The following is a 144,179-nucleotide window of genomic DNA, read 5'->3' on the forward strand; positions in this document are numbered from 1 at the left end:
CAGACATTGTCTAGTGAGTAGACACTTCAGGTCTGCCATAAATTATGGAACCTGACGTCCCAAAATAAACCCAGATTTAGGATTCTATAGACCTTGGTCTATCTTTTGCTTTCTTTTCTTCTCTTATTTTTACTCTAATATATCCTTCCTTCCTTCTTTTCTTTCTTTCTTCCTTCCCTTCTCTTTTTAAGATATGGAGGCTAAAAAATGTTTGGAAGAAACCACATCTCTAAAGCTTTTTTTCAATGCGTTGGGGATCAAGCTTTAATCTAGGTCACATACATGACAAAGAAACACACTATATAACACTCAATTCCTTGAAATATAAGTTCAGTGAAAAAGTCTATTATTTTGAATAAGAAATGAAAAGGAAAGTAATAAAGCTTCCTCTGGACCTTAAAGTGTTAATAGGGGCAGAGGCAGGTGGTAGTTCACCCAGCAAAGAGCATCTGTTCCATGCATGGACGACATGGGTTCAAGCACCTACTTCCCATCCATAGTGTGGAAGAAACTTCACAAATGGTTATTGCAGAAACTTCACAAATGCAGTGTTGCAGCTATCTCTTCTAAAGTCTCTCTCTCTCTCTCTCTCTCTTTCTCTCTCTCTCTCTCTCCCTCCCTCCCTCTCTCTCTCTACAACTTTCTCCCTTTCTATCTCTGATTCTCATTATAGAAAAAAGAAAGAAAGAAAGAAAGAAAGAAAGAAAGAAAGAAAGAAAGAAAGAAAGGAAGAAAGAGAAATGGCTTCCAGGAATGTCAGAGTCACTCAAGTACTGACCTCAAGTACTGACCTGGTGGAAAAATAAATTTAAAAATGTACCAAAGATGCCTCCAGGAGCCAACAGAACTCACAGTGGCCCAACGGGATAATTTTCCATGGGGCACCCTGCATTTTCCCTGGGGCCTTCCTAGGTCAAATGATGCAGGTTCAAGTTCCTGTGAGGAGAACAGGAAACAGGAAGAGATCGGGACCTATTGGCTTATGAGGAAAAAGGTGGGTTAGAGAAGTGCTTGGAGAGGGTGTCCATTTCCCCAGGTGAGGAAGGCTAGGAGAAGAGAGCATAGGATTCGCCTCCCCTATCCTGAGAAATTCCTCAGAAACAGAGGCAAAAGCCCTCCCTACCCCACTGCCAGACCACACACCCCAGACATAACAAAAGGTTAAGCACACACATTACAAAAGGTTTCCTGTTTACCTCAGCACCCCACGGGGTCAGTTGTTAAAGTTATGGAATCAACTGGTGCAAGCTATCTGTCTGGTGGTGGACAATCCTGGCTATCATGTAGCCTCCACTAAGAAGTCTCTTTCACAGCATAAGGATCCCATTTGGAGCCCCTGGCTGCCCACCTATAGGGGAGCCACTTCACAAGTGGTGAAGCAGGTCTGCAGGTGGCTTTCTCTCCCCTCTCTACCTTCCCCTCCTCTCTCAATTTCTCTCTGTACTATCCAGCAACAATGACAGCAGCAACAACAATAATAATAACAACAATGATAAACAACAACGGCAACAAAAGGGAAAAAATAGCCTCCAGGAGCAGTGGATGCACTAACCAAGCCCCAGCAATAACCCTGGAGGAGGGAAAAAAAAAAAAAAAAGTCCCTTTCAGCCAGGGAGACAGCATAGTGGTTTAAGCAACAAGACTCATGCCTGAAGCTTGAAGTATCCAGGTTCAATTTTTGTCACAACCATAACCCAGAGCTGAACAGCATTATACTGTTCTCTGTGTGAAGATGTCATCACAGTGCAGCGAAGCCACAAGGACAATACCAACAGCCCAGAGCCAGAGACTCTGGCTCCACAAAAAAAAAAAAAAAAAATACATCAGCATCAGAAATAAATAAATAAGAAATATACACACCATTTAAGTTGCCGGTTTGCAGAATCCAGCATCTGTTGAAGAAAAAGAAGACATGTTGTAAGAATAATCACCACTGAACAGGTCCCCATGACCACAGTGCGTCTCCCTAAAAGAGCCTGTTACTTCCTGAGAGTATGGATCAACCTGCCAATGCCCATGTTCATCGGGGAAGCAATTACAGAAACCAGACCTTTCACCTTCTTCAACCCACCATGATCCTCACCATGGTCCATGTTCCCAGAGGGATAAAGAATAGGAAAGCTTTCAAGGGAGGAGACTGGATATGGAGCTCCGGGGGTGGGCATTGTATGGAAATGTACCCCTCTTATTCTATAATCTTATCAATATTTCCTTTTTACAAGTAAAAATTTTTTTAAAAAAGAGTCTGTTACGACTGATTACAGCAGACTACACCATGCCTTGGCCTCACGTGAGCTTAATGTGCAGCTTGGCGATACGAGAATCCGGCATGAAGCCCAGCCAGTCTATCTTGGCGTTACTCTCGATCGCACTCTGTCATTTCACGAACATCTCATAAAAACTGCAGCAAAGGTGGGCGTGAGGAATAACATCATTGCAAGACTGGCCAGCTCCTCATGGGGCGCGAGCGCTTCCACACTACGATCATCCTCTCTGGCATTATGCTATTCCACTGCAGAATACTGTGCCCAAGTATGGTTCCGTAGCCCCCATGTCCACTTGGTCGATTCCAAATTATATTCCTCCATGAGGATAATTTCTGGAACCATCCGTTCCACCCCGGTTCCATGGCTGCCAGTTCTTAGCAACATCGCCCTGCCAGATATTCGTCGGGATGCAGCATCATCTAAGTTCATTTCCCACGTCTACGCTCGACCGGACCTGCCAACATACGCGGATATCTTCACCTACCCTGTCCAACGTTTGACGTCTCATCACCCAATCTGGTCCCCTACGCCTACACTGAATTTCTCTGTTCCAGACTCTTGGAAACAGAGTTGGCAGTCAGCTGAGGTAAAGAACAAACACCTCATCACAGACCCCTGCAAGCGTCAACCCGGCTTTGACATAGCACGTTATGATTGGGCCCTCCTCAATCACTATCGGACAGGCCATGGCCGGTGCGCCGCTATGTTCCATCGCTGGGGAACCAGAGATGACCCGAACTGCCCCTGTGGCTACAGACAGACTATGACCCACATAGTCAACGACTGCCACCTCTCCAGATTCAAAGGAGGTCTGGAAACTTGACATCAGGCTCAACCTGACGCTGTTGACTGGCTACGGAAGAAGGGCAAACGCTAGAAGAAGAAGAACAGCAGACTGAGCAGGAATGCACCCCTTTCTCCTTCCTTCCCTCTGCTGTTCAGATCCAAGTGGCATGTATAAAATATTAAACATCCCCCACCCCCTCACCCCTGTTGCCACACACATACACATATACACACAATTCCTCCATACCTTGAGTCTTTTTTGGACACACTCTGGATCCACAATAACTTTCTTTTCTTTCTTTATTTTTTTTTAAAGATTGTATTCATTTATTAATGAGAAAGGTAGGAGGAGAGAGAGAAAGAACCAGACATCACTCTGGTACATGTGCTGCCGGGGATTGAACTCAGGACCTCATGCTTGAGAGTCTGATGCTTCATCCACTGCGCCACCTCCCGGAGCACAGTACCTTTCTAACCCTGAATCTGTCCCTTTTCCTTGTTTTCTCCATCAAGCGTTAACTTTGGGGCTGCATCAGAGTCTGACATTTCTATATTTGTCATCTATCAGGGGGTCTATTAAGGTTGCTTTCTTTGATTTTTCTAAGAACTTTCTGAAGTAGGTTTATGTTTCCTTGCTCTCTGGATGAGGAAACTAAGACAGAAAGGTTAAGCACCACCTGCAAAGTCACGCTACTAATAGGTTCTGAGAGGGAATTAATTATTTGAAACTCTTACCAGATAGAGATTCTGAGAGCCATTCATATGTTAAATAATTTATTTCCTCATCATCTGTTGGGTACTGAATATCCTTTAGACTTGTTTTATTTTGTCCCTTTGATAAAGAAGGTCACCCCACCCCACCCTCGGGGAAGGACTCCTTCTGAAAGACAAGCCAATAGCCTAAGCTTCTTCTGCAGATAGCAAATGGCTTTCCACACTCACAAGCATAGCTGGAGCTCTTCTGGCACAAACTTTATCCACCTAGTTTGAGAATTTTGGTTCATTGCCTCTTTATCTGTTGTTTTTGGGAATTCATTGCTCCATACTGTTTTTTTTTTTCAGGGAGAGACAGAGACAGAGAGACAGAAACTGAGAGAGAGAGGGGCCTGGAACAAAAGATACACCACCAATTTTTCCTCCTGGATGGTGGGGACCAGTCTTGAACCTGGGTCCTGTGCAAAGCAGGTACACCAACCAAGTGAGCTAGCTGTCTTGCTGGCCTTTGGCCCACTGCACTCTAAGTCAACTGTTTAAAGGAAAGAAATTGGTCACCTTTATTGAGGTTTATGATTTACCAGAAAACAATACTCACCTTTATGCACTGCAATTTGCTGATTTCATCTGTTTGAGGTATTTACTAATCATTGTATCCTGCTATCAGAGAAGCTAAAGCTCTACTTTCACTATTTCATGTTGAACATCTTAAGAGGTGCAAGCCAGTACAAAGGTGTCAAGTCGAGAAAGCACTGAGGACACAGACACTCCTCACCCAGCTTCAACATTATCAAGTTGATAACTTCTCAGTTCCACCTACCTTCTTATCAAAGGGACAAAATAAAACAAGTCTAAAGGATATTCAGTGCCCAACAAATGATGAGGAAATAGATTATTTAATATATGAATGGCTCTCAGAATCTCTATCTGGTAAGAGTTTCAAGTAATTCCTTCTCTTTTCTCCAATAAGGATAAAGTCACACCCAGTTAAGCCTGTCCCACAAGGCACTTAACACTTCAGTACTATGGTGTTTGTCCCTCTCTCCCCTGTCTTTCTCTCTCTCTCTCTCTCTCTCTCTCTCTCTCTCTCTCTCTCTATATATATATATATATATATATATATATATATATATATAATTAAATTATATATATATATATTAAACTATATAAATATATTAAATTGGCTCGAAGCTGTGAAGTCCTTGCAATGGAAAAAAAATCACTCCCATATATTAAAATATGTTGGTGGGAAAAGTGGTCCAGCAGGCATTTCTATAAGACACAAGGAAACTGGGCAGGGGTAGATAGCATAATGGTTATGCAAAGAGACTCTCATGCCTGAGGCTCCGAAGTCCCAGGTTCAATACCCCCCCCATCGCCATAAGCCAGAGTTGAGCAGTGCTCTGGTATTTCTGTGTCCTTCTCTCTCTACATCTCTCTAAAAAATAAAATAAATAAAAATACTTCAAAGATAAAGACTCAAGGAAACTTAGAAAATTTAAATAAATTAAAAATGTCTTTGTCTCATGATTTAGCACACATACACACTACATAGAATCCAAAGATTTATACCCAGACAAAATATAGTTTTCTTGAATCAGGATTCCACTAAGGGTCACGTATAGCTGGGTAGTGGCTCACCTGGTAGAGTACACAGGTTACCATGTGCAAGGCCCTCAGACCCCACCTGCAGGGAAGAAGCTTCATGAGTACTGGAGTTAGTGTTGCAGGCATCTCTCCTTAACTCTGTCTTTCTCTTCCTTTCTCTCATTCTTTTTGTATATCTGTTTCTGGTCCTCACATTCTATCAAAATGAAAGAAACAAAGAGGGCTGGGCAACAGGGGGACTGATCTCCAAGCCCCAGCAATAACCATGATGGTAGAATGTAAAATAAAAAGAACAGTTACACATGCTATGTGCCTAATATGCCTCTTGACTTGCTTTCACCCCTTGGGATGCCCTTCTAGATATGTTTAATCAATTTCCTTATCTAACAATTCCCATGGACTCATGAGGAAACTGAGGCCTTTGAAGGTTAAGTGGTTGTGAGTCAGTGACACAGGCCAGGGGATAGAGATAGTTATGTGGTGACTCTTCAACGTACTAGGCCCACTCAGGAGGGTCCATCCTGGGATCTCTGGACCTTCAGGGGTCAGAACCCCTCCTTGACCTCTGCAGACCACCACTTCCTGTCTTTTCTTCCCACGAGGCAGTGAGCACTGCTGTGGGAAGGTTCAAAGGGTTTCCTGACACACAAAGCCCCGAAAAAGGCAATATTTTGATGATTTAAGTAGAAATGATCAGAAACATGTGGATTTCATTTCCTTTTGAATACACTGGGGTATGAAAATTAAAGGGGAAACGTGCTTGGCAGAATACAACCCGGGTTTCCTCAAACCCCTGAAGTGGTTTAAGATGTTTAGTGAACTTGAAGCAAAGCGGCCCTCTCTCTCCCCAACTCTCCCAATAGGCGCGCTCTCCTCTGCTGTTTAATCTGCACAGAATCAGCTACTGCTGCAGCCCTGGCCTCCACAGAAGGTGGGGGAAGGGAAGGACAGAGGGAAAAAGGAGGCTAGGCCTGGATGAGGGAGATGAGGTCACTTTCTCTAGCTGGGCTTAGTCTATCAAAAAGGGTGAATGACTGCTGTGTCTTCTCAGAAGCAGCTCCAGGGAAACCCTACAAAGCCCGGGGTCACCTCTCACCTTTCTCCTGATAATTAATGTTGACACTATAAGGAATGTCTCTTTGTTAGTGTTAAGACTGGATTGTTGGAGAAGGATGGTGATTTTTCTTGTAGACTCACATATTATCAGTTTCAGAGTAATGGGTTCAATCCCATTTCATTTTTTTTTGGAGGGTGGGGAGAGGGAGTAGCTTCACAAATATGAAACAGTGTTTCTACTTCTGTATGTCTCTGTCTTCCTCTCTATCGCTCTATGTCTCTTGTCCTCTATCATTTGGAAATGTGGAGTTGCGCTGTGATGGTGTGAGATAACTGTGGTGGCAGGGCCTTACTCGAAGTGATTCATTTGGTTGAACACACATGTTACCTTGAACAAGGACCCAGGTTCAAGCCTCCAGTCCCCACCTGTGGTGAGAGCAGTGAGGCAGTGAAGCAGTGCTGCAGGTGAGTCTTTAACTCTCCTTTTTCTATCTTCCCCTTCCTTCTTGATTTCTCTCTATCTCCATCTGGTAAATAAAATAGCTTTTCAAAAGAAAGATAACCTTGGTGGCAAAAAAAAAAAAAAAAAAAAAAAAAAAGAGGGGGAGAAGGGGATATAGAGAAGGAAGAAGAGGGGGAGAAGAAGGAAAAGAACATGAAGGGGACTGGAGGGGCGGAGAAGGGGAAGAAATAGAGGGAAGAGGAGGAGTTGGAGGAGGAAGAAGAAGGCAAGGAAAAGGAGAAGGACAGCCTCATGGAAAAGGGGTAGATAACCTTCAGTCCCTCAGGAAATCCTGAAAGCACCAGGCATCCAAAGTTTCTGGTATAGAATAAAGAAAGCAGTTAGACTTGAGGGAAGGGGGCTGCATTTGGAAGAAAGAAAGAGAAAAGGGAAATAGAAACAATAGTTAGGCAAGAAGGAGAGAGAAGTAAGTAATAATAGTAGGTAAACAAAGAACCAAAGCTAGCCTGGGGCTCCCAGCTGAAGGTTTTTGGCTCTAACCCTCCTCCTCTCCCCTCCCCCGCCCAACAACAACAACTTTGTCAACAAACCTTTCCAGGAATACCCTCTTAATTGGACACACTACACAAGGATGAGTAGTCATGAGGACTGGGCAGGGTTGGGGGTGGGGCATCATGAACAAAGACAATCTTCTCTCAGCTTGTAGTTTTAAGAATCAGTCAGCAGAAAAGTCTTGATTAATGAACCCCAACCCTTTATGTGCTTGGAGATTGTCATCATGCAGAGGACCACGAGGAACACCAATGCTACCAACCTCAATGTCACCAGCCATGGGTGAGTGATCACAGGTGGGACTCTTAGGTATTCTCAGCCCAGGACAACATTGATGTGGGCACCTGCCTGGTATCAGGCACTGCCAGGTGGGACTATTAGGGTAGGGTTCCCATGGGGGGGGCACACACAGGACAAGGTAGTCTGCTGGTGGAGTGCCCACTGGCACAAGAGCAATGCAATGTTGTCAGTCGCATGTCAGCACTAGTGGAGAGAGAAGAAACCTGAATTACAATTCCCTCAAATAGATGCTATGACAAGACCTTGGGGGCAGGTGGTTTGTGTGGGAGTTGCTCATCTGTTTTAGGTTTTGGGAATCCTGAGTCAAGTCACAGCTAATTAGAAGTAAATATATAAGGGAGTCGGGCGGTAGCACAGCAGCTTAAGCACATGTGGCGCAAAGAGCAAAGACAGGCATAAGGATCCCGGTTCAAGCCCCCGGCTCCCCACCTGCAAAGGAGTCGCTTCACAGGTGGTGAAGCATGTCTGCAGGTGTCTATCATTCTCCCCCCCCACCCGTCTGTCGTCTGTCTTCCCCTACTCTCTCCAGTTCTCTCTGTCCTATCCAACAACGACGACTTCAATAACAACAACAATAACAATAAAACAAGGGCAACAAAAAGGGAACAAATAAATAAATAAGTAAATTTATAGAATGATTCTATATGAGCCTTTCATGACCCCAAAAGGAATAGTGGGCTTTTGCCCACTATTTTCCCACTGTTTGCCTTTTGTAGAATTGTAATGAACAAGTGGCCTCACTATCCATACTTTGTCTCCTTTCACAATGACGGTGAATTATTCCAGTGACAAATTATCAAATTTCTGTATTTACAGAGAACTGGTATGTGTGGTGCTAATGGTTCGATTCAATATTTACCGTGTAAGATGCTGACTTGCTTGCTTTTAATATAGAAATTTGATAATTATTGCTATAACTACTTATTAAAATGTGAAAGTAGCTGAATCATGAATTCATAGGCCATTTATTTTCTGCTTGTAGAAGAAATGGGCAGCTCCTTGTTGGAATCCTGGAATTTGAGATTTGGGAAAATTTAGTTTTCAGCAGGATGATATTTTTGGAAGTAGAACAATCTAGGGGGTGGGGGAGATAGCGTAATGGTTATGCAAACAGACTCTCATGCCTGAGGCTCCAAAGTCCCAGGTTCAATCCCCCACACCACCACAAACCAGAGCTGAGCAGTGCTCTGGTGTTTCTTTCTGTGTTTCTGTCTGCATCTTTCTCAAAAATAAAATAAAATAAAATAAAAATAAAAAAGAACAATCTAGGCACAGAGCAGAAGGACATACACACACACACACACACACACACACGTTTTGCCACTATGGCTACCCCTGTGTTTGGACCCTGTGCAACTCCATCATTCTCAGTCACCTACCCCCTACCCCCTTTCCAGACCATAATTCCTCCTTACTTTCTAGGAACAAATTCCATATGCTTTTAAAAAGCAGAGAGGAAGAGAGCTCTGGAAGGATTGGCTTGACAGTTTGGCCTCCTTTTCCCAGAATCTGGCTTGTGCTACATAGTTAGCAGGGGTTCCATGGGGCCCAGGCTCTGGCCTGCCCAGGGCCATGGAACTCTCTGGGAGTGAGTCCTGAACTGGAAACAACCTTTTAAATTGACCCAAGGGTTTTCTGTTGGACCTGGTCCTGAAAAATAATCTTGATTTTTTTTTTTTTTCCCTTTCTCTTAAAAAGCAGCCGCTTTCAGTGGCTTCTCAAGTTTTGCTTCCTGGTAGCTAACATTCTGAATCACTTGAGAAACCAATTTTACACTTAATAAAGTTTAACTATTCAATATTTTTCATTTTAAAACTAAATAACAGACATTTAAAAGAATATTTCTTTTTTAATGACACTCATGCCACTATTTTATAAAGCCGAATGACACCCACCGTGCATTCCTATCTCCTTAACTGCCAAATCCTCTATTAGTCAAGTTGGTTCATATTTACAAGATTTTATTTTTGTGTGTGTATGTGTATGCATGTGTGTGCGTGGATGTTTTACTGCTATCAGAAAATCTAACATCTGTTTCTCCAGGGATTCTCCATGTGTTCTGTAGTTTACAACAATTGAAACCACTGTTTTCAAAATACATTTGGATGAAACTCAATGTACTAAGACTAGATTTCACAGGAACCCTGCACACACATCTGGGCCAGACTCCCATGTAATTTTCCCAAATGGTGAGCCATTCGCACCCCATTTAGGTGGGTGACATGGAATAATAGTGGAGCTCAATGGAGCGCAGGTGTAAAATACAATTGTCAAGGCCACCCGAGTGTGAGGAGGGATTCCTGGGTGTCTATTTCTGTGTGAGGGCAGTTCCTTGTTTGTTCTGTTCACTTTTTTGCTACCAGGGTTGTCACTCAGACAGTGCCATCATGACTCCACTGGTCCTAGAGGCCATTTTCTCTTTTGGTGTTGTTATTTTTATAATTACTGTAGTTGGTGGTGGTGGTGGTGGTTGTGGTAGAGGTAAGAGTCAGAGAGAGAGAAAGCAGTTGAGAGGAAGGGAGGGAGAGAGTAAGAGAGGAAGGGAAGAAGGGAGGAAGAGTGGGAGGGAGGGACAGAGGGACAGGAGAGACACCCACCCACCCACCCACCAGGAGCTTTACCCCATTGCTCATGAAGCTTACCCCCTACAGATGGGGACTAGAGGCTCAAACCCAGGTCCACATGCATAGTAATGTGTCTGCTCTACTGGATAACTCCCACCAGGCCCCTTGCTCCCAGATTTTGTTCCTGTAGGAAACAGGCAGCAAAAACAGACAGCAGAGGGAGTTCCACTCAGTCATTTAATCATGCTTTGTCCCCTGGAACTTCCTGCCAGATGGCAATGTTCTACATCTGCTCTTTCCAAGATCATGTTGCCACGGACCCCATCAGGCTGTTGGGTAGCTTGAAAGGATAGCTATTGAAACCAAGGAGGTACAAATTCAAATTTTACTTAATGTTTAAGTTGTAAGTCTAAGGCTCATTTACAGCTTGGAGCTGCCATACTGGGTCATGCAGAGCTGGAGGCCTCAGCTGTCCCAGGGCCAGTCATTCTTACAACGGTCTGGACAGAAGCTTCTGTGACTGTTCTCATTTCTCCTCCCACACATGGTTTCACGGATTAGAGAGCAAACAACATCACTGGTGCCAGACTGATGTGTATTCCTGTACCCAGGGCAATCCTTGCACCGCTACTGTGCAGATCAGAAAAGAGAATCTTCCAGAAGAGGCTCCTCTCTCACTGTTTGGCAAGTGATACAAAAACATGGTACTTGACCAATGCAGAGGTATGACAGGTACTTGGTTAACTTCCGCAGGGTACACAGCCTGCCCAGACACATGGAAAAGCCCTACTCTACATGTGGTTTCAAATATCTAGTGGGCTGGGGGAAAAACGCAGTGGATTATACACCACACTTTCACACGGGAAGTTCTAGAAATCCCAGCTTCAGTCTCCAGAACCACCAAAAGCCAGAGTTAAGCAATTGTCTGGAAAAAAGAAAAATCAAATAATTGTCTGTGACAGTGGCATACAAGTGACACACAGTTCCATGAGAAAGTAAGTTGACTAGCCTCCCCTCCCAGCGCCCCCCCACCCCCCCCCCCTAACATACGCACAGGCCGTGGAAACTAGCAGGGGTCCAGAAAAATCAAAGAGGTTTACTAAGAAACTGACTCTGTGCTCCTGGTCTACTTTTTTGACAGAGAGACCTGTGTCCTGGACGGCCTCTTTCTGCAGAATTTCTGGAAGAATCACTTTTGACTCTTTTCTTTAAGGGGCTCCTGTTGGGGCTGGATGGTGGCTCAGCTGGTACATGAAGACTCAAATTCAACCCCCTGACCCCACCTACAGAAGGAGAGACACATTTCACAAGCCGTATAGCAGTGCTGCAGGTATCTCTCCTTCTCTGTCTTGCTCTTCCCAGTGACTTGCTATGCTATGAGTGCAGTGGGCTGGCCCTAACCTGTTCTTGAAATAGAGACTGAAGCAAGTGATGGCATAAGTACTCAAGATTTCCTATGTACTAGAACTGGTATGCCCTCACCTCTGCCTTGGGCTTTGACCACAGCAAGGCACCTCGAGAGGGTAGAAGAAGGGTCAGTGTGATAACTCACCTGAGAGGGCCCTGGCCTGCCTTGCCATGTGCATAAACCAGGTTCTAGTCCCTGGTATACCACATGGGAATATGGAGCCTATAGAGGGTCTGTCTCATCATTAATCTAGTGTGATGAGGCTAAGGCAGCCACAAAAGAGATAGGTAATTAGAAGAAGTGGTCATCAATGTAGTCTATTTATCACAGATTCAGAAATGATATATGCCAATAAATCAAGATATGAATAGTGGTTATACCTCAGCAATGAGAATATGCAAACATTTCTTAATTTTTTTTTTTTTTATTTGAGTGAGAGAGGTACAGAGAGAAAGACCAGAGCACTGCTTAGCTCTGCCTTCTGGTGGTGCTGGGGATTGAATCTGGGAGCATGAAAGTTTTTTTTTTTTTTTTTTTCAAAATCCTTATATTGTCTCCCTAGCACTTGAACATCTTTTTATCTTTGCTTTGCCTATAAAATAGCATTTTGAAACACCAAACCAACCCTTTTCATATAAAAGGAGAGAAAAAAGGCACCACAGAACTAAAGTCACCCCCCCCCCACAATGTGTTGGAGGTTGGGCTCAAACCTGGGTTGTGTGCAGGACAAAATATGAGTGAGCACTCTCCAGCCATGTTACCTTTCTGATCTTATTGATTAAAAAAATAAAAGTTTTTTTTTTCTTTTCACATTTTCAACATACAGAGATAGCATTTTTAAAATTTGTGTATGTATTTATTTTGGATACAGACTGAGAGAATTTTAGAGGGAAGGGGGAGATAGAGAAAGAGAGGAAAAATAGACACCTGCAACACTGCTTCATCACTCATGAAGCTTCACCACATGCAGGTGAGGGCCAGGACTTGAACCTGGGTCCTTGCATATTGTACGGAGAGCTGGATGTGCAAACATTTGTCCCAGATAAGGCATATATATATATATATATATATATATATATATATATATATATATATATATATATATATATATATTGCCTATAAGGTTATTGCTGGGACTTGATGCTTGCACCACTAATCCACTGCTCCTGGAGGCTATCTTTTTTTATTGTTGTTGTTGCTGATGTTGTTGTTGGATAAGACAGAGAGAAATTAAGAGAGGAGGGGAAAAAAGAGGAGGAGAAAATGATAGAGAAGAGGGGAAAACAGAAGGGGAGAGAAAGATAGACACCTGCAGACCTGCTTCACTGCTTGTGAAGTGGTGACAGATTGATAGAAAAATAGACACCTGCAGGTGGGGAGCCGGGAGTTTGAACCAGGATCCTTGCTTTGCTGTATGTGTGCTTAACGTGGTGGATATTTAATGTTTTTTTTTTAATTTTTTAAAAATATTTATTTTATTTATTTATTCCCTTTTGTTGCCCTTGTTGTTTTATTGTTGTTGTCGTTGTTGGATAGGACAGAGAGAAATGGAGAGAGGAGGGGAAGACAGAGAGGGGGAGAGAAAGATAGACACCTGCAGACCTGCTTCACCGCCTGTGAAGCGACTCCCCTGCAGGTGGGGAGCCGGGGTTCGAACCGGGATCCTTATGCCGGTCCTTGTGCTTTGCGCCACCTGCGCTTAACCCGCTGCACTACAGCCCGACTCCCAGGATATTTAATGTTAATGAAAGCAATAGACTCATGGAAATTAATTGTAAAATATAGAAAAGAAGGAAACAAACTCCCAAAGTCTGTCTTTCACTTGGAATATTGTTAGAGCCTCGTGAGGCACTTTGACCCCATTGGAGACTGTCAAGTGCATTGTGGGATGTTTAAACTGTCAGCGCCCATGCAGTCATTGTCAGAGGTGGCATCTCGTTCTATTGACAGCCAGCCCCACTGCCATCACTCATGCTTCCAAATGGCTATAAGGTTCTTCCTCACAGAGAAACACTCAAAACCACCTTTCTTTCTCCTTCTGAGACATGTCCCTCCTTAACATGTCTGTGCCTGGCATTCAACCATCCATGATTTATTGTAATTACTGTGTCATTTTTATTTCTTTCTTGTCATACTCTTGCTCATTGATGAGCAACCACCACCACATGGATGTTTTATACTTTTCGAGAGTTTTTACTGTCCCTTCCTTGGTGGTACAGTGGCTAGAATTTGATAGGTTTTTCATTTCATGTCTAATATAACTGTATTCCTGGATCTAACCTAAATGCTCCAAGTCGTTTGAACTTTCAAAGTTAAGCAGGTCTGCAGGTGTCTATCTTTCTCTCCCACTCTCTGTCTCCCCTCCTCTCTCCATCTCTCTCTGTCCTATCCAACAACAATGACATCAGTAACAACAATAACTACAACAATAAAACAAGGGCCACAAAAGGGAATAAATAATAAAATATTTTAAAAATAATATAAAAGATAATGGTAATAATATACCCAGTTGAATAAGAAATTCAGTGTCCTTTCCAGAACATTTTATGGATTTCTAGGAGCTGGGTGTGGGGAGTACCTCCTTCTTCCCATAACCTTGACCTAAGTTGTCTCCCAGCCTTGACTCTTCCACCATGTCCCAACTCCATGGCTATTACTAGCTTTTCTAAAGTAACTGCTACTTTTTCCATCACTTTCCATGAATGTGTCTGCTCTATCCATTCATATCTAAAAGAAATTCATGCTGGGGGTGGTTGGGCAGTAGCACAGCCAGTTAAGAACACATGGTGTGAAGTGCAAACGACCTGTGTAAGGCGTAAGGATCCTGGTTGGAGCCCTGGCTCCCCACTGGAAGGTCTGCAAGGTGTCTGCCTTTCTCTTCCTCTCCTCTCTCAATTTCTCTCTGTCCTAGCCAACAACAGCAGCAGCAGCAATAGCAACAATAGCAATAACAGCAACAACAATAACAAGGGAAACAAAGTGGAGAAAATGGCCTCCAGGAGCAGTGAATTTGTAGTGCAGTCTCCGAGCCACAGTGATAATCCTGGAGGCTGACAAAAGCCAAACAGAGAATTTCATGCTTACACATTTTTAGGGAGTCAACTTTTCTTGCAGGTCTGTTGAAAATGAACGGGGAAGGATGGATGGACCAGGGACAAGCTTAGAGTGAGTAAAAGACATCACAGCTGCTTGGCTTCACCAATGGTGAGGTGTCTGGTGCCATATCTAGAGTGTGTAGGGACACCCTGACCATAATTTTCTTGATTGAAAATTTCTTTCTTTAAAAAAAAAATTATTTATTTAATAGAAAGAGAAATACTTCAAAAGGAGGAAGACAGGTAGGGAGAGAGACAGAGAGATACCTCCAACAGTGCTTCACCACTTGCAAAGCTTTCCCACTGCAGGTAGTGACTGAGGGCTTGGTCCTGGCCCTGGCCCATAGTAACATGCTCACTGTAAGGGTGTGTCACACTGTCCAGCCCCTTTGACTGCAAAATTGAAGTAAGATGAAATCTAGTTATCAACAAGCTTGATTATTAGAACTCTGGACCTGATTCAACAACCAACACCAGCATCCTGGCACCTTACTCCTCCAGGTAATTAATTTATGACTCCAGGGTTATTGCTGGGGCTCAGTGCCTACACTATGAGTCCACTGCTCCTACAGCTTTTTTTTTTTTTTTTTTTGATAGGGAGGAGAGAAATTGAGAGGGGAGGGGAAGGTAGAAAAGAGAGAGAGAAAGAGGATGGGGAGATAGCACAATGGTTATGCAAACAGACTCTCATGTCTGAGGCTCCAAAGAACCAGGTTCAGTCCCCACCCCCCCACCATAAACCAGAGCTGCGCAGTGCTTTGGTGTTTTCTTTCTCTCTTTCTGCATCTCTCTAAAAATAAAATAAGTAAAATATATATTGAAAAGAAAGTCTTTAAAAAAAAAAAGAAAGAGAGAGAGAGGAAGATAGATACCTGCAGACCTGTTTCACCACTTGTGAAGTGACCCCCTGCAGGTGGGGAGCCGGGGGCTCGAACCAGGATACTTGGACTGGTCCTTGTACTTTGTACTATGTGTACTGAACCCAGTGTACCACTGTTTATTTTTTATTTTATTAAATAGAGATAGGGAGAAATCAAGAGGGAAAATGGAGAGAGAAGGACAAAGAGAAAGAAAGACAGCTGCAGCACTGCTTCACCATTTGTGAAGCTTCCCCCCGAATGTGGGGAGCAGGGTCTTTATACATAGTAATGTGTGTGCTCAACCAGGTGCATCACCACTGGGCCTCAACCGTGAGAATTCTTTACCCAACCCAATACAATAATATTGGAGAATTATGATCCATTTCTCCTGAAAGGCAGGTTACAGACACTCCACAAGAACAGTCCCTATGACACATTATTCCCACAGAATAGCTAGACACAGACCATCTGTCACATGAGCTGCTGTCTCTATCTTTTAAAAATATTGGATTTTATTCATTTATTTACTTATTTATTTTGGATAGAGACAGAAAGAAATTGAGACTTAAGGGGGAGAGAGAGAAGGAAAGGAAAAGAGAGAGAGACTCACACAGCACCGTCTCCTTGGCCACTATACCAGATGCTCCACTGCCTGGTCCCTCTGAGCTGCCTCTTGTCAAGAGTGGAGAGAAGATACATGTTGGTTCCCCAAAGCCCCTCTTGTGAGCACAGTCTTCTCTCTAGTTCCAATTTATTACTAAGCTGTCCCCCTCCTCCTGTCTCTTCTCCAAGATAAAGTAAACAAGAAATCCTCTCTTTCCTACAATCATTAGAAACATAAAAATACCTACTGTTTTAAATGTTATTTCCTTATTTCTTGGGAGTTGGGCGGTAGCACAGTGGATTAAGTGCATGTGGCACGAAGCTCAAGGACCTGCAGAAGGATCCTGGTTCTAGCCACCCCACCCCCCACCTGCAGGGGAGTCATTTCACAAGCAGTGAAGCAGGTCTGCAGGTGTTTTTCTTTCCCCCTCTTTGTCTCCCCCCCCCCATATCTCTCTGTCCTATTCAGCAACTACAACAATAAAACAAGAGCAACAAAAGGGAATAAATAAATAAATATAATTTTTTAAAAAAAAAATGTTATTTCCAAGACCAGGGCTCACTGGGTTGGCCACATGGCTTGCTAAACAATTCCTACTGCCCAGGGCTGAGTTCTGATACTACATGAGAGAAGCTGTGTCATCAGAGGAATCTCTCTCTGTCTGAATTAAAAAAAAAAATAGCCAGGAGTGATGCATGACACACATTATCTCCAGCTTGATTTTGAGTTAGCATTATACCTAAAGGTAATCTTATGAAAATGTATTGAGTAGATTTTTTTCATAAGTAAAATTCAGGATGTATATATGTGTAGAAACATTAATGTGCATTAGATAAAATATAAGAATTGTACTGTACAATCCAATATAATTAGACATAAATTATTCATATATTTTTAATAAATATATTTAAAATCATATGCCAGGAGTCCATTATGTTTCCTTATTATTGTACATAAAACATAATATTTCAAAAGAGGCATAAAATATGAAGAAAATTATGAAAGAGACTCTAGCAGAAACAAACCTGAAAGAGTCCAAGTATCACAAATGCCTATGTGTACTTCCGCTCTTATTCAGTAAAATTAACTGTTGTTCTGTGCAACTGAAATTTTATGCAAGAGGTGGATTAAAACAAGGGAGTAAGAGCAACCCACTCTGCCTCAATTCCCTCACAATATTAGTAAAAAGCATTAAATTAATCGTGAATAAGTATGTTCTCACAGCACTATCAAACAAGAAAACGTGGGTTAGCAAACCAGACCGTGTGAGGAATTCCTAGAAGACAGAAACCAGATGGGATTGGAGTGACAAGAGTAGATGACTCTGTAGCCAAAAATTTCACATGGCCCACAATCACTCTGAAGATGAAAACACTCCAGAGACAATCCAAAGTCCAAGAGAGGGGCCCAGGGCAAGACTAGGGACTGGATTTGAAGGCAGAGGTTAGAGCACCTACCAGGAAGTTGTCCCGCTCCCCTAGATCCTGCCATCTGTACATGTGTACAAGCCTCCATTAGCTAAATCTGTGATATGTTCACCGAAGAAATGAAACCTCCTGGTCTGAGACTGATAAAAATTCACATGGAAATAGCAGAGGGTGAGGGTGACTAAGAAAATAGTGAACGCCTAGAATATAATACACTTCCACAACTAATGGTGCAATTAGCAACTTTCCATGTTTTCTATGCATTTGTATTTCTCTGTCAAGATTTTTGTTTGTTTTCCATTTTAATATTAATATGTATATGCATATGTATGTATCTTTCATATATTGTGCATATATTAGAAAGAATTGCTTCTTAACTAACCATGCTAGTTATGTATGTGGCAAATGTGACCACCCCCTTGCTGACATCTTTTTTTTTTTCTAACATGTCTGGTTTCCTAATTTTTGGATACAAAAATTTGTCATTGGTATATTTTACCTATGTTTTAAAATTCTTTCCTGACCCTAAGGTTATGGACATGTGCTACTATATTATTTTCTAAAAGTTGTATATATATTTTTCATATTTTGTAAGTTTTGTGGATGGTGTGAGGTAGGGATCTAATTTAATTTTTCTCCTATGTGAACTTGATATTGGTCTAAGATCACTGAACTAAAAGTAGATATTCTTGCAGCTGTGAAATAGACTCAACATTAAAGCAGTGGACTTCAATATCTGTGGCGCCAAATTTGATCCCCAGAGTTGCATGACCAGTGAAGTGCCCTTGCCCCATTCTCTCTCTCTCTCCCACATCTATATCCCTCCTTCCCTCTCTCTCTCTCTCCCTGTCGAGACTCAAGTCTCTCACATGTAATAAATACATCCTCTAAGAAAGAAAAAAAAAGCATATGCTTTTTCCATTGATTTTTAGTACGATTACTTTCTTGTAGAATTTCTATTATGTTACACTGATCATATATGTGTGTGTGTGTGTGTGTGTGTGTGTGTGTGAGTGTGTGTGTGTGTGATTTAATAATGCTTTACAAGATCCTAAGACTGCAGGAGTATAGTTCCATTTTGCATTCACCACCATAGTTCCTTGGCCTCTTCTCTCTTGTCCAAGAATAATCACCATAATTTTCACAAAAATTTTTTTGACAGTTTTATTACTTTTATAAGTTCATATGTTTGTTATTTATTGTACATATGAGTAAAACCACCTTATAATTGTCTTTCAGAGAAGTGCAGGTTATTAGTTAATAGGAATAAACTATAACAATGAGCCTACTTGAGTATACAAAAATAATAAAAACAAAAATATGACGGACAAAACATTGATTTTATTTCTCTCACCCACCACCACAAATACACACTTTTTAAAACACAGAACCAAGGAGTGGAAAGTAGCACCTTCTTTATGTAAAAAACTGTCATGTCTGAGGTTCCAAGACTTCAGGTTTAACCTCAGGAACCTTTACCATAAGCTAGAGCTGAAAAATGTTCTGCTTCAGTGAAATGAAGAAGGAAATGTAAAAAAGAAAAATAAATGCAAAGGGTACCACCTTGGTGCTGGGCTAGCTTCACGGGTGGGAGATAGATGACCAGGGACTCATGGCTGAGCTGGGAAGCAGTGCAATGTTTATTGAGAAAAGAATCTGCATTTATAGTTTCCAGGAAGGAAGTGGTAGGGTGGAAAACAGGGTGTGACTAGGAGAGGGGGCAGAGCAAAAAGAGAGTACAAACCAGTGGGGATTAAACCAGTGCCATGCAGACAGGGCAGGTCTCAGAAAAAAACAATGATTATGTAAATAGACCAACTCCTTGGCGTGTTTCCTTTTGGACTCTATCCAGAGACATCAGGTGTAGAGGCAGTTTCTCCTCTTCGCATTGGCCCGTGACTACCAGGGGGTGGGGGGTGGAGTGGGGAGGGGGGTGACAGGCCACCCTGGGAGTCCTGGGAACCCTGCTGACTTCTAACTATAGAGAGCACATGGAGAGGAATAACGCAACATCCTCCAGGAGAAGCTTCAGAGAGAAAACTCATTTATTCGGGGGTACAGACAGGTAAATATACCCAAGGGTTAGGAAAAGGTTAAGGTAATCATTAAGCCACACACAATACAGGATTAAGTCTTGACCTATCAGGTGTTTGTTCATTACTGAGAAGTTACCATATAAGGTCTGGTCATGAGCTCACCATGCATAGGTAGGGTTCTCTCTAAAGGTGAATCACAAGCACTCCAGGGCAGGGGAAAGGGGGCAATTAAGCAAAACCAGGATATTTCCGGTGGGTTTAAGTTGGCCATGTATGGTAATTCATGGCCTTTGTTCTGAAAGGAATGAGGAAGCATGTGCAGGAATGTCCCTGATCTGGAAAAGTCCATCCATTTTAAAGTAATGAGGTCAGGTAGGGACCTTCCTACCACCCCTCCTGTGAGGAGGGGGGTTGGGGTTGACTCTCTCAGACCCTCATGGAGATAACGGTCTGGATTTCTCAGACAACGGGCTTTTCCCTACAGTCAGGCATGGAATGTCAAACCTTCAGCCTCATTACTCTGGTGAGACCTTTCCTTTCTCATGGTTTCTCTAATTCCATTTTGGGTGGCTCTCTTCCTAGCAAAGTACCAAACCCTAGTTATTAGATTCCACGAGATAAGGCAGATATACAAATGTATTCATAAATTACAGCAAAATATATGCCTGAAAGCAAAAGTGCAGAATAGTCTGCAGTGAGTCAATATATGCAGCAAGCAAGTAGAAAGACCAAAAAAGACACCGTAGAGTTCCTAATGACATAGTGTCTACTTAGATTTAGATACCCTCCTCATCTATTTCCTATTACACTTCCCTCAGTCACTTCAAAGTTAACCTTATCAAAGTAAGGACTGAAAAAGCTGAATAAGGGCAAGAAACTGGCATACTTTAATGATGACTGTTTAGTCACTATCAGGCCACTTCATCAGCTTGGGCCCTAGTCAGGAATTCCTGAGATTCCCACACAGGCATGATGGGCCTAGACCTCCAATAGATCCCTCTTTCCATTGTTACCAGTCAACTCTAAAGGAGCAACACAATAGACCCTTTTGTGGGCCCCCATAGAACATTGCTCTCAATGTAGATCAACAATGGTAGATAATGTTCCATCCTCCAAAGGAAGGCTAAACAACATATTCTATTTATCAACTGAGGAAGATGGGTCCTGAAATTGGGGCAACTAGGAATGTTCCTACTTATGAACACAGAATGTTAATTCAGATCTACAGGGATGCAGAGGTCACATAGACTCCTAAGCTGAATATGGACCCAGATCAAATCGATGAGATTTATAGTCAACAATATTTATACTCCTTTCCCATACTTGGGAGCTACACTGTTCTCTAACCCAGATTTCTGGCCCTTTTTCCAGCCATGACATCATATCCCCAGTCGATAATAATCCACCTGCATATCATATGTCAGGCTCAAAAAAAAAAAAAACTAGTATAGTCATGGACCCTTTGGAATATAACTAAAATAGGCCTACTAGCTATCTACAAAATGGAGACCCCCCCCAAGCTTCATCTGCGTTATTCCAGCCTTTAGGTTCATGATTGATCAACAATTTGTTTGGCTTTATTTATTAACTCTTTATTTCAGCCACCAGGTTCCAGATGCTAACATGATGCCAACTGGACTTCCCTGGGCAGACAACCCACCAATGTGTCCTGGAGCCTCATTTCCCTTAGAACCCTGCCTCACTAGGGAAAGATAGAGATAGGCTGGCAGTATGGATAGACCTGCCAGCACACAAGTTCAGTTCAGCAGGGAAGCAATTAGAGAAGCCAGACCTTCCACCTTCTGTACCCCATAATGACCCTGGGTCCATACTCCCAGACGGATAAAGAATAGGGAAGTTATCAGTGGATGGGATGGGATATGGAGTTCTGGTGGTGGGAATGGTGTGGAGTTGTACCCCTCTTATCCTATGTTTTTTGTCATTGTTTCCTTTTTTATAAATATAAATTTTAAAAAAATGGGCCAGGTGATGGCACACCTGGTTAACTGCACATGTTACAATGAATAAGGACCCAGGTTCAAGCTTCCATTGCCCAATTTCAGGGGAAAAGTAAAAAATAAAGAAATGTAAAAGAGAAAAGGAAAAAAAGAAAAAGAGTCAAGAGTTGAAGTCAAGATCACTTGGATGCAATATATCTCTGAGTTGTCTCATGGATCCAAAATTTTTCTTAAAATAGTGTGTGTGTGTGTGTGTGTGTGTGTGTGTGTGTGTGTGTGTGTGTGTGTAAGAGAGAATGGAAGAGAAAAAGTAAAGTAACACTAAAGACACTACAGTATTAATCTATTATCCATGGACCTCCCCTGGTGTCTTCCACACACTCTTTTGTAGTTCCAACTCAAGCCTTCACTCATCATTTTTGTTCCTTTTTATTATCTTTATTTATTTATGGGATGGAGACAGCCATAAATCTAGAGAGTAAAGGGGAAGAGAGAGAGAGAGAGACTTGTAGCACTGCTTCACCATTTGCAAAGCTTTCCCCTGCAAGTGGGGACCGGGGGGACTGAACCTGTGTCCCTGTGCATTGTAACGTGTGCTCGACCAGGTGCACCACCACCGAGCCTCATATATGATAAAGTTCTACTGGACAACATTTCAGAACCCTTCCCTTTCAGTTCATTCTTACAATGGTTTGTCCCAGAAAAAAAAGTATATATATATGCATCTCACTAAAATGTAAATATACTGAAGCTGGATACACTTCAGCAATATACTCAGACTATATACTATGTATTATAAGAAAAATAACAGCAATCTCCAATATGTAAAGAAAATAAACTAGAAAAAAATGTTGCAAAGTGGGTGAAACATAATACTCAATATTGCAAACTGAATTTTAACACACTTAAAAAGGAATATGACAAATAAAAGCATATGTATGCTAAAGAAAGAGATCGCTATCTGGAGGTGGTTGTTAGTCAAAAGGAAAGGGTAAATAAGAACTGGTACTGGTATAACTCTTTAAAGGAATTTTAAAAAGGATAGAATTATTTCAGGAATTATTTCAGAAATAAACACCAAGTTGGAAAAACATATATATATATATATATATATATATATATATATATTAGGAAAGATGAGAAAAAAATTAAGTAAAGGAGAGATTAAAAATATTAGAGAGGCTGGGTGGTAGGACACTGGGATAAGAGCACAAGTACTAAGCATGAGGACCCAGGCTTGAGATCCAGGCTCCCCACCTTCAGGAGCCTCACCTCACAAGTGGTGAAGCAGTTCTACAGGTGTCTTTATTTCTCTCCACATCTCCATCTCCCTCTCCTCTCTCAGTTTCTCTCTGTCCTATCCAATAAGATGGAAAAAAAAAGACCTCCAGGAGCAATGGATTTGTAGTGTTGGCACTGAGCCCCAGCAATAACCCTAGAAGCAAAATAATAATAATAATAATAGAGAGATGACAAAATTTAAAAAGACACAGAGACTGTATACATATAAATGTGTTATATCTAAACATATTATATATGATTTATATATAAATACATATAAATACATCTGGGTGACTTTTGTTTAACTGTTTTTTCCTTGCTATTCTTTACTTGAACAGCATCTATTCATTTCTGTTTTCCCTCTTATACTTTAAAGTAGTCCCATATTCCTATGGCCTGTGTGCCTTAGTCTGTTTTACTGTGTATCATCTTGTTGAGAATTTAATGTTCTTTGTTCTTTTTCTGTAGCATTCCTTTCAATAATTCTTGCAAGGCTGGAAATGGGAATGGCCTTCAGTTTTTGTGTATCTGTACAGCTTTTATGGCTCCTTCATATCTGAATGATAGTCTTGCAGAGTAAAATATGTCTGACTAGCTACTGGCCTACATGGTTTCTTTTGAGAAACTGGATGTGAGGCTGACTACACTGCCTTTATAACTTACTTTCTTCATTTTTCTGACAACTTGTAAAGTTTTTTCTTTGTCCTTGGCTTTTGGTAGCTTCATAATGGTATGTCTTGATGTAGGTCTGTTTGGGTTTAGGCATTTAGGAGTTCTCCTGAATTCCTGACCGTATACCAGATTTAGAAAATTTTCAATTGTTTTGTTGGATATGGCTTCTTCTTTCTTTTTCTCCTCTCATACAAGAGAAGAAAAATGCTGATACTTGCTTTTCTAATGGAGTTCCCACACTGTCAAACAGTTGATTCATTTTTTCCTAAACCTTTTTTTTTTCTCCTTCTACTTTAAAGTCAAAGAGTAGGTTCATTTTGTCTTCTATTCCTAATATTTTCTCTTCTACAGGGGTAAGTCTATTTCCTTGACTTGTTATTTGAGACTGGAATCTATTAAAAGTGCCCTTCATACTTTGTAGGTCTATTTTAATACTTCCATTTTCCTGCTCAGTGAATTTGTGAAGTCACTAATTGTTTTTTAATCTATGTTAAATTGAGAGAGTTTTTGTATTCCTCAAATTTCCTAACAGTGTATGTTTTAAATTCTTTCTGTGACAGTTTCTCTGGGTTTTCATCATTAAGTGCTTGGTTGCCATGTAGGTTTTCCAGAACCAGGGTTTTTCTGGTTTTACCCATCTGTTTTGGATTCCATTATTGGTCAGCAGATGGCACTGGGTTCTTCTTTGTATGTGAGTTGTAGGGGAAGGAAGACCTTTTGAAGAAGTATTATGGTGCCTCCTAAGTCTTAAACAGAGGTCTAGTCTGGGGGAGGGAGGAATGACAGAAATCCTTCTTCTCTTCTCAGTATTTTGCCTGTAAGTGGGAATACTGTTACGAGGTCAAGGTTAATTTTCCACCTGAAGGGCAGTCTGGTCTTATCCACCAGGATCTTTAGGTCAGCTAGAATGTCTTAGAGTTTAGTTGGCTTCCTGGTTGTCATATGGGAAAATTCTCAGTAACCTGATTCTCCCAGATGGTACTATGATGTTTATTCATGAGCTTGTAGCATCTACAGCTCTAAACAGCAGTCACAAGATCTTTTTCTTATATTTTTGATGATTTTTAAACTTTTTAACTTGTTTATAAGATGGAAATATTGACAAGATCATAGGATAAGAGAGGTACAATTCCACACAATTCCCACCACCAGACCGTTATATCCCATCCCCTCCCTTAAAAACTTTCCTATTCTTTTTATTTACAAAGGAAACACTGACAAAACCATAGGATAAGAGGGTTACAACTCCACACAGTTCCCATCACCAGAACTCGGTATCCCATCCTCTCTCTTGATAGCTTTCCTATTCTTTAACCCTCTGGGAGTATGGACTCAAGGTCATTGTGGTATGCAGAAGGTGGGGAGATCTGGCTTCTGTAATTTCTTCCCCTCTGAACATGGACATTGATAGGTCAATTCATACTCCCACCCTGCCTCCTTCCCTAGTGGGGCAGAGTTCTGGAGAATCAAAGCTCTAGTTGTTTGGGTTGTCTATCCAGGGAAGTCTGGTTGGCATCCTGCTAGCATCTGGATCCTGGTGGCTGAAAAGAGAGTTAACATATAAAGCTAAACAAACTGTTGACTAATTAATCATGAACCCATGAACCTAAAGGCTGGAATAGTGCAGATGAAGAGTTGGGGGGGTGGGGGTGGGTTTCCTACATTTTGTAGATAGCTAGTAGGCCTATTTTTATTATATTCCAAATGGCCTGTGGCTGGCTATACTAGAATTTTTTTTTTCTTTTTTTCTTTTCTTTCTTTCCCTGAGCTTGAAATGTGATATGCAGGTGGATGGATCCAAGTTATTTTCTGGGGAAATGATGGCATGGATGGAAAAAGGACCATAAAGCTGGATCAGGGAAGAGAATAGCTCCTTGTTACTGGTCACCTCTATCAGGAACAACAAAATAGACCGCTTTGTGGGCCTTGCCTTCAACTTGGATCAACAACAATAGAGAATGTTCTATCCTCCCAAGGGTGGCTGGACAACAAACTCTATGCTGCACCTGAGGAAGATGGGTCCTGATATTGGGCTACACCTGAGGAAGATGGGTCCTGTTATTGGGGCAGTTTGGAATGTTCCTACTTATTACCACAGAATATGAGCTCAGATCTACAGGAATGCAGAGGTCCCATAGGCTCCTAAGCTGAATATGGGCCCCAGACCACATCAAATCGATGGGGTATACAGTCAACAATATTTATACACCTTTCCCATATTTGTAAACTACTCTCTTCCTTGATAAAACATTTCTATTCTTTATCCTTCTGGGATCATAGACACAGGATCATTATGGGGTGCAGAAGGTGAAAGGTCTGGCTTCTGTAATTGCTTCCCTGCTGAACATGGGTGTTGACAGGTCTATCCAAACTGCCAGCCTGTCTCTCTCTTTCCCTAGTGGGGCAGGGCTCTGGGAGGGGCATGGTTCCAGGACACATTGGTGGGGTTGTCTGTCCAGGAAGTCAGGTTGGCATTATGTCAGCATCTGGAACCTGGTGGCTAAAAAAGAGTTAAGGTATCAAGCAGAACAAGTTGTTGACTAATGATGAACATAAAGGCAAGAATACAACAGATGAAGATTTGGGGTTTCCATTTTGGAAAAAGCTAGTAGGTCTATTTTAGGTCTATCTCAAGGGACTCATGGCTTTACTGGTTTTTGCCCGAGTCTTATAGCTACCATGCTGGTGGACCCAAGGTATTGTCTGATAAGATGGTATCATAGTTGGAAAAAGGACTAGAATGCTGGTTCAGGGAAGAGAGTAGCTCCCAAATATTGGAAAAGTGTATAAATATTGTTAACTTTAAACCCCATCAATTTGATCTGGGGCCCATATTCAGCACAGGAGCCTATATAACCTCTGCATCCCTGTAGATTTGAGTTCACATTCTGTGGTTACAGCTAGGAACATTCCAGGCTGCACTAATCACAGGACCCATCTAATCATTAGAGACACACAGACTAGTTACTAATTTATGTTACTCTCATTTAGTTAGTTTAACTTAATGCTTTCCTTAAAATGTATTATAATTAAAATCATATTTAATCTATCAGTATTTTAATCCTTAAATTTCATATTTTTTTATCAAGATATTGACCATTCTTTTGGCAGTAGCTTTTACTGAATATGGACAATTGTTGTAATGTCTGATCTTACTCACTATAGTGTCTCAACTTCTTAACTGGAAAATTACTGTTCCTTCTTAATTAGAGCCACTAATTTAGTTATGACTATTGGAGTATTTTGGAGCAGGGAATGTGTTGTGGTAGTCTCTGGTTCTGAATCCAAGAGCTTGAGGATAATGGCGTGGTAGTCTCTGGTTCTGAATCCAAGAGCTTGAGGATAAAGGCCACCACTAGTCTTTAAAACACCAGGAGAGTGTATTGCCTCCACACACACTGAGAATATGGATCAAGAACACTCTGTTTCAATACTTGCTTATTCTTTGTTCTCCATCACCAGACCTTCTCCTCCTCCTCCTCCTCCTCCTCTTTCTTCTTCCTCTTCCTCCTCCTTCTCCTCCTCGTTCTCCTCCTCCTCCTCCTCCTCTTCTTCTTTTTTTTTTTTTTTTTTTGCCTCCAGGGTTATTGCTGGGACTCAGTGTCTGCACTAAGAATCCATTGCTCCTGGAGGCCATTTTTTCCCATTTTGTTGCCCTTGTTGTTGTTACTGTTATTATTGCCATTGATATTGTTGTTGTATAGGATAGAGAAATTGAGAGTAGAGGGGAAGACAGAGAGGAGGAGAGAAAGACACCTGAAGACCTATTTCACATCCTGTGAAGTGACCCTCATTCAGGTGGGGAGGAGGGACTCCAACCAGGATCCTTATGTGGGTACTTAAGTTTTGTGTCATGTGTACTTAACCTGCTGCACTACTGCCTGATCCACTCCATCACCAGATTTTTAACCCTTTCATCATAGAACACTGGGCAGTCACCCTGTTTTTGCTTCCTCTTGATTTTCCCTTTTGAATCCTTGGATCCACTAAAATAGACCATACTTTATTAATGTTTCACCCTGTGTTTTTCTTGCTTTGGTTCTTATGTCTTACCTATGAATAAGATTATACAGTATCTATCTTTCTCCCTTTGGCTTATTTCACCTACCAAAATTGTACGCTGCAAGAAAAGAGATCTCATCTTTTCTAACACTTCAGTGGAATTCTATTGTGTATATTTACAACTTTCTTATCCACTCATCTGTCTTTGGATTGGGAAAATGAAGGGACATAGTAGCTTTATTTTCAATATAAGGAGACATCACAACTTTTTCTCAATACAATCTTTTGCATGCCTCCTAGCTATGTATTATAGTTGAAGTTTTCCTACATCCTTGAAAGCAAACTTATTTTTAAGTTTGGATATTCTAGTTAATGTGTGGTGGAATCTCTGTGATTTTAAATAGTATTTCCCTACTAGTATAGAAGTCTAATGTCTTCTCAAGTGTGAGCAAATTGCCTTGTGGAATCATGGACCCAGATTCAAGTCCCCAGTTCAATGTACTAAATGACTCAGAGGCACATGCTTCATTTCTCTCTCTCTTTCTCTCTCTCTCTCTCTCTCTCTCCTATCAAAACAGAGAGAAAATAAAATGACAGAGTAAAAAATCCACAGAGAATTATAGAGTTGTGCAGATCCTAAGCTCCAATCATAGTCTCAGGCATGAAAATCTTCTGTATAACCATTATGCTATCTCTCTGGCCCATCTGTGATCTATTTTGAATAGGTGGTGTAAAGAAATGGCTAAGATTTATTTACTTTTCCATATGGATATCCAATTGAACTGGTATCCTTTTTTGAGAACATATCTTGTTGGAAAATACTATCCTTACCTCCATTGAATTAATTTAGCATCTTTGAGAAAAATCAATTTGTGGGTCTATTTTTAGATTCTCTATTCTCTATTTTGAAGCTTTATTGTTATGTACATGCACATGTGGAATTGTTATGTCTTCTCAGTGAATTCACTCTTTTATCATTTTGTAATTTCCTTCATCACCAACAGTACTCCTTTTTTTGAAATCTACTTTGCCTGATATTCACATTACCACTTCACCTTTGAAAAACTGATGTAGGATTATTGAGGCAGGGAAGGCGATACTATAGACATTCAAAATTTAGAATTAATGTAGCCATATTGAATCTTTCTTTCAGTAAGTTTCTTCACATTTAAAATGACTTGCTCATAGACAGCATATAATTGGGTTTTGTTCTTTATCTAATCTGACCATCTTCTCTGTCTTTTAATTGGGGTGTTTAGACCAATTATATTTAACATAATTATGTACATTGTTGGATTGAAATGTATCATTTTGTTTTGTGTACTTTTTATTTCATCTGCTGTTTTATCTTCCTCTCATTATATCTACTTTTAGTAAGAGCACTTTTGTGATTTCATTTTGTCTCTATTGGCTTATACAGTTTTTAAAATCTTTTGTTGTTTTCTTTTGATTTAAAAAAAATATTTAGATTTATTTTTGTCATCTCTGGGGTTCCACTACTCCAGGTCAACTTTTTCATATATATATATATATATATATATATATGGAGAGAGAGAGAGAGAGAGGGAGAAGCTGAGAGGCAATTTTTATTTAATTTATATATATAATAAGAAATAGAAAATATTGACAAAAACATAGGATAAGAAGGGTAAAATTCCACACATTTCCCACCACCAGAGTTCTGTATCATATCTCCTCCACTGGAAGCTTTCCTATTCTTTATCTCTCTGAAAGCATGGACCCAGGATCATTATGGAATAAAGAAGGTGGAAAGTCTGGCTTCTGTAATTGTTTCTCCATTGAACATGGGCATTGGCAGATCGACCCATACTCCCAGCCTGTAACTATCTTAGTGGGGCAGGGTTCCAGAGAGATGGGAGGTACATTGATGAGGTCATCTGCCCCAGGAAATCAGGTTGGCATCATGGTAGCATTTACAACTTGGTGTCTGAAAAAAGCACTAAGATACAAAGAACAAAGTATTTAATAATATGGAACCTAAAGGCAAGAATATAGGAGATCAGATTTGGGGTTTCCATTTTGGAGAAAGTTAGTAGGTCTATTTTAGGTGTATTCAAGGAGTCCATGACTACTAATTTTTGCCTGAGCCCTATAGCTAACCTGCAGGTGGGCCAAAGCTATTATCTGAAGAGATGGTGTCAGGGTTGGAAATAGGACTAGAAACAGGGAGAATAGTGTGGCTCCCAAATCTGGGAAAATTATATAAATACTATTAACTGTAAGCCCCACTGATTTGATCTGGGGCCTATTTCAACATTGAAATTTCCTCCAGTGTGTTGGGCACCAGGCTTGAATCAGGATCAAGCACATGACAAAACAGGCACACTGTCCAGGTGAGCTATTTTCTGATATTTTCTAGATGTGGTTATTTTATGAGGAGAGAGAGAAACCAGACCACCACTACAGCCTATATGGGATCATGAATCAAACCTGGGACCTCATTCATGCAAATAGTACACCCTACTACTAGATTTCAGCAGTTACTCCATATACCTCTTAATGATCACATTTGAATAATTTCATATTTTTCCATGTATAAAACAAGAATTGTACACTAGTAGTCTCACAGTTCATCTTTCCTTCCCTTTGTGCTATTATTGCCATACGTTTTCCTTTATTTACATCCATTTCCATAATATAGTCAAGTATAGTTCAGAGTAACTATAGATAAGGTAACAAAGAAAAGTCCCACTTGTGTATTTACTTTTGCTAAAGATCTTTATGGAAACCCAAGTTTCTGCCTGATATCATATTCCTTCTGCCTGGAGAACTTAGTATTTCTTGTAACTCCAGTTGGTTAAGTGAATTCTCTCAGATTTTTTTTTTGGGGGGGGGGTCAAAATTCCTATTTTACTTTCATTTTTAAAATCTCACTTAGCTGAATATAGATGGTGAGTTAATACTCCCCAGCCCTGGTACTTTCAAGATGGAGTTCCACTGCTGTCTGGCTTCCACAGACTGACAAATTCTGTTACAGCAGGCTTCTTTCATTTGTTTATCTATGAAATGAATCTTTTTTTTCTCTACCCTTACTGATTTATTATAATTTCATAGGTCATTTTTATTTCTTTTACTGGAATATATCCTTCTTGGAGTCATCGGAGTCTCTTAGATCTTTGATTTGTTGTTCATTATGCAAAAAAATAATACTAAAATAAAAATAAAGCAGTCATTTATCCTAGAAGTATTGTCCCTGCCCTTCTCTCTCCTCCTTCTAGGCTTCCTTTCTTTTTATTTATTTTTCATATTTATTTATTTTCACTTTTTTTTGCCCTTGTTTTTCATTGTTGTTGTAGTTACTGTTGTTGTTATTGATGTTGTCATTGTTGGATAGGACAGAGAGAAATGGAGAGAGGAGGGGAAGACAGAGAGGAGGAGAGAAAGATAGACACCTGCAGACCTGCTTTACAGCCTGTGAAGTGACTCCCTTACAGGTGGGGAGCTGGGGGCTCGAACCGTGTTCCTTATGCTGGTCCCTTTGCTTTGTGCCATGTGCGCTTAACCCACTGTGCTACTGCCCGACTCCCTAGGCTTCCTTTCTTATGCCATCATGCATCAGTGAATGATGGGGACACAGTCTGAGACATGTATTGATAGATAATTTCATCAGTGTGAAAACATCATAGTTTACAATTGGACAAATCTAGATAGTATAGTCTGCTATACAGCTTGTTATAATATATAGCCTAATGGAGTAACTTTCATATAGTCTATCAATTATGAAAACGATTTTAGATAAAGAATACATGGCTGGAGATATATGAAAGTGTACAAATGTACATATATACACATTCTCTACATCCATGCAAAAAGATGTGAGTTCTTTTTCTTATATTCTGCCCATTAGTGAGGTCATCCCATGTTCATCTTCTTGTTCTGGCTTGTCTCGCTTAACATGGTTCCTTCAAGCTCCATCCAAGATGAGATGAAGAAGATGAGTACATCATTCTTAATAGCTGTATACAAGTCATATATCTCACAATGTTCTTAGCCACTAAACTACTGTTGGATACCTAGGTTGCTTCCAGGTTTTGGGCTATTACAAATTGTGCTGCTATAAACACAAATCTTTTCAGACGGATGTGTTTATTTTCTTAGGATACATCCTCAGGAGAAGAATTGCAGGGTCATTTTGTGGTAGATCCATTTCTAGCCTTCTGAGAACTGTTCTTCACAGGGGTTGGACCACTTTACATTCCTACCAGCAACACAGAAGGGTACCTTTTTTTAAAAAAAAAAAAATTATTTATTTATTTTCCCTTTTGTTGTCCTACCTTTTTTCTCGTTGTTGTTACTGATTTCGTTGTTGTTGGATAGTACAGAAAGAAATGGAGAGAGGAGGGGAAGACAGAGAGGGGGAGAGAAAGATAGACACCTGCAGACCTGCTTCACCATTTGTGAAGCAACTCCCCTGCAGGTGGGGAGCCGGGATCTTGAAGTGAGATCCTCATGCAGGTCCTTGCCCTTCGCACCATGTGTGCTTACCACATGGCCCCAAAAAATACTTGCTTTTAAAACTGTGTTTATTGGTGACTTAATATTTATTTACAGAATTATGAGATAACAGGGGTATAATGCCACACCATTCCCACAGCCAGAGTTCTGAGTCCCCATTCCCTCCACTGGAAACTGTAGTAGTTTTCTCAAGATCACAGATATAAGATGACTATGATTTCTATAACTAGATATCTATATTTATATACATTTGCCATTTTTTTCCTCTCCTGAGGATGTATCCTAAGAAAATTGAGCCAGGGGCTCGAACTGCGATCCTTGCAACAGTCCTTGCGCTTTGTGCCACGTGCGCTTAACCCTCTGGGCGCCACGGCCCAACTCCAGTAGAAGGGTACCTTATTGTTGCAACATCTTCAACATTTGTTGTTACTATCCTTTCTGATGTATGACATTTTTACAGGAATGAAGTAGTTTCTCATTGTTGTCTTTATTTGCATCAGTGACTTGGGGCATTTTTTCATGTGTCTGTTTGACACATGAAACTCCTCTTTGGTGAATATTCTGTCCATATTCTCTCCCCAATTTTGATTGGTGTCATTTTTGTTGCTGCTGCTGCTGAATTTGGTGAGTTTGTTATATATTTTTTTCTAGTATCCTTTTGTATTATTTATGATATCCACTTCCCATTCCATAAGGAGTCTCTCTGTTTGGATGGTGGTTCCTTTTCCTTTGCAGATCTTTTCAATTAGATGTAGCTCTCTCTATTTTTTTTCTTTGAGATTGGACTTGAGTTATTAAAGATACCTCTAAAAATTAAATCAAAACTCCAAATGAATAAGTCTTTCTATTTTATTTTATTAGTGATTTAATAATGATTGACAAGATTGTGGGATAAGAAGGGTAGAATTCTATACAATTTCCACCACTAGAGTCCCATATCCCACTCCCTCCACTGAAAGTAACCCTGTTCTTTATCCCTCTGGGAATATAGATCACAGATCTGTATGGAGTGCAGAAGGTGGGGGGTCTGGCTTCCGTAATTGCTTCTCCACTAGACATGGGTGTTGGCAGGTCAATCCATAACCCCAGCCTATTTCTATCTTTCCCTAATGGATAGGGATCAGGCAAGGTCAGGTTCCAGGACACATTGGTGAGTTCATATGCCCAGAGAAGTCAAGTTGTTATTATGGTAGCATCTGCAATTTGGTGGCTAAAAAGCATTACGATATAAAGCAGAACAAATTGTTTAATAATCAGAAACCAAAAGGTAGCAATATAGCAGGTGAAACTTGTAATCTTCATGTTGGAAGAAACTAGGAAGTCTGTCTTAGGTATATTCCAAGAAGCCCATGACTTTAGTAGTTTTTAGTAGTACTTTAGTAGTAATTGGAGCTAACATGCAGGTGGCCTAAAAGTACTGTCTGAGAAGATGGTATCAGAATTGGAAATAGGACTAGAAAGCTGGGTCAGGGCAGAGTAGCCCCATATATGGGAAAATTATATAAATACTGTTAACTATAAACCCTGTAAATCTGTAAATTTTAAACGTGACCTAGAGCCCATGTCTATTAATATTTAGCACAAGACCCTGTGTAACCTCTGCAATCCTGTCAGTCCAAACTCACAGTCCATGATCACAACTAGGAACATTCTAAGCTGCACTCATTTCAGGACCTATCTTTCTTGAGTGGCAGAGTATGTTGACCTAGCCTCCCTTCAGAGAGTGGGGCAGTTTCTACCATTATTGTTCTACATTGAGGGTAAAGTCCTATAGAGGATCACAAGAGGGTTTATGATGTTTTTCCTGATGGAGATGACCAGTGATGGTGGATAGAGCAATCTGTTAGGTGTCTAGGCCCATCATATCTATGTGGGGACCCAAGCATTCTCTGACTAGGGCTCCAATGATGGAGTGGCCTGGTAGTGAATGGGATTAGGATAGCCCACTAATTTTCTCTTCCAGGTGGGATTAAGCCTTTTCAGGAATCTCAAATTTGCTCAGAAAGATTATCACAATAACAAAAAACTTGATTTATTTTATTGCCACTGCATGAGGAATCTACTGCTTCCAGGGGTCCTTTTCCCCTTCCTCTCTCCCTCCCTCTCTTTCTTCTTCCTGGTCTTCCTCCCTCCCTCCCTTCCTTCCTTCCTTCCTTCCTTCCTTCCTTCCTTCCTTCCTTTCTTCCTCACTTTCTTCCTTTCTTTTTGATAGAAATAGGGATAAACTGAAAGGGAAGGGGGAGGGAGAGAGAGAAAAAAAGACACCTGGAGCACTGCTTCACTGAGCATGAAGCTTCCCCCCTGCAGGTGGGGACCCAGCACCACTGTGTGGCTCCAGAAACGCAATTTTTAAGATGACGATTTCAGGACTTCCTTGTGTCTTCTCCTTTTCCCAAAGGAATCATCCTCAGAAGTGGTGGAAGTTCTATAAGAAACCTCTCCACTGCTCCAACATGTTCTTTGCCTGTTCATCCAGCTCCTGCCTTATTTTCTTGCAACCCTGCATGTTAAATATCTCACCTCAAGCTCCTTTGGCTATTCTTTTTTTTTCTCTCTCTCTCTCTCTCTTCTTTATTTCCTTGTCTTTACATTTTCTTTTCTACATGTTTTTTTTTTTTCTTTCAGAGGGAGGAGGGTTAGAGAGTAGAAAGCCATTGTCAATTAATAGAGAGACATTTTCACCAGGTGTTTCTCAATTATCACGTTGGCAGCCAGCCCCTTCTGTGTAAATTGTATTTAAAAAAAAAATCCTTCCACTGCAGAAATCCTCCTCGGGATTGTAACCAACTCAGTGTCTTATTTTCTCTAAAGAAGGATGATCCTCTGGGAATGGCCCTGCTTAGAACTATAGAGAAAGCCAAGGTTGTTGCCTCTTGCAATATCGTGATTGAAATGTGTTCAAGTGTGTGATTATCCTTCGGTTTTAAACATTCTAGATCTGCTCCCTTGTTCTACACAAGTTTCAGAAATAAACTTAGGACCCGTCTCCAGGAGAGATTGATGTTTATTCTGAGTCAGAGGCCTAGTCCCCAGACATCCCCATAAATTAGTCTGCTGGAAGACCATAAACATAATTCTGGGCATGGAAGTTATTTAGATTTGAATTAATTGCTTTTTCAGTTGTTTTCAAATATGCAAATCAAAATAGCCCCAGAAACATGCCCATAAAAAGAGCCGTCCATTCTCCAGGAGAGAGTCTAGAATGTCCTTTGCCAAGGTGACCTGCCTCTTCTCAATGCTGATTTGTGCTTGTTCGGGCACTTCCCCTTGTCTGACATTTCCCTTGCCACTGGGTCAAGTGTTTTTGTTGTTCAGAGCTTTTTTGACTTCCACAAGTTACCACAAAATGAAAGAGGGTTATTAAGTCAACTGTGGAGTGTAAAATTGTCTTGGAAAATCCCTGGGGCCTATGGGGAAATGATTCCATAGCTAAGGCTGGATACGAACACAGGAAAAGAATCTCTTGTTGACATTAAAATCACCCCCACACAAGCTTGAATCAGCACCATTCTTCTCACAGGGCTCCTTCCTCAGGGCAGACATGTGTCTGAATGCAGCTATGAACCCGAGGCCTGGGGGGGGGGGGGTGTTGAGGGACACAGAAGTACTTCTTAGAGAAAGCATGGCTGCATGGGGAAACATCACTAAAAGAAGAATCTTCCGTAATCTTTCAGAGCCTAAGGTGATGTCCAGCTTGCACCAACTCCTGAATAACAAGCTCCTAATTGTTTCTCTGGGCTGTGCTAGGGGAGTGTCCCCAAGGTTTGCCCCCAGATTGTTTCCTCAATGTCCAAAGCAGAAGACAAAGAAGTCTTAGAGTCAGTACTTGAACAGTATGAGACCACTAAGGTGTTCAGTCATTCAGAGATGCCTGCTTCCAACCTGCCTGCCCAAAGGAGCCTCCTTGTCCTGAGGTAATAATCAAAGGTTGACTAGGATTAAACAGGTTTTGTGAGGACCTGAGTCTAAGTCCTGAAGCAGGAAAAGCCAGAACCAGAGAAAAATGAAGTCATGGGCTCCTTTTCTTGCATTAGGTCAGGTTTCCCAGAAACAGAACCTGAGGTAGGAATTCTGGTGCCAATGACAGGGTGTTCTTAGGGAGAAGCAGTTTGGGGAAGGGGTGGGGGTGAGGGTATAGTTCTAGATCAGAACAGGGGGAGTAACCAGACAAAGGCTTGATTTTAGCTAAAGGTGGAGGCCTCAGACGGAGCCTCAGATGAAAGGAGTTGTTCAACTCTGAGACAAGGGGGCCAAGACTTTGTACCTCTCTATCAGTCACCCCCCACCTTCCACTGCTGTCCTGCCATTAAGGAGTGTGGGACCTTCCAGAACTCTGATGGCAAAGCTCTCTCTAGGAGCAGCCTCCCCCATGGCTGGGAAGTTATCAGCAGCCCTCAATGCTGACTGTGAGGCCTGAGGCTGGGTGACATTAGGATGAAGCATAAAGATGTTGCTGATCCCATTCAGGGAAGACTGTAGTTTAGAAGCAGGGCCACAAGGAATTTGCAAAGTCAATCCCTGAGGGCTGGATGGTGGCACACTTGGTGGAACGCATATTTTACAGTGCACAAGACCCAGGTTCAAGCCCCCAGTCCCTACCTGCAGGGGGAAAGCGTTGTAAGTGGTAGGGCAGTGTTGCAGGTGTCTCTCTGTTTCTCTTCCTCTCTGCCTTCCTCTTCCCTCTTCAATTCTGTCTGTCTCTATCCAATAAATAAAGATAATAAAAATGAAACAAAAAGCCAATCCTTGAGTCTCTGCCTTGAGGGCCACCCAGGGTAGTGGGGGAGGGAATGCTCCAGCCCAGTGGAGGACAGGTGCTTTTTCCATGTGAGGGCCATGTTGCCTGAGAGAGAAAGCCATGGATTACTGAATCCTGCTGTGTTACCTGGTGGATATCTCATTGTGCCTTCCTCCCCAAGGCCTCAGAAATAAAATAGATCCCTACCAGCAACTGAGAAGTTGAAGGGAGATTGTGTGGGGGGACAGTGACTGGCAAGAAGGTCTCCTGGGAAGGTAAACAAGATAAATTAATAAACAAAGGAAAGGGGCTGGGTGAGGACCAAGTGTGAGGACCAGGGTTTGAGTCCTCGGTCCCCATCTAGAGGGGGGAAGCTTCATAAGTGGTGAAGCAGGTCTGCAAATGTCTGTCTTTTTCTATCCCTTTCTCTCTCCTTTTCTCTACTAGATCTTTCTGTCTTCTCAAATAAAGAAGAAGGAAGAGGAGGAGGAGGAGGAGGAGAAGAATATAGGATTTCTCTATTCAGATTTGATGGATACGGAACAGATCATCTATCAAGAGACCTGTACAGTTCCCCTCAGCCCCTAGAGTAGTGGGGTTTAGTGGGGAGTGAAGAGACATGCCAGACAGAGCCAGGAGTGACAGCTCTACTTACCTGTCACTTGAGGCCACAAGTCAGCAGCTGTGCCAGGAACAGCAGGGAAAGGCCAGGCTTCTGAGTGCCTCTTACCCACATATGGGCTCGTCAGGTCCTGGTGGGGTAGGGAGATGAAGAGCCCAAGTCCTCAAGCAATTCCTGTGGAGAAAAGTGGCATGCACCTATGACAATTCCGTGTGTGTGTGTGTGTGTGTGTGTGTGTGTGTGTGTGTGTGTGTGTGTGTGTGAAATCTGGTGTGTTGAGTGTCTACAAGCACTTAAAAAAAACAAAAACCAAAATCACTTGGCAAAACTGAAAACTCCCAACTTCATATCACACTTGGGCTTTTATCTTTTATCTTGCTGTTTCAGGAATCTCTCTGCGATTTTCTACAATGTTGAAGGTGGGAGGGTGCCGGGAGTACACCCCTCATTCACTACAATGGCTCTCTAGTTTGTTGGGATTACCTTGCCTGGCCCCAGAAAATAATGACAGCCCCCCCCCCCCAATAAATGCATGGAGACTAGAGATGGCAGTTTGTAGTGCACGAAAAGAGGAAGGCCTACATATGGGACTACATCAAATTAAAATGCGTCTGTACAGCAAAAGAAACTACTACCCAAACTAAGAGACGCCTCTTAGTTTGACGCCTCTTAGAATGGGAGAAGATCTTTACATGCCATACATCAGACAAGAGGCTAATAACCAGAATATATAAAGAGCTTGTCAGTCTCAACAACAAGAAAACAAATAACCCCATCCAAAAATGGGGAGAGGACATGGACAGAATATTCACCGCAGAAGAAATCCACAAGGCCGAGAAACACGTGAAAAAAATGTTCCAAGTCTCTTATTGTCAAAGAAATGTAAATAAAGACAACAGTGAGATACCACTTTACTCCTGTGAGACTTTCATACATCAGAAAAGGTCATACATCAGAAAAGCAAATGCTGGAGAGCGTGTGGGGTCAAAGGAACCCTCCTACACCACTGGTGGGAATGTCAATTGGTCCAATCTCTGTGGAGAACAGTCTGGAAAACTCCCAGAAGGCTAGAAATGGACCTATCCTATGATCCTGCAATTCTTCTCCTGGGGATATATCCTAAGGAACCCAACACACCCATCCAAGAAGATCTGTGTACACATATGTTCTTGGCAGCACAATTTGTAATAGCCAAAACCTGGAAGCAACCCAGGTATCCAACAACAGATGAGTGGCTGAGCAAGTTGTGGTATATATACACAATGGCATATTACTCAGCTATAAAAAATGGTGACTTCACCGTTTTCAGCCTATCTTGGATGGACCTTGAAACATTCATGTTAAGTGAAATAAGTCAGAAACAGAAGGATGAATATGAGATGATCTCACTCTCAGGCAGAAGTTGAAAAATAAGATCAGAAGAGAAAACACGGGAGTCGGGTAGTAGCTCAGCGGGTTAAGCGCACATGGCACAAAGCGCAAGGACTGGAGGAAGGATCCCAGTTCAAGCCCCGGCTCCACACCTGCAGGGGAGTCGCTTCACAGGAGGCGAAGCAGGTCTGAAGGTGTGTCTATCTTTCTCTCCCCCTCACTGTCTTCCCCTCCTCTCTCCATCTCTCTGTCCTATCCAACAATGACGACATCAATAACAACAAGAAAACAAGGGCAACAAAAGGGAATAAATATATATATATAAAAAGAGAAAACACAAGTAGAACCTGAACTGGAATTGGTGTATTGCACCAAAATAAAAGACTCTGGGGTGGGTGCTGGGGGGTGGGGGAAGAATGCAAGTCCAAAAAGGATGACAGAGGACCTAGTGGGGGTTGTATTGTTATATGGGAAACTGGGAAATGTTATGTATGTACAAACTATTGTATTTACTGCTGAATGTAAAACATTCATTCCCCAATAAAGAAATTTAAAAAATATATATTTATTATCAGAGACAGAGAGAAATTGAAAGAAGAAGCAGAGACAGAGAAGGAAGTGAGTCAGAGAGGCACCTGCAGTCCTGCTTCACCACTAGTGAAAATTTCCCCCTGTAGGTGGGGACCAGGGGCTGGATCCCAGGTCCTTGCCCATTGTCATGTGAGCACTTAACCAGGTGCACCACCAGCTGGCCTCAGAAGAATCTTTTTAGAATGAGATGAAGCAAGTCCTTCCAGATTAAGGAAGTCAGAAACTTCCTATGAGGCAAAACTTTGATAAAGTCTCATACATCAGAATAAAACTAAAGTGTTAGCTGTAAAATTTTTAAAAAGTACATAAAAAATGTCAATGTGCAAACAACAGAGTTGCCATACACATTGCAGAAAAAAAAAAAGTTGATAACACAAATCTTCAAAAAAAGTTTTTAAAGCGAAAGGAGGCAAAAGATCTGTACAAAATTAATCGCAGATACAAAGAAGCAAATGACAAAATGTGCAGATGCACAAATCGTCACTACATACTAAAAGGTGTTCTATCTCATTAGTAATCAAAAGTGCTAATAAAAGTAAAAAATGACTCATCTTTTTTTCACTCATCATATTGGAATGGATTAAAAATTTGACAAAAACCCAAAATAGCAGAAATGTGGGAAAATTGAGATTCTCATGTACTGTTGCAGAGAATGCAAATAAATCAACTTTTTTTTTTTTTTAAAGAAGCATGTCTTTGACCCAGCAATCACACTCTTAGGATTTTATTCTAAGGAGGTAATTGTTAAACAGTGCTAAAATACAGCCACCGTGACATTCATTAATGCTTTTAATAGTGAAAATTCTGGGAACAACCTACATATCTGTGCATAAGTGATTAGTTAATAATCTATAATTCACACATAGAGAAAAGTCCCAGTATTTGAAATAATGCATAATGTTGGAGATCTCTATTAGAAAGGTGGTAATCTATTATAGCTCCTTTTATATGTCCCTCTGCTTTTTCATGAGTATCATTCTCCTCTATTTCCTTACCTGTTCACACCACTCCCATTTCAAACCTCCTCTTCCTCTGTGAAGAGTTTTTACCCTTCTGAGCCACTTGAATAGCTTCCGTTTTAACACATTAAGTCACTCCCTTTGTTATTTCTGTGATTGTGTTTGTTCACTCAGTCACCTAACAAACATTTCATTGAGGACCTACCTACCAGTATTCTGTTAAGGATAAAATAAATGGCCATGTTTACAGATACTTCAGCCCAATGGTTTGAAAAGCCCTTCAGAACAGGGACTGAGCATGTATTCTGTTACCCTAATTCACATGCTGGAATTTGGTATGTGAGTAATAACGGGTTTATGAAATGAAAAATGTATGGTTGGAATGAAGGAGAGTAAATAGATGGATGGATGGATGGATGGATGGATGGATGGACGAACAGGCAAAGGAACGGTGGATAAAATGAGTGAGCTAGTGATTAAGAGAGTACTGAATGAGATGAACTATGTGGGTGAGTGGGCACATAAGTAGACAGACTGGTAGGTAAAATGGATTATTTGTAATTACTCCCCATTTCAGACATCGAGCAAAGTCTTGTTATTAAACCTTACTCACAGAGCTATATAGAAGGTATAAGATGCTAGCAGAAGGGGTGAGGCAGTAGTGCACCTGGTTGAGCACACTTGTTACAATGTGAAAGGACACGGGTTCAAGCCCCTGGTTTTCACCTATAGGAGGAAAGCTTTGGAAGTGGTGAAGCAGTGTTTCAGGTGCCTCTCTGTCTCTCTATCACCCACTTCCTTCTCAATTTCTGGCTGTCTCTATCCAATAAAGATAATTTTTAAAAAATAAAATAGAATTCTATCAGAATAATGTTACTGTTGAAACCACTGACTTCATCATTCCCAAAGAGAACAAAACAAGAGCTATGTCTCTTACAGAGTCCAATCTGAAAAACAGAAAGCAGAGACTTTGTTGCAGGGACTGTGGAAACACTGAGACATAGTTCAAGAAACAAATAGCCCAGAGATAAGCAACAACAAGAAATGTTCTACCATGTCCAGAGGGAGAAAAGGACTCAGGGTTACCAGAGCCAGGATCTTCAGAGGTTCACCCATCCAAATCAAGGCGATCACAGATGGGAAAGACAACACTCTCCTTTCTCAGTCTTTCTCCAGCCTTCTTCCCCAGGCCAAACCCTACAGGGGATCCTGGGAAAGTGGACCAAACATCAACTGAGAGAAGGGAAAAAGCACAGGTCCCAGGAGGAGCTGGTCAACACCCCACACCCCCTACATTGGGATCAATAAATATTTAAATGCATCAATCTCACATTTAAATGTGCAATCTCACATTCTTTATGGCAGTTAAGTAATAGCAAATGACAGGTGTGTACACATTTTAATATGCCTAATATGTGTGTGTTTGGGGGTGGGGGTGGGGGTGGTAACTGGGGCAATGGCGGCCTTAAAGGACCCTCAGGATCTTGCCCACCACACTTGTTTCCAGGGTCAACTCTCTACTTTTTAGTTTAAAAGACTTTGGGCAAACTAGTTGGCTCACTTCCCTCACATTAAAACAGGGCCAGAAGCAGGCACACCAATTGAACACACACAATACAATGTTCAAGGATCCAGGTTGAAACCCCCTGTCCCCATATGTGGGGAGAAAGCTTCACAAACAGTGAAGCAGATCTGCAGGTGTCTCTCTTTCTCTTTCCCTCTGTATCTCCCTTTCCCCTCTCAATTTATCTCTGTGTTATCAAATAAGTAAGTAAATAAAAATAAAATGAAACATTAATGTTGAATTGGTTACCAGAAATTGGGGGAAAGTCACAGAACATTGGTGGTACATGTTATATATAACTATATTCCTTTATACAGTCAGAGATGTATTAATCAGGGTTCTACAAAGAAACAACCTATAAGAGACATAGCTCTAGGTGCTGTGTAGATATATAATGAAATGTATATGAGAGATTGACCAGTTCCTCTGCAGATGTGGGCAAGTCCCAAGACCTTCAGACTGAGTTGACAAGCTAGAGAGCCAGGACAGCCATGATTTAGTCTGAAATCTTAGGAATGAGGACTCCACAATGTGTCTTGGAGCCCTGCCTCCCCACAGCCCTGCCCCACTAGGGAAAGAGAGAGACAGGCTGGGAATATGGATCAACTTGTCAACGTCCACATTCATCAGAGAAGCAATTACAGAAGCCAGACCTTCCACCTTCTGCACCCCACAATAATCCTGCATCCATGCTTCCAGAGAGATAAAGAATAGGGAAGCTATCAAGGGAGGGGATTGTATATGGAGCTCTGGGGGTGGGTATTGTGTAGAAATGTATTCTTCTTATCCTATAGTCTTGTCAATATTTGTGTTTTATAAATAAAAAAGAAATAAATTTGTTAAAAGAATGAGAAGAGCTATTACTGTAAGCATCCATACAAAGACTGTCAGGTTCAAAGCCTAGGAAGAACTTATATTTCAGTTCAGTCTCAAAGCATTCAGGCAAAGGGCCAGTGAAATAGTTCCCTTGCCATGCATGTGACCCAAGTTCACATTAAAGAAAATTTCCACGTCCATCTTGTAATCTTTCTCTCTCCTCCTCCTCTCTTCTCTCATTCTCTGCATCTGCCTATCTAAAAAAAGACTAAGAGACAGAGACAGAGAGAGAGAGAGAAGCACTCAGGCAAATAACCCCATTCACTCAGGGTGGGGTTCACACAGGTCTTCAACTAACTAATTGAATGAGGCCTACCTCAACCTCATCCAAGAATACCCTCATAGAAAGGCTCCAAGTAATGTGTGGTCATATATCTGGGTCCTTTACAGCCTAGTCAAGTTGGCATTTAAAATAATTCATCAAAACGATATGCCACAAATATCTCTACTTATATTTTCCCTTAATTTTTAAGATCAGTGGTCCAGGAGGTGGCACAATGGATAGGGCATTGGATTCTCAGCCATGAGGTCCTTAGTTCAATCCCTGGCAGCACATGTACCAGAGTGATGTCTGGTTCTTTCTCTCCTCCTGTATCTCTCATGAATAAATAAATTCTTTAAAAAAAATTTAAGATAAAAAAAATGAAGATTGCTCTAGTGTGCATTTCTGGGATTCAGTACATGTTATAAATACAAAAGTAGATGAGACTCAAGGAACTTCAATCAGGTGCCTTAACTTCAGACCCTTGGGGACCTCTTTTTCATCTCTCTAGGTCATATCTTCTCCATGAAAGGTGGATGGGCAAATAAATGGCCCTGGAGACTCTGCCAGTGCTTTAAGATAAAATACGTCCTCTGAGTCAACAATCACTTTTTTTTTTCTTTTCTGAACAGAGATTTGTACTTTCATGATTCTACCATTCCCAGAAGACTCAGTTTGTTTGTTTCTTTGTTTTGATTCAATACAGAGAAAGGAAGACAAGGAATAGCATCAAAACTCCACTCTACTCTACTATTAATGAGGCTTCTCCTGGGATTATATGTCATCATGCTGGGTCTCAAACCCAGGTATTCAAGCATAGTAAAGTGTGTGCTCAATTGGGTGAATTATCTCCTGGCTCTCATTCATAGTTTTTTTGTCTGTTTGTTTGTTTGTTTGTTTGTTTTTCCACCTTCCTTCTTCTTTTTTCTTTGTTGTTGCTATTGTTGTTTGGTTATCACTGGAGCTTCATTGCTCCATGCTGACATTTTCATTAGAATGGCAGAGATAGAGACAGAGAGGCAGAGAAAGATATCACATAGCATTAAAGCCTCCCTCATTGTGGTAGAAGCTAACCTTGAACCTGGGTCTTGTCCATGACAAAGCAAACACACTATCCAAGTGGGCTCTCTTCTAATTCTCACCCCTCCTCACCAATTCACTTTTAATTCAAGATTGGCAAGTAGGCAGTAATCTAAAGGAAAGATCAGCTGACCTTTATGTAAAAAATCACCCTCCCCTCTTGATTTATGACTGTCTCTATGTGATAAATAAATAAAAATAATAAACAATTTAAAAATTTTTTTTTAAGAATTACATAGTAAATATTTAAATTCTAAAGCCCTGGCCATATTTCTCCTAGTGGTTCAAGTTCACTTTAGAATGCAAAAACAAACAAACAAACAAAAAAACTCCCATAGCAATGTGCAGGCAAACAGGAGTGTATTCCAAGAGAATGAATGGTATCTACCACTCCACTGATGGGATGGATTTAATCTACTGGCCACAGTTTGCATATTCTATATCAAAAGGAAACTTTGTTTCTGAATGTAACTAGAGACTTTGGTAATTGCAATAAAAGTCCAGGTGATGGTAATGATAATGAAAATTAATAATCCTCTTTGCTTTTTCTTTTTTTTAAAATTCTTTATTTATTGGATAGAGACATCCAGAAATCAAGAGAGAAGGGAGTGATAGAGAGGGAGAGAGACAGAGAGACACCTGTAGCACTGCTTCACCACTTGTGAAGCTTCCCTCTGCAGGTGGGGACTGGGGGCTTGAACCTGGGTCCTTGTGCATTGTAACATGTGCGCTCAACCAGGTTCACCACCACCTGGCCCCTGCTTTTTCCTATATTGTTGGGAAATTGTGAGGATGTGGTTGAGCTTGGCGGGGCTTGACCTGAGGAGTGCATCTATCCTGTCAGTCTCTCTCTCTACCTAGAGGTTGAGCAAGGAAGGACAGGAGTAAACACAAAGGTTTTCCCAGTCTTATCATACTCCCTGCCTCACAAAGCACCCCGCAATCCTGATACTATGGCCATTAGATAAAAAGAACAAGGGAGATGTCGGGAAATTGTGAGGATGTGGTTGAACTTGGTAGGGCTCACAAAACACCTTGCATTACTGATACTATGGCCTATCTACATAATCATTGTTTTTCCTGAAAGATCCCCACCTATTCCATTCCTTTGATCTATCTTCTTTCTACCCTCAAGACCCTCCCTGCCTGCAGGGTAGTATTATTAATAATACCAATTAAAACCCTCACAACAGTTGCTAAGGAAGTTCCTACCTTCCCAGCCCCTTTTGCCTTTCTCCGCCCCTTTCCTAGCCATTTCTGTTTCCAACTTGCCACTTCTGGGTTTGCCCTTTAAAAGTTTTGGCTCTCTGATCAATAAAGAGAATTGCATTGCATGGCTGCCACGTGTTTGGTTCCAGAGTCATTTCTTTCTCATCGCTGAGTAAGTAGCAGCCCAGGCTGGCTCCAGTCGAGTTTTCTCCAACCCAGAGAGGACCCGCCCAGGAAGTGGCAACCCCATGCTAGCCTGGCACTATATAAGGTGTATGTGCCCCAAATATTAGAATAATACCAACACTATAGGCAGAATAATATCCCCAAAGAAGGCAATGGCCTAAAGCTCAGAATACAGGACTGTTACCCAACAAGCCAAAAGGGACTTCAAGGACCTGACCTTGAGACTAGGGTTATGACCTCGAGTTATCTTGCATCTCTGAGTAGAGCCAATCTAATTGCCTGAGTTCTTCAAAGGATAATCTTTCTCACTGGTTCAAAAAGAGATGTGTACATGGGTAAAGAGCCAGAAAAATGTGGTGTGGGACAAACTTGGCCCTTGACCCTGACATGAAAAACTGAGAAATGGGACTGGGTGAGCGTGTCAAGAACCTAATCTGAGCCCCTTCTCCCTAACCATCATGAGCAGTAAAGCGGGTCTGCAGGAGTCTATTTTTCTCTCTCCCTCCCCCTCTTCTTTCAATTTCTTTCTATCCTATCCAACAGAATAGAAAGGGAGAAAAAATAAAAAGGAAAAATGGTCATGAGGAGTGAGTAGTGGGTGGATTTGTAATATTGGCACCAAGCCCCAGTGATAATCCTGGTGTGAGAGAGAGAGAGACAGAGAGACAGAGAGACAGAGAGAGAGAAGGGCCTAAGCAAACCAAGGCCTGTTAGAGGCCACTGTTAGCTCACTAAGATAAGGAAAGGATCCTTTCCCTGGATCCTCTGGAAAGGCTCAAATCTTGACTCAGTGACTCTGTAGGAGTCTACAGCAGTGCATTTGTATTTCACTAACCTGTTGATATTTTGTTATAGCAGATATAGAAAACTAATACATTAAAATCCCTGGAAAAATATTCAGAAAACACAAGGCCTAAAGATATATCTATATATCGCCCATAATGTCACTACTCTAAAATATCCACTATTAACACATAGGCATATTTTTATATTTTTTAGACTTTTCTGTGAATATATATAAATGTATATTCAAAGATATACATAAATGTGTGTGAGAGAAATATAAATACTTGAATTTACACTGGTTATAATTTATATCCTGTCTTACTTCATTTAACATTTTAAGAGTTTTTCTGTGCCAATAGATTTCTTCAAAAACATGTTTTCTAGTATAGATGACTCATAATTTATTCACTTTTCCTCATTTTAATTGTTTCTAATCTTTATACTAGTATAAAAATTGTCAAGGAAAAAATTTTTGCACATATTGAAGTGTTAGGATGTTAAAAGGTTACTATCTTTTTTTTTTCCTTTTGCCATAAAATTTGTGACTATTTTTCCTAATTTTATTTTATTTTAATTTCATTCAGCGTCATTTTTGATGTGGGCAACTTTTCATCTTGTTATCATTCAGTAGATTAGTACTTTGCCATTATTTATTTTCTTTTGTGGCAAGAAAGGCAATTTCCAGGCTCAGATTTCCTTCTAGCTCTTTTAAGAGTTATTATTTCAGAGCTAGCAAGATGGCTTACCTGGGAGAGTGTCTGTTTTTGCCCCACATATAATCCAGATTTGAGCCTATCCCACACCAGGTTAAAGGAAACGCCAGTGCTGTGGTGTTTTTCCCTTTTTGCCTCTGTCTCTTTATCTGAATAAGCCTGGAAATTCTAAGTTCCAGTGAAGACAAATTATAAAAATAGTTCATTATTTCAGGGGCCAAAGAAATCACTCTTCAAAGAGAGTGCCTAGCATTGTTGCATTGCAATGTGCCCATCTCAGATTTGTGTCCTGCCACCACTTGGAAAGTGTTATGGCAACAGAGGAAGAAGCTTTACTAATATGGGTGTACATACACACACACACACACACACACACACACACACACACACACACACACACACACACACACACACACACCCCTGCCACCAAGAAAAAAAAAAGAATTCATTATTTCAATTTCTCTTTTTCTTTAACTGGTACTTATTTAACTCCTGAATTAACTAGGCACCATCTATTGACTGATACCTGGTTTTGGTGGTGCCCATTCCCATACTCCTTTGCTTCTTATTAAATATCCCCCATGCTAGCCTCTTTAAAATTGAAGGGACCCTATAGTGCTTTAGTTTATCTTGAGACTAGTTTTTTGTTTGTTTGTTTGTTTGTTTTGTTTCTGTTCATTTGTTTTTGAGATTTGTGTTGTTCCACCATCATATAGGATACTAAGAACACTATAAGGTTATAGCTTCGGGTTCTTTTGGACTTAAGATTCTAATTATCAGGAAGATTTATTCTCCTTCCTACACATAGTTGCCAAGGTTAAGATACACACATTTCTTTATTAGTCCGGATCTATGTAAAAGTTCCCTTTACATGGACAATTTTTTAAACGTTTGTTTGTTTATTTTCCCCTTTTGTTGCCCTTGTTGTTTTTTTGTTGTTGTTGTAGTTATTATTGTTGTTATTGATGTCCTCAGAGAGAAATAGAGAGAGGAGGGGAAGACAGAGGGGGAGAGAAAGACAGACACCTACAGACCTGCTTCACCACCTGTGAAGCAACTCCCCTGCAGGTGGGGAGCTGGGGGCTTGAACCTGGATCCTTACACTGGTCCTTCCACTTTGCTCCACCTGCACTAAACCCACTGCATTACCGCCCAACTCCCTACATGGACATTTATAGAAAGAAGAGAGCACTTGGTGCCATAGGGTTCCCCTAGTAGATTCATCCTGCCAGTGTTGCACTTTTTCTTTTTCATAAAGAAAGAGAAAGCAGAGAGAGTGGGGGTAGAGAACAACATGGAAGCTTTCTTTAATGCAGTGGAAACCAGGTTAGAACCTGGATCACGCACATGGCAAAGCAGCACACTATCAAAGTGACTATTTTCACCAGTCCAGTTTTACAACTTTTATGAGTATACAGGGTAATAATAACATGTCTTAAACTCAATATTGCACCTTAGAGGAATATGCGTGTGTGTGTGTGTGCGTGTGCGTGTGCGTGTGCGTGTGTGTGTGTGTGTATGTGTGTGTGTGTGTGAGAGAGAGAGAGAGAGAGAGAGATAGGGAGAGGGAGAGGGAGAGGGAGAGGGAGAGGGAGAGGGAGAGGGAGAGGGAGAGGGAGAGAGAGAGAGAGAGATCTGTAACCTATCTTAAGTTTTTGAGTTAACCAGTCTGTTTCTCTTTATTATTTTCTCATAGTAGTGGCATATAATGATGTATTGATACTTTGTGTTTGTTTCAAGATCTAGTAAAGCAATTTCTTTTAAAAATATTTATTTATTTATTCCCTTTTGTTGCCTTTGTTGTTTTCTTAATGTAGTTACTGTTGTTATTGATGCCGTCGTTGTTGGATAGGACAGAGAGAAATGAAGAGAGGAGAGGAAGACAGAGAGGGGGAGAAAAAGACAGACACCTGCAGACCTGCTTCACCACCTGTGAAGCGACTCCCCTGCAGGTGGGGAGCCAGGGGCTGGAATCGGGATCCTTAAGCCAGTCCTTGTGTTTCATGCCAAGTGTGCTTAACCTGCTGCACTACCGCCCGACTCCCATCTGGTAGAGCAATTTCATTATTGTTGTTGTTGTCACCAGTGCTATCCCTGGGACTCTGTACCTATACAACTCTGCCATTCCAAGTGGCTATTTATTTTTCGAGAGAGAGTGAGACAGAGAAGAAAGAGAAAGAGGGAAACAGAAGAAGGAGAGACACCTGCAGCATTGTTCCACTGCTCATGAAATTTCCCCTGACAGATGAGGACTTGGGTCCCTATGCATCATAATATGTGTACTCTCTATAGTCAGCTACCACCTGGCCCCTATCTATTTTTTTTCATTTTACAAATATTATTTTATCAGAGGAGTTGGGCAGTAGTGCAGCAGGTTAAGCGCACATGGCACGAAGCACAAGGACCAGCGTAAGGATACCAGTTCAAGGCCCTGGTTCCCCACCTGCAGGGAGTTGCTTCATAGGCAGTGAAGCAGGTCTGTAGGTGTCTGTCTTTCTTTCCCCCTCTCTGTCTTTCCTTCCTCTCTCCATTTCTCTCTGTCCTACCTAACAACAATGACATCAGTAACAACAACAATAATAATAACAATTTAAGAAATATTGCTTTATCAGTATATCTCTTAATTTAAAGTCAAGTCATCACAACTTAATATGCTTAACAAAAATATATTGATTTTATAGACATTAAATCTAAAGCACCTTATGATTAAAGTTATTGCTAATTTTATATAGTTATGCTGAATAAGTTGAAATTTTTATATTTTAAAAATTAAAAAAATCAGTCCCTTTACTGAAGAAAAATATGACAATTGTCGCATGTGTCTTCCTCATTACTTTTATTTTCTAAAATGTTTTTGGCTATTTGTTTTTCATTCTAGATTGACACTATAATTAATCTTTCAAGTTTACACACATCGTCTATAAAGATAAATGAGTATGTTTTAAAAAGCTCTGGTGAAGGCAGGGTGGAGGGTAGAGAAAGAGTGCAAAAGTTTACAAAACAGGCTTCCATGCCTGAAGCACCAGAAGTTCCAAGTCTGATTTCCAGCACCACCTTAAGTCAGAGCTCAACAGTGATCTAGTAAAATAAAATAAAATAAAATAAAATAAAATAAAATAAAATAAAATAAAATAAAACTCTGGGATCGCTATACTATTATTTTTATTTAAAGCTATCACCAAATGTTAACTCTATGAAAGAACAGATAATTTCATGATAGCCCAAAGTTAACATATATACTAATCAAAGTTTGATGGATTTTATCATGCTAAAGACTTTTATATCTTTTGCATCATTAAAATTTATATATATGTATATATATATATGTGTGTGTTCACATATCAGGTTAGTGACATTTTCCAAGTCATTATATATTTTAATGCTATTGAGAATATATTTCTGTTTTCATTAATTTTCTATTTGATTATTTTTGGCATATGGAAGAGTTAGCAATTTTTGCAACTGTCACCTTTCTGAACTTTTCTAATCATTCTCAAACTACACTTTCATGATTTTAAGAGACCATCAACTCTTCAATTAGACAAAAAAAGTCAAACAAAAAGTCTTCAGGAAAAAAAAAAATTAGAGAGGCACTGTCTGCTAAGAGACATGAAAGCAGTTTGTTAAACATATACCGAGAATGAGAAAAAAAAAAAAACCTTCAGCTTAGACTAAAGAGAACTTAAATTTTATAAGTAGAATAACTATATCATCGACAAGTAATAATAGCATCTTATGCTCTCCCAGCTTCCCCTCTTATTTCTCTCTCATGTGTTATTTCACTGGCTAACGTTAGTGAAATTGTTCTTGATTTTAATGAGAAGGCCGCTAGTGCAGTGGTTTTTAATTACCTAATTTTTCTTCAGTGTGGGGAAGGTCATGGCCCTTTTGAAAAATCTGCTGAAAGATGTGCATTCTTGTCCTCAAGATAAAAGCAGAAGTGCACCCACACCCAGCTTTCACGTGCCGACGTTTTAAAAAATCCTCCCAGCCCCTGCTGTCTTCCACAACCACAGAAGTCCATTCGGCCTGATGAAGGCTGCCTTCTTTACAGTTTCACCTGTTCGAGGAATGGTAAATGCTAATTTAAGACAGACAGGCCTTGATCAGGACATTCTTTTTATTTTCTGTTGAACCCCCTGCCCCAAGTCAGTACAATTGCTGGTTTCTTGCAAATACTATAGAGGTATTTCAGTAGAAGACATCATTCTGCCATTTTTTCAACCTTCCCTTATATTCACACACTTAAGGCCCTTCCTACTAGGAAAGCTACAACCCATTTGTGAGTTCCCCTCAAACAGGCATTTTAGCTGACTACATTAAACAGGGGTCTCCATGTTTAAAAAATCATAATAGAAAAATGCCCTACAGTAGCCCTTGGTGAAAGGCTGCTGGATCAACCTGGTTTCACAAAGCATAGTGAAATGTGATGGGTCCCATAGTGATGGGACCCATTCTCCTGTCCCAGGAGTCATCCTCAGTTACTTGCCAGGGAACCATGTCTCAGACCAGGAAGTTAATTGCTTCAAAATCAGCAAATGAAGAGGGTTGGGTAGTGGCTCACCTGGTTAAAAGCACATATCATTATGTACAAGGACCCAGATTTGAGTCCCAATTCCCCACTCATAAGCAGTGAAACAGGTCTGCAGGTGTCTAACTTTCTCTCCCTCTTTCCATCTCCCTGCCTTCTCTCAATTTCTCTCTATCTTATCTACTAAAAATTAGAAAGAAAAAAAAATGGCAGCCGCCCTGAGCAGTGGATTTGTAGTACCTGCAATAGACCTTGAGGCAATAGATATCAGCAAATGGGGACCTGTTGAGTGCATATTCACAAGAACTCAGCTTTAAGTTCCTGGTCCCCACCTGCACAATGGAGGCTTCATTGAAGCAGTGCTGCAGGCAGAGTCTCTCTTTCTCCTTCTCTATCTGCCCTTCCACTCCCAGTTTTTCTCTATTGCTGGGCTAGTGTAGGGGTGCCTCTTCCCCGGTGCATACTCTCTGGGATGGGGAGAATGACTAGAGGGAGATGACTCAGGAACCAAACACATGGTGCAAGGCAATGCAATATCTTTATTGATCAGAGAGTCAAGGTATTTTTTTTTTTCCTCCAGGGTTATTGCTGGGCTCGGTGCCTGCACCATGAATCCATCGCTCCTGGAGGCTATTTTTTCCCCCTTTTGTTGCCCTTGTTGTTGTAGCCTCGTTGTGGTTATTATTATTGACATTGTTGACGTTGTTCGCTGTTGGATACGACAGAGATAAACGGAGAGAGGAGGGGAAGACAGAGAGGGGGAGAGAAAGACACCTGAAGACTTGCTTCACTGCCTGTAAAGCGACTCCCCTGCAGGTGGGGAGCCGGGGGCTAGAACTGGGATCCTCATGCCAGTCCTTGCGCTTTGTGCCACATGCTCTTAAACCACTGCGCCACCGCCCAACCCCCCTGCCAAGGTTTTTAAAAGGCAGACCCAGAAGTGGCAAGTCAGAAACAGAAATGGCTAGGAAAGGGGCGGAGAAGGGCAAAAGGGGGTTAGGAAGATAGGAACTTCCTTAGCAACTGTTGTGAGGGTTTTAACTGGTAGGATTAATATTACTCTGCAGGCAGGGAGGGTCTTGAGTGTAGAAAGAAGATAGATTAAAGGAATGGAATGCGTGGAGATCTTTCAGGCAAACCAATGATTATGTAGATAGGCCATAGTATCAGGAATGCAGGGAGCTTTGTGAGGCTCCTCACAATTTCCCAACACTCTATCCTATCAAATAAATCAATCAATCAACAAACTGGTGAGTAGATGGAGGCTATATGCATCTACTCAAAAACTTCCCTGATTAGACCTGGCCCATCTGGGATAATCTCTTTAATTAACTATATCCTAGTTGGGAACTTGGATTTGTCTAAAACAGATTCCTTCCCTTTCACCATAATCTACGGGCCAGAAGGAAGTGACAGTTCCCATCTATAGCCAGGGGCAGGGGTTATCTAAGTTTATGTGGGATTCTGCCTACAGACTTCACGTATGTATTATTGAACAGCAATGAGCTGGCCAGAGGCTGCTGTGAACAAGTACCTGAGGACAAGCTGGGGGCCACCACCCACTCTGGACCTTTCTTGTCCCTTTGTGTGTCTGCTTCAACTTCTGCTACCTCCTCACACTCCACCTCTCCCCGGCTACCCTCTCTAACTGTCCTGGGAAGTGAAGCCTCAGACTTGTACTGCAGTGGCAAGTTGACAAAGCACAATTCAGGCTCACCTGTTCTGATTCTCTGAGTGGTGTATAGGAATTGACTCAGTACCGGAAGGACTTCCTAAGATATGGAAACATGCTGATGCTCTAGGGGAGCCCAAACAGGCAGGGAGCAAGAGATACCGCTGTTTATGCAGGGGAAAGATGGCTTCAAACTCCTCTGTGTGCTCACAAATGTATTTTTCTTTCCTTACTTTTTCCTTTCTTTTCTTTCCTTTTCCTTTATTTTCTTTTCTATTCTTTTCTTTCCTTGCCTTGGCTTGCTTTGCCTTGCCTTTCCTTTCCTTTCCTTTCCTTTCTTTTTCTTGCCTACTCTTCCCTTTTCTTTTAATTCTATTCATTCATTTCTCTTGTTTAGTGGAACAGAGAGAAATTGAGGGGTGGGGATTAGTAGAGAGAGAGAGAAATACCCTCAGCACTTCTCCACCATTCATAAAGATTCCCCCCCCTCCACCCACCAGGTAGAGACTAGGGCCATTAACTCGGGTCCTTGTGCACAATAATGTCTGCACTCAACTGGATGTGGTGCACCACCACCACCGGGCTCCTGCTTACAGATATTTTATTTGGAGCTGGCAACCAGGATAACATTCCACAGTCAAACACTCCCTGGTGAGACTGGGAAGGTTGTGCAGCAAGTACAATGGAGCACCACACTTGCAAGTGTGGGGTCTTGAGTTCAGTCCTCTGCTTTGCATATGCCAGGAAATGCTGGACTGGTTCTTTCTCTTTCTCTCACAAGTCAAGACATAAATAAATAATAATTTTTTTTAAAAAAGGCTACTCCCTAGAACAAAGGACAAGTATGGCCATGCTTGGAAAGTATGTAGAAAAAAAAAAAGAAATCAGTTTTTCTCCGTCATCTTTATAGTTCCAACTTTCCTTTGTCAATAATAAGAGTCCTCTCTCTCTCTCTCAGCAGTGAAAGGATTTTGAACAAAGAAAAAGAACATTGTCTTTAATAGAGAAGATTAGCTCATTTACTTTTATTGTCCTTTTACATTACTGCATTGATGGCTCTTAATTCAGTCAACTTGCTCTAGGATAGACTTCTCCTCACTGGCTCCTTTGCTCTGTGCTGTGCTCTCTCTGGAGTACATTTCCTTTTTGCATCTCAGGAAAGCTATGAAGGATGATAATGTCTTCATCCTGGAACAGTGGAGGCTGTGGAGAGCTCACAGCAAGATCCATTGTACTCCAGTGGATGTGTGCTTAAGGAAGATCATGTGTGGGTCAGGCTCAACTGATAAAGTGCACATGTTAATATGTGCAAGGACACAGGTTCAAGTCTTCAGTTCCCACATCTGTATGGAGGAAGACTCAAGAGTAGTGAAGCAGTGTTGTAGGTCTCTCTCTTTCTCTCTCTTTCTCTGTGCCTATGTATCTATGTATCTATGTATCTATCTATCTATCTATCTATCTCTTTCTCTTGATCTCTCTTTCCCTCCCTCCCTCTCTCCCACCCTCCTTCCTGTTTCTATCTCTATAAAAAAGACCATGTCCAGTGACACAGAGGATTGATATATGTGACTGGCACCATGGGGGTGACCTGAGAAACCCATGCACAAGTAAAGTCTTCAAATACAGATCTTTGTAATGATTCTTTACAACCGTAAAGGAGAAAAACAAAAGGACAGAAAAGGTGACCTAGGTTGCATACTACAGCTTAACTGAGTGTTGGGAGCATTGGCTAGAGCAAAGCATTCTTGGCCCTTGTCCATCAGAACTATATGGATCCTCACGGAAGTATCCATACAGTTTGTCCCTGGACCTTGCCTACCAGGACAGTACAGGCTTCCTCTTGAAATGATCGTATGGTGTTACTCAGGCCAACATCCCTGACAGCTGAGTGAAGGGGTGAGAAGGGGAACCTGCACAGGGCAAGTGTGAGCCACCATGAAGATGGGTACAGTGGTTTTGGTGAGGAGAGAGAGGAAGGGGCAGAGCAGAGGATACACTGAGTGTGGTTTGAGGTTGATGGGACATTCAGGTATATGCATCCAGAATTTGGAATGGGACTGCAGTGGACATTTGGAAGCTACCAGCACCTAAATGAAGGGTTCTCAAGTTACTCCCTGTCAGTGCCCCCAGCACAATCTGATTTCTGTGTGTGCCTTGCACTCAGACCTGGAGGTTTCTGGAACTCTCCATTGAGACATACTCTGGTCTTGGGCACTTCCTGGCACCTGCACAGAACATGGAAAGCATTACAAAGTTGGGGCCATGCTGGCTCACTAACCAACTTCCTGGTCCTCTGAGGGGGGCATTCTGTAGCAAGTTGTTGTTTTTGCCGGGCTAGCTTCACAGGCAGGTAACAGACAACCCGGGACTCATGGCTTGGTTGTATGCAGTATCTCTTTATTCATGCAGGACGCAGCGCAATCTATACCAAGCTAAGCTAAACTAAAAACTACAAACAATCTTGTCCTTAAAAATATATTAGCCCAGTAGGGTGGGAACAGGATGCGACACAGAGAGGGTGGAGAGAAAAGTGACTGGTGAAAATCAGGGTATGACAAGGAGAGGGGGCGGAGCAGGTGAGAATTCTACCACTGAACCACCAATGCCCTGGAGGGAAGGTGGTGCTTGTTAACAGAGGTTATGTAAATAGAATGAAGTGGTTATGTAAATAGAATAGTGTTAAGCAGGGGGGATTAAACTAATGAAACAGAAGGGGTTTTTAGAAGCATACCAACAGCAGGTGCAGCCTCCGTGCTTCTCAGAGACTAATTCTGTCAAAGCTCAGATTCCTGGAGGCCTGGAAAAGTTGTGATGATGAGGATAGCATACTAGACTGCATGTATGATGTCCTGAGTTTAATACCCAGCATCATACATATCAAACTGTCCCTCTGGTTCTCTTTCTGTGATAAATAAGTTTATTTTTACAAGGAGGGGCTGGGGAGATAGCATAGTACCTGACACTATGAGACCCTAGGTTCAATTCCTAACATGAACCAGAGCCAGACAATACCCTGATGATAAATAAAAATTAAAATTCATGCTCATATTCCTGGGTTCCTGCAGAGACTGATTTAGTAGGGTTGAGTAGGGGGGTGGGGGGGGAGAAAAGGGCAAGGTTTGCATTTCTGGGATGCCAACATAGCTCACTTGGATATTGTGCTGTTTTTCCATGTGCATGCCATAGGTCTAAGCCCGGCTTCTGCCTCATTAAAGGAAGCTGCAGTGCTGTCATCTCTTTCACACTCTCTGTGCCTTCTCTGTATCTATCAAAATAGATACACATTTGCATTGCCAACAAGCTGTGTCGTAGAATGTCTCTCCGAGGGTCTTCCTGGCATTGTTCCAGCTGTCCGAGCTGTGACCCCTGGTTCACACACACTCCATTGATTGTCTCGTCTCCTCCCTCATTCTGTTTCCCAGGATCACATCCCAAATGAACTACTAGCACCCAAGTCTTTGTCTGAGGTCTGTTTGGGGGCAAATCCTAATTAAGATATCTTCAACCTGTCTCATCTGTAGCATGGGGAGGGGATGGCACCATTGTTGCCATCACTGATCTGTCATCAGAATGAAAACAGATAAGGCCAGCATGAGGGACCCTCAGGTTAAAAGCAGCAGCTAATGCATTCCCTTCGTCTCTTCATCCCTTGACATTCCTGAAAACAGCCAGGGAGAAAAGGGGGTGGGATGGGAATTCCAACAGTTGTGAAGACTGACTTACTGATGGAGGACATTAAGTATCTTGAGAGGCAGCTGAGGAGATAGCATAATGGCTATGCAAAAAGACTTTCATGCCCAATACAACAAAGGTCCCAGGTTCAGTCCCACACACCATGAACCAAGAGCTGAGCTGTGCTCTGGGGGGGAAAAAGTTCTGGTAGACAGCTTCTAGATATGGGACTTGCATGCCTGAGGCTCCCTATGCCAACCCTGGGGCCTCATGTACCAGAGAATTGCTATGATTTCTCTCTCTCTCTCTCTCTCTCTCTCTCTGTCTCCTTTTCTTCTCTGCTATGGGAGACTCTACCTGCCTCATAGGAAATAAATAAATCTTTTACAAAATATTTTTTTAAAAGTTTGAGATGGAATTCTCACAAGCCAGAGAGAGAGAGCTAGAGCACCTATGGGAAAAAATGGCTTCTCCCCTCTTTCTCTGGGGTTTCCCGCTACATCAAGAAAGGGCAGATACTCTTCTGATGTCTTTGTGAATGTTTTACTGTGTGGGAGGAGTGATAGTAATCTTTCATTACTACAGTTACTGCTGCTGCCCCTGCTATTATCATTCCACAAGCCTTGAGAATCAATGCTAGCTATTATTATTATTATTGATATTGATATTGTTGTTATTAATATTATTTGTCTTTGATGAGTACAAGAAATCTCCTGAAACCTAAGCAAAATTGTGAGCGTCTCTCTCTCTCTCTCTCTCTCTCTCTCTCTCCTTCTTTGCCTCCAGGTTTATTGCTGGGGCTCAGTGTTGGCACTATGAATCTTCTGCTCCTAACAGCCATTTTTTATTTTTATTGGATATGACAGAAAGAAATTGAGGGGGGATGGGGAGATAGAGAGGGAAAGAGACAGACACCTGCAGACCTGCTTCACTGCTTGTGAAGCAACTTCCCCTGCAGGTGGGGAGCTGTGGACTGGAACCTGGATTTTTATAATGGGTCCTTGTGCTTCGTACTATATGCGAAAACCTGGTGTACCAAGACCCAACCCCTCTCTCATTCTTTTTGCCTTTCTTCATCTCCTTCTCCTCCCTCTTTTCCTCTCTTTCCTTCTTTTTCTTTATCTTTTTCTTTGGTCATGAATGATTTCATTGCTCTCAGGTTTTTTTGTTTGTTTTTCAGTCAGATAGAAAGACATACACAGAGGCTGGACAGTGATGCACTAGGTTGAGTGTTCATGTTACCATGCACGAGGACCAAGGTTCAAGTCCCTGGACCTTATCTGCAGGAAGAACCTTCACAAGCAGTGTCTATAGATGTCTCTCCTTTCTCTATTTATCCCTTCTCTCTCAATTTCTCTATGTCTTTATATAAAATAAAGTTTCGAAAGCAAAACAAATACAAAGAGAAGGGGAGACACCACAGTACAAGAGCTTCCCCAGGTGCCATAATAACCCCCATGTGGTATCAGGCCTGGTACCTAGCATACATATGGTTAGGCAGGGGCTCCACCTAGTCATCTATCTTTATAGCCCTGTATGCACTTTTCTGAAGGGAAGGTTTAAAGTGTTTGTTAGATTTTCCCGAGGACCCTACCGTGGTGGAGTAGGGGAAGTAACAAGTCCATGGTACTGGGTAAGACTACAAAGAAGCAATGATTTCCATGCGCATGTTGCAAACAGAGCAAAGTTCATGACCTGAGGATCAGCACAGGTGCCTCAGAGCCATGGAGGTGGTTTAAACATTGAGATGGAAGGGAGGGGTCATTCAGAGTTCAAATGCACCAGAGAAGCAGATACAAATGCAAGTGGAAGACGGCAGTTCTTCTAGAGTTTCAGCAAGAGGGCAGGATCAGGAGGCAACCTTGGGTGAGCAAGGTGCTACAGAGTGTGACCAGGAAGAGAAAAAGTGAAGGCAAACCTTTCAGGAAACAGCCCGGATACCGCAGGGAGTGTGTGAGCCAAAGGAGCTACCAGGGGGAGATGGTGATGCTGGGAAGAAAAGAACTGATTTCAAATGTTGATGACAAAAAACAAGAGTGCTGAAACCAGAATTATTTGAAGGAGCAGGGCATCTTTCCATCTCTGTTTTAAGTATGGAAACTGAGGCTCAGGGGAAGTAAGAACTCTGCCCAGGTTCGCTTAGCCTGTTCATCACAGAACTGGAAATTGACTTTAGTGGGTCTCTTCAGAGTACCCCTTCCTAATGCATAGTATTTCTAAGGATTGCTGAAAAGTTCTTGTAGCCACAAATAATCTCTCCACAAGCGCAGCACTCCATTAAAATCCTCACAGTGTCCTTCCCCACACTTCCAGAACTTCCCTGTCTCCGGATCACTTTTCAGGGTGCAAGGGGTCCCAGGAGGGGGCTGTCTAATCAAATTGTGTGCATGGGCTAGACAAGAGACATCTCCCCAGGCTTTAGGCAGGAAAATGAATGTGCTGAGTACCTTAGTAAGGGAACATTCCAAATGTGGACAAATTAATCAGCCACCAAAGACTCTGCTTCTTTGTCTCATTCTTGAAAAAAATGTTTGAGTGACTCAGGTCTTGTCAGCAGACTTCTGCAGAGGGGCAGAGGGAAAAGATACTGTGTCCAGGCAGGCACAGGACACCAGGCTTCTTCCTGCACGGTTATCTAAAGAGCTGGTGGAGATATCAACAATGATGACTGTGCAGGCAAGCACTCTGCAGTCCTTGGCTTTCCAGAAACCACTGCACGTGAGCACACTTCACCCAAAGGACCCAGGCTAGAGAGGCCCATGTTAAAGACCTGGTGAGTACAACAAGAAAAGCAGGGGAGAAGGCGGTGGTGCATTTGTTTGTGCAAGGAGCAGGGTTCAAGTTCCCAATAATCAGCTGCAGGGGGTGGGGGTGGGGGTGAGGGTGGGGCTTCCTGAGCAATCAAGAGTCAAGCAGGTGTCTCTCTGTCACTCCCTCCCCTCTCAATTTCTCTGTCTCCATCCAAAAATAAATAAATAAATAAATAAATGCATAAACTATACTTAAAAGCACTTTAAGGAACAAGGTGGCGCACCCTGTTGAACACATAGACTACAGGGTTCAAGGATCCATATTCAAGCCTCCAGTTGCAGAGAGGGAAGTTTCACTAGCAGTGAAGTAGTTGTCTCTCTTTTCTGTGATTCACTGTGTTGTGTTGAAACAGTGGAGTCAGGGAAAACAGAAGTGGGGCAGTAAGTTGGGGTACAAGATCAGTAAGTTTGAGCTTCAGCAGAGATGTAGGTGTGGGTGGGAGGGATAGGGAGGTAGGGAAATTATCACTGTGACACAAGAGAGACTTTCCAAGTCCAAAAACCATCAGGCCATCTTCATCTAGTAAACAAAACAAAACAAAATAAAAACAAAACTGGCCTAAATCACAAAGAAAAGATAAGAAAGAAGATTAGGACTATGGGAACTGGTGGTGGTATATCCGGTAGAGTGCACATGTTGCCACATGCAAGGACTAGGTCAAGCCTCCAGCCCCCTCAGGGGGGAAGCTTCACATGCAGTGAAGTAGTGTTTCAGGTATCTTTCTTTCTCTCCCCTTCTCTATCTTCCTTTTTCCTTTTTGATTTCTCCCTATCTAATTAATAAAATAAAAATAAATAAGATATTAAAAATAAAACTTATAAAATAAAAAAGAAAACTAGAACTTGACTCAAAGAAATCTATCAAATGCTACTACTTAACATAATAAAAATGTATCTAGTTTATAATTTACTCCCATATACACAAGCCCTGAATCTAACCAGCTGGACTATCCTATTTAAGGAGTATCTCATTCAAATTTCCTGAAGCAAGGCCAGCTGTCTCAGCAGGTCAGAAGTCACTGTCTTCTCTGGATACATAAAAAGGAATACAGAAATATCTTAAGGAGGAACAAAACAGAGCTATGACCCAAGTTCAAATTCAAAACAAAGGTCAGGTAATGATTTCTCCATCTGAAAGATAGCATCCTGGGGCTGTGGAGACAGCATAATGGTTATGCAAAAGACTTTCATGCCTGAAGCACTGAAGCCTTAGGGTATTTATGTCAATGGTACTGTCCTTAGAACTGAGAAATTCTGACTGATTTTAGACCATGAGAGTGCATGTGATGTCAGTGGACTTGTCTTCTATTCAGAGTTCAGAGTTATTAATGAATGATGGTCATAGGAGCAAGTTTGTATGGATCAGAGTCAAATCCTGACCAGCATTCTGAAACTTGTCCAGTTCTTCTTCTAGCGTTTGCCCTTCTTCCGTAGCCAGTCAACAGCGTCAGGTTGAGCCTGATGTAAAGTTTCGAGACCTCCTTTGAATCTGGAGAGGTGGCAGTCTTTGACTATGTGGGTCATAGTCTGTCTGTAGCCGCAGGGGCAGTTCGGGTTGTCCAGTGTTCTGATCTGACAGCTGTGACCATGCCCCACCCCACAAGACCTGGCGATTATCAGATGAGCTGTAGGACCATTCCTGGTGACCAAGTGAGTAAGTGCTTAGCAGCTGAACAGGCATTGGTTCTTATTTTCATCTTAATTTTTCTTTTGTGATTCAATCCTTAGGTTTCTTCTCAGAGTCACTTGTTTTTAAATAATACTTTTAAAACATTTAATTTGGTCCTTGTATATATTTTTTGAAGTTGTGTTTACTTTGTGATTTCAAAACACTCACCCCAACACCTTTTCTTTTTTTTTTAAAGCACTAAGCTAAAATGAGTTAATGAGTTAAGCAACGATTAAAGCAATTGGCTTGGTAAATTTAATGTCATAAAAATAATGGATGGGGGCTTGTGAAATAGTTGACTTCGCATGTGCCCTGCTTTGCCATGTGCATAACCCAGGTTGAGCCTGGTCCCGACCACACTGAAGGAAACTTTCATGCTGTGGTCTCTTTCTCTCTTTTTCTCTACTCTTTCCTGTCTGTGACAGATAACAACAGAAGCAGCAATGGGAGGGATTAAGTTGAGATAAATTGGGTTGAAGATGGATCAGAGAGAAGCAAAGGAACACTGGGGAAGAATAGAAGAATACTGAACTACAGTATAGACAAACTGTTGCAAGAAAATAGGGTCACCTTGGAGTCAAGTAGTGGCTAACCAGGGAGAGTGCACACATTACCAGGCTCAAGGACCCAGGTTCAAGTCCCTATCTTCACCTTGGTTGGGGAGGTGAGAGTGAGCAGGGAGTCTTCACAAATGGCAGTGTTTAGAAATAGAAATAGGTGTAGGTGAGACTTAGAAAGGAAGAGAAAGCTGGATGATAGAAAAAAATGTGCAAATATATATATATAATAAGTAATAGATACAGAAATAATAGTCAACCCCATAACTGTAAGATTGGGAGAACTACTACAGTTTCTAAAGGAAATCTGGTGGTGGGAACAGTGTGGAATTATACCCCTGTTATCTCATAATTTTTTAAATATTAAATCACTAGTTAAAAAAAAAGAAAGAAAAGAAAAAAAAAGAAAAGAAAAGAAAAGAAAGAAGTGGCCACCAAGATCCGGTGATAGAGCACTGTCATCAAGCCCCAAAGATAATCATAGTGACAATAAGAGACAAAGGGATTGGGGGAAAGGCAGACAGGAAGGAAGGAAGGAAGGAAGGAAGGAAGGAAGGAAGGAAGGGAGGGAGGATGGAGGGGGGAAATGGGAACACCTCTTGCACTGTCTGAGTTCTCTTGCTCAGTGTCTCAAGCTTCTGGGATGAGGTCTTTCCCCCTCCTACATGGAACAATTGTCCTTTCTGAAACTGAGGTCTCCTAGGTTCCCCTGAAACCACCACGTGAGACAAAAGAAAACACAGTTTTCATCTGGAGTAATGCAGGATTTTTTTTTTCCTGTTTCTTAATGTTCTGTGAAGAATTCAGAAGCCTTAAAATTCAATGTATGCAGACTAACTTTCCCAGTTCTCACTATATTCACCCTTCCTGTCTGATTTTGCTCTCACCTTCTGAACTAGAGGTTCAGAATATTGGTTTGGTTTTTCAAAGTGGGAAAAACTAAAACATTATAACCCAGGACAGGACAAAAGCATGCCCTTCTCCTCTGGTTCTTAGCATTCTAGAATGTACCTGTGTTAAAATATGAAGAAATAAAACAAATATAAATTATGCATTTTCCAACTTAATTTAAAATGCATTATGCTCTGCTTTGTTCTCTGGAATTAGTCTTATTAAGGGGACAGATCTGTATGGATTAATTTTGAGTCAGTTTATTCACTTCTTTATAATTCAGTGGCAAGGATTTTTGTCCCCAGGCATCAAATTATTTATTTATTTATTTATTTATTTATTTATTTTTACTGTAAGTAACACATACAAAACATAGACCTCTGTGTTATTTCTTTGTTTACCTAACAAGCCACACAACCCCACATTATATTTCCACCCAATCTTAAACCTCTCCCTTTAAAGAACAAAACTTTCCAAATGGTTTTTAAGGCAGTGTAACCGGTGTCACAATATTGGAGTGGAAAACAATAATGCCATTATCCTCTTCCTGGTATTCACTCCTCCACATGGCGTCCCTCCAATTCAAGCTCTGTGGCCACCAACCCCAAAACCCTTCCTTCCCAATCATTTTGGCAACGTGTGAACTGATATTTTACAACAGTTTAAAATATGTACCAAATCATAATTTTTAAGCATTATCTCAGTACAGTCATTCTTTGTTCTGCTTAGGCGGTTTAGATCTTTATTCCTCCCCCCACCCCCATCGCCCCCCCACCCCCGCCTCTAAACCCAGCAAGAAAATAGTCTGCATTCTTAATTAGTCTTCTTTAAACAAAATATCCTTTCATATGCACTAATAAAGACTAAGGACCTTTCCTCTCTTGTTTAAATAACTGCTTGCTGTAGTATAAAATTGTAAGAGACACGATGCAGATCAAGTTGCGGGCTTGAAGTGGGGAAGAGGAACAAGCCGTGCCATAATAAGCAGATTTTAATGATTTACTATAAATCAGCATTTTTGCCCTGTCAGTGAGATTGAAGAGGCAGACAGCTCCTCACATGTCTGCCGAGCAAATGTCTTCCTGATGAATCATGTGCACTGAATCACTGATCACAACATTCAAACGGCACATCCAAATAATGAGGGAAACATACACAGCCTCCGGTGGCTGTGTGAAGGCAGTGGGGAGAGATGCTTTTTGGATGGGGGGGGTGCGTAGTTAAGCCCTTACGCTGATTCTCCCAGGGTTCCGCAGAGGGTAATGGGAGTGTATATTACCCAGTTAGCCATGGGTGCTCTAATGCAGACTGATCTGCATAAATGTGCTGCCCCACCCCCAGACTTTTGATGAGAATCTAATCTGGTCTGGACGAGAAGGAAGGGGAGGGTCAGCAGGCTGTGATAATGAACCTAAATAGAAAGAGTCTGGCCACAGAAACCCATGGAAGTCAAAACTGATTTCTGTTGAGTCAAAGACTCATTTGGTGTGTATGTGTGTGTGGGGGGGGGAGGGTTGTTAGGGGCAGTTCTTCCAAAGCCCTGCACCCCTGATCCTTACCAGAACCCCCTTCCTGTCCCAAGCTCCAACTCTTTACTTCTTCTGCCTGTCTTTAACAGTCCCCCCCCCCAAAGGTAGAATTTAATGTCTGATCCCCAGGAAAGGATCCCAGCCCAGTAAAGAAAAGCATTGTGGAGGCCAGGTGGTGGTGCACCTGGTTAAGCACACAAATTACAATGAGCAGGAATCCAGGTTCAAACCTCTACCCGGAGGGGGAAAGCTTCAGGAGTGGTGAAGCAGGGCTACAGGTGTCTCTCTACCTCTTTCCCTCTCTATCCCCTCTCCCTTCTCAATTTCTCTCTGTCTCTATCCAATAATAAATAAAGAAAAATATAAAAGAAAAATATAGATATGCATTGTTGGGTGGATGGTAGGAATACTTTAGATGCTGGTATGTTTTACCCCCAAGCTGGATCAGTGGGACAGGGAACCCAGACACAAATGCCCTTTCTAAGTGAGTGTGCTAGAAGCCTTTCAAGGATACATGATTCTCTCCTGGAAGCCTTCCAGGATTGCCACTGCCTTCTCCAGCCCTGCAGCCTGACATCAGTATTTCACAGGTACCCACTAGGAACCCTGACTAATGACCTTTATATTGCAAGGTGACTTCATTTGCTTATGTGAAACTGTCAAAATATCTTGCTCTTAGTATGGCTTCATCATAATCCACTCAGCCCTAGAGCAGTGGGTGAATGAATGAGTGAATGAATGATCATAGATGTCAAGTCAACCATCTGTCTGGCACTTTGAGAACTCACATTCAAATAGACAACAGAGCTTTCTGGGGCATAGTCAGTTTCCTTCATCAGCTTCTCACTAAGTCCTACTATTCTACCTATGCCAGCACCCACAGACCTATAGTCTAGCTTGGGGGCTCAAGAAGGCTGGCTTTGGGGAAAGTAGAAGACAAGGCCCAAAGAGCAGGCAGGCAAGAGACTTGGGATACCTAAACCATGTTCTAGGGACAAAAAGTCAAGTATGCTTTTAAATGTGAGATTGAATTTAAAATGTATTTCATGGAATTATGAAGATATGTTTAGTTAGTTTCATTTCAAAGCATCGGACTTATTAGTTAATTATTTACAATTTTATGAAACCTAGAGACCAGTGTGCCACTCAGCTCTGACATATGCTATGGTAGGATCAAACTGGAACTCAGAGCCTCATGCAGGCCTGGTTCATGCTCTGGAATGTTCCTAGCCGTGACCGAGGAATGTGAGCTCAGACTACAGGGATGCAGAGGTTACATAGGCTCCTGTGCTGACTGTGGGCCCCAGATCAAATCAATGAGGTTTATAATCTGTTGATTATATATTTAAGTATATATTTATATACTTTTCCCATATTTTGGAGCTACTCTCTTCCCCGATCCAGCTTTGTGGTCCTTTTTCCAAATATGACACCATCCCACCCGGACAATAACTTAGATCACATGCATATTAGGTATCAGGCACAGGCAAAACCTAGTAGGGTCATGGGCCCCTTGGAATATACCTAAAATAGACCTACTAGCTTTTTCCAAATTGGAGACCCTAAATCTTCATCTGCAACACTCTAGCCTTTAAGTTCATGATTAGTCAACAATTTGTTCTGCTTTATTATATCTTGGCTTTTTTTCAGCCACCAGTTTCCAGATGCTACCATGATGCCAACTGGACTTCCCAGAGCAGATGATCCCACCAATGTGTTCTAGAACCCCACTTCCCCAGATCCCTGCCTCACTAGGGAAAGAGAGAGACAGACTGGGTGTATGGATCGACCTGCCAATGCCCATGTTCAGCGGGGAAGCAATTACAGAAGCCAGACCTTCCACCGCCATACTCCCAGAGCTATATAGGAAAGCTATCAGGGGAGGGGATAGGATATGGAGTTCTGGTGATGGGGATTGTGTGGAATTGTACCTCTCTTCTCCTGTGGTATTGTCAGTGTTTCCATTTTATAAATAAAAATTAAAGGAAAAGGATCTTTGGAGGTCGGCAGGTGGTGCAGTTGTTTAAGAGCACCCATTACCATGAGCAAGGAACCAGGTTTGAGCCCCTGTTCCCCACCTGCAGGGGGAGAATGTTACATGGATGGTGAAGGTCTGCGGGTATCTATTTTTCTACCTTTCTATCTCCCCTTTCCTTTCAATTTCTCTCTGTCCTATTCAACAAAAAGAAGAAGGAGGAGGAGAGGAAGAAAGAAAGAAAGAAAATGAAAAGCCCAAAATAGTTGCCGAAAGCAGTGGATTCATAGCCCTGGCACTGAGCCCCAGCGATAACCCTGGTGGCAATTGAAAAAAAAAAAGTATATTCCAAGGGAGCCCATGACTTTATTTGTAATATGCTTAAAATAGTCTTCCTAGCTTTTTCCAAAATGGAGACCTCCAAATCTCATCTGCTATATTTTTAACTTTAAATTCATGTTTATTAAGCAATTTATTCTGCTTTATATCTTAATGCTTTCCAGCTACCAAGTTGCAGATGCTACCATGATGTCAACCTGACTTTCCTGGACAGATGATTTCACCAATGTGTCCTCAATGTGTGAACTCCATCTCTCCAGACTCCTGCCCCATTAGGGATAGAGAGAAACAGGCTGGGGGTATGAATCAACCTGCCAACACCCCTGTCCAGCAGAGAAGCAATTATAGAAGCCAGACCTTCCACCTTCTGTATCCCATAATGATCCTGGGTCCATAATAATAATTTATTTAAAAAATTGAATAAATGCAGAGATTTTCTTTAAAGTATAAACCCACAGGTAAATCAAGGCTATGAGCTATTTTCACCCATAGGGTGATTAAAAATATTATTACAGGGAGTCAGCGATAGTGCAGCAGGTTACGTGCAGGTGGCACAAAGCACAAGGACTGGTATAAGGATCCCGGTTCGAGCGCCCAGATCCCTACCTGGAGGGAAGTCGCTTCACAGGCCGTGAAGCAGGTCTGCAGGTGTCTATCTTTCTCTCCCCCTCTCTGTCTTCCCCTCTTCTCTCCTTTTCTCTCTGTCCTATCTAATGGTGACAACATCAATAACAACAATAATAGTAACTACAACAGTAAAAAACAACAAGGGCAAAAAAAGGGGAAATAAATAAATACATATATAAACATTCTTAGAACCTTAAAATTTTTTTTCAGAAATACATTTATATATTTTTGTTTGTTTTTGTGAGAGTAGTCTTACATGGTCCATTGCAGACTTCATACAGACTGGACACCATCTTTATAGTTCTAAAAGACTTCTGGAAAGTGTGTGTGTGTGTGTGTGTGTGTGTGTGTGTATTTTAAGACTCACCCACTGGGTGTCCCTCTGCCCTTGGCTTGTCTCTGTTAATTTTTCATACATTGTATTTTACTTCTTCATTTATTTTTGCCACCTGGGTTATTGCAGGAAACAGGCGCCTGCACAGCTGCACCATTCCCAGCAGCCATTTTTTTTTTTTTTTTACAAAGAGAGAGAGACTGGATAGACACATGCAGCAGTGATCTACCCTTCCTGCAGCTTCTCAGTGGGACCTGGGGCTTGAACTAAGGTGTTTGTACATCATATAAGTGCCCTCCATGGGGTCTGTCATCACTGTCTCCAGCCCTTAAGTTTCCACTTCTATTTTTCCCTCCCATTCTCTCACATATCCCATTCTCTCACACACCCCATTCTCTCACACATCCACACTAAATAGATCAAGGCATCCCAGGACTTCCAAACCCTAACACTCGGAATCCAAGTGTGGTTGAGGCACACGTTATGCCATCCTGCTTCCAACTCAGCTTTTATATGAGTCCACCCCAAGCCTCCACCCAGACCTGGACTCTCCTGCTTGTTAGATAGTTAAAAAAAAAAACAGTCTCAGTTCATATTGGAGAGGGGAAAAAAGGCCTGGCCTTGAGCACCAAAGCCCTACTACCACTCTATGGAATATGTTCCCCACTGCTATCCAGAACAGAGCTGGACCCCCCAAAGTCCACACCTTTACCTGCAACTTCCATTCTGTTTGCACTCTTCTTCGTGTTATAAATGGAACTCACTCTCCATTTGAAGGTCGTTGAATTTCTCATAACCCATCATAGAAACAGACTCTGAGACCCATTGGATTTTTGGCTTGTTCTTTCCTTCTTTCTTCCTTTACTTCCTTTCTTTCCTTCCTTCCTCCCTCCCCCTTCTTTCCTTCCTTCCTTCCTTCCTTCCTTCCTTCCTTTCTCTTCTTCCTTCCTTCCTTCCTCCCTCACTTCCTTCCTCCCTCACTTCCTTTCTCTTCTTCCTTCCTTCCTTTCTTTTTTCTTGCTTTCTTTCTTTTCTCTTTCTTTCTTTCTTTCTTTCTTTCTTTCTTTCTTTCTTTCTTCTCTCTTTCTCTTAAGATATCACAGAACACACTCTGCCTTGCCTTCAGAGACACAATAGTGAAGAGAGAGCTGGTTTATTTGCCCATAAAGAATTTAATCAAGGGGGGGCTGTGTGATGGCAACCCTGGTCCCTTTTTCAGGGATCCAGATTCAAACACTACTACCCCCACCCCATCCCTACCTGTTAGGAAGTACTGCTGTGTCTCATTTTCCTTCTCCCTTTCTAGCTCTGCTTTTCCTTTCAATTTCTCTCTGTTTCTATCCAATAAAATAAAATATATATATAAAAAATGTCTCCTAGACTGGAACTTCTTTCCTGCTTCCTATGTTAATGAGACAAACATGAGTTCCCAGAGTGGGGTTCATTCCTCTGTCTGCATGTAGTGTCTGCTGCACATCAGGAAACGTTCTAGACACAGCAGTGAACTAGCAAGGACTGAACAGAGTCCCTTCCAGGGTGGCCTCAAGGGTCACAGAGGACCATCCACTTTTGCTGGTTTCCTGTATTGATATCACCATCATGAAGTTCTTCATGATCTCTGAGCAAGGGACTGTGCATTTCCATTCTCTGAAATTACATGGCAGTCCTTCTCCCTTCTTCCAAGGCCTTGTACTAGGTGGGGAGGAAAGAGGAAGTCACCAAATTCACAAGAAATATGGGGTCCTTTTAAGTGATGGGAGGAATTGCTGGAAAAGGGAAGACTTCAGACAGGGAGATCAAGGCAAGCTGGAGTAAAGGGATTTCTTTTCTTCCCCAAGATTTTCCCCTCTTCTTTAGCCAGCCTTCCTTCCTTCCTTCCTTCCTTCCTTCCTTCCTTCCTTCCTTCCTTCCTTCCTTCCTTCTCTCTTTCCTTTTTATATTTTATTTATTATTGGATAGTGACAGAGAGAAATTAAGAGGACAGGGGGAGATATAGAGTGAAAGAGACAGAGACACCTGCAGCCCTGCTTCAACACTCATGAAGCTTTCCTTCTGGGGGTGGGGGTGGGGGCAGGGGCTTAAACCTGGGTCCTTGCACAGTATAATATGTGCACTTAACCAGGTGCACTGCTGCCTGGCCTTCCTTCCTTCCTTCCTTCCTTCCTTCCTTCCTTCCTTCCTTCCTTCCTTCCTTCCTTTCTTTTTGTTTTCCCAGACCACTGCTCAAATCTGGCTTATGGTGGTATCCAGGACTAAACCTGGGTCCTCTCAGCCTTGACTTCATGATACACAGGAGGGTCCACCCCCCTCCCCCCCAAGCAGAGGACATGCACCAGCTGACCCTGTGACTTAAACAACTGATCCCTAGAGTACAGAGAAAACTTTTGTTATGTCAGCACTGTGTGGACTGGGGGCTTTTTACCTCTATCTGTCCCTAGAGGAATTTCTGGGGACAGAGGAGGTGGTCCCTGTCCTTTTTTGCCCCTAGTGTTCCTCACCTGGGGGGGCAGGATTACCCTCTTCAAGCACACCCCCAACTCACCCTGCTAAGTCTGGTAGCATCAGCACATAGGCTCTCTGGCTATTCTGTTTCCTGTTCCTCTCACAGGAACTTGCATTATCTGACCTAGGAAGGTTCAAAGGGAAATGCAGGGTGCTCCACAGAGAACTTTCCTGTTGGGCCACTGTGAGCTCTGCCAGTTCTTGGAGGCATCCTTGTTATCTTTGTAATATTTATTCATTTAGTCAGTAGAGTTATCACTGGAGCTTACTGTCTGTACAAATCCATAGTTCCCAGTGCCAATTTTCTTTTACTTTGATAGAATGTGTGTGTGTGTGTGTGTGTGTGTGTGTGTGTGTGTGAGAGAGAGAGAGAGAGAGAGAGAGAGAGAGAGAGAGAGAATGAGAACAGGAGAAGAAAAGAAAGACAGAGGAAAGTACCTGAAGGACTGTTCAACTGCTCCTGAAGCTTTTCTTTCCACTGCAGGTGGGGAGCAGGTTTTTTTTTTTTTCTTTTAATTTTAATTTATAAAATGGAGATATTGACAAGACCATAGGACAAGAGGGGTACAATTTCACACAGTTCCCACCACCAGAACTCCATATCCCATCCCCTCCTTTGAAAGCTTTCCTATTCTTTATCCCTCTGGGAGTGTGGACACAGGATCATTATGGGGTGCAGAAGGTGAAAGGTCTGGCTTCTGTAATTGCTTCCCTGCTGAACATGGGCATTGACAGGTCGATCCATACTCCCAACCTGCCTCTCTCTTTCCATAGTGGAGCCAGGCTCTGAGGAGGTGGGGCTCCAGGACACATTGGTGGGGTCATCTGCCCAGGGAAGTCAGGTTGGCATCATGGTAGCATCTGGAACCAGTGGCTTAAAAAGAGTTAATACATAAAGCAGAACAAATTGTTAACTAATCATGAACCTAAAAGCAACAATATTGCAAGTGAAGATTTGGGGGTCTCCATTTTGGAAAAAGCTAGTAGGTCTATTTTAGGTATATTCCAAGGGGCCCTAGCTTTAACAGTTTTTGCCTGAGTCTGACAGCTTAAATAAAAGTGGACCCAAGCTATTGTCTGAGGAGATGGTATCATAGTTGGAAAAAGGACTAAAAAGCTGGATCAGGGAAGAGAGTAGCTCCCAAATATGAGGAAAGTATATAAATATTGTTAACTGTAAACCCTTCATTATTTGAACTGGGGCCCACAGGAGCACAGTAGCCTATGTAACCTCTGGGAACAGGGTTTTGAACCCAGGTCCTCATGCACTCTCATAGGTGAGCCATCGCCTGTCCTATAGTACCTTAAAAAAAAAAAGGATTAATTTATTGAACCAGGGAGACAGCATAATGGATATACAAAGACTTTCATGTCTGAGGATCCAAAGTGCAGGTTTAATCCTCAGCATCACCATTGCAGAGCTGAGCAATGCTTTCATCTCTTTTTCTGTGTCTTTTTCTCTGAAATTTTCTCAATAAAATAAAATCTAAAAAAAAATTTGAAAAGAACACATTAGAAAAGATTTGGTAGTTATTGATTTAAAAGAGAGAGAGAAGACACAACATTACTCAGCTCAGGTATAATGTGCTACTGGGTATTGAACCTGGGACTTCTGGGGCCTCAGGCATGCAAGTCTAGTGTGGTATCACTGTACTATATTTCCAGTACACTGGGAATTTTTTATGACACCGATGATGTAGTGTCCAGGTTGAAGGTCTGAAGAAAGGGCAAGTGGATCCAAGTGCATTTTTTCTGTGCTAGACCCCGTGATCTCCTACAATCCTCTACTGGGCTCGGTGAAGCTTCCACCTGGATGTGGAACTGGTACATGACTGGAGTGAGAGGCCAGGGTGGTGGCAAAGGGACAGATGGGTCCTGGGCAGCAGCCGTGCAGGCTGTGTGCCAGCCAGCGGAAAAGAGACTTGTCAACACAACCAGAATGACACAGCGAGGAACAGCTGAAAGAGAATTTCAGCTACAATGTAATTATCTACCCAGGAAAAGAGGGGGCCCCACTCATGGGACAGCTATCCATGTGAAGAGAATGAAAATAAACTTGTTTGAGGTCAATTTAAAGGTTAAATGGAGGTCAGGAGGTGGAGAGTCCTGAGATAGCCTCAACCCTGGGTGCCATCTCCTCCCCACCAGCTTGGGAATTAACCTTTGTCATCAGCATTCATCTGGGTCACAGGGGATGCTGGGGAGGGGGTATAGGAGGTAATTGGATATTAGTCGTCATCCATTGTAGCAATCTTTGAAAATAAAGGGGGGGAAAGAGTGATTGCAAATCCAGTGGCAGTTACTTTAGAAAGATAGTAACGTGTAATCCCCAGTTTCTCAGACTGTAACTTCTGCACTTACCGCTAATTTCTCCACTGCTCCAAATGCAGTGTATACATTTAGTCGAGACTTTATCATCACTGTTTGTGTATATTATGCCAGCAGCACAATCCATCCTCATGAAGCTAATGTGCGGCATTAGGAAAATGGACTCCTTATGGATCTGCAGCCTCTGGCCTCAGACACTGCCCCCCCCCCCCCAGCAGCCGTGCCTACCCCATGGGGGTGGGGGCAGGCTCCCCCAGAGTGTGTGTGGCACTCAGTTTCACACAGTACCTCAGAATGGCAGTCTGATTTCTTCAAGTTGCTGGTGTCCATTGTCTGTGGATGTAAAAATCAATGACCTACATAAGATTTTGATTTTGCACTGGGAATTGAGAGAGAGAGAGAGAGAGAGGAAGTGGAGGAGGAAATAATGAAATAGTCATGTTAAAAAATATTACCATGTTGGATTCCAAAATGTATTTCCAAGGGATATCTATTTTTTTTTTGTCCTTTGAACAGAAACTTATGTAATTTGATGGTCATTTGATTGAGCCAAGAGTGCTGGTCATTCTAAGGTGGACACTCACTAAGGCACAGAAAACAAAACCTTATCTTCCCAAGGCTGCTTGGGAGTGGGGGAGGGGGGTGGTGGCTAGGACCTGCAACTGAAACCTCACAGTGTATATTCAATCCTTGTTTTTATTTTCTTAAAAGAGAGAAGGAAAAAAAAAATCTTCAAACTGCTGATTTCTGCAGAAAAAAATCTGCAAATGAACTCTTCTATTAGCACAAACATACCAAAGTCTTTAGAACCCCTCTCTTCAAAAGCATAATTAGGTATTTATTTCAGACATACTAACATCTTTGCAGTAGCTAATAAGATACAGCCCATTTGAATATTAATATAATAAATGATTAAATTAAACAGCAAGATTCAGACTCAGAAATAGCCTTTATAGGTCCCAGGAGGTCACTAAAACTGTTTCTATTTCTTCCTACAGTTAACATAGTGCAAGGGACATGAATGCATAGAGCAATATTTGTCTTATGAAACTCCGAGTTTTATATGGTGCTATTCAGTTTTATTACTCCACAGTTTGAATCTGGGGCCCACAGTGAAGTCACCATGCTGAGGCCTGACAGCCCCTCTTCCTGTCTCACTGTGCATTGGCATTCCAAGACACAGCACCGCTTGGCAAAGGGACTACTCTGAATGACTCCAGACCAATAGGTCCCCATGCAGGTGAGTACAAAGTAAAGGCACACTGCAATAAAAGAAAAAAAGACGAAGCCCTAAACTGGTTCTGCACAGCACACAGCCCACAGTTCACTGCGGATGTGTCTGCACACGTGCGTTTCACAACCTCTCACAGTGTGTGTGTATGGCTGAAATCACATCCCAAGCTGGGGCAGGAGCTGAAGCTAGCAGCTGCACAATGCACAGGGCACCTCAACTCTCAACTATAAGGGACCCTGCCCCCCAACTCCACTGGCACAAGAAAAGAATGGGCAGAGTAGGCAATTATAATTGGCCATTATTCCAATAAAGGTGTTTCCCATTTTAAATTAGTTCATGAAAACTGCACACTCTCCAAATCCCATGAACCTGAGAAGTGTTAATAAACATCTGGCCATGGTTTTTGCTTAATTAGCATTCCTTAGTTTGGACAGAAGTCTGTTTATGTAGAGCAAAACACACACAAAGAGAGAGAGAAAGAGAGAGGGAGAGAGAGACAGAGAGAGAGAGGAGAGAGAGGGAGAGGGAGAGGGAGAGGGAGAGGGAGAGGGAGAGGGAGAGGGAGAGGGAGAGGGAGAGGGAGAGGGAGGAGAGAGAGAAAAACCCATAAGCAACCTCCCATAATGGTTGGTGAGAGATGTGGGTCCTTCCAATATCCTGTTTGTCATCTGAACAGCAACAGAGAGAAGATATTTGGATCTACGTGCTTAATTTTATTGTGCAAGTCTCAGATCCAGTATCTAATAACTTGATACACTCCTGTTGTTGGAAAAATATTCACATTTCCAAAATAGGAAAGATATTGAAGCTTGGAGGTCAGCTTGAATAAAACAGAAAACAACAAACCAACCTCAAGCATGTCCACAGGCCACATTATTATTATCCACAACCCAAAATCTCCCAGCCCCATCTCTCTCTAAGGAGCAACATTGGCAGGGAGGTAATGGATAAACCATAACGTGCTTGCAAAACTCTACTGTCTAAATTAGATAAAAGAAAAGTAGGAAGAAAACTCAAAGATAAGTGGTACAAAGTAAATCAAAACAAATCATCTTACCAAACTTTATTCACATCTGATACCATTTTTAGAAATTAAGGTCAGTTTTGTGGAACTAATAGGGAGTTATACCTATATATCTTGGCCACCGTGACAATGCTGGAGTGGAAGATTTATACTCCATGGTTGCAGATGCAGAAGAAAGATACGAGAGATCAAATGGTAGTGCATGATAACAAATGAAAAATGGTCCCTACAGCCCATAAATTAATTGAGAAAAGAAGGTTGTCATTATTGGAACATGCTTTAAAATAAGGTATGGGGTCCAGATGGCTGAGGATAGATAGGCCTGCAAAGTTTGAGTAATTGATGACTTAAAAAGAAAGCAAGAGCTTCAAGGAGTGAATCACATTGGGCAAGTGAAAGGAGGAATATTATAAGAGAAAAGCAGAGGTTTTTAAAAAGCCTACAATGAACCCCCAAATCTCTGGAATTATTAAAGTCAAATAAAAGCATAAAAACAAAAAGTGTACCAGTGGGGTTTCAAAAATAGGGGAGATGGGGACAAGTCAGAAACAGAGTTCTAATAAAGCTGCATTTCAGACGCTATTTTATTAACCTCCTCAATTTTGGTTTTGGCTTTCTGCTGAAAATGTACTCATTTCCCTTAAAAAAAAAAAAAGAAAGAAAGAAAAAGAAAATGTTAGTGATCTCAAAATAACAAACATGAGGTGGGCTACCAACCTTTGCAAATAATACTTTTTCTACTGTTTTATATTAGTTGTCTCCGCCTGAAAAAATCCAAAACAGCTTGCTATGTGGAACATGTGTGTGTTTGTGTCTGGGGGGGTTGTGGACAGCTTGTGAATTTTCATATATATATATAAATTTTTTAAAATTTATTAATTTCCCCTTTTGTTGCCCTTTTTTATTATTGTTGTTGTGGTTATTATTATTGTTATTATTGATGTTGTTGTTGGATAGGACAGAGAGAAATGGAGAGAGGAGGGGAAGACACAGAGGGGGAGAGAAAGTTAGACACCTGCAGACCTGCTTCACTGCCTGTGAAGCGACTCCCCTGCAGGTGGGGAGCTGGGGGCTCGATCCTTATGGTGGTCCTTATGGTGATCCTTATGGTGGTCCTTATGGTGATCCTTATGGTGGTCCTTGCGCTTTGCACCATGTGCGCTTAACCGGCTGTGCAACTGCCCAACTCCCAAATTGTCTTATATTTTCATAGTTTGTTTACTTGTTTATTTAATGAGAGAGAACAATATGGTGAGAGAAAGTTCAGAGCACTGCTCAGTTCTGGCTTATGGTGGTGCTGGAGATTGAACCTAGGACCTCAAAGCCTTAGCATGAAAGTCTTTTCTAGAACCATTATGCTATCTCCCAAGGGAATTTCCTTTGGAGGGAGGGAATCATCAAAGGAGCAAGTAAACCCATTCTTTCTTGTAGTCTTAGAAGGTAGGAGCTAGTTTTATGAAGGTACTGCCACTGGCTAGATGGACTCACCTCTTCTTCTGATTTAATTTCAAGGAGCAATGATGCTCAGTCATTGGGGTAAAAACAAACAACAACAACAACAAAAACACAGCCTCTCTCTTAGAAAGGATGTTTCCAAAACAACTAAATATGACATGAGCTCTAAACTAACACTGATTTTCTTTTTTCTCTCTCTCTTTTTTTTTTCATTCATCTTCTTCCATTCTCTCTCTCATTTCTCAAGATTCTCCTATACTTTTTGTTTCTTTTTCTTTTAAACTTTAAACATTAAACAGAGTTCTTTTCTCTTCCTTTTTTTTTTTTTTTTGAACACTACTCGCACTACCATCTGTAATTTCACCCATATCCTTGAGATACAGGAAGTGAAAGCAGCGGTGCCGGGTCTTCCATATTTATGACTTCTCAGTACATTAGAGCATTTAGTGACTTTGGAGAGCCCCCATCTGAGGAGAGTCGGTGGAAATGCTCCTATACACAGCCCAAATAGGAGGTTTGCAGCAGAGAGGAGCCCTGGGTATGCTAATCATGTCTCTCAATGCCTCCCCAGGAGGACTTTACTTGTTCCTTATCCTTTCTTCCTTCCTTTCTTTCTTTCTTTCTTTCTTTCTTTCTTTCTTCCTTCCTTCCTTTCTTTCATTTTTTTTTGTAATGTTTCCTTTTCTCTTCTTAACACACATATATCCTTTACCCTGAGAGTCACACATTAGCTGTTCCATGCTAAGAGAACACCATGAATATTCTGAATGCAAACAGCACATTTACGGTAGCATGTTGGGCACAAAGGACACGGTCCACACAGACAGGCCCCCAGCCACACATGAGCTCGAGTCTGTTTTTTCAGAATTTTCTCCTCCATGGCATAACCCAGCCCCTCACATTCAACTCCTTGGCAACTGATTATTGATGGCAAAAGATATACACAGCAATGACATTCCATTGCTCCTAAATGTAAATGACCACAGATGGTCCCACTAAATAGACTGTCCTACTCAAGAATGTGCATGTGTGTGTACAGCACTGAGTCTGAGTGGTGTGTGTGTGTGTGTGTGTGTGTGTGTGTGTGTGTGTAGAAAGCATTGTGCTATTATGACACAATAAAGGCAAAGTTAAGAGATCCTCCAGCAGAGTTCCGTGTCTCCTTAATGGAGGTACCTGAATCTCCCAAGAGAGACACATGTGGGATCAACCCAAATGTGTTCCTAAGTGAGGAAGGCAAGCCAGAGGACTTGAAAATAATCTGAAGACAGAAATATATAGGCAGCAAGCATTTCAAGAGAAGGAGACTTGCCAGCGGGATTGATTTGAATACTCTGCCTGGAGATTTATGTTGCCTTATCCTCTAAAAGGCGAGCAACACCCCCTCTACACACACACACACACACACACACACACACACACACACAGTCTGAGTGAAAGAGATGAGAGAAAAACCTCTCTGTCTGTGTGGCAGTGGCTATGTCTTCGTCGAGGCTAAATATGGATGAGAAGTATTGGAGAAATGAACTTCTGTGGTTTTCAGAAAAGGGAAAAAAAAAGGTTCAGAATAGATGAGCCAACTCCTTTACATGTTCAAAAGAAAGAGGGAACAATTTTGTGAAATGCTAAGGCAGTGCAAAGTGAATGTTAAATAGTTTTTATCCATCCGAAAAAAAAATAGACTTATTCAAATGCATGTCTTGCTTGTCTTTAACTAAAGTGAAATTTCTTAAATCCAGCTGTAGTCTTATGGGCGGCAGGGTGCGGAGGGGGGACAACAGTAGCATGGAACATCTTCCCTGAACCCAACAGCATGTCATTTTAAAAGCAGAGACACCCGCTATTGATTTTTTTTTTAAATACAAATTTGGCAGATTTCACATGATCCATTACATTTCTCAGGACGGTTAAGATGCAGCTTGCATGATTTATTCAGAATAAGGTCCATTTTTAGCTATATTTAAGTCTCCTATTTGTTATTTAACATGTGTTTAATGTTTTCTGTCCCTGCTGTGCACAGCTGCAAGCTGCTATTTTTTGGCAATTTTTGTGACTGGGAAGTGATTTGTGTCTTTGCATCTCACCTTTCTATTCTACGGCCTGCTGTTTGGATTTTTCCTCCCCCTAAAGTTTGAAAAATAAGTTACCGGGTGTCATGACCTCTGCTTCACTTTGCTGGGCAAACACAGAGGTTTCAGAGACATAACCCACCCACACCCACCCACACTCTTAAGAGAGTTTCTGGAAAGATCTTGCTGGCAGCTGGGCTGAACTGAAAATCCAGGAAGTTCACGGGGAAACATAGAAGTCTCCCATTCTAGCCTCTCATCAGAATGGTTGAACCTGGCCTTTTGAAGGCATTTCTGTGGCCATTCCACAGTGGGTTGACATGGTTCTTTTGAAGTTTCCATCAGACAGGAAACAGAGTCTTATCTGTCACTTTTAGAAGGGAAAAGATAGTCTCCTTCTGTTCAACTAATTTAGACAGCAAGCTTTACAGTTTTGAGGCTCCAGCCTCAGCAAAAACTCACACTAGGCTGGACTTCAGAAGGAGAATGTGTCTCCCAAGAATGATAAGTTAAAAATAAATAAATACTGCAACCCCTGAAGAACTCTTTCAGTATTCAATATCCCTCTCAATCTCTCTCTCTCTCTCACACACACACACACACACACAAACATACACACACACAAACACACATCACTCAGAGGGGTCCAAGGACCCAGAAACCAGCATCTGCAGCATAAAATTCTAGTGGTGGAACTGCTTTTCCAGTCCAGAGTGGATCTAATGCAGTAACTAAAAACTTTCAGTGTTTATCTGATTCAGGCCAACACAGTGATGGCATCAAATGGCTTGGTGATTTATTTTTCCAGAGTGTAAAGGATCCTGCTTAATATTGCTTGATATATGCTAACCTTCTGTTTATATAAGGTCCACAACTGAAACTCATGTTGCAGGGGGTTCATCCTAGCCTCCTACTTATCTGAAACACTCTCCAACTGTGCTGTGGAAATTGAATCTTTTCCTCGCAATCTTACTGACATGAAAAATATATAATACAGTAAATGATTAATGCAGTTATAAACTCTACCTGAGATAAGATTTAAGTATTCATATTTCTATCATGTTAATACAACACGATAAACCCATGAAGCAAATTTGACCGGGACATTTGTTATTCTGTCCAGTGTTCAATTATTCTTTGTCCAAATACAATTTAGGGCCTTGCTATAATGCAGTCACTGGGTGCAACACATTATGTGCTTCTAGGAGATAATAAGCCGACTGGATGGGAAGCCTTGGAGACCCCACTCCAGAAAGGGCCCCTCCAGACAAGGAGGAAGTATGAAAGCAGAGAAGGGAGCTCTGGGTCCAGGACAGGCCTCCTGCAAAGATCATTCACACCAGAATGCCCCTAGCTTGTTTCAGCCACTCCTGTCTCCTTTCATGAGCAAGTCTTCCAAAAGGAAAACTTATTTGCTGTTTTCAAAAGGAAGCTCGACAATAAGTGGAGCTGCTTGAAAGCTGCCTTCCCTTGACCCTGCACGTCGTTCTTTATCTGTGACTACGGAGAAGCCATTTGTCTGCTCTAAGTGGCCCCCGCTCCTCCGTTGTGCAAATAGCTCACACGCCAATGTGCCATTTACCACCCACCTCATTATTTTTATACTTCCGATGATGTCGATTTTGATTTTCAAATGCCAGCCATGTATTTATAGCTCATTCTCAAACACACATACACACACACACACGAATTAAGTGATTCAAGATCTCTGCCATTAGCTGGGCTGTGGGAGCATCTGGCTAAATAGAGAAGAGGAAGGGTGACACAGTGGTCACACATCTGAGTTTGCCATCCAGGATCTGTCACCCATTGTCCATGAGATCTTGATCAAGTGACATCACCTCTGTAAATCTGGGTTCCCTGCCAATAATTGTAGCTGGAATGGCGCTTCCTATCTTTTAAGTCTGATAGGCCACCATGAACAGAAAATATAGATAGTATTCTCAACAAATGCTCATCATCACTGTATTATTATTATTTCCTGACTTCTTGGGACCGTGAATGAAGTGACATTGGATGACAGGTTCATTGTCAATATCTCCCCACAAAATTGGACATAAGCCTTCAGCTCAGAGACACCATTAGTTCCTGCTGTTTGAAGAGATTGCTGCTGTCCTTGACATTCAAGTCTCCATACATGGAGGACGTATCCCTCCCAAGTACTCATGGTCATGGATAGGTAGGTGATAATTTAGGCTCACCCAGCATCACTAAATTTCAATATGGCATGGGAGTCGGGCAGCAGCGCAGCAAATTAAGTGCATGTGTCGTGAAGCGCAAGGACCTGATTCGAGCCCCCAGTTCCCCACCTGTGGGGAAGTCGCTTCACAAGTGGTAAAGAAGGTCAGCAGGTATCTATCTTTTCCTCCCCCTCTCTGTCTTCCCCTCCTCTTTTCATTTCTCTCTGTCCTATCCAACAACAATGACATCAATAACATCAATAATAACTACAACAATAAAACAAAGGAAGCAAAAGAGAATAAATAAATAAGTAAATATAGAAAAAATTCAGTGGTCCAGGAGGTGGTGCAGTGGCTAAGGCACTAGTCTCTCAAGCATGAGGTCCTGAGTTCGGTCCCCGGCAGCACATGTACCAGAGTGATGGCTGGTTCTTTCTCTCCTCCTATATTTCTCATAAATAAATAAACAAATTATTTTTAAAAATTCAGTATGGCCCAAAAGTCTAATATGTGGGCCAATACACACAGTTATGATGCAGTATGGAATCCACTACTCAGATGTGGACACATGGCTAAGCTGTAGTGAAAAAGGTTCCTCTGTGCTTGGTTAAGTCTTGAATGAGATGGTCCATTGATTGGACTGCCTCCTGCTTAGCAAGGAAAAACAAGATGGCATCCATAGTCTTTTGGTTTTGGGATAGGACAAGATCTGAGAACAGGAGTGGGGAAGCCTATTTGCTAAATGGAGCCAGCCCCTTGAAGCTAGACTGTAATTTCTTTCATTTTCCTTTTTGCTATTACCTTTTAATGGGGACCTGGGGAATCTTCATCCCCAAACTATAGAAATTGACATGTTACTGTTTATCTTGTAGAGATCACTGAAAATGAGGTATTTCCACAAATGCCTTTCTGAAACAAAAAGGTTTTATGAACAGAGTCTGGATCATGATGGATGTCCAATAAATACTAGTCTCTATCAGAATAAAATGTCTTTCCTGAGATTGTAAGATCACTCACAAAAAAAAAATTGCACTTTGGTAATGATGTTCTTGGTGTGATCTTTGACTGGTTATTATTATGGAGGGTATTCACAGGCAGTTCTGAGAGGCCCCAGGAGTTGAGCCCTTAACTAGTCACTCCACTCCTCTAAGTTAGCAACACAGACATATGACTCGTCTATAATTCTCCCTGCTTTTCTTAGACTGAAGAAGGAGCAGATCTGTGCTCCCTTTCCATGAAATTGCTTGTATGTTCCTACACGGGAGTTGTTCTCTAAGTATCTACCAATTTGAGACAAGAGGCTGCTTCTCTACCTGACAGACACACACACACACATAAACACACACACACACACACACACACACACACACACACACACACACACACACACACACTATGAATCCTCTTTAACAAGGAAAGGTGCTTTGAAGGGCAAATAACTTTAAAATGATGTCAGTTTTTGGAAAGGGTTTACTCACCAAAAGTGAAAGTAAATTTTCTCCAAAGAATGGTATCAGCAGGGGGAAGAGCAAAGTTATACATCCAAGGTCTTGATGTTCCTTAAAACCTATCGGGGGAGGGGGTGGGATATGGAGATTGGGTGGTGGGAATTGTGTGGAGTTGTACCCCTCCTACCCTATGGTTTTGTTAATTAATCCTTTCTTAAAAAAATTAAAAAAAAATAAAAAAACCTGCTTCCTTTGTCCAGAGACACCAGGCTTGGGATGTCAACCCTTCAGCTCCACTACTCTGTCACCAAGCTTCAGGTACTGCCACGACACCAACCTGACTTTCCTGGACAGATGACCTCACCAATGTGTTCTGAAACCCCACCTCTCCAGAGCCCTGCCCCACTAGAGAAAGATAGAAACAGACTGGGAATATGGATCAACCTGCCAACACTCATATCTAGCAGAGAAGCAATTGCAGCAGCCAGACTTCCCACCTTCTGTGCCCCATAATGGTCCTGGGTCCATGATACCAGAGGGATAAAGAATAGGAAAGTTTCCAATGGAGGGATGGCATGTGGAACTCAGGTGGTGGGAATTGTGTGGAATTGTATCCCACTTACCCTTCTTGTCGATCATTATTAAATCAATAATTAAAAAAATAAAAAAGACTGATTTTCTTTTTTTAGCATTTTAAAAATTTATTTATAAAATGGAAATATTAAAAACCTGCTTTTCTATGCTTTTCCACATTAGCTCTGGCTTCATGAAGTAACCAAGATAGTGTCCATGCACTCTTTTGGTTTGGAGTCCTCTGACATTTCATACCTTGTTATAAATACTCTCTTAGCCCTTGGTATCAACACTTCCTTATCTTTCTTCACTTCCATCTGTGACTTTCATTGCATCCTATCCTCAGACCCTCAATCAATGTCTTCTAAACACAGTATCCACAATCCCCTCAATAATCCTGTGGATGGTGGCCACTCTCCGGAAGCTATCTGGATAGATCCTTCACCACTGTCTCTTGTGTTTTTATAGAAATCCATCCTTCTTTTATTTAGATTGCTACAGGCATTGTAAATTTTTAACAAATAGTAGATATTATACTATTTGTATAATATATATACTAATATATATATATACTATGTGGAAACTCTAAACTGTCCCTACTTGTTCAGGACTATCTATATTTAACTCAAGAAATCCCAGGAAAATTCTTGGCCCTAGACAAAGTAAGATGAATGGCCATCCTATCACCAAAACACAATGTCTTGTAGCATTCTCTAAGAAAATGATCATAGATGTGTGTCAAGATTTTGGAATACTAAGCTTTAGGAATATAACATTGAAACATGGCAATATATATATATATATATATATATATATATATATATATATATATATACTATGTGGAAACTCTAAACTGTCCCTACTTGTTCAGGACTATCTATATTTAACTCAAGAAATCCCAGGAAAATTCTTGGCCCTAGACAAAGTAAGATGAATGGCCATCCTATCACCAAAATACAATGTCTTGTAGCATTCTCTAAGAAAATGATCATAGATGTGTGTCAAGATTTTGGAATACTAAGCTTTAGGAATATAACATTGAAACATGGCAAATGAGCGAAAGATCCAACCTTAAGGAAGCAGCTAACAACTGTGATCATTTTCTGTACAGTAGGCAACAGGCCAGAAATATAGGGAGATATGGGCAAGATATGGAGAAGGATGGGGGCTAGATAAGCATTTACAATGCAGATTTATGTTAATACACATATTCTGCATAGGTAGTGTAACTAAGTACTTGGGACTCTGGATCCAAACCAGTTGGCTTAATCCCAGGCTCACTACTTATTAGCTATGTAATATAAGATAACTGACTGACTTCTACCATATCTTGGTTTCCCCACTTATAAGTGTGGTTCAAAACAGCGCCTGCCTTGTCAGTAATGAGGACTGAATAAGTCAGTACAGGAAAGCACATGAGACAGAGAAAGATGGGCACTGCCACTGGTGGTAGAAGGTGTGATGTGATGGAGCATGAATCTCTGTAGTGTGTCCAGTGTTGCTCACTTTGGTCTCATAGAATTTCCATGAATTTATTTATAGATTTTTCCAGTGATTCCTGAATGGAAAGTAGACAAGTGGAATTCAAACAAGAACTTTCTGACTCTACAATTAGTATGGAGAGCACCTGACTACTCACTTGTACACACCTTGGATATTGCTTTTGTGATCAACATGCTGGTAAACTCTGTTCTGGATAGAAGCTCAGCAGGGCTAGTATCTCACCTCTGCTGAGAATCATTAGTGTTGGGGAAGCATGAAAGACAGACTGTTACTTAAATTTGAACCACCCATTGTCAATCCCTCAGTGCTACCTTGACTCGGGATGAAACCAATCTTTTCTTTTGCTTTTTGCTTTATGGTGAGGGGAGAGGGAGTGGCTAATGGACTGCAGTTTTATTGTTGACACATGGGTAGAGTTTCTCATCTCCCTGTGATAGGCATCTGCAAAACTCTCTCAATGTAGACAAAGAAACTAACCACCACAAGTCTGGCAGTGAGTTAAAGATGTTAGAGACCAGCAGGTCCTGAGAGACAGACACAGGAATTTCACAGGGAAGTTCATGGTGGCTATCTTTGGGAGGACTTCTCTCAGACAGGGGACAGCTATATGCTGAAAATCTCCAAGTGACATTTAAGAGAATATCATCGGGGGTCAGACAGTAGCGCAGCGGGTTAAGCGCATGTGGCATGAAGCACAAGGACCAGCTTAAGGATCCCGATTGGAGCCATGGCTCCCCACCTGCAGGGGAGTCGCTTCATAAGCAATGAAGCAGGTCTGCAGGTGATTGTCTTTCTCTCCCTGTCTCTGTCTTCCTCTCCTCTCTCCATTTCTCTCTGTCCTATCCAACAGTGAAAACATCATCAACAATAACTACAACAACAACAAAAAACAACAACAAGGGCAACAAAAGGGAAAATAAATAATAATAAAAAAGAGAATATCATCAATGAATAAACGGCTAAATCAAAGAGGAAAGAGGTTATTAAGAGGTTTAGTTGTAGAGTAAATTTGGGGCCAGGTGGTGGCGCACATGGTTAATTTCACATGTTACAATGCAGGAGAACCTGGGTTCTAGCTTTCAGTCCCCACCTGCAGGGGGAAAGCTTTGCAAGTGATAAAGCAGTGCTGCACGTGTCCCTCTGCCTCTCTTCCTCTCTGCCACTCTCTTCCCTCTTGATTTCTGATGTTCTCTATCCAATAAATAGATTTTTAAGAAGATTTATTTATTTTTTTTTCAGAAATAGAGTAAATGGTGGTCTGGGAGGTGGCACAGTGGATAATGCATTGGATTCTTAACCATGAGGTCCTGAGTTCAATCCCTGGCAGCACATGTGCCAGAGTGATATCTGGTTCTTTCTCTCTTATCTTTCTCATAAATAAATAAATAAATTCTTTTTTTTTAAAGAGAGAGAGAAAGAAATAGGGTAAATGCAGGCCAAACACTAATGCCCTTTGATATGCTTTCAGAGTTAAGCTGTTGTTCATAACAGTGTTTGAAGCTCTGAAAATCAAGATTAACTGGTCAACAAAACGAAAAAAATCTTATTTGATAGTGTGCTACTTTTTCATATGTAAGAAAAAAGTTCAAGTCCCCACCACACTAAAGGAATTTTTGACACTATTGTTTCTCTCTCTCTGCCTCATTCTATCTATCCATTAAAAAAAAAAAGAAAGAAAGAAAGAAGGATGGAAAGAAAGAAAGAAAGAAAGAAAGAAAGGAAGAAAGAAAGAAAATGAGACAGAAAAGAAAGGGGCTGGGTGGTAGTGCACTCAGTTGAGTACCTATGTTACGGTGCACAAGGACCCTGGTTCAAGCCCCTGGTCCCCACCAGCAGAGGGGGAAAGTTTCACAAGTGGTGAAGCAGGTCTGCAGGTGTCTCTCTTTCTCCTTCCATTTCAGTTTCTCTCTGTCTCTACCCAATAAATGAACACATGAATAAAATAATAAAAATAATCTTTTAAAAAGAAGATGTTCATTCTAAAAAATTAATAAAGAAAACTTTCACAAAAGATCTGGGGAGACAGCATAAGTGTTCTGCAAAAGACTTTCATGTCTGAGGTTCTCAAGTCCCAGATTCAGTCCTCAGCACCACCATAAGCCAGAGTAGAGCAGTGCTCTGGCCTTTCTTCTTTCCTTCCCTTCATTCTTTCTGCCTTTCTTTTCTCTCTCATCAAAAATAAATAAGACATTTTTTTTTTTAAATCAAGATTACCAGTATAGGTTGTAAAAATACAGGATCCCCATGAAGCTGGGCATGAAGCTGTTTATTGCCTAGACTAAAGTAATGGAACATGAGGACAATATAGATTCAAACTTGATCATATTAATTACAACTTAGAAGAATATACCAGGATAGAACTGAATAGATAAAATAAATACATATTCTGAATAAAAACACTCTGTTCATTTAATACAGGTGTCACCAACTAGCCAAGTAAAGCAGTGTTTTCTATGTCTGGTGATGTGATAAAATTTAGAAAAGAAAAATAGCACACATGGATATGTGGAGTGTTAGACTATATTTTATTATGCACTTAAACTATATGTATTTTCATTTCTCTGACTATCTCTATTAAAGATCCTACAACAAAAAATATGAATACATCTGTGTATAGGAGTTACAAATGTTTTCAAAGTGTTCCTTGTCCCTTTTATCAATTATCTATATTCCCCACAATAACAATGACTTAATTTAGCAATAAGAAAATTCATCAGGAAAAAAATGCAAAGATATCCAAAGCCAAACTCATGCAGTGCAAAATGGTGTGCTTTCTAGCTTCTATGCTAACCCAACTTGCATATTCACCAAACACAATTCCTGCCACATGCACACAGTAATGTTTCATCAGAATTGCATCTGGAGTCACATCCCTGGCCACTGGGCTGTCAGGGATGAAGATGGGTGCTTCTTAATTCTAGGGGACGGGCTACCTATTGAGCCGTAGGTAGTGCCTGCATTTTGTTACCCTTGGTGACAGCTGCCAATGTTTGAGTGAATGTGAAATGTCAAGTTCTCTGGCACCCTTCCTGGAAGAATCTGTAATTTTCTGGCTCCGTCATGTCACTCTCTGAAGTACTGCCGGGGAGACGGGCTAGGGCCCACTGAGGATGTTGGCGGAGTTTTCTTTGGGGTCCTTAGAAGGCCACTTTCCCCTCTTTGGTTGGAACCTTCCTCCTACTCATTTCTTCTTGCTTCCAATTTCTCCTGGAAAAGGGAAAGGAGACTCTGACACTCCTGGGGATTTTATTTATTTATTTTTTTTCTCCTTCCTATACTTCTGAGGGAGATACCATAAAGGCGAGTAGTGTGAAGTGGGGCGGCTACTGTTCACCTCGTCCTATTTTGATTCATGTTAGGTGGCAGGAGCTTTCAATGATCAGGAAGGTAGAGATGACTAGGGAGTGGCAGGAAGTGAGTAAGCCTGACTCCAAGGTATTTTCTAGAGGACTCATAGAAAGGGTGCCTACTAGTTCCTTATTTTATTACCTTATGTAATTGTTTTAAAAATATCAATTAGGGGCTGGGTGGTGGCACATCTTGTTGAATGCACATGTTACAAAGTGCAAGGACCTAGGTTCAACCCTCCATTCCCTACCTGCAGGGGGAAAGCTTTGCAGGTGGTTAAGCAGTGCTGCAGGTGTCTCTCTGTTTCTCTCCCTCTTTACCCCTCTTTACCCCTTTCCTATCAATTTCTAGTTGCCTCTATTCAATAAATAAAGAAAATTTAAAAAATCCATAAAATCTTTAAAAGACTTTAAAAAATAAAATAAAATATCAATTCAGTCACTAAGGCAGTGTGTGGATTACGATTATTTATTTATTTATTGGGGAAAGAGAGAAATCAACAGAGAAGGAAGAGATAGAGAAGGAGAGAGACAGAGAGATATCTACAGCCCTGCTTTACTGCTTGTGAAGCTTCTCCTTCCTTGCAGGTGGCATCTAGGGGCTTGAACCTGGGTCCTTGCACAGGGTAACATGTGCACTCAGCCAGGTGCTCCACTGTTCAGCCCACTATCTTTTCTTTTTATATGAAAAATAAAAGGACAGAAAGGAAAAGAATCTTCCTCCAGTGAAATGAGGATTGGGTTTAAACCTGAGTTGCATACATGGAAGAGTAGCACACTATCCATGTGAGATATTTTGCTAGGCCATGAATAAACATTTGTGCTGTCCCTGCCTGGGGATCACTGCCCTACAGGCCACTGTCTACTGCAGCTAGTGTTCTCTGGGCTAAAGACTTAAAAACCAGGAAAGCCAACAGTGTAATTTCAGGCTGATTCTAAAGGTCTGAAAATCAACCTACCTGTGGTGTTAAGTGTCCTGGACTGAGTTGAAAAGCCTGACTGTGGAGTGCTGGTCTTGTGAAAGCGAGCTTCTTGAAGGCAGGGATGAATGTGACATCTTTCTACATCTTTTTGCCATCTGGTGTGCAAATCCTGGAGATACGTGATATGGTGGTTAATTCACACGACACCCACATAATTATTTGTGCAATACAGAAAGCAAAATGCTATGTTTCCCAAGAACAATGCCAGGTATTCACAGCCATATTGTCAAATAAGAGAAAATCACCCAGAGATTAGCCTCCCTCCTCTCGCTTCTTCACCTAGATCCAGACAGTATACTGTAAAACTCCGAGTCTTTGAAGAAACCGAAGCTGTCAGTCTGTAACTCTGTCAATCACATGCCTTTTGCAAAGGCTCAAATTCATTAAGAGGGTGGAAAAGGCTTTAAGAAAATGTTGTCAGAAAGAATCAATCAATTTAAACATTTAAAAGTAAAATGTGTGTCAGTCTCCAAAGTGACATTTCCATAAAACTAGACCTCTTGGTCTCGAGCTGAAGCCCCTGAACGTGAGATAGTCCTGAGGTGTGGCTGCTGTTGAGGGCAGAACTGAGGTAGGGAGGAGGACTGAGATCACTGTCTTAGAGTGGTGGACTGAGGCTGAATGAGAATGTGTGCCCAGCTATTGTGTGTCTCAAGTTCACAGAAAAGGTTAACATTATTTCAGCCTCTCTCTGAGTTACTGGTGCACTAAGAAGATCATTTGGTCATGTTTTCTGGCTGACAGGGCAGTTTCTTCTATTCATTTTCCTTTACAGAAGGATGAAAGGAAAGCAAGATGGAAGGAAGGAAGGGTTAGGAAGAGGAAGAAAACATGGGGGGGGATTTATTCCATAATTTGTATTTTGTTGGTACTGTGGACCTTTTAGTCACATGATGCCACTTGTTCATCAGAATGGTCCTCCATGTTAGTTATTGCTGTCTTCATTCCTTTTGTTTATTTATCGTTTTCTTGGAAGGTAATAGTGTATATAGTACAGGTATTGGCATATGGGTATAATTTTTTATCTCACCATGATCTGCAAAAACCTCTCACCCTCAACTTGAGTCCTTTTCTGTCATCATATACCAAAACCCAAAAGCCCCCTATCAAATACTCTCCCTGCCTTTCTTACCCAGAGTCTTTTGCTTTGGTACAACACACCAAGCCCAGAAGCCCAGTCCAAGTTTTATTTTGTGTTTTCCCTTTCTGTTCTTATTTCTTAAGTTCCAACTGAAATCATCTGACACTCATCCTTTTTGTTTGTTTGTTGTTTTTCTTACTTAACGTGATTTCTTCAAGCTCCATCTAAGATGAGGTGAAAGAGATGATTTCATTATTCTTAACAGATAAGTAATATTCTCTTGTATACATACACTACGACTTCCTTAACCATTCAAGCTAAGTATCTAATGACAGATGAGTGACTAAAAAAGTGGTGCTATGTGTTATCTTCATTTTTGCTATTCAGAGATGCTGCTCAATTTACTTAAAGATGAATATCCTAGGATTCGGGTGGTAGTGCAGCAGGTTAAGCGCATGTGGCACAAAGCGCAAGGACCGGCATACGGATCCTAGTTTGAGCCTCTGGCTCCCCATCTGCAGTGGAGTCGCTTCACAGGTGGTGAAGCAGGTCTGCAAGTGTCTATCTTTCTCTCGGCCCTCTGTCTTCCTCTCCTCTCTCCATTTCTCTCTGTCCTATCCAACAACAATGACATCAACAGTAATAACTACAGCAATAAAACAACAAGGAAAACAAAAGGGAATAAATAAATAAATATAAAAAAATTTTTTAAAAGATGAGTATCCTTTGAACTCACAAACTGGTCACATTTTAGTCAATGCCATCAAAGAAGCAGCAGACACACTAAAAAAAAAAAAGTAGATAACACAAGTAAACATATAGACACAAATCTACAATCTAAACAGATACAATAACTAAACAAAGGCGGAAACAGCTTCTTTGGCAGGAGGTATCTTTTCAGATATGATGGAGTATAAAGGACCACCTTGGAAACCAAGCTTAGGGGAGGAGGTGACCACCAGAAACAATTGCTGGGAGAGGTGACTAGGCCAGGTTCAGCCAGTATTGTTCCAGCTTTGGCTAAAAGCTAAGGATTCTAGGGAATGACACTTTTTTTTTTTTTTTGTAAAAGTTAATAAATCCAAGGCCAAAAAAACAGTTTGAAGCAAAAGGACAATTTCTTGAAATTGCAGAATAAAATCTAGCCATTGGAGTAAAAAAAAAAACCAAAACATTGTATGCTTTCTCCTTCTATTACCCTTTGGGGAAGTCAGCTCTCTCGATGTTAACCTATCAGATAGCTTCCTACATAGAGAAATTAAGGGATGTAATAAATACCCTATTCCATTCCCCTTTCTCAGAGGACTTCCTTAAACACCTCTCCACCCATCAGGAACTTAACACATACCTTCAAGGAAAAAAAATATAGCTCATGTATTTTCACAGTTAAGCTTTTGCTTTAGTGCTTCCAAAGGGGAGAATTATACATGAAGGGGGGGGGAAGCCCCTCACTTCAAAGGACTCAAAGGATAAACCCAAACTAATTTGACATATTTTTCCTTATAATTAAAAAAATAAATTGGTTTTTATTTATAGGTTTTTAAAAATTTTTTTAATATTTATTTTCCCTTTTGCTGCCCTTGTTGTGGTAATTGATGTCATTGTTGTTGGATAGGACAGAGAGAAATGGAGAGAGGAGGGGAAGACAGAGAAGGGGAGAGAAAGATAGACACCTGCAGACCTGCTTCACCGCCTGTGAATCGACTCCCCTGCAGGTGGGGAGCCGGAGGCTCGAACTGGGATCCTTACGCTGGTCCTTGTGCTTTGCGCCATGTGCGCTTAACCCGCTGTGCCACTGCCGGACTCCCTATAGGTTTGTTTTTTTTTTTTAATGAATCAATTCCATATGGTTTACAGGGAACTCATTTTCAGAGACTAACATATAGTAAAATAGTCCATGCAAGCAGGGAAGGCAGGATATATTCTCCTCTCCTATCATGATGCCACCTTTGAAAATGACATCTCTCTTTATACTGGTGGGATGCCCAAGGATTCTAAGCCTTGTGGTTGGTGGACAATCTCTTCAGCTTTCATAAGGAGATGTGATGTCTAGTTCCTTTGGGGCCAGGGAGTGATGGTGTTGGTCAATGTTAGTGATATTCCAAATTTAATTTGATCTAAATTAAATTTATTTCAACCATTCACTAACTTTTTAAGTGCTGTAATCACTGGAAATTCCATTCATGGCTGCCAATGCACTTTTAAATGTCTGTACTAATACAAATTATGTGGTGCCAGGATGCTCCTGGCAGCTCATAATTGGAAAACAACAACAACAACAACTTTAAGGTTTATAAATATTCTTCAAGCCTTATATATGCAAAAAGGTTTCTGTTAATTAAGTACCAAGTGCCTGGTTCATCACTTCTAGTAATAGAAAACTTGTTACTTTTAGTAGAAACACGCTTCCTTTAGGTAGCTTTTTACTTTTGACTTTACATAAATACAGATTTTTCAGGGGAAAATATAACATTTATACAAAAAGACTCTCGTGTCTGAGGCTCCAAAGTCCCAGGTTCAATCCCCTACACCACCACAAACCAGATTGCCCTGAAAAAAAAAATACAAATACAAATGTTGTGTTGGTCCATAAAATGATTGATTGGGGGGGCGGGTGGTGCCGCACCTGGTTGAGTGCACGTTACAATGCGCAAGGACCTGTCTTTGAGCCTCTGCTCCCCACCTGCAGGGGGAAAGCTTCACAAGTGGTGAAGCAGTGCTGCAGGTGTCTCTTTGGGATGCATTGGATTGACCTTCTCGTGGTGCATCCCGTGAGTACCCATTCATTGGGGAAACTGACGATCCTTCCTAGCCGACTGAATCCACATGGATCCCAGTCACTTTCAAAGCCAGCAACAAGCAGCAACCTGATGCTGTTGACTGGCTACGGAAGAAGGGCAAACGCTAGAAGAAGAAAAAGGTGTCTCTTTGTCTCCTTCTCTCTCTGTCTCCCCCCTTCCTCTCAACTTCTGGCTGTCTTTATCAAATAAATACAGATTTTTTAAAAAATTGAAAAAAAAGATTGATTGGATTATTTTGACATTCTAGATACTAGGTGAAAACTTTCTCTACTTGTATAATTTCTTTCAATTATCTCAATAATCTTGTGATACAGGAATGATTTACAGAGGAGGAAACTACAGCACATGGAGAAGATTTTCTGAAGATCATACAATACTGTGACTATCAAAGCTAGGATTTAATCTTTGATCTCCTGATATCCACATTCTTCATGCTTTTGAGTTTTTTCTCTCCATGTGTATAATTTTTTCCATAAGGCAAGGAAACGTCATGAACAGTGAAGCAGTGCTACCCGTGTTTCTCTTTCTCCTTTACTTTCTGTCCCTTCTCTCTCAATTTCTCTCTTTCTTATCAAATATATATATATATATACATATGTATATGTATATATATGTTTTTTTTTTTGCCTACATGGTTATTTCCCCCCTTTTTTTTCTTTTTCTTTTCTTATTTCTTCCATTTTATTTGCTAGGATAGAGGGAAACTGAGAGGGATAAAAGGGGGAGCTAGAGAGGGAGAGAGAAAGATAGACATCTGCAAACCTGCAGACCCTGCTTTATCATTCATGAAGCTTCCCCCCTACAGGCGGAGAGCAGGGCTCCAACCCAGGTCCTTGCACGGATTCTTGTGCATAGTACAATGTGCACTTAACATGGTATGCTACCACCTGGCCCCCCAGAATATCTTTTTTTAAAAAAACTTCCTTGAGTGGGATGGAGGTGGGGTTCTGCACACTGCACCAGGTTAAGTGTACATAGTGCAAAGCACATGGACCAGCCCAAAGAGCCTGGCTTGAGTCCCTGGCTCCCCACTTATAGGGGTGTCTTTTTGAAAGTAGTGAAGCAGGTCTGCAGGTGTCTATCTTTCTCTCCCCCTCTCTGTTTTCCTCTCCTCTGTCAATTTCTCTTTGTCCTATCCAACAACAATAATAACAGCAACAACAATGGGAAAATGATGGCTGCCAGAAGCAGAGGACTGAGACCTACTGATAACCCTGGAAGCAAAAAAAAAAAAAAAAAAAGAAAGAAAAGAAAAGAAAAGTTCCTTGGGGAAGGGGTAGATAGCATAATGGCTATGCAAAGAGACTCTTTTGCCTGAGGCTTCAAAGTCCCAGATTCAATTCCCTGCAGCACCATCAACCAGAGTAGAGCAGTGCTTTGGTAAAAAAAAAAAAAAATCTGTGATCTGGTGTCTGCAGACCAAAGAACCTAGAAAGCCAACAGTAAAATGAAGCTGATGAACATTGGCAAGGGCTCTCCTTCTTGACTTAGTCTTCTGGACTCACTTCCTGACACACCTCAGGGATATTCTCAGAAAGAATATTAAGCTCACTGGGCAGCCTTCAATTTGGCCACACATACAATTCAACAACACACCAAAGAGGCCCAGTAGGAGGGTTCGAATTTCGTTCCCCTGTCCACTCCACTTTAGTCTTTTGTGGAGTCTCATCTTTGCCAGGTTGGATAGCTCCTTTCCAAAGTCCAGCCTCCTTTTCCTCTCCACAGTGCAGGTGACCCCAAGCTCTCTGCCAGCAACACTGTTTTGGTTTAAAAAAAAAAAAATTCATTGTGCACTTGCCATGGTAACTGCTTCCTGCTCTAAGTGACAGGAGGGACAAGGAGTCTTCCCATTGGTCAGAGAGGCCTCTCAGGAATAGTCAAGCCCTTGTCTAAGAACCCAGTGGGAGTGGCCATCTCTTGTGGGGTCTAGGCCTTTGACATTCACATTTCAAGCAGCAAATACCCTCCCTGCCTCTTGCCAACTGGACACTGAGTTCCCTAAGAAAGACTTTATTCATCTTTGTGTGGCTGCGCCTCCTCTGACTACAGCATACAACAGACTCTCAACAACTTTTTGTTGATTGAATGAATGAGATGCTCAATTAGGGATAAAAAATTACATTGCCTATGTGAAAAGAAAGTGATGTATGTTGTTGCTTCCTTTGAGGGGAAAAAAAATAAAAGGATTTTGGGTGTAACTAATGGCCAATTACAGAGGTAATCTAATGATAGTCTTTATCCCTACCATTTGGGAATCATTTTTTAGTTCCTACTGGAGGAGTGGGAAATGGAAAGGCTGAAGCATAGGATTTTAACTTTCATGTATGGGAAATCTGAATGTGGGAGGGCAATGGTGCATCTGGTTGAGGGCACATGCACAAGATCCTGGGTTCTAGCCCCCACTCCCTACCCGAAGGGGGAAAGCTTCAGGAGTGGTGAAGAAAGGCTGCAGTTGTCTTTCTTTCTCCCTCTCTCTATCTTCCTTTCTTTCTCAATATCTATCTGTCCTATCAAAAACCAACCAACAAACAAAAATAGAGAAATGGCCACCAGGAATGGTGGATTCCACCTACAGACACCAAACCCCAGTTTGGTAACTCTGATGATGGCAATGAAAAAAAAATAATAATAAAGTCTGAATCGGCTGCTAGTCAACTATTACTTGTATTCATTAGGTGACCTAAGTTTGAAATAATTAAATGAAAGGCTGACTTTCTGATTTCTTTTGAAAAACTGCTTCTAGCCAGTTGATGACTTTTCTTCACAAAAGCTGATAGGAGTTAAGCAGCAGTTACTACTCAGGGAGGGGTGGGGGGGCTCCATCAGGAATTCATGGCAGACTCCAGTTACCCACAGTCCTTTTTGTCTTTCTTGTTTGGCATGAAAGGCTGCTGCACTCCAGACCTCTCTGTGCAGTGTGTGTGTACCACTGAACCCAGACCAAGAGTGAGAGCAATCCATTACTTCATTCTGGCGCCTGGATCCCTGCATGAAGCTGCCGGTTCTGAGACTCTTTGATTTCCTTCCTTATTTTTATGATATTCGGAGACAGTCAGCCACACAGGAATTAGGAAAAAAAAAAAAAAAAAAAAAAAAAAACCTTGCTAAATGGCTCTTCCACTTGGCACACCACTTTCTTTTTTTTAGAAAGCTTAATTACTAGATGGATGTTTTCCTTTAAGTTTCTTTTTTAATATCAGTATTTATTTGTTTAAATGAAAAATAGTGACAGAGAAAGAGAGAGAGAGAGAGAAAGAGAGAGATTCAAAACACTGCTCACCGCTGGCTGAGCTCTGGTGCTGGGGAGTGAACTTGGGACCACAGAGCCTCAGGCATGAAAGCCTTTTGCGGAACCATTATGCTGTCTCCCCAGCCCAGATGTTTTTGTCTTTAAACAAACCATAGAACACCAGAACAAGCTTTGTGTTGAGACTTTCTCATTGAACACGATTCAACAGCAACAGAAGCATCCTGACCTCATGCTCCTGGCCTTGTCTGTGCTTTAAATGAAACTATCCTAGGCTCGCTTTTTTTTTTCTTTATTTAAGATTGAGCTTATATTTTCTTTATGGAAGAAAGGAAATCAGAACACCCATCTGTCATCTTATGAAGTGCCAATAATCAAACCCAGAGCTTCCAGGAAGCAAGGTATACACTCTATACCACCGAGCTACTTCTCTCCTTATTCTTATTCTAGATACACACCAACCCAGGGCCCTTTCCTGCCATGCTCTATCAGGAGTCACATGGACTAGCTGTCAGAGACTCAAGAATGGCATCTACCTTCAGTAGTGAGTGCTTGTTTAAGCTTCCCTAGCATGATGCAATGCAAGGGGACAGGAAACAGAAGAACATACCACCTGTGCAGACAGAAATGCCTTTCTGAGACTCATCTCTGGAGCAAAGTGAGAATGCTGTGGAATGCTGTCCCTGACCTGCTGTGTGTAGATGTTGAGTATCTCCAAAGGCCACGTTCACCAGTGTTTCTCAGTTGACACCACTGAACTGCTTGCAAGAAGCTTTCTTTGAGCTCCCTTCCCTCCTTCATTGAGCAGAGGGGGTAAGTCAGGGAAAGCTTTTATGTGGCTGCTGCGTTTCCAAATGTTCCTCTGTGATTGACAGCTCTGCATTCAGTTCCCATTATGGCACCTGCAGATAATGAGATATCTTGAAACCGGAATTTCCAGCGCCTGAGCCTGCCAGGAATATTATCATCAGTGTTCTAGCAAGCCATTCCTGCTGCACACATGACCTCTACAAATTTGAAATGTCAAAACACAGCCAGGAGCTGAAACCAAGGCCACTCCAGTCCAAGTGGCTATTGGCTCTTGAATGTGCAGGATGGAGTCCTTTATCTCAGGAGAATTATGGATTACCAGAAAATAGTGATCTTTTCATTAACCTATATGTATTTAGGATGTAGATAATGTCTGTCTTTTATCACCCTCATAGCCTGTGTGTTGGGAGACAAGAGAAATGGAAGGCCTTCCCTGCATTTCCCCAGTGAATCTGGTCCTGGTTGGGGAGGCTAATTCAAACCATCAACTCCCTTTGTCCTCAGTGGCAATGTGAGGCCTTAATTTTGTAGATTTTTATAATCACCGAGTTCTTGTTATGTTGTTGAAGAGGCTGAAGGTAGAAAGGGTCTTGAACCTAAAATTGTAAATTTAATCTTCCCTGCATCTACCTTCATTCTATTCTTCCAACTGGGCTGGTAGCTGGGAGCTCTTACAACTAAGAAAGTCATGAACTCCCTATCTTCTCTAGAAGGCAGGTCTAGGCTATACCGTTCACTGTGTTTGGTGGTTGACATGGGAGTGCATTACCTATTTTAGGAATCATCAATGTGCAGAGGACAAGTATGGGCTACGGGTTATGCTGTCACTGTAAACATAGGAAGGCAAAGATGGGGAGATAAACGCAGGATGGACAGAAGGGGAAGAAAATCACAGTTCACTATCTGAGGTGGATTCAGGAAATGGGTAGGAGTGTGTGTGTGTGCGTGTGTGTGTGTGTGTGTGTGTTTGTGTAGGGTGGGGTGGGGTAGGCTTTAAGTAGTGCTTAAGTTGGTTAGGTAGGGAGGCAGATGTGTTATTCTGAGACACAAGGCCTCACAGTCTGACTGCCTCCAGGTTGGAGACAGACAGAGGGACGGTGGTGGGGTGAGATACCACAGCAGATACCAGAGCTTCCTTCTCCTGTTGTCATGGGATTCCCACATGTTGCCAGGGATATGATCTGAGCTGCTCACATAGTAAGGCCTAGATCTGCATGGCCCATTCAGCAAACAGCAAGAAATCTGGTGGAACTGAGAGTCTAGCTGAGGGCCTACTAGCCCTCTCTTAAAGACAAGGAAGCTTCCTGATGGCCTCAAAGATGAGACATGACCAAGTGCCTGCCAATTCCTCTGGGGTCACTTGTCAGCACAAGAAACACATTTGGCTCATAGGTCTTAGTCCTCACTAAGACAAGCAAATTCATATTACTAGAGCACATCCTTTTCCGTAGTGGTCAAAGTTATCCTGGAGGGGCTTGGCTGTGGCAAAACTGGTTAAGCACATGCATTATGATGCTCAAGGATCCAGGTTCAAGCCCCCAGTCCCCACTGGCAGTAGATGTGCTGTGGTGTGTGTGTGTGTGTGTGTGTGTGTGTGTGTGTGTGTGTGTGTGTGTAAAGCAGTGTTGCAGGTATCTCTATTTCTTCCTATCTCCCCATCCCTTCTTAATGTCACTCTGACATAGCAAGTAAAAAAAAAAAAAATTTAAAGTCATCCTAGATACTGTGATAATTGCTACATAAGATTAGAGAATGGTATTCTGTACACCAGAAATTCAAATTCCTCCTCTGCCCTAACTGCAAAGAGAAAAGAGATAGAAGGGAGCATACATACACATACAAAATGGAGAAATTCACAAACACATACACAAAACACACAAGCACACACAGGTAGACACACAGAAATATACACAGAAACTGAGACACAGACATGAGACAGAAACATACACACATTAACACACATGTACTATTTAAAGACACACAGACTTCACCAGCCTACTAGCTCAGCTGGCCATAATAATAGAAGCACATCCCACCCAGTCACTGTCTTTACCCCCTACTTCCTGGAAAGTATTCTCTTCCCATTCTTCCTTTTCCTCTCCACAGCATCTGAGTACAAAGAAGAACTTGCAATCAACCAAGCAGATCTCTCATGGTGAAATTAGGACTGTCTCAAAGGGCTCAAAGACAGAATAAATAATTTATTGTCAGCTGCCTTCCACTCCTGCTCAAATATCTGCAGGTCTGGGACAGTCCACAGCAGAACAGAAAGCGAGGTGCCTCTGCCCCAAGCCCTCTGGCCAGGTTCAGAATGGCAGGCAAGAGGCAGCAGTGAGCAGGGCGGGAGAGAAAATGGCCGCCCCGTCGCCAGGCCCTTCTGTGTGGCCCTGTCAGGAAGGAGCTGAGCTCTGGCCGGGGCTGGCTGGCTCCCGCTAAGTACTAATGCTTCGGTGGCGGTGGGGGACAGGAGATGAGAGACAGAACAGGGCAGCTGCAAATGAAAATCACCCTGGGGAAGGTTACAACTAGATAAAGTTTTCGACAATAAGATTCCAGAGACTGCTGACGGGAGCAAAGCTCAATATTTTAGTCTCAGTACAAATTTGCTTCAATCTTATACAACTCCCATGCAGCATTGCCCACAGCTGCATGCTGTAAACAACAAACAAATCTATTTCCATCAGCTCTGCTGATGCCAGGAGAAAAGTGCCTGAGCATAAGACATGCACAGATGCAAACCCTCACCTGAGCCTGGCGCTGCCCTCCATTTGGCCTCTCTAACTTAATATCGTTGTTACAAAGCTATTGGTCTCCTGGTAGCTAGCTGGCTCAACGCAGTGCCTCTTCTTCCAGCTAATCTGACAACTCCGATCCAAGAAGCATCAAGGGCCCAATTAAGAAGACACATCTTATCAAGGAGCTTATTTTGCATAACAGAATACAAATGACGAATAAAAATTTAATGTTTAATAACTTAGTACAAAGAGGGCTGTTGATATAGAATGCCTGGAATTTTTATGGAGGCTGTCAGACTTGTGATAAAACTGTTATATAGGAACACTTGGCAAAAAACAGCGTAGAATTTTTCAGTAATGGTGTGTGCATGATATTGCATTAATTCTTGATAGGGAACTAACTGTAAGCCTGGGAATCAGCCAGTTTGAGTTTCAGTTTAAGATGGTATGTGTGTGTGTGTGTGTGTGTGTGCGTGTGCGTGTGCGTGTGCGTGTGTGTATGTGTTTGAGCATGTGCATGTCGATCCAGAAAACTCTGAGGGTGTGACCAGACATGAACACATGTTTTCACTGAAGGGGGATTTCAGTGTATTTTAATGAGGACTTGACTTAGAGAATATGCGCAGCCCTTCAAAAGACCTTTGGTCTCTTCAAGACCAGTAATGACAGACAATGTCTATGGTCATTTTCCATTCTACCCACCTTACAGAAAAGGAGACTTGATGTGGAAAGTCAGGCAGGGTTCCTCTCAGCTCTGCTTCAGTACATTGGAGTTTTTTCTTTAGTGAGTTGTGAGTTTGTAAGTGCCGTAAGAGACTGGATAGAACAAGGTACAAAGAAATATGAGTTTTAGAGCCAGGCGGTTGCACACTGGGTTAAGCACAATGGTGCAAAGCTCAAGGACCCGCACAAAGGATCCCGGTTCAAGCCTCCAGCTCCCCACCTGCAGGTGAGTCGCTTCACAAGCGGTAAAGTAGGTCTGCAGGTGGCTATCTTTCTCTCTCCCTCTCTATCTTCCCATTCTCTCTCAATTTCTCTCTGTCCTATCCAGCAACAACAATAAATGGGAAAAATGGCTGCCAGAATCAGTGTATTTATTGTGCAGCTACCAAGTCACAGCTATAACCCTAGAGGCAAAAAAAAAAAAAAGAAAAGAAATATGAATTGTTATACCAACATTTGATTCTATGAAATAGATAATAAAAATACACTCAAGAGGGGGCCAGGTGGTAGAATAGTGGGTTAAGTGCACATAGCAAGAAGCATAAGGACCAGTGCAAGGATCCTAGTTCTACCCCCGCCTCCACCTACCTGGCTGTGTGTGTGTGGGGGGGGGGAGCTTGTCACTTCACAAGTGTTGAAGCAGGTCTGCCAGTTTCTATCTTTCTCTCCCCATCTCTGTCTTCCCTTCCTCTCTCCATTTCTCTCTGTCCTAGCCAACAACAACAGCAATAAAAACAATAACAATAACAACAAGGGCAACAAAAGTGGGGGAAAAAATTATCTCCAGGAGCAGTGGATTCTTAGTGTAGGCACTGAGCCCCAGTGATAACCCTGGAGGTAAAAATAAATAAAAAAATAAATACACTCAAGAGAGACCAGCTCACTTATTAATGGCCATTTTGACAAATAGCAGGCTACCATATCATAGATCACATGGGGTCCTTATCAGGGAATCTTTGGATTACTCCACAGATACTATGGTCCTAGACTTCTAAAAGATCCCTCTCCTTACAATCACTGGTCACTGCCATTAGGAATGCCATCATAAGCCCTCTTGTAGGCCTCTCTAGGACCTTGCCCTCACTGTAGAGCAGCAATAGCAAGGACTGCCCTTTCTCCCAAGTGAGGCTGGGTCAACATATTCTGCCACTCAAGGAAGACTATTCCTGTTATGTATGCAGCCTAGAAGGTTCTCAGCTGTGACCACGGACTATGATCTCCAACTGACAGGAATTTGGAGATTTTATAAGCTCCTCTGTTAAGTTTGAATATACACAGACCCTGGGTCAGATCAATGTGGTTAACAGCTAATTGTATTTCTATATATTTTTTTCAAGTTTGGGAGCTACTCTCTACTCTAATCCAGCTCTCAAGTTCTATTCTTAACTCTGTCACTAATCTTCCTTCCCCTGACAATATTTCTATTCCACCTTCATGGTAGCTATCAAACTCAGTTAAAGATTACTAATGTCATGGGCCCCTAAAAACATAGCTAAAATAGACTTTCTAGTTTTTTTCGAGCCCGGGGTCTCTATTCTCATTTACTCTATTCCTACTCTTAGGTTCTTGAACATCAAACATTTTGCCCTGCTTAATGTCTTTCTGCCTTTTAGCCAAGTTACAGATGCTACTATTCCATCCTGACTTCCCTGGCCAGATGACCTTACCAACATGTTCTAAAACCTTACTTCTCCAGATCCTTACCCTACTAGGGAAAGATGGAAACATATTGGGGCGGGGAAGGCTATGGATTGACCCACCAATGCTCATGTTCAGCAGAGATACAATTACAGAAGAAGGAACTCCTTCATTCTGTACCCTGTCGTATGCTTTACATTGGCTTGTTCTAGCCCTCCCCCTCCAAGAGAATTGGATGAGTCCTGTTAATTTCACGGGCCTGCTTGGCCCCGCCCCAAGGGACCCTGGGAGAGGGTTCCGGAGTCCGAGAGTTCCTGGGTTCCCCAGTGACAGAGTTCCTGAGTTCCGGAGTTCGAGAGTGCGAGGGTGCGAGAGTTTCTGAGTTCGAGAGTAAGGGAGAGGGTTCCTGAGTTCGAGAGTGCCAGAGTTAGCCAGAGTTCCTGAGTTCCTGAGTTAGACAGAGTTCCTGAGTTCCGGAGTTCGAGAGTGCGAGAGTTCCACAGTGGAAGAGTTTCAGAGGGTTCCCCAGTATGAGAGTTCCAGAGTTCCAGAGTTGGAGAGTTCCTGAGTTCCAGAGTAAAAGAGAGAGTGCTTGCGCCGCCGCAAAGAGACAGCAGAGTTCTGTTTGGTGATTAGTTTGTCTTAGTTTATGAATCGTTGTTCCTGAATAAAGAAATACAGCTGCCCTGCCCAGCCGTGTGTCCGCGAGTCTCTGTTCACCACTGCGAAGCTAACCCACCCGGCTAGAGCTTAAGAATTTTAACAACAAATGGCGCCCACGTGGACCTGACCTGCGCATCTCTCAGATAAGTAAAGACAATTTGGCTACCTATGTACGATGGCCTTCTCTTCTGCTTGTGAAGAGATCTCCAAAGGCCTCTGCTCTTTCTTCACGAGACTGTTTTGCTGTTTCTGGAACATTTATCTCTGGACCACTCTGTGGTTTCCACTCGCTCGGGCGAACTCAGAACAGCCAGCGGGAAGAGCCAGCGGGCGGGAGGCAAGGCGCGGAGCTGCTGTTTCCACCTGGTCAAACAGCCAGCCAGCCGGCTGCGCCCAGACAACCCCGCGCACTGCGCCCGCAGCCCCGCAGCCCCGCAGCCCGCAGGAGGCCTACGCCACCATGCAAGAGCCCGATGCCAGCACGCTAGAGCCCGATGCCAACATGCTGGAGCCTGAGGCCAACATGCTGGAGCCCGATGCCAACATGCTGGAGCCTGAGGCCAGCCCACAGGAGCCGGCTCTCCACCGCGTGGTGCAGGGCACTGGACGCTTGATCCCTCCACGCTGCTCGGCCACTGCGAACAGGGCAGCAGACATGACAGGGCCATGGGGCAGGGCCGCGGCGTTCTATCATGGCCGCCACCCCTGGGCACCTAGGCCCACGCCTTCTACAAAGATGGCCTGCCTGCCCTCTTTCTATGAATTCTGGAACCATCCCGGGCCTCCCGGACCCCCGGGCTCCCTGCCAAAACTGGGCACACGAGATCTCCAGCCGCCGGTCCGGTCTGAAGACAGACAAGCTGGAGTACGCAGAGATTTGTGCAGAGATCGCAACCTGCAATTCCTAGAAGTGGAGCTGCGCGGGAAGCCACCTCCGGATGGTGAACCCCCCCCCAACAACTAAGACAATATAGATTTAAATTCGTGTTTAAAATGACATGTCTTCGTAACAAAGGTTTCTCTCCTCGTGTATTAATGACTATGTTTATGTGTATGTTTAAAGTTTGGTAAACAGTAGCTTTAAGGCTAAATTCTTACTAGTCAAAGATAAATGAAAAAGGTTTTCAACGTAATTCTCATAAAGATAAAAATTAACTTACATTTAAAGTCTGAGGTAAAAATTAGTTAACAATCAATATATTTCAACTAAGTTGGTCTAAACAAAAGGTTAAATAGACTTGTTGATATGTAAAACACTACCTTCTCTATTAGAAATGGTAGATCGCACAATGGCTATGCTAATTATTCTCATGCCTGAGGTTTCCTCTCCGGCCCACACCTAGGGTGTGTCTCCATCTTGAATGGGTGTAACAAAAGGTTAAAAGACGTTGTTGATATGTAAAAGTCTCAAATTCCTTCTCTATTAGAAATGTTAGATCGTGCAGTAGATATGCTAATAACAAGTTTTGTTTCATAGTAAGTAAGTTGCAGCCAGCTGCCTTTGGGACCCTAGGCCGTTCCCCGCCTCCATGCAAATGCCCGTCGAGGCAAGTAGCCCCCCAGAGGCAAGAAATGTTTTTTTTTTCAGATATGGCCCCCTCAGGCCTTCCCTTGGCAACATGCTGGTTTTGGTTATATATGTTTCTGTTCACCCCACACCCTTGATACTATAGTCATTTAGTTAAAAAGAAAAGGGGGAATTGTCGTATGCTTTACATTGGCTTGTTCTAGCCCTCCCCCTCCAAGAGAATTGGATGAGTCCTGTTAATTTCACGGGCCTGCTTGGCCCCGCCCCAAGGGACCCTGGGAGAGGGTTCCGGAGTCCGAGAGTTCCTGGGTTCCCCAGTGACAGAGTTCCTGAGTTCCGGAGTTCGAGAGTGCGAGGGTGCGAGAGTTTCTGAGTTCGAGAGTAAGGGAGAGGGTTCCTGAGTTCGAGAGTGCCAGAGTTAGCCAGAGTTCCTGAGTTAGACAGAGTTCCTGAGTTCCAGAGTTCGAGAGTGCGAGAGTTCCACAGTGGAAGAGTTTCAGAGGGTTCCCCAGTATGAGAGTTCCAGAGTTCCAGAGTTGGAGAGTTCCTGAGTTCCAGAGTAAAAGAGAGAGTGCTTGCGCCGCCGCAAAGAGACAGCAGAGTTCTGTTTGGTGATTAGTTTGTCTTAGTTTATGAATCGTTGTTCCTGAATAAAGAAATACAGCTGCCCTGCCCAGCCGTTGTCTCCGCGTCTCTGTTCACCACCGTGAAGCTAGCCGGCCCGGCAAGAGCCCCGGAAATTTTAACAACAGTACCCTAAAAAAATTTTCATCCATACCCTGAGAAGGGGGAGGGGAGGGAAAGATAACCACAGGGATCCTGACCCCAGTTCCACTGGGACCTGAAACATTTGTCACCATTAATCTTTGTTTTTTAATACCATCATGGAAAAGGAAGGAATCTGGAAAGTATCAGAAGAAGTCAGGCACTTTTCATTTATCTGAGAGAAAAAAAAGGAAAAAGGAAAACATTCAGAAGTAGTAATAGGTATAGGTGTGACTTAGAAAGGAAGTAAAGGCAGGGCCACAGAAAAAATAGGCAAAAAAATAGATATAGACATAGATAGGTAGAGATAGAGAAAGAGATAAATACAGATAGACATGAAGTCAGCCGATACTTGTGACATTAGGAGAACTATTGCAGTTTCTACTGGAAGGGAATGGGGACTCAGAACTGGTAGGAACAATGTGGGATTATTCTTCTATTATCTTATAATTTTGTAAATCACTATTAAATCTCTAATAAAAAATTAGAAAAAGAAAAGAAAAAATACACCCTTGCCATTCCTAAGCTTGAAATATCTCTTAACTCCCAATCTCTCTCCCTCTCTCTCTCTCCCCGGAGTTGTCCCATTGCTTTGACCATAAGGGCAATTTTCAGTAGTGCAGTCATTCAAACATTCATTGAAAACCTACACTTGACTGGGCTCTGGGAGGAAAGCTAGGTGAGACAACTCTGGAAAGTGACTAGAACCTCAAACTTTACTCCACCAACGTGAAATTGACTAGTTCACCAAACCTCTCTAAACTCTCCTTTCTTCAACTGCAGATCAGACTGTCAATGGTACCTAGTTATTTGCCTTAATGTGAGAACCCACCAGAGGCCTTGGGTTTGGAGCCTGGAGTACAAGGAAGTCTCCCAACACTGGAGTTTGCTTTTATGCTCTTGGTATATTTCAGATCAATCACATCTTCCTCCCCAGCCTTGGCCCAGAGAAGTACTGTTGTCCACACTTTGAGTTCCTTTAGGTGGAGCTTTAAAAACTCTTTTGACATTATAACTGTAACTCTATGAAATTCCAAATGTCCATCAAGAAAAATGGAGTCTTCATCCCTTATAGTGCTTTCTGTTTAAAGTGTCCATTAAGTAGGGCTAAACTCATGCTGAATCAGAGTAGAACTCTTTCAGAAGTACATATCACATCTCTATGAATGCAAGATGAATTTCGTACTCATCCTGTCCTATTGCATTAGTGTTATTACATCGAATGCTAAATGAATTTCTAATGATTGGACACTCAGAGGAAAACATGACCCCTTTAGAACAGTCATCAAATTCAATAGGCAGATTGGAAATTGTGGGGTGGTGGTGGGGTTTGTCTTAGTAGCATAGAAACCCAACAGAACAGCACACACTTCCCTGAGTGTTATGTGTGGGCTATTGGAAAACATAATTTACTTGATGAGGCTAATATTCAAATGCAAACTTATATTAGAATTAACACTACAGGAGGGGCTTTTATATGGAGGATTTGTTACAGAAATAAAACCTATCAGTAACACTTTCATTGTTCCATCATTATGAACTCATTTGGTATTCACTGTAATAGCACCGATCATAATGAATTTATTTGATATTCATGTGGCTCTCCCACACATTAACGAAGTCCCCGTTATAATTCACCATTCAATAAGCATTAGTTAATGTACACTTTGGGCCGATAAGGTTGTATCATCCCATTCCTAGAGTTATCTGGAGCTGTCTCAGAGTTGAGGGACATTTTGTTATGGGATTCTTCTGCTTCCTCCTGGCTCTCATACTTTAGGCTAGAGACCTTTCTGGATTTCAAACTGGACATAAATGATGTTACTCTTCACTTAGTGCTTGAAATTCATGGAGTAAGTTATCTTTGCCTCTTAATCCCAAGAGTTAAGTCTTTGCAGATACATGAGTTGGAATTCTAGTTCTGAACTGGGGAGATCATGATCATCCCCACTTATGCTCAGTTTGAGATCCAGAAAGTTCTCTAATGTGTTGGATCTGCATGTCTGAGGCTTTGAGGTTACAAATTCAATTCCTGGTACCACCATAAGCCAGTGCTAAGCAACACTCTAACATCTCTCTCTCTCTCTCTCTCTCTCTCCAGCAAAAGGAAGTGAAGTCAGGCAGTGATACACCTGGTAACACACACATATTACAATGGTTAAGGACCTGGGTTCATTGAGTGATAGAGCAGTACTATAACTCTCTCTCTCTTTCTTTCTCTCTTTCTCTCTCTCTCCTCCTCTCTCTAACTCCCCTTTCCCTCTCCATCTCTCTACCTAAAATAAATAAATGAAGTTTTAAAAAAATAACAAAGTAAATCTTTAGAAAATAACAGTTCTTACCCTTGATCTCTCTGAAGGTCCAAGAATCTAGCTAAGGTAGGACAGGGTTCTGCTAAGGCCAGACCACAAAGTCACATGCACACTCAAGGTAATTTTGTACCTTACCCCCACTTCCACCCCCCCAAAAAAAAGTGGACCTCTGCTTTGATTACTGGGAAAATGTTTACCTTGCCTTGGCCCAGTACTCCAGGAAGCAAAGCCAGTTCCCTAGCAGCTCTCATTGGTCTTATATCCAATAGCCCCATCCTACAGAAAATAAAATCTGACTGAGACGGGCCCAGTTACTCTATCACTTGTCAGGGCACTGGCTGAAGATTCTCTATTAAACTCACTGGTAATTAAACTTGTAAAATGTCCCTTGGATGCTCCCTAGCTTCAGAGTAATGGATTTACCCAAGAAGGCTTCCTGGGAGAGGACTGTTCTCTGATAGGGGAAGTACTATTCCAGTCACAACATGACTCTTTCTGCTTCAATCACCCACACCCTCAGCATTTACCTGGCAGTTTTAGAAAAATGCATAAGCCAACATCATTTTTCACTAAAGCTGATGCTCCCCATGGTAATCCTGAAATGAAAGCCTATTTAACCTCTATGACCTTGGAGAACTTTGACCTCCAGGCTGAAGGTGTGATAGGTAAATCCACGTATCTGCTATCTTTAGTGCCTTTTTCAAGACAGGTCCTTGAATCTTAAACCAGAGATGAGGGAAAAAAGAAGCAGATGTGTCTGTAACTCTCAAAACTATGGGGGAAAGTGGTCATGGATTCAAGATGGCATGTTTTCTGGAGAAAGAAGATCTCTTCAGAAGACTTCTCTTGCTAAATGGGTGTCTTTGGGCTAGTTACCTGCCCAATAGCAGTCCGGTGGTCCATCACTCTGTCTATAAAAGGGAATATAACAAAGATGTTGTGAAGAGTAGGTAACACACAACTCCCAACACAAAGTCTTGAGCACAGACAGCCCCAAAATGCAAAGCAATTGTTCCAAGTCATGTGTCTGAGTTGGAAGTGGATGCTTGTGACCAATTCTGCTCGCATAGATAAGTTTTGCTGGATATTTTCCTTTATCTAGTTTGAGTTACGATAAAGACAGAGAGAAATAGGGAGAGAAAAAGAGATGCCTACAACACCGCTCCACTACTCAAGAAGCTTCCTTCCTACAGGTGGAGACCAGTGAAGTCACCCTCAAGTCTGGCAGGTCGGGCCACCACCAGACCCCCTAAGAACTCTTCTTTCTTTCTTTCTTTCTTTCTTTCTTTCTTTCTTTCTTTCTTTCTTTCTTTCTTTCTTTCTTTCTTCCTTCCTTCCTTCCTTCCTTCCTTCCTTTCTTTCTTTCTTTCTTTCTTTCTTCCTTTCTTTCTTTCACCAGAACTACAAATGAGGTTCAGTACCTACCTGATTCTACCATTAGCAGTGACTTTTTTATAGAAGATGAGATATGGAAAGAGATAAAGAGACAAAAAAGAAGAAACTTGTCATCACTCAAAAAACTATCTGCAGGTGGGGCCAATGGCTTGATGTCCTCATGCACAGTAATGTGTGTATTTTATTAGGTAAGCCAGCATGCAGCCACAACATGGAGTTTCTTTTACCTCAGAATCCTCATCCCAGGATGACTCCATTATCTGCACGTAGAGTGGAGGAGGTGGTCTGTAAATGCCTTTCCTTTCAGTGTTGCTGAGGCAAAAAAAAAAAAAAAAGCCTTATGATGTTTTTTTCCACTTACTATTACTACTGCTGATGTTTTTTTCTCTCCAATAGAGCACTGGTTTTCCATGTTTAACCATCCTCATTCAAAGCCATCTTGTCAATGTGCTCAGCCCCAAACATGGCCTCCTCCTTAACAGGATGCAAACAAAGAAGGAAAGATGCCTTGGAGGTTATGTTTGTTGGCTTTATCCACATGAGTTGTCCTTGTCTCTGGGATGAATCATGGTGAGTGCCAGAGACCCCGAGCTAGCCTGTCAAATTCTTGTCAGAAAATCAGTGTTGACTGGTAGCACCTTTTGGGGTGAGCTCATTATAGATATTATCTCAAGATGTAGTTCAGGACCTGCACCCCAATAATCTGCCAACAAGTTGCTCCTACGAGCTGTATATCACTTCATCTTGAATAAATGATGTCATTTGATTCCTATCCTCTTCAATTGTCTGTCATCCCTCCCCCCCTTTTTTTTTTTGAAGAGACACCTAGTTGAGAGAATTCCTCCCTTGGAATTTAAGAAATAATGAATGTGGACCTCACCAGCCCCTGGCCTTTTCGTAGTTCATAATGAAAACGAATGTTCATTTTTCCTTTAAAACTGTCTCAAGCTAAATGATACTGACGCTTTCAATTTTTAACATCATAATCAATAAAGGCTGCTTATGCACACTTTGCAAAACCATCAGTTTAGAAGTTTGAAAAAAAATCTGCATATGGCTGCAGCTTGCTGGCTGGAACGCTCTCGCACTAAATCTTCTGAGTTAAAGTTTTACTGGTGTGTTATGAGTAAAAATGCCTTGTCAGCCATCTGCCAGTTTTTCTCCTAACATCCATATTTCCAACCCTTGCTAAACACTGGGAGCATGCGGCCACAAGAGGCCACCTCTACAATTAAACAGCCGAGTGCAACAGCAGAAGCAAGGGCATGTCACAAGAGAACTGTCTAGTATTAATTTTAAAAGTCCATAAAGACTAGCTCTGACCCATCCAGGATGATAGACTGGCAGTTAAATGTATTAGAAACTGTTAACCCCAGGAGATGAACTAGGAGGGGGGAAAAAGTAGATAAAAAGAAAGAAGGATGGAAAAGGTGGAGGGAAGAAACCAACAGACAATGCACCCGTGTCAAAAAGCTTCAATAAATGCTAATATGGCTGATTAATCAGTCTCTAATTCCACTGATCCAAAAAGGTTACTGAGTCAATTGTGTAAAATTAGCTTCTTCTCCTGTGTCCCTCTGCATTTGGAGTCTCTACCCGTTTATTTGCATCTTTTGCCAATGTTTACTAAGAATTCAGTTCATTAGCTCTTGAGCATAAAGTCAGAAATTGGAGGGGACTCTGCATTTTCTAGCTGAGAGTAGTACTTAAAACAAATAGCATCACTTCCTCAAACATTTATAGATTAAACTAAATGGCATTAATTACTGTAAATCTCCTATTTGTGAGGAGAAAGAGGGGGAGGAAATAAAGGAAAAAAGAATCCTCTTTCTAAATGCCCACAGCTTCGTGGCAGAACTGCTTCCTTCTCATCTAATATCTTGTATATTTGGGGGCAAAATTTTTAATCGTGGAATTAACAGGAAGCGAATAGCTAGGGAAGCTTAAGAGGTTTGCTGCGAGGAGGCACACTAACTTTTTATAGAGCAGCGTTTTGCAAAGCTCAGAAGCAGAAGGTGGCTTTTGAAAGCCCTTATTAAAAAGAGATCCCTGCCACATATGCAGGCGCTGTCTTGGGAAATACCTGTTTTACCCATGTTTGAAAGGTTTGAAACCTGCCAAGGTGAAGATGATTCTGTGCCAGCCCAGGATGTCTGCCCAGGGCATCAAGGAAGAAGGAGGTCACTGGGTTAGGGGACCTGAGGAAGCTTCTGTGGTTTTCCAAAAGACCACCTGGTTGAGTGTTTCAGACAAGAAAGAATGTGCTGGAGAAAAAGTAAGAGTGAGGGCTGACAATATAGCTCACTTGGATAGTGTGCTGCTTTGACATGCGTGTGACCCAGGTTCAACCCCAACCCCCAGAACATTAAAAGGAAGCTTTGGTGTTATGGCTCCTCTCCCTCTCCCTCTCCCTCTCCCTCTCCCTCTCCCTCTCCCTCTCCCTCTCCCTCTCCCTCTCCCTTTCCCTCTCCCTCTCCCTCTCCCTTTCCCTCTCCCTCTTCCTCTCCCTCCCCCCTCTCTCCCTCTCTCTCTCTCTCTGTCTCTGTCTCTCACACTCTTGTTGTTTGTTCTCTTTTAACTCCAGGGTTGTCGCTGCACTACAAATCCACTGCTCCTGGTAGCTACTTTATCCACTTTTTTTTTTCTACAGGACAGAGAGAAATTCAGAGAGGAGGAGAAGACAGAGAAGGAGGGAGAAGGACAGATACCTGAAAACCTGATTCACTACTTGTGAAGCGACCCCCCTGCAGGTGGGGAGCCAGCCGGGTTGGGTTGGAAGGGGATCCTTGTGCTGTGCTTCATACTATGTATGCTTAACCTGGTGTGCCACCTCTCGGCCCCCTCCTTCTCTGCTTCTTTGTCTCTATCTTGAAGAAAGAGGAGGAGAAAGAAAGAGGAGAGGAAAAGAGTGGGAAGAAGGAAGAGGAGGAGAAAGGAGAAGAGGAGGAGGGTGAGAAAGAAGAGGAAGAGTTCAAAAGCCAAATATTAGTGGTTTGGAAATCACCGGACATAGCAATTGTGAAAAACCACACACCTCTGGAAATGTGTAGACTTCTTGGTCCTTGGAAAGGAAAAAAAAAGGTTACCTGTTCCGATTTTATTTATGAAAAAAAAATTTTTATAATCCAGTCAGGATTGCCTTTAGAAAGCCCTTAAGACAATGTCCTGCTGGATATCCACAATAGCCTCCAGGTAGTTTAACACACACACACACACACACACACACACACACACACACACACACACACACACACACACCATGTTTCACTCCCTTTCTTTCTTCTAGAGAGATGAGGGTAGTAGACCACTTAAGTGAGTGTTTGTAGCAGTGTGCAAAACAGAAACCAAACCCAGGGCACCTGCTTGTAGAAGTCAGCATCTGTTCCTGATGCCTGAGTACTTTCCTGAATTCCACACTAAGAATTTTCTGTCTGGATGCTGTCTGGATTATGGGTCCCTGCTTCTATAGATTTCCCTACAGATTTTTTTTAACTAGGAAGTCCCTTATTCCAGACCATGTAGATGTCTCTCCTCTCTCAAGCTCAACAAAGTATCAGTTATGGGAAGTTAATGGGAAGTTAAGTCCAGTAACATAGAGTTTGATTCCCAGGGCTCACAGTGAGCCAAGGAATTCTGAGGACACAAAGACAACTGTATCATAGTCAATAATAAGAGCTCACCTCCTCCAGGAAGTCTTAACTACTATACTCTGAATTAGTTCCTATCCCTCCTATTGTCTGTAGCCAGCCACTATACACACTATTATTGAATGATGGCCATGTGCATTGCCTCTTCTTTATTTTTTAAATTTAATAAAGGATTAATTAACAAAACCATAGGGTAGGAGGGGTACAATTCCACACAATCTCCATTTCCCACCCCCTCCCCTGATAGCTTTCCCATTCTCTATCCTTTTGGGAGCATGGACCCAGGGTCATTGTGGGTTGCAGAAGGTAGAAGGTCTGGCTTCTGTAATTGCTTCCCTGCTGAACATGGGCGTTGACTGGTCGGTCCATACTCCCAATCTGCCTCTCTCTTCCCCTAGTAGGGTGGGTCTCTAGGGAAGCGGAGCTCCAGGACACATTGGTGGGGTCTTCAGTCCAGGGAAGCCTGGCCAGCATCCTGATGACATCTGGAACCTGGTGACTGAAAAGAGAGTTAACATACGAAGCCAAACAAATTGTTGAGCAATCATGGATCCTAATGGAGAGGAAGTGTTAGGGGGATACTCACTGTAAACTCTAGTGTACTTCTGCTTTCAGGTATATATTTTGCAGTAGTTTACGGATACGTGTGAACATATGCTCTCTCTCACAGAAACTGGTATATATCTAGGTTTTGGGACTTTGTTAGAAAGTGAACCACCTGAGATAATTAGAGTATACTATGAAAGGAAAGGTCTCACCCGAGTAATGAAGTTGAAGGGTTGTCATTCCACACGTGAAGTCTCTGGACACACTCTGAAGTGAAGCATGTTGAGGTGGCAATCGCTGTGTTGGTTAGGTTGTGATCGGCAGATGCAATATTATTTGATATGGATTGGGAGAGGCATATGGGAAAGTGGGCCCTATTCTTCTTTTTTTTAAAATATTTTATTTATTTTATTTTTGAGAGAGATGCAGAGAGAGAAAGACAAAGAAAGAAACACCAGAGCACTGCTCAGCTCTGGCATATTGTGGAGTGGGGAATTGAACCTGGGACTTTGGAACCTCAGACATCAGAATCTCTTTGCATAAACATTATGTTATCTACTCCCACCCATTTTTCCTCTTCTGAGTATGAGCCTTTAAGGATAGATGATTTTGATCTTGTCATTACATCAGATCAAGCACAGTGTGGGACAAAACAAATGCTCAACAAGCAGCTGTTAAATGAATAAATGAGCTTAGGGATCCACTGTTCCCCTTGACAAAGCCCTGTGCAAACAGCAGAAACTTTTCCTTCCAGATCTGAAACAGCACATCTTTTAATCCCCTTGACCTGCACATCTAGCATAGGTCTGAACAACAGAAGAGAGGCTCAATAAACACAAGCAAGTGAATCAGTGAGTAGGTTTTCACAGCAATGCAATGAGTTCCCTTTCTCGTATTATATCACATCCAGGAGCCAAAGGTGCAATTTGAAGGCAGTAGGGAAGGTGATTCATGTCATTATCCTCATGGTTACTCCTATTCATGTAAAGCAAAAAGTAAATATTATTTGTTTATTTATTGTATATATGTGTAATTTTTTTTTTGCCTCCAGGGTTATTGCTGGGGCTCTGTGCCTGCACTATGAATCCACTGCTCCTGAAGGCCATTTTATTGCCCTTGTTGTTGTTATTGTCATTGTTGTAGTTGGATAGGACAGAGTAATCAAGAGAGGAGGAGAAGACAGAGAGAGGGAGAAAAAGATAGACACCTGCAGACCTGCTTCACAGCCTATGAAGTGACCACCCTGCATGTGGGGAGCCGGGGGCTCGAACTGGAATCCTTACGCCAGTCCTTGCACTTTGAGCCATGTGAGTTTAACCAGCTGTGCTACTGCCTGACCCCTTATTTATTGTATTCTTTAAAAATGTATTTATCTATTAATGAAATACAGAGCGAAGGAGGAGGAGGAAGATCTAGAACATCTCTCTGGCAGATGTCTGGGATTGAACTCAGAGAGTCTAATACTATATCCACACTTCTTGGTCTACATGATTCTTGGTCTACACCAACCCAGAATTAGCAGAGTAGGGAGATCAAATTTGCTTGCAAGTCTTGTGCCTTACAACTGCACAATTGCACTAGTCACTCAAAGTTACTTTGTAAAAATCTCATACTGCAGCACCCTACTAGAGACCCAAATGGCCTCCCAGTGGGTTTAACAAATCTTTTTCCCTTCCAATATTATTGCGCACTATTGTCTCTTGGGAAGGTCATTGGGTGAAGAGTTTTCTCACTTTGAAGGGGTCCTGTTATCTCTCTCTCTCTCTCTCTCTCTATATATATATATATATATATATATATATAGTGTGAAATTGAAACTGTATTATTGGTGGGGGCTGGGTGGTGGCACACTTGGTTGAGTGTGCAAGTGCTACAGTGCTCAAAGATCCAAATTCTAGTCCTCACTTCCTACCTGCAGAAGAGAAGCTTCAGAAGCAGTGAAGCAGTGCCTCAAATGTCTCTCTTTCTGTCTCCTTCTCTATCTCCCCCTTCCCTCTGAATTTCTGTCTACTCAATAAATTAAAGAACAGAAGCAATATGGGAAGGAAAAGAGGGAGGGAGGGAGGGAGGGAGAGGAGAGGGGAGGAGAAATGAGAAAGAAGAGAGAGAGAAGGAAGGAAAGAACAAAAGAGAGAAGGAAAGGAAGAGAAAGAAAGTAAGGAAAGAAGGAAGGAAGGGAGGGAGGAAGGAAGGAAGGAAGGAAGGAAGGAAGGAAGGAAGGAGAAAGAAGAGAGAGAGAAGAAAGAAAGAAAGAAAGAAAGAAAGAAAGAAAGAAAGAAAGGGTATACTATTAGTAACAGTGGTGGCTGGACTGCTGAATTTAGGAGGGTGATGGGATGCTCACACCCTAGAAGAGGTGAACAGAACCCTTCTAAAGATGCACCCCAAATGTCCCACCACCCACCTCATGCCCAGCTCAGTTGCCCAAACTGTTCATCACCCTACCTCAACACAACTGACTCAGGGGCACCCAACTGCTAAAAGCAACAATAAAACCCAAGTCAACATGAAGGAGTCACATGGGTGTCTCTCTAGTCTCATTCTGTTGCTTCTGGCTCCTCCTGGGTGAGCTCACATCCAGGTGAGCCCCCTGCAGAAGGGAGGTGGATCCACCAGGGGAGGGAGGAGCAGAGACTCATTATATCGCACTCCCTGCCTCTCTGTGGCTTCCTGATTCATCATGGTTTTTTATTAGCTCTCTGTTCCCTGATAAACCTTTGCCGAAGAGGAGCTCCTGGAAACAGCTGGAGCTAGTCCCTTCAGCAGGTGGAGTTTGGCAGGCAGGTTCCCAGATCCAGCCGCCAAATCACTCAAGCGCCCACTTAGAGGAGGGGGAAAGAAAGACACAACATCAAGCTGCAGGGGTTTTTCCATCTCCGGATTTAATTCCCCAAGAACAAACACAAAAGAGGAGAGTGGGGCCTAGTGACTGGGGTGTCCTGCTCTGGAACAATGCACTTGGACCTAAGCTAACCCTTTAGATCTCAAAAGGTGTGTGTGTGTGTGTGTGTGTGTGTGTGTGTGTGTGTATAACATTTCCTTTCATTCTGTTTCCTTTGTGTTTTGTCTGTGTGAGAGGGAGTTAAGAGATTTTTTCCCCCTTGAATAGACACTAATACGTGTTCCCCTCTCTTTCCCGACCAATTTTCTCTCTCACACTTTTTGCTGCATTCAACCCTGAGTCCAACACAAGAAAAAAAGGAAATCAAACACTAAAAAATTAACATGATTTTAAATAGAGCAGCTTTAAGCATTTTTTTTTTTCTGATCTGAAATTCACTCATAAAGATGTCGGCTCAGAGCCAGGGAGACAGCACAGTGGTTTATGCACCAGACTTTGTTTCATAACTAAAGCACCAGAGGTCTCAGATTCAATCCTTAGTATCACCATATGACAGGGCTGAGCAATGCTCTGGTCCCTTGTGGTGTCTTGCCCCCTCTTTTCTCTCTTTCTTTCTCTCCCTCTCTCTCTAAATTAAAATAGTTAAAAAAAACCATTTCTGCAACACCAGTCATATTTGGTTTTCAAATATCAAAAACATTCTTTGTTTGTTTGTTTGTTTTTAATTATCACCAGGCACTGGGATTCAGTGCCTACAGGATGAATTCTTTCCCTTCTTTTTTCTTTCTTTCTCTCTCTCTCTCTTCCTTCTTTCTTTTATTTGATAGAGACAGAGAGAAATTGAGAGAGGAGAGGGAGACAGACATGGAGAGAGAGAGAGGCAATTGCTGACCCGCTTCACTGATTATGAAGCTTCCCCTCCACAGGTGGGGAATAGGGGCTTGAACCCAGTTTCTTGCACATGGTAACATGTGCACTCTGCCTGCCAGGTGTGTTGCCTTCTGGCTCTTTCCAAAATGTTCTGATCCACCCACACTTGGGAAAGGCCTACTTGCACCATGAGGAGACCAGCAGTTAAGTCTACACAGCATGTCCAAATCCTAGCTCTCCTTTCTCATTTAAGGTTTGGTTTTGAAGTCCATACTTCTCTTCTTACTCATTTTCTTCCTTCTCCTCCACTTCCTCCTCTTTTTCCTCCTCTTCCTCCTCCCCCTCCTTCTTTGGTGGAGGTAATATAATAATCAATTTATTAAAGCATCATAAGGAGCTGATGAATCCAACATTTATGTCTAATGTGTTCAACATTATTCAACATTCATATTCCATTCTATTATTATGAAATGGTTTTGTTCTTTCTCCCATCTATCATTTTGGGGGAGAGCCAAGGCCTCACACATACTCACTTTCAGCTGACTTTCTCATTCAAATAGAGATCCACAGAGAGAAGATTCACCACAGCATTAGAGCTTCCCTTGATGTTGTGTTACACACATGTGGTGCTGGGATTTGAACTAGGACTGAGTGCCTGGCAAAGCAAACACCCTGTACAAAATACTACTCAGCCCTTGATATACTTTAAATGAGCAATAAAGTCATTTCTTTACTTGATCACAGGAGAGCTTGTCCCAGTCAGTGACAAGAAACAGGTGGAATGCTGTCTTCCTTCACTGAAACAGACATGTTAGCACCAAGGGACAGCAGGTGAAGGGTGTCCAAACTGGAGGTGGACAGAACTCTCTGCACTTCCAAGGGAGTAGGCTAAACTAGTTCAGGACAGGACAAGATAGTTCCGCTTTTGTGACAATCATGAGACATGAGTTGGCCAGCATGACTTACCTGTGACTTCAGGAGAGCCAGGGCTTAGGGGTGTGGTGGTGAGGGGAGGTGGAGTGTTGAGGCATGCTGAATGAGAAAAGTGGCTTCTTAAGAGAAAGCACAAGACATGCACACAACAGAGGAGGAATGTCCCTTGTGTTTCCTCCCTGGGCTGAGTATCTGCTAGTTTATTCAGTCACAGGCAAAACGTTTCAGAAGTCAAGAAACACTCAATAAATCTCCAATGAATACATTAATCAACTAATTTAACTTTCTTGTGGATGCTTTTTTGGCAAATTCAGTACATTGTAGAAATTGTTGTTGTTCCCCCCCCACACACACACACTATCCAGGGGGTTTAACTGCTTCCCTCCCTCACCCATTCTCCATCTTATTTGCAAAGGACTCTGAGATCCTGGAATTGAGCTTTCAGTTGTTTAACTTACTCCAATGAGTGGCAAGCAAAAACAGGGTCTAGGTGTCCTTTGAGGGGAGGTACAGTTTCATGAATGGCCATAGTCACATTTTCTTTGACATTTTTTGGAGTTGCAACATCCATTTGCTCTGCGACTTGTATACACATTTGGGGGGGGGGGGAAGACAAAAGGGAAAAAAAAGGTAAAGATTATGAGATGTACTTCCTGTAATATTTAATAATCACATTGAAACACTGACATAAATTGCACTGCATTTACAAATCTCTGTTTCCTTTGAAAATTACACCCCAGCATTTAATTCACCAAAATAATTCATTTTACACAGCACAACAATGTAGTAAAATAACTCATCTCGAATATGTGGATATGAATAGATTTAACACATCTGCATTGAACAAAATGAATTCATCTGAAAAGCTGAGAAACCGCTGTTCTCTTTCGAGAGTTACCGATTATTTTACCATTCCCTTCAGCTTACTTGTTTGTTTTTGTTAAATTACTGTAGGAATTAGGAAATGAGAAAAGCAGAAACACTGGGTAGATTTTTCTCTACTTGGAGTAAGGGGAAAGAGGCATAAATAATCATCCGTATTATACCTTATTTCATTAAAAATTATATTTACAATTGTGCAGAGACCAGGGAGAACTTTCCATTCACTGCAGGTTGTTTTGTTTAATCCTTAGAAAATACTGTATTTCCATTATAGCATTCTCCCAACAGAAGTGGAGATATTAAAGTTATTTTTAAAGCTGAGTGTAAAGTGCTAAAAACAAATTGGAATTCAAGTGTACTGCAGGGTTGCCCCTGGGAGGAAGAATACATTGGCAGGCTTGGGGTAGCGCCCCTGAAAGGGAGACTGAAAATGCATTTATGGGTCTCATTTCTTCTGCAAGACCACAGGGGGCGCCATAGAGGAGCTGGTGATGTAAACTCTGTTCAGACTTCCTAGGTGGGCAAAGGCACCACCAAAAGTGGAGTCAATTCATCACAGACAGTTTGGGACTGGCTTGGGGGCATCACAACACAGTTGGAGACAGAAAAAGTGAGCTCCTTAGTCATCTCCCTCAGGAACAACATCATAAACACTCTTGTGAGCCTCTACAGAACCTTACCCTCAATATGGAATAACAGTGGTAGGGACTGTCCCAAGCTCCAAAGGGAGGCTGGCTCATATTCTCTGCCACTCGAGGAAGACTCATCCTGACATGAGTGCAGCTTAGAAGGTTCCTAGCTATGGACCCTGGAATGTGATGGACCACGGAATGTGAGCTCAGACCTCTAGGGAAGCAGAGGTTACATAGGCCCCTGTGCTAAATGTGAATAGGCATGGGCTCTAGGTAAGATTGATGGGGTCTACAGTTAATGGTATTTATATACTTTTCCCATATCTGGAGCTATTTACTCTCTGCCCTGATCCAGCTTTCTAGTATTATTTCCTACTCTGACACCATCTCCCGAGACAAAACCTTTAGCTCACCTGCATGTTGGCTGTTCGGCTCAGGCAAAAAATTAGACAGGTCATGGGCTTCTTGGAATATACGTAAAATGGACTTCTTAGCTTTTTACAAAATGGAGACTATAATCTCATCTGTTGTATTGTTGCCTTTAGCTTCCTGATTATTAAACAACTTGTTCTGCTTTACGTCTTAATGCTTTTCAGCCACCATGTTGCAGATGCTACCATGACGCCAACCTGACTTCCCCAGACAGACAATCTCACCAATGTATCCTGGAACCCTACCTTCACAGAACCCTACCCCACTAGGGAAAGATAGAGACAGGGGAGTATGGATCAACCTGCCAATGCCTATGTCCAGTGGAGAAGCAATTACAGAAGCCAGACCTCCCGCCTTCTGGACCCTATAAAGATCTTTGATCCATACTCCTAGAGGGATAAAGAAAAAGAAATGTTCCAATGGAGGGGATGGGATGCAGAACTCTGGTGGTGGGGATTATCTGGAATTGTATCCCTCTTATCCTATAATCTTGTCAATCATTATTAAGTTAAAAAAAAAAAGTGAGCTCCCTGTCTACAGTCCCATGAATGTCCCACAGCAGAGATAGCTACCCATCCCTGAGCCCTGAAGGTTCTTCAGGGAAGAACACATCAAGGCAACCAGTAGCATCTGCTTTGTCCCCCTCCTATTAAGTGTACAAGGCTGCCCACTGCAAATGCATGAGTTCTCCCTTTGAGCTGGAATGTAAATGGAGACCACATCTGTAGTAAACAAATGGATGCAAACATGGAAAGTCCTGGTCTTTAGATACAGACAAGGTAGGGGAAGATTCTGCAAATGGGGTCTATGACATCTCTTTGGCATGCACTCCCAAGTGCTAACCCCAACTTGCAGGATACTTGCTGAATCCTCCACAAAGTAGGAAACACAGCCAAACAGGTTCAGAAATTTATGTTTTCTTTCTTGAAAAATATGCAGCTGTAGGGCTTGGGCAGTTACTGACCCTTTAAGAGGCATACATTACCATGTGTGAGGAGCCCCCAGATGTCACCTGCAGGGGGGAAACTTCAGGAGCAGGAGAATAGTCTCTCTCTCTCTCTCTCTCTCTCTCTCTCTCTTTCTTTCTTTTTGCCTCCAGGGTTATTGCTGGGGCTTGGTACCTGCACTAGGAATCCGAGGCCATTTATCCCATTTTGTTACCCTTGTTGTTGTTAATGTTATTGTTGCCATTTCTGTAGTTGGATAGGACAGAGAAAACTTGAGAGAGGAGGGGAAGACAGAGAGGGGGAGAGAAAGATAGACACATGAGAGACCTGCTTCATCGCCTGTGAAGCAACACCTCCCCCCTTCCCCCATCCCCCAACCCCCCCTCCCCCCCACTGGTGGGGAACTGGGGCTCCAAATGGCATCCTTACTCCAGTCTTTATGGTCCTTGTGCTTTGCGCCACGTGCACTGAACCCACTGCCCTACTGCCTGGCTTCCAGGAATCCAGGAATCTCTCTTTTTTTGTATCTGTGACTCCCTTTCTAATTCTTTGTGCTTCTCACTCTCTGTCAAACAAAAAAATAAAGAAATAAATTCATAATTTCAATGGTCACTGAGAACAGTAGAGTAGTGCAGGCACCCAGTGTTAGCCCTAGTGGCAAAATAATAATAATGATAATAATAATAACAATCATATAGTCTCTCTAATGTGGATTCAGTGATTGATCTTTTCCAAAGTATTCACTTTCACATTCATACACAGTTTTTTTTTTATTATTATTCTGTTTCATCAACTTGTACAATTTATGAAATAGCATAAGGACAATTACATGCAAGCCAGGTGTGGAGAGGTTTGAAAACAAACACAACTGATTGCTAGTAAATAATTAATTCAGTCAGTAAACCCTCCTCCCAGAAGACCCAAGATACAGTGGGCCTTGGTCACAATGGCTTCCAGGAGGAACTAAGAGCTCTGGCTATCTCTTGAGTTGATGGAGAGGAAGTCGTCCTAGGGCTTTATGGGTCAGATTCAGAACAATTTAGAAAGCATTCAGAGGCTGCAGAGATAGCATAATGGTTATGCAAATGACGTTCATGCCTGAGGCTCTCAGTTGTCAAGATCAGTTCTCAGCAGTGCCATAAGGCAAACTGAGTTGAGTAGTGCTCTAGTAACAAAAGTAGTAGTGTAGCAGGTTACGTGCACACGGCGTGAAGAGCAAGGACCAGCGTAAAAATCCAGGTCTGAGCCCGGGGTCACTTCATAAACAACAAAGAAGGTCTGCAGGTGTCTATCTTTCTCACCTCCTCTTTGTCCTCCCTTCCTCTCTCAATTTCTCTCTGTCCTATCCAACAGCAGCAAAAATAGCAACAACAATGGAAAAAAGATGACTGCCAGGAGCAATGGATTCCTAATGTAGGCACCAAGTTCCATACATTAACTCTGGAGGGGAAGAAGAAAAAGAAAAAAGGAAAGGAAGAAAAGAAAAAGAAAGAAAGAAAGAAAGTATTCAGGAAAGAGATAGGGAAGACTAAAAGCAGAGACTGAAGAAAAACAATGGCCTCATAACTAGAGGTTTGTTTGTTTGGGCTTTTTCTGTTGTTTTTTGCCACCAGTTATGTTGGGATTCAGTGCCTCCATTGCACCTAAAACCTTTTTTTTTTTTGATAGGTAGCAGGAGACCAATGGAGGAGAGAGACAGAGAGACCTAAATCACTGCCCCAGTGCTCCTGAAGCTTCTCCCTTATAGGTAGCAACCGAGGACTAGAACCTAGTGCTTTGAGCATGGTAATATATGTTCTCTACCAATGAGGGAGAACAATCATCTCCATCCCTTCCTACTAAAAATGCTTGTGGAGATAGTAGGGAGCTACTTTTTTTATTACTGATTATTTTACCATCCCATAGTTTTTAAGAAGAGGGTCCAGGTGCCCCTGGTTGAGAGTGCACACGTTACAAAGTGGAAGGATCTGGGTCAGGGGAAAGCTTTGCAAGTGTAGCAGCTCTCTGTCTCTTTATCTCTCTCTCTTTGTCTTCCTCTCCCCCTCATGATTTCTGGCTGTCTCTATTCAATAAATAAAGATAATAAAAAAAATTAGGGCCAGGCAGTGGCACACCTGGTTAAGCACACACACTACTGTGCCTCTGGTCCCCACCTGCAAGGTGAAAGCTACATGAGTGGTGAAGCAGGGCTGCAGCTGTCTCTCTCCTTCTCTATCTCCTTCTCCCCTCTCAATTTCTCCCTGTCTCTACCCAATAATAAATAAATAAATAAATAAATAAATAAATAAAATTTTAAAAAGAAAAAATTTTTTTAATTTTTTTTATTTAAAAAAGGGTAAATTAACAAAACCATAGGGTAGGAGGGGTACAACTCCACACAATTCGCACCACCCAATCTCCACCCTGATAGCCTTCCCATTCTCTATCCCTCTGGGAGCATGGACCCAGGGTCATTGTGGCTTGCAGAAGGTAGAAGGTCTGGCTTCTGTAATTGCTTCCCTGCTGAACATGGGCCATGGACGTTGACTGGTCGGTCCATACTCCCAGTCTGCCTCTCTCTTTCCCTAGTAGGGTGGGTCTCTGGGGAAGCAGAGCTCCAGGACACATTGGTGGGGTCTTCAGTCCAGAGAAGCCTGGCCGGCATCCTGATGACATCTGGAACATGGTGACTGAAAAGAGAGTTAACATACGAAGCCAAACAAGTTGTTGAGCAATCATGGACCCAAAGCTTGGAATAGTGGAGAAGTGTTAGGGGGGTACTCACTGCAAACTCTAGTGTACTTCTGCTTTCAGGTATATATTTTGCAGTAGTTTATGGATACGTGTGAACACATGCTCTCTCTCACAGAAACTGGTGTAGATCTAGGTTTTGGGACTTTGTTAGAAAGTGAACCACCTGAGATGGAATTAGAGTATACTATGAAAGGAAAAGTCTCACCCGAGTAATGAAGCTGAAGGGTTGTCATTCCACATGTGAAGTCTCTGGACACAGTCTGAAGTGAAGCATGTTGAGGTGGCAATCATTGCATTGATTAGGCTGTGATCAGCAGATGCAATATTATTTGATATGGATTGGGAGAGGCATACGGGAAAGTGGGCCCTATCCTAAGGTTCCAGGACTGGGGGAAGTAGAGGCTCTATAGTGGAGATGTGAGGTTCCTGCTGTCTTAGGGTTCAAAAAGACAATCGATAGTTAATGTAATTGTCACATTATTTGGTAATTGGGTTAACTTTGAAAAGTCTTTTTGTTAGAGTTTGCTGTACAGTACCCAGTATCTTGTATATATCTGTGCTACTGGTTGCTTCTGATCTACTTGGTCTAGGCTTTTGAGAGAGTCCGCATATCAAATACACAGCCTATATATTAAAAAGACTCAGTCTGTGTTTTAAAAAACTTTGAGACACACAATTGATTTTCCCCCTCTCATATTAATTAACTAGTGATTTATATGTCTACATTTTGCTAGGAGTGTACATAAACACCATTCCCACCACCCAAAGACTGTGACCCATCCCTCCCACCCACTCCCACCCCCCACTGGCCCAGGAAGCTGCATGTCTACCCCTCACCACAGGGTTTTTACTTTGGTGCCCTACTGTTGGTATTCTTCGTGTTGGTTTGGACCCCTTCCCCCTACCTCTGAGAGAAATGGTTTGGTCCTTGCTAGTTTCACGCCCCTCTTTCTCCCCGCCCCCTATGCTAAGAGTCCAGAGTCCAGGAACACCCGCGGAAGGAAAAACTTGGGGAAGCACATGGTGTGGTGATTTTCCCGTTCGTGAATAAAGATTAAACTGCAGCTTCTCAGCCCAGCCGTGTGTCCCCGAGTCTGTCTCTGTCTACCACCGCAACGCTAGCCTGGCTGGCTGGCGCCCCCAAACTTAAATGACACCCTACTTACAATTTGGTCAGGTCCTGCTTTTAGTTTCCCTTTCATATCTTCTTACTCAACTTCTGTTGATGAGTGGGATCATCCCATACTCATCTTTATCTTTCTGACTTAGCTCACTTAACATAATTCCTTCTAGCTCTGTCCAAGATGGGTCAGAGAAGGTGGGTTCATTGTTCTTAATAGCTGCATAGTATTCCATTGTGTATATATACCACAGATTTCTCAGCCACTCATCTGTTGTTGGGCACCTGGGTTGCTTCCAGGTTTTAGCTATTATGAATTGTGCTGCTATGAACATAGGAGTACACACCTCTTTTTGGTTGGGTGTTATGGAGTCCTTGTAGTATAACCCCAGGAAAGGAATTAATGGATCATATGGAAGGTCCATGTCTAGCCTTGTGAGAGTTTTCCAGACTGCTCTCCACAGAGGCTGTACCAATTTACATTCCCACCAGCAGGGTTCCTCTGTCCCCACAGCCTCTCCAGCAAAAAATTTAAAAAGAGAGTGGGGGAAACAGCATAATGGCTATACAAACAGACTCTCATGTCTGAGGCTCCAAAATCCCAGGTTCAATCCCCTACACCACCATAAACCAGAGCTGAGTAATGCTCTGGTGTTTCTGTGTGTGTGTGTGTGTGTGTGTGTGTGTGTGTGTGTGTGTGTGTGTGTGTCTGAATCTCTCTCAAAAAAATTAAATAACTAACATTTAAAAAATTGTTTTAAAAAATTTAAAAAGAAAAAAAAATCCAGTGTGCAAAGACCCAGGTTCAAGCCTCCAGTTCCATCCTGCAGGAGAAAAGCTTCATAAATTGTGAAGCAGTGCTTGCTGTAAGTGTCTCTCTGTCTCTTCCCCTCTCCACCTCCCTCTTCCTTTCTATTTCTGGCTGTCTCTATTCAATAATAAATAAATATGATAAAAAAGAAAAGTTTAAAAAAAGAAAAGATTGGGTGGAGGATAGATAGCATAATGCTTATGCAAACAGACTCTCAAGCTTGAGACTCCAATGCCCCAGGCTCAGGCTCAATCCCCCGCACCACCATAAGCCAGAACTGAACAGTGTTCTGGTAAAAAAAAAAAAAAAAAAAAAAAAAGAAAAGATTGGAGACCATTTAATTCAATGTACCTATTAGAAAGCTAAGGTGGGGGAGTCTGGCGATAGCGTGGCGGGTTAAACGCAGGTGGCGCAAAACACAAGGACCGGCGTAAGGATCCTGGTTCGAGCCCCCGGCTCCCCACCTGCAGGAGAGTCACTTCACAGGTGGTGAAGCAGGTCTGCAGGTGTCTGTCTTTCTCTCCCCCTCTCTGTCTTCCCCTGCTCTCTCCATTTCTCTCTGTCCTAGCCAACAACAATGACATCAATAACAACAACAATAATAACTGCAACAATAAAACAACAAGGGCAGCAAAAGGGAATTTTTTTTTTTTTAAAAAAGAAAGCTAAGTTGGTAGAATAAGGTAAACATGTGCCAGATTGGAGACATCTTTCCCATTCTTTCCCTCTTCCTGTAGTGAGACTTTAGAGCCACATCAGTGCCTTTGCCATGTCCCCTGGGAGAGTAAGACTGAGCCAGCTGATGGCTTTGACTGATGTATGTTGTGCAGATGTGGTGCAATCACAGTCTAGACATGCATGACCTGACCTGCCTTTCCCCAGCCCAGCCATCTGCTATGCCCCTGACCCTGGCACATAAGTGTCCCAGAGACACATGGAGCAGACCCAAATCTGCCCTGTATCCCAAAGCAAACTCTCCCTCCCCAGCTGCCCAGCAAGTGGAAGTGAGCACGAATGAAGCTGCAATGCATCAATGTGTAGGTTGTTGGTTCTTCCAACTGATCATTCCATGGACTGCTTCCTGCTCCCATCAGAGTCCCCTTTCCTTATCAATAAGGTGAGGAAGTTGTGATCTCCTGTCTGTAGTACTGCCCAGGGGAAGTGATGAAGAAGAAAAAGAGAGAGAATGTCACCAAATGTATGGGAGGGATGATTTCTATTAGATTCACCAGGACACGGCCATAAGCTTCCTGAAGTCTGTCGTTCAAGGTTGGAGTGAAAGAGCACAAGGTAAGGTGTCTTCCTTGCCCTGCGTCTGGCCCAGGTTTGAATCCGGGCACCACATAAGAGTTACAATGGAAATGGAAGAGTCTCCCATACTGGGGTGTTCCTCCTTCTCTTTCTCTCTGTCTTTGTCTATCTCTAGTCATGTGTCTGGAGGAAGAAAGTAAACTGAAGTGGTAAAATTTTGCATGTATAAGGCTTCAGTTTTTCCCCTCCCCCGCTCTCTCTTCCCAAAATGTAATTCATGGAAGAACTAGAGCTGCTTTTCATACCCAGCATGCCCAGTGTCCTCACGCTTTCTGTAAATGTGTCCCACTCCCATGCTGAAGTAACAAACACATCCTGAACCCTTCTACAACCACCTCACTAGTACCTGGGCAGGGGCTACAGCATGCCCAGAAAAGCTCACAGATTTATCATCTGGGCTGATCCACAACAAACAGGAAAGTTTCCACTAAGGAACCAAGCCCTGAGAATGAACAGCATTAGGTTAGGATTTCCCAAGAAGGGTGATTATAACTGAATCACTAATCAGAATGGAAGAGCTCTGGAGACAATAGAAGCAGCCTCCCTGTGCAGTGACTTGAAGGTATGTTGCCTTCTTCCACGCCAGGGCCACTGTCAGAAAGGCAACTTCATCGAACTAATTAGCAGGGGTTTGCCACTTTACAAATCTGCCGTGGCTTTCTTGGCACGGAACAGCTGCTTAGGCAAAGAGCTGTAGGAACCTATTAAAAATCACAGGCCTCAAAAAAAGAGAAAGGAAAGGTAGAGGACTGAATAAGAGTGAAGGAAGGAAACTTGCCCTGAGAGGTCAGGGTCTCCCTCCTCCCTTCACTGTGCCTGTGTCCAGGCAGACAGAGAGGCCAGAAGCAAGGATGGTGGGTGCAAAAACTGAGGCTCCTATGTCCCCCTTCCTGAATGGGCTCTCTGTTTTAAAGCGGCTTTGAAGGGAGACTCTCCCATGGACGGCAACCTGTCACCACACCCTGTCATCCATCTAGTAATTAAAATCGGACTGATTTACTGACTGGCAGCGACCATCCTAGCTCAGCTGATGTTCATCTTTTTCCAAGGCTGCCTTGACTTGCTGAAAAGACAGTGCTGGCTCCCAAAACAGTCTGTCAATTCCACCGCTGGGGAAACCCATGAAGACAACGAACAGAGTCCTCACCAGCCATCTTTGCTTGATTGTATTCTAATATTTATTGCCAGCCACCAGATGAAGGCAAAGCAGGCAAGTTGGGGGGGGGAGGGTGTTGTTGTGGGGGGAAGCAAGCAGTGCAGAAGGATCTGGGGGGGTGCGGGGATTGGGTGGGTTTGCCAAGGGAACTGCAAGATGGAAATGTCCTTGGTGGGGGCCAAAGACCCTGTGGGGCACCATTTACTCTGTGTGGGAGCAGCTAAGGATTATAGGGCAAAATTTGGAATTTTCCAAAGCAAAGTGGTTGTGTCTGTTTATGGAGGAGCCTTAAAGAGCTCAGGGTTCTTCTGAGAATGCTATGTGCAGGGACTGCGTCAGAGTCAGGCAAGGACTCAGGTTTCCAGAAGTTTCTGAGGCCCATGACCCTACGTCTTCAAGCCCCTGGTGATGAGAATGTCATCCTCAACTGCTCTTCCGTTATGGAGGGACTGTTACTGCAGAGTCCTAAGGTATGGCTAATCTTGAGCAGGTTAAAAGAGATAATCTTCCAGCTGTTTCTCCCAGTCCCTTGGTGAGTCCAAAGATCTCTCAAACCTATCTCTGACTGCAAGGATTGACTGCACTCCCTAAGGGCTGGGTGTTCTAGCTCCTTTTCTAGATTATTTATATTGACATCTTTAGTCAATCTATGTGTCCCCAAGCAGAACAGAATTTGCTTTGTGTGGAAACTTTATATGTGAACTAACCTGGACCCAGGCTGCATGGGGCGCCCCTGTACAACACACAGAGGCACAAAGAAGTTTACATCTTGGGCCTGCAAAATAACTCACTTGGATAGTGTGTTGCTTTAACATGAGTGTGACCCAATTTTGAGTCTGGCTTCCAAAATATTGAAGTAAGATTTGATACTGTGGTTTCTTTCACTCTGTCTCTGCCTTGCTGCTGTTCTGCCTCTATCAAAAAGAAAGAGAGAGAAAGAGAGAGAGAGAGATAACAAAAAAGAGAGAAAGAACAGAACAAAGAAAAAGTAAGACAGAGAGAGAGAGGGAGAGAGAGAGAAAGAGAGAGAAATGTACATCTTTAATCAGGATGTCAGGTAAGGGGAGAGGGAAGGGAAGGCTAGACAAACGGAACAGCAGAGAGGACACAGGGCCCCGATTTAGGACTCAGTAAATGGAAATTCCACAGACAATGGAGGAAGCAGGGTCAGGGCTTCGAGAGGTAAGCCAGGCACCCATGTGAAACAGCACAGGATGCCTCACCCTCAGCACCAATGGAAACAGCCTACATGGAGAGCAGAGGCCCTCTACTTGCCCTTTACCTGAGGAAAGCCCTGAAAGGAGTTGGGGGGAGGGTGTCTCAGAAGGCTGGAGCCTTTACTGACTGCGCTTACAGACTGTCAGTGACATCTGACCTCAGACCCCTGCTTCACAGGAAATGAAACACCTGTGTACCCTCAAGAAGGCACTCGCTCACCCTGGTGTTCACTGGGCTAATACTTGCAGTACAAAAGAAAAAATAACATTGTGCGTGCTTGTGTGTGTGTGTGTGTGTGTGTGTGTGTATGTGTGTGTGTGTGTGTGTGTAGCGTCACACATATATACATGTATGCTTTTAAAGAAACAAAACAGTGGTGCATGAGAGATAACTCAGTAGGTGGGGCACTTGCCTTGCCATGATCAGATCGGAAGCCCCAGAATCACACAAAAGTACCATAGCCCTGGGGAAAGGTCGGGTGCAATGGCATCTGCCCTCCCCTAATTTCTTGCTGTCTCTATTTCTGAATGAAAATGGCTGTCCAGAGTAATAAAGTCGCACATAAGCAAGGTTTTGGCTCTGCAAAATAAAAGTGGGTCCAAATGATGGCGCATTCAGCAGAACACATGTTGTTGTGTTCACAGACCCATGTTCAAGCCCCAGGCCCTACTTGCAGGGGGAAAATTTCACACATATGGAGCAGTGTTGCAGGTGTCTTTCTTTCTCTCTGTTCCATTTTTCTTCTCTCACTGTCTCTGTATCTCATCCTCTGTCAAAAGACAAAAATAAGGGTGGGGGGATACAGTGGTACACCTGGTTGAGTGCATTCCTTAAAATGCACAAGGACCTGGTTTCAAGCCCAGGTCCCCACCGGTAGGGTGAAGTAGTGTTGCAAATGCCTCTCTTTCTCTCTCCCTTGCCTTTCTCAGTTTTTCTCTGTCCTATGAAGTAAAAATAAAGGAAAGAAAGAAGGGAAGAAATTGGTCACTAGGATCAGTGGAGCCATGCAGGCACCAAGCTCCAGAGATAACCTTTGTGATAATAAAGATGCTTATGATGATAATAATAATGACAATAAAATGTAATGTTCAAGGTCGTGCTCCCCATATGCAAGGGGAAAAGTGCTCAAGCAATCAAACAGGTCTGCAAGTGTCTCTCTTTCTCTCTCCCTCTCAACCTCTCCCTTCCCTCTCAATTTCTCTCTGTCCTATCAAAATAAAATAGGAAGAAAAAATAAAAAGAAAGAAATGACTACTGGTAAGAGTGATTTCATAGTGCTAGGGGGCCAGGCGGTGGTGCCTCTGGTCAAGTACACACATTACAGTGTGTCAGGACCCAGGTTCAAGTCCCTGGTCTGCACCTGCAGGGGAAAGCTTCATGAGTGGTAAAGTAGGGCTGCAGTTTCTCTGTATCTATCCAGTAATAAGTAAATAAAGGGAGTCAGTCAGTAGTGCAGCTGGTTAAGCATTAAGCCAAGTGGCACAAAGTACAAGGACCAGCATAAGGATCCCGGTTCGAGCCCCCAGCTCCCCACCTGCAGGGGAGTCACTTCACATGTGGTGAAGCAGGTCTGCAGGTGTCTATCTTTATCTCCCCCTCTCTGTCTTCCCCTCCTCTATCCATTTCTCTCTGTCCTAGCCAACGACTATATCAATAACAACGATAATAACAACAATAAAAAAACAAGGGCAACAAAAGGGAAAATAAATTTTAAAAAATAATAATAAGTAATAAAAATATTTGAAAAAAATAAAGATTCATAGTGCAACACCCATTCATGCTCAAAACTCTACAAAAAAATGGGAATAGATGGGAAATTCCTGAAGATAGTGGAATCCATATATAGCATACCTACAGCCAACATCATACTCAGATGGAGAGAAGCTGAAAGCATTCCCCCTCAGATCGGGGACTAGACAGGGCTGTCCACTATCACCATTACTCTTCAACATAGAATTGGAAGTTCTTGCCATAGCAATCAGGCAAGAGAAAGAAATCAAAGGAATACAGATTGTAAGGGAAGAAGTCAAGCTCTCACTATTTGCAGATGATATGATAGTATACACAGAAAAACCTAAAGAATCCAGCAGAAAACTACTGGAAGTTATTAGGCAATATAGCAAGGTGTCAGGCTATAAAATCAATGTACAAAAATCAGTGGCATTTCTTTATGCGAACACTAAAACTGAAGAAGACATCCAGAAATCACTTCCATTCACTGTTGCAGCAAAATCAATAAAATATGTAGGAGTAAAGCTGACCAAAGAGGTGAAAGACCTGTATACTGAAAACTATGAGTCACTATTCAAGGAAATAGAAACTGATACCAAGAAATGGAAAGACATCCCATGCTCATGGATTGGAAGAATAAATATCAAAATGAATATTCTCCCCAGAGCCATATACAAATTTAATGCGATACCCATCAAGTTCCACCAAGCTTCTTTAAGAGAATAGAACAAACACTACAATCATTTATCTGGAACATGAAAACACCTAGAATTGCCAAAACCATATTTAGGAAAAGAAACAGAAATGGAGGCATCACACTCTCAGATCTCAAACTATATTATAAGGCCATCATAATAAAAAGAGCCTGGTACTGGAATAAAAATAGGCACACAGACCAGTGGAACAGAATTGAAAGACCAGAACTAAACCCCCTCACCTATGAACATCTAATCTTTGATCAGGGGGCCCAAAGTATTAAATGGAAGAAGGAGGCTCTCTTCAATAAATGGTTCTGGAAAAACTGGTTTGTAACATACAGAAGAATGAAATTAAACCACCTTATCTCACCAGAAACAAAAATCAGCTCCAAATGGATCAAAGACCTGGATGTCAGACCGGAAACTATCAAATACTTAGAGGAAAACATTGGTGGAACACTTTCCCACCTAAACCTCAAGGGCATCTTTGATGAAACAAACCCAATGACAAGGAAGACTAAAGCAGAAACAAACCAATGGGACTACATCAAATTGAAAAGCATCTGCAGATCCAAAGAAACTATCACACAAACAAAGAGACCCCTCACAGAATGGGAGAAGATCTTCACATGCCATACATCAGACAAGAGACTAATCACTAAAATATACAAAGAGCTCAGCAAACTTAGCACCAAAAAAGCAAATGACCCCATCCAAAAATAGGCAGAGGATATGAACAAGACATTCACTTCGAGGAGATCCAAAAGGCTAACAAACATATGAAAAACTACTCCAGGTCACTGATTATCAGAGAAATGCAAATAAAGACAACATTTAGATACCATCTCACTCCTATGAGAATGGCATACATCAAAAAGGACAACAGCAACAAATATTGGAGGGGCTGTGGGGACAGAGGAACCCTTCTACACTGCTGGTGGGAATGTAAATTGGCCCAGCCTCTCTGGAGAACTCTCACAAGGCTAGACATAGACCTTCCATATGACCCAGTAATTCCACTTCTGGTGATAGACCCCAAGGATTCCATAATGCCCAATCAAAAAGATATGTATACACCTATGTTCATAGCAGCACAATTCATAATAGCTAAAACCTGGAAGCAACCCAGGTGCCCAACAACAGATGAGTGGCTGAAAAAGCTGTGGTATATATACACAATGGAATACTATGCAGCTATTAAGAACAATGAACTCACCTTCTCTGACCCATCTTGGATGGAGCTAGAAGGAATTATGTTAAATGAGCTAAGTCAGAAAGATAAAGATGAGTATGGGATGATCCCACTCATCAACAGAAGTTGATAAAGAAGAACAGAAAGGGAAACTAAAAGTAGGATCTGATTAAATCGAGAGTAGGGCACCAAAGTAAAAACCCTGTGGTGAGGGGGAGCGTGGACATTCAACTTCCCGGGGTGGCGGGGGTGGGTGGGATAGGACACAGTCTTTTGGTGGTGGGAATGGTGTTTGTGTACACTCCTATTAAAGTATAGTCATAGAAACCACTATTTAATTAATATGAGAGGGGAAACCAGACCTTCCACCTTCTGCAACCCACAATGACCCTGGGTCCATACTCACAGAGGAATAGAGAATGGGAAAGCTAACAGGGGAGGGGATGGGATATGGAGAGCGGGTGGTGGGAATTATGTGGAGTTGTACCCCTCCTATCCTATGGTTTTGTTATTGTCTCCTTTCTTAAATAAATAAATAAATAAAATATTTTTTTTTAAATAAAGATTTATAGTGCTGGCACACAGCCCCACTATACATTGATAATCTGGAAAGCCCCCCAAATTAAATTAATTAAACAAACAAACAAATAAATAAATAAGTGTAAAATAAGAAAATGATGGCTATGTATTATTTTGTAGAGAAAAACAGGGGTCCTTTTGGAAGAACCTGGTGAGGGAGGCCCTCCAAGAGAAAAACTATTTTCCAGCTGTTTTTCTTCTCCCAACACCATTTCCTGGGGGAATGGGGTAGGGGTGGGGACATCTGCCCCTCCTCTGATTTCTGGGATGGACCAGGGTCCTTGGAGACCATTCTGTGTAGAGAAGGGTGGAACGGCTGGCCGGGCCATGTTTCAGAGCTCCTTCCCATCAGCCTCCTGGAGACCAGCCAAGGGAAGTGTTGTCAAAGGCCAGGGAGCAAGTCCCAGGAGAGCTGAGATTGACAAGAACCAGCTCTCCCAGCCACCCTCCACCACCCAGAGCCTGGCTTCCTTTTGTTTGTCTCCTGAGGCCCATAAGTCAGAGCAGTAACTCGAGATCCCAGTGGAACTCAGAACAGGAAACCTCATAAACTAGGCCATGTACCACAGACAGGCCCTCAGACTTAAGGACTTTTCCAGCAGCCAATGCGCCTGTCTGATCCACCAACGCTGGTGCCCCACCCACCTCCCAGCCTGCTGCCGGCCACCTGCACACCCGTGTCTGCTCAGTGCAGACACCAGAACCATTACATCTGCCAGACAAAAGCGCTGCTCCTGGGAGGAGGGGATGACAGCGAGACAGGTACAGTTGTTAGTGCTAAGCCCGGATGCTCCCCTGGTTTCCACCTGAGCACCCCAAAGGGCTCCGCCTTCTTCCACGTAGCAAGGTGCCTCCTTCACCTGGCAGGACACCCAACCCTGACTACCCACCCACCCTCCTCCTTTGGTGACAGAAGTTGGGCAAAGGGCCCGGCAGAGTGGAAATGCCTGTTTGTATTTTGAGTAAATCAATTGGCTAATCGGGATGGGATTTTCCATCTGGGAGTTGAAAGGGCAAAAGGAGAACAGTTAATTTTTCAAACCATCACTTGAACATACAGCCCCCTTGTTGGGGGGGTGATGCAGGGTCCAAGCGGGACATCCAGAAGCCGTGTCAAGGCCAGACTGAGCATATTTTAGAGCAATAGCAAGTAAATTAGGCCAATTAAGCTTTCTTAGTGCCTAGGAATCTTTTTTCCCCCTCTCTTCCTTCACAAGATTCTGTTTACAAGACTGAATCAATCTGTTTTCTCTCTCTCTTTCTGCCTTCTCATCTTTGATCTCTCTCTCTCTCTCTATCTCAATCTCTCTCTTTCTGCCTTCTCATTCTTGAATTGCACCTGTTTCCCTATTACTAGGACTAAGCTCAATGAGGGTGGATATCGGGGCCTCTAAGCAGAAGACCTAGTCAGTCCTAAATAAAAGCACTGCCTCCCATATAAATCAGGGTCCTACTTCCACCAAATGGGGGATACTTTACATTCAGTCTCCCTCATAAAGGTTACAGAGGTTAAGGGAGATAAAGAAGTGAAAGCCTTTCTGGAACTGCTTGAGAAGCAAGGTAGTAGATAAGTGTGGGTTACATTTATGACTGTTTTTATGGTTTGGCTTCTGGCTTTGTGGGTGGTCTCCGAGTCCTTGTGGTGTGTTCATTCAACTCGTATCAATCAGGAAATCTGCAGGTTGAGATTTTCTAGGCTCTGAAATGATCACAGAGACGGGAGATGGCTCCTGCAGGCACCCTATAAGGAAGCAAGAAGGTCATTTACTGTCAGACAAGCCAGGCAAAAACAAAAGTCAGGTGACTCGCCATTTCCTCACTGCTGTCTATTTAGACTCGGACACACACACACACACACACACACACACACACACACACACACATCCTCTTCTGCCATTCTCATTTTTCTCCGGGGAAAAGACCTGGTGATAACAACTGGATAGGAACAAAATAAGCAAGTTTCTAGCAACACATATAAAATTGAGTTCCATTCACTCTCAAAGAGGTGAATACGAGATCTGCACACTTGGTTTTATTTTATCAAACAATGCCTCATAAGCTGAATACTAGCCCAGAAATTTTTATTACATTTACCTTGGTAATATGTTGCAAGCCATTTAAACAGAGCAGAAATTCACTGGCAAACCATCATCATGAAGTGTCTCTGCACAAGCACACCAGTTTGGGGCTCCTGCATAAATTGGTTTCAGGATTAGGGGCAGGGATGATCTGTTTTCAAACCATGGTGTGAACAGGTCTTCAACTTAAATAAACATGTATAGGTTAGATTTTATCACACAAATTAGATGGCCAAAGCAAGATTGGCAGACTTTAGTTATCCTGGTCTTCAGAAAACATGTGTCATGGAGCATGCTTCCAGAAGGCTACAGAATTATTGATGTGTTCCTGGAGCAGGATCTTCCTCAGACTTGGTGGAAGAACCCTCCTAGAACTTTAGGAAGCTCTTCTCCATCTCTTTTTGTGAGTCCTTAACCTCCTCTACAGCCATCATTATAGGTTACCAGTAAGTAGCTCTTGATAACAAGTAAATCTGAAAGACGTAATTCACCTTTAATAGTTAAGGACAGGACTTGTCCTCTGGATACATAGAGATGGCCTTGGGAAATACATGAAAATTACCAGAAGGGGAGTATAAATTAATTGTTTTGAACATTCAGAAGGAAAGTTAACTTTTAGATCTCTGGAAGATGGGTGGGGTAGCAGAGATGAGAGTTCGGGGCCTGTCTTCTAGGAGAAGAATTTCTCAAGAGCAAAGTGGTAAGATGATCAGGGAGTGGGGGGTAGTCTCTAAGAAAGTGATGGGATATAATCCTGACCGTGATCTCATTGCAATGAAAATGTAGCTGAACGATAGATTTTCATCAGTCAGTCTTCAGAAACTGATATCCTGGATGATATTTGTAGAAAACAATATTTGATCAGCTAGTGGAACTTTTTTGAATTCACTGATACACATTTGGGAATTATTTTGGGGAAGAATTCTGACTCAGAGTGGACTCTCTATGTGTGTATCTCTGCTCTAGTTCCCTTTCCCCTCTTGTTACCCCTAGAATATACAGTGAATAGTAGACTTGTATAACTGTCTATTCTTGCTATCCCTTCTTTTTTTTCTCTCTCTCTTTCTTCTTCACTGGGATTTGGTTACTATTCTTTGACGGACTGGAGAAATTTTTTGGCTAACTGGTAGTAATTAAACTGCTTTAATACTTGCTTCAGTTGCTACTGTAATTCCTGAGGTTGGTGAGTGTAATTGTCATAAAGGTATTTAGTACAGTGTTGCTGGTACTCAAGACACAACAACTGAGGAACAACAGAGCATAAAAAAAAAGAAACACATAAATCAAAAAAATGGGTAGATCAAAAACAAATAAAACTGCTACTCCAATGAATGAAGACAAGAGCCCAGAAGAAACTACAAATCAGCCAGAAGTAACCATAGATAAGAAAAGTATGCAAGCAATAATAAACTTATTAATCACAGAAATGAAAACAATATTGGAGGAAAGGAATGGCAGTATTAGGGAAACAACAGTTGAGACCCTCAAGGAAAATACTGATTATCTTGAGGCAATTAGAGAACTGAAAACTGAAATAACTGTAATGAAGAAAGAAGCTGAGGCAAGGGAAAGCAGACTAACAGAAGCAGAAAACAGAATTAGTCAGACAGAGGATGAGTTAGAGAAAACTAAGAAAGAGGTGAAAGAGCTTAAAAAGAAATTGAGAGACACTGAAAACAACAACAGAGACATATGGGATGATCTCAAAAGAATTAACATTCGTGTAATTGGCCTGCCAGAGGAAGAAAGAGAGGAAGGGGAAGTAAACATTCTGGAGGAAATAATAGAAGAAAATTTCCCAGACCTGAATAACAGAAAGGACATCAAGATTCAAGAGGCCCAGAGAGTACCAAACAGAATCAACCCAGACCTGAAGACACCAAGACACATCATAGTCACAATGAGAAGAAGTAAGGATAAAGAAAGGATCCTAAAGGTTGCAAGAGAGAAACAAAAAGTCACATACAAGGGAAAACCCATAAGATTATCTGCAGACTTCTCCACTCAAACTCTAAAAGCCAGAAGAGAATGGCAAAATATCTATCGAGCCCTGAATGAAAAAGGGTTTCAACCAAGGATACTATATCCTGCTAGACTTTCATTCAAACTAGATGGAGGGATCAAAACCTTCTTAGACAAACAACAGTTAAAGGAGGCAACCATCACCAAACCGGCCCTGAAAGAGGTTCTAAAAGACCTCTTAAAAACAAGAACATCACTACAATACTGGCAATATATCAGAGCAAACAAAAAAAATTTTTTTTTGAACAACGGCACTACAATACATTAAATCCATAATATCAGTCAATGTCAATGGCTTAAACTCACCCATCAAAAGGCACAGAGTTGGGGGATGGATCAGAAAACAATCCAACCATATGCTACTTGCAAGAATCCCATCTGTCACAACAAGATAAACACAGACTTAAAGTGAAAGGATGGAAAACTATCATACACGCTAACGGACCACAAAAAAGGGCAGGAACAGCCATTCTCATCTCAGACACGATAGATTTTAAATTAAATAAAGTAATAAAAGATAGGCAAGGACATTACATAATGATTAGAGGATCAATCAGCCAAAAAGACTTAACAATCATTAACATCTATGCACCCAATGAGGGACCATATAAATATGTCAAGAATTTACTGAAAGAATTTCAAAAATACATCAATAGTAATACAATAATAGTGGGAGACTTCAATACCCCACTCTTACACTTAGACAGATCAACAAAGCAGAGAAACAAGAAAGATACAAGAGAATTGAATGAAGAGATTGACAGACTAGACCTCTTGGACATTTTCAGAGTCCTTCACCCCCAAAAACTGGAATACACCTTCTTTTCAAATCCACATAACACATACTCAAGGATAGACCATGTTAGGCTACAAAGACAGCATCAATAAATTCAAGAACATTAAAATCATCCCTAGTATCTTCTCAGACCGCAGTGGAGTAAAACTAACATTTAACAACAGACAGACAATTATTAAAAGTCACAGAATTTGGAAACTAAACAACATACTCCTTAAGAACCACTGGGTCAGAGATTCACTCAAGAAGGAAATTCAAATGTTCCTGGAAACAAAAGAAAATGAAGACACAACCTTTCAAAATATTTGGGACACAGCTAAAGCAGTACTGAGAGGGAAACTTATAGCCATACAATCACATATTAAACACCAAGAAGAAGCTCAAATAAACGACCTTACTGCACACCTCAAGGACTTAGAGGAAGAGGAACAAAGGAACCCTAAAGCATCCAGAAGGACAGAAATCACTAAAATTAGAGCAGAAATAAACAACATCGAAAATAAAAGAACCATACAAAAGATCAATGAAGCCAAATGTTGGTTCTTTGAAAGATTAAACAAAATTGACAAATCCCTAGCCAGACTCACCAAACAAAAAAGAGAGAAGACTCAAATTAATAGAATTGTAAACGATGGAGGAGATATCACAACTGACACCACAGAAATCCAGAGAATCCTGCGAAACTTCTATAAAGAACTATACGTCACCAAGCTAGAGAATCTGGAAGAAATGGAGCAATTCCTAGAAGCATATGCCCTTCCAAAACTGAACCAAGAAGAACTAAAAAATATAAATGCACCAATCACAGACAAAGAAATTGAAACCATTATTAAGAACCTCCCCAACAACTAAAGTCCTGGACCAGATGGTTTCACAACGAATTCTACAAAACTTTCAGGAAACAGTACCCATACTTCTTAAGCTTTTCCATAAGATTGAAGAAATAGGAATACTCCCTTCCACCTTCTATGAAGCCAACATCACCCTGATACCAAAAGCTGATAGGGACAGAACAAAAAAGGAAAACGACAGACCAATATCTCTGATGAACATAGATGCCAAAATATTAAACAAGATCTTGGCCAACCAGATACAGCAACATATCAAAAAGATTGTTCATCACGACCAAGTGGGATTCATCCCAGGAATGCAAGGCTGGTTCAACATCTGTAAGTCAATCAATATCATTCACCACATCAATAAAAGCAAAGCCAAAAACCACATGATTATTTCAATAGATGCAGAGAAAGCCTTTGACAAAATTCAACACCCATTCATGGTCAAAACTCTACAAAAAATGGGAATAGATGGGAAATTCCTCAAGATAGTGGAGTCTATATATAGCAAACCTACAGCCAACATCATACTCAGATGGAGAGAAGCTGAAAGCATTCCCCCTCAGATCGGGGACTAGACAGGGCTGTCCACTGTCACCATTACTCTTCAACATAGTATTGGAAGTTCTTGCCATAGCAATCAGGCAAGAGAAAGAAATCAAAGGAATACAGACTGGAAGAGAAGAAGTCAAGCTCTCACTATTTGCAGATGATATGATAGTATACATAGAAAGACCTAAAGAATCCAGTAGAAAATTACTGGAAGTTATTAGACAATATAGGAAGGTATCAGGCTACAAAATCAATGTACAAAAATCAGTGGCATTTCTTTATGCAAACACTAAATCTAAAGAAGAAGAAGACATCCAGATCACTCCCATTTACTGTTGCAGCAAAATCAATCAAATACCTAGGAATAAAGTTGACCAAAGAAGTGAAAGACTTATATACTGAAAACTATGAGTTGCTACTCAAGGAAATAGAAACTGATACCAAGAAATGGAAAGATAACCCATGCTCATGGATTGGAAGAATAAATATCATCAAAATGAATATTCTCCCCAGAGCCATATACAAATTTAATGCAATACCCTTGGAGTTCCACCAAGCTTCTTTAAGAGAATAGAACAAACACTACAATCATTTATCTGGAACATGAAAACACCTAGAATTGCCAAAACCATCTTAAGGAAAAGAAACAGAAATGGAGGCATCACACTCCCAGACCTTAAACTATAATATAAAGCTATCATCATCAAAACAGCATGGTACTGGAACAAAAATAGGCACACAGACCAATGGAACAGAATTGAAAGCCCAGAAATAAATCCCCACACCTACGGACATCTAATCTTTGATAAGGGGGCCCAAAGGATTAAATGGAAGAAGGAGGCTCTCTTCAATAAATGGTGCTGGGAAAACTGGGTTGTAACATGCAGAAGAATGAAATTGAACCACTTTATCTCACCAGAAACAAAAATCAACTCCAAATGTATCAAAGACCTAGATGTCAGACCAGAAACAATCAAATACTTAGAGGAAAACATTGGTAAAACACTTTCCCACCTACACCTCAAAGACATCTTTGATGAATCAAAACCAATTGCAAGGAAGACTAAAGCAGAAACAAACCAATGGGACTACATCAAATTGAAAAGCTTCTACACATCCATAGAAACTATTAAACAAACAAAGAGACCCCTCACAGAATGGGAGAAGATCTTCACATGCCATACATCAGATAAGAAACTAATCACCAAAATATATAAAGAGCTCAGTAAACTTAGCACCAAAAAAGCAAATGACCCCATCCAAAAATGGGCAGAGGATATGAACAAAACATTCACTACAAAGGAGATCCAAAAGGCAAACAAACATATGAAAAACTGCTCTAGGTCACTGATTGTCAGAGAAATGCAAATTGAGACAACACTAAGATACCACCTCACTACTGTAAGAATGGTATACATCGAAAAGGACAGCAGCAACAAATGCTGGAGACATTGTGGGGACAGAGGAACCCTTTTACATTGCTGGTGGGAATGTAAATTGGTACAGCCTCTGTGGAGAGCAGTCTGGAAAACTCTCACAAGGCTAGACATGGACCTTCCATATGATCCAGTAATTCCTCTCTTGGGGTTATACCCCAAGGACTCCATAACACCCAACCAAAAAGCGGTGTGTACTCCTATGTTCATAGCAGCACAATTCATAATAGCTAAAACCTGGAAGCAACCCAGGTGCCCAACAACAGATGAGTGGCTGAGAAAGCTGTGGTATATATACACAGTGGAATACTATGCAGCTATCAAGAACAATGAACCCACCTTCTCTGACCCATCTTGGACAGAGATAGAAGGAATTATGTTAAGTGAGCTAAGTCAGAAAGATAAAGATGAGTATGGGATGATCCCACTCATCAACAGAAGTTGAGTAAGAAGATCTGAAAGGGAAACTAAAAGCAGGACCTGACCAAATTGTAAGTAGGGCACCAAAGTAAAAACCCTGTGGCGAGGGGTGGACATGCAGCTTCCTGGGCCAGTGGGGGGTGGGAGTGGGTGAGAGGGATGGGTCACAGTCTTTTGGTGGTGGGAATGGTGTTTATGTGCACTCCTAGTATAATGTAGTCATATAAATCACTAGTTAATTAATACGAGAGGGGGAAAATTGATTGTATGTCTCTAAGTTTTTCAAGACACAAACTGAATCTTTTCAATATATAGGCTGTGTAATTGATATGCAGACTCTCTCAAAAGCCTAGACCAAGTAGATCAGAAGCAACCAATAGCACAGATATATACAAGATACTAGGTACTGTACAGCAAACCCTAACAAAGGGATTTTTCAAAGTTAACCCAATTATCAAATATTGTGATGATAACATTAACTATCGATTATCTTCTTGAACCCTAAGACAGCAGGAACCTCACATCTCCACTATAAAGCCTCTACTTCCCCCAGTTCTGGAACCATTGGATAGGGCCCACTTTCCCGTATGCTTCTCCCAATCCATATCAAATAATATTGCATCTGCCGATCACAACCTAACCAACACAACGATTGCCACCTCAACATGCTTCACTTCAGACTGTGTCCAGAGACTACACGTGTGGAATGACAACCCTTCAGCTTCATTACTCGGGTGAGACCTTTCCTTTCATAGTATACTCTAATTCCATCTCAGGTGGTTCACTTTCTAACAAAGTCCCAAAACCTAGATCTACACCAGTTTCTGTGAGAGAGAGCATATGTTCACACGTATCCGTAAACTACTGCAAAATATATACCTGAAAGCAGAAGTACACTAGAGTTTGCAGTGAGTACCCCCCTAACACTTCCTCTCCACTATTCTAAGCTTTGGGTCCATGATTGCTCAACAACTTGTTTGGCTTCGTATGTTAACTCTCTTTTCAGTCACCAGGTTCCAGATGTCATCAGGATGCTGGCCAGGCTTCCCTGGACTGAAGACCCCACCAATGTGTCCTGGAGCTCTGCTTCCTCAGAGGCCCACCCTACTAGCAAAGAGAGAGGCAGACTGGGAGTATGGACCGACCAGTCAACGCCCATGGCCCATGTTCAGCAGGGAAGCAATTACAGAAGCCAGATCTTCTACCTTCTGCAACCCACAATGACCCTGGGTCCATGCTCCCAGAGGGATAGAGAATGGGAAAGCTATCAAGGGAGGGGGTGGGATATGGAGAATGGGTGGTGGGAATTGTGTGGAATTGTACCCCTCCTACCCTATGGTTTTGTTAATTAATACTTTCTTAAATTAAAAAAATTAAAAAATAAAATAAATTACAATGCATAAAAAAAAGAAGAGTCTAGGAGGGGAGCTGGGTGATAGCACAGCGGGTTAAGTGCAGGTGGCCCTAAGCACAAGAACCGGCGTAAGGATCCCATTTCAAGACCCCGGCTCCCCACCTACAGGGGAGTCACTTCACAGTTTGTGAAGCAGGTCTGCAGGTGTATATCTTTCTCTCCCCCTCTCTGTTTTCCCCTCCTCTCTCTATTTCTCTCTGTCCTATCCAACAACAATGACATCGATCATAACTACAACAATAAAACAAGAAGGGCAACAAAAGGGAATAAATAAATATTTTTTTAAAAAGAAGAGTCTAGGAGATCAAGTTTAAGAAAAGATCTTCGAAGCCAGTTGGTGGCGCACCTAGTTAAGCATACACATTACTGTCTACAAGGACCCAGGTTTAAGCCCCTGGTCCCCACCTGCAAGGGGAAAGCTTCGTGAGTGTTGAAGCAGGGCTGCAGGTGTCTCTCTGTCTCTTTTCCTCTCTATCTCTGCCTCCCATCTCAATTTCTCTCTGCCTCTGTCCAATAGTAAATAAATAAATAAATATTTTCTTTCTTGGGGCCAAGTGATGGGGTACCTAGTAGAGAACACAGGGACCTGGTGTTTGGTCCAGGTCCCTACATGCAGGAGGGAAACTTCACAGCTCATGGAGCAGCACTATAGGTGTCTCCCTTTCTGTCCTTCTCCCTCTCTGCCTCAGCCTCTCACCTTCTATCAAAGAAATGAAAAAAAAAAAAAAGGCTACTTGGAGCAGTGGAGTCATCCTACAGGAACATAACGAAAGCTATGTCTATAGCTATGATTCTGGTGGAAACAATAATTTAAGAAATAGATAGATAGTTGAGGCTCTATTCGGGAAGTCCTGAGATTCCCAAACAGACATGATGGGCCTAGACCTTGAAGAAATCCCTCTCTCCATTGTTACCAGTCATCTCTATCAGGAACAACAAAACAGACCCCTTTGTGGGGCACCCATAGGACCTTGCCCTCAACTTGGATCAACAATGGTAGAGAATGTTCCATCCTCCAAAGGAAGGATGGGCAACATACTCTATGCTACACCTGAGGAAGATGGGTCCTGATATTGGGGCAGCTTGGAACATTCCTATTCATGACCACAAATGTGGGCTCAGATCTACAGGGATGCAGAGGTCACATAAGCCTCCTAAGCTGAATATGGACCCCAGATCACATCAAATCGATGGGATTTATAGTCAACAATATTTATATACCTTTCCCATATTTTGGAGCTATTCTGTTCCTTGATCCAGCTTTCTAGTCCTTTTTTCCAGCCATGACATCATCTCCCCATACAATAACTAGAATCCACCTGCATATTAGATTTCAGGCTCAGGGGAAAAAAAAAACTAGTATAGCCACAGGCCCTTTGGAATATAACTAAAATATGCCTACTAACTATCTACAAAACGGAGGCCCCCTACCCCAACTCTTCATCTGCACTACTCCAGCCTTTAGTTTCATGATTAGTCAACAACTTGTTTAGCTTTATATGTTAACTCTCTTTTCAACCACCAGGTTCCAGATGCTAGCATGATGCCAACAAGACTTCCCTAAACAGACAACCCCACCAATGTGTCCTGGAGCTCTGAGTGCTCAGAACCCCTCCCCACTAGGGAAAAAGAGAGGCAGGCTGGGAGTATGGATCGACCTGTCAACACCCATGTTCAACGGGGAAGCAATTACAGAAGCCAGACCTTCCACGTTCTGCATCCCATAATGACCTTGGGTCCATACTCCCAGAGGGTTAAGGAATGGAAAAGCTATCAGGGGAGGGTTTGGGATGTGGAGTTCTGGTGGTGGGAATTGTGTAGAGTTGTGCCCCTCTTATACTATGGTTTTATCAGTGTTTCCTTTTTATAAGCAAAATAAAATAAAATAGAAATAGATACACGATAGATGATATATAGATAGATAGATAGATAGATAGATAGATAGATAGATAGATAGGTAGATAGATAGGGACCTCTTCCTTGGAGACAGAAAAATTTTGATCACCAAATAGAGGGCCTGCTTCGCCACATTGCAGCCCTGGTGCCACACTGAGAATGCTACAGTGGCTGGGAAAGGTTCTGCTGCAATATTATCTCCACATCTCTGTCTATCTGTCTCTCTTTCTCTAAACAAAAAAGTCTGCCCTAAGCTGTGGAATCACACATGTGGAAGCCTCCAGATTCACACAGGCACACACAAAATAAAGCAAACAGAAAAAAAAATTTTAAAGAAAGAGAAAATAAAGCAAACAGAAAAAATTTAAAAAATAAAGAGAAAAGGAATAGGAAAAATTTCTTCTCTCACATTA

At 42.1% G+C, this 144,179-nt stretch overlaps 1 long non-coding RNA gene across 1 annotated transcript; it reads right to left on the bottom strand.

Moving 5' to 3' along the window:
• Positions 1–33,091: 33,091 nt before the first annotated feature.
• Positions 33,092–82,412, bottom strand: LOC132537027 (uncharacterized). Its single transcript, XR_009548544.1, has 4 exons — positions 82,176–82,412; positions 81,963–82,051; positions 37,523–37,663; positions 33,092–33,339 (listed from the first exon to the last, which is right to left on the bottom strand). It is a non-coding gene; the product is annotated as an uncharacterized LOC132537027 (long non-coding RNA).
• Between the last annotated feature and the right edge of the window lie 61,767 nt (positions 82,413–144,179).

This window comes from Erinaceus europaeus, chromosome 2 (genome assembly GCF_950295315.1).
Source record: "Erinaceus europaeus chromosome 2, mEriEur2.1, whole genome shotgun sequence".
Taxonomy (NCBI): domain Eukaryota; kingdom Metazoa; phylum Chordata; class Mammalia; order Eulipotyphla; family Erinaceidae; genus Erinaceus; species Erinaceus europaeus.